Source organism: Podarcis erhardii (assembly GCF_964252035.2).
Source record: "Podarcis erhardii genome assembly, chromosome: 17".
Taxonomy (NCBI): Eukaryota; Metazoa; Chordata; class Lepidosauria; order Squamata; family Lacertidae; genus Podarcis; species Podarcis erhardii.
The window spans coordinates 8711645-8832597 of NC_138515.1; the positions used below are offsets into that span (position 1 = coordinate 8711645).

At 46.2% G+C, this 120953-nt stretch overlaps 3 protein-coding genes and 1 pseudogene across 7 annotated transcripts; 1 reads left to right on the forward strand and 3 right to left on the reverse strand.

The window, feature by feature from the left end:
- Positions 1 to 2135: 2135 nt before the first annotated feature.
- Positions 2136 to 2851, reverse strand: LOC309331987 (TATA box-binding protein-like 1 pseudogene; annotated as a pseudogene). Its single transcript has one exon. The product of its transcript is annotated as a TATA box-binding protein-like 1 pseudogene (transcript).
- Positions 2852 to 21037: 18186 nt separating this feature from the next.
- On the reverse strand, positions 21038 to 86092 carry RASAL3 (RAS protein activator like 3). 4 transcript variants are annotated; one of them, XM_081844828.1, is made up of 20 exons: positions 85365 to 86092; positions 85155 to 85271; positions 74026 to 74443; positions 56524 to 56648; positions 54327 to 54408; positions 53129 to 53226; positions 51920 to 52008; positions 51136 to 51241; positions 50474 to 50572; positions 48614 to 49159; positions 47092 to 47236; positions 44889 to 45033; positions 41705 to 41941; positions 40709 to 40910; positions 39649 to 39752; positions 37349 to 37649; positions 30845 to 30967; positions 29685 to 29884; positions 28026 to 28101; positions 21038 to 25200 (listed from the first exon to the last, which is right to left on the reverse strand). In XM_081844828.1, exons 1-20 carry the CDS (start codon positions 85491 to 85493, stop codon positions 25045 to 25047), a joined length of 3498 nt encoding a protein of 1165 aa, XP_081700954.1. In that variant the 5' UTR covers positions 85494 to 86092; the 3' UTR covers positions 21038 to 25044. The 4 variants fall into 4 exon arrangements, with proteins under 4 accessions (XP_081700954.1, XP_081700957.1, XP_081700955.1 ...); XM_081844831.1 differs by lacking the exons at positions 85155 to 85271; positions 85365 to 86092 and adding exons at positions 74825 to 75152; positions 76289 to 76596; XM_081844829.1 differs by lacking the exons at positions 85155 to 85271; positions 85365 to 86092 and adding an exon at positions 78389 to 79190.
- A 7162-nt stretch (positions 86093 to 93254) lies between these two features.
- On the reverse strand, positions 93255 to 104851 carry PGLYRP2 (peptidoglycan recognition protein 2). Its single transcript, XM_081845294.1, has 5 exons — positions 104699 to 104851; positions 100423 to 100532; positions 98633 to 99529; positions 96598 to 96808; positions 93255 to 93774 (listed from the first exon to the last, which is right to left on the reverse strand). The coding sequence occupies exons 2-5, from the start codon at positions 100481 to 100483 to the stop codon at positions 93438 to 93440; spliced, it is 1506 nt and encodes a 501-aa protein (XP_081701420.1). The 5' UTR covers positions 100484 to 100532; positions 104699 to 104851; the 3' UTR covers positions 93255 to 93437.
- Positions 104852 to 113964: 9113 nt separating this feature from the next.
- LOC309332667 (uncharacterized protein) lies at positions 113965 to 119550 on the forward strand. Its single transcript, XM_081845788.1, has 2 exons — positions 113965 to 114110; positions 118453 to 119550. Exon 2 carries the CDS (start codon positions 118641 to 118643, stop codon positions 119484 to 119486), a length of 846 nt encoding a protein of 281 aa, XP_081701914.1. The 5' UTR covers positions 113965 to 114110; positions 118453 to 118640; the 3' UTR covers positions 119487 to 119550.
- Positions 119551 to 120953: the final 1403 nt, after the last annotated feature.

Genomic DNA, 120953 nt, shown 5'->3' on the forward strand with positions numbered 1-120953 from the left:
GGGGAAATCTGGTGACCAAAGGACTTGGCAACGCAATCCAGCACAGACAGGATGCTGAAGTTACTTGTCATGGGGACAAGGCGGAGATGTAAGTGGAGCAGCAAAGCAGGCTGCAGATTCTGAGAGAGCACCACTAAAATCGAGGGGATTGCTGCTTCTTTCTACATAAAGCCTCAGGAATCACAGTGGCATTCCCCCCCCCCCAAGAAGGGCCAAGGCCAGAGGGGAATTATAGCTTGCCTTTGATCACCAGGCTAGCGATCCTTCCGGAGGGACGTACGCAACACCCATCTGAAGGGCCTCGCGATCCCTGACCTGCCACAGCATCACAGAAAGCCTTGGTGAGCTTAATTGTTTATCTGCCCTTGAAACGTTTGCAATGTTTGCAGAGAAAGCGGAGTCCAAGGCCCGGGAATTCAAGGAAAGTGCGTTGAGTGAGATAAGAACTTCTGGACAGATGAAATAATAGCTGGTTGTGGTCAAGAGGAGTCTAACAGCATTGAGAAACCACAGGGATGCCCTCCATGCCTTAAACATTTTGGTCTTTTCAGCTGTTTTGGAGGAGGTTATCACTGATTATTTTTCAGCATTACAAACTCTGGCCTGTCAATTTCATTGTGAGATTGTGTGTGGGGTTTTGAAAATCCCCCTGTGATCGGGTGTCTTCTCAATTATATAGCATCTGCAATTCCTTGGGTGAAATTCACGCAGGGCCAGTTCACTCTTGAGGCAAAGTAAGGCAGCTCACCTCAGGAGACAGGATCACACCGCCTCCGAGGAATGAATTGTTGCAGCAACGGCTACAGTGCAATTCTTGGAAGCCGGATATGCCCCTCAGCAGCACACCGGTTCCTTGGCAAGTAGGAGGTAATGCTGGCCTCCTCCCACTCTTTTTTTTTTTTATACACAGCCCAACAGGACAATGACAATAATCCACCAACAGCATACAAATCAATATGGCTAACCTGATCCAAAACACCCACCCACCTCACTCACACACGAAAACAAAGATCACCACAGCCAATCACAAACAAACAATCACATCCTAGGCCAACCCCAACCTCTCTCACCACCAAAGGAACACAAGTGAACAACACAAGCACGCTGACACCAAACTACATACATTAAGCATAATAGAAACACCGCTACCTGACCCTACCCCCATCCATCTCCCCTCCTTTCCCCCCTTTTTTTCTTTTTTTTTTCTCCCCCTAATGCCTCAACAAATGAAATGGATTTGTAAAAATGTTACATGGGGGGAAAAAATACGAGGCATTACACTTGCACTGTAAAACAAGAAAACCCTTAATAAAATATTTTTAAAAAGTTTTACAGACTTTTATGTGTGCACGTTTTATCAGATGAAAAAGGGTAATGTCTACAGCTTCTTTGGTGCCCAATATTCAGTGTACAAAAATGTAAAGAATATTCACAAATAAAAACACAAGCTCAACCTATAGAAGTGTTTTCAGATTTAGTGCATAGCATGACAAATCTGCTTATGTACACACAGAAATTACTGCAGAAATAAATAGAATGTCTTGTGTTGTTGTTGTTTTTTGGTCATTTAGCTGTGTCCGACTCTTCGTGACCCCATGGACCAGAGCACGCCAGGCACTCCTGTCTTCCACAGTTTGGTCAAACTCATGATGGTAGCTTCGAGAACACTGTCCTACCATCTCGTCCTCTGTCGTCCCCTTCTCCTTGTGCCCTCCATCTTTCCCAACATCAGGGTTTTTTCCAGGGAGTCTTCTCATCTCATGAGGTGGCCAAAGTCTTGGAGCCTCAGCTTCAGGATCTGTCCTTCCAGTGAGCACTCAGGGCTGTTTCCTTAAGAATGGAGAGGTCTGACCTTCTTGCAGTCCATGGGACTCTCAAGAGTCTCCTCCAGCACCATAATTCAAAATGTAAAAGAGACAAGACAAGAATGCCTTGTAAAAAAAAATAAAAAAATCGTATCTTGTAAACGTTTGTTTTTACAATATAACACTGTTCCAAATAAAATCCAAAGGGGACTGGAGATTATCACCGTGGCCAAGAGTTTGCACCCCCTCAGCTCTGTTGGTCCAGTTGTCCTTTTCTTCCCCACCTTCTTCTTCTTCTTCTTCTTCTTTTTTTTGCTATTAGTCCAGTCTTATAAAAGGTGCTTGGTTAGGTTGCCTAATCGTGAAGTGGCAACTTATAAAATTTCTTTCCTGCTTTCAAACACAAATGGATAAATTTGTTCCACTGCAGTGGCAACAGCCTTTACGTTTGGCCCTGTAACTGTGATACTTCCTGTTGAAAAAAAACTGTAAAGAGGCTCTGAGAGATTTTAGCATGGGGTCTGTTGCTTTTTGTGATTTCCGGCAATCTGATTTCAAAGGGCATATTGCATACTGCTAAAACATTGACAACTTTAAAATCTCTAAAAATCACCTGGAAACCTGGTTTCTGCAGACTACAAGCTAATCGTCTGGCACCAAATTTAGCTTCTTCTTCACTTTAGCTCCTGTGCAAATTACTTTTCCTGAGGACCAAACTGTTGCTGTAATCCTTGGTTTCCGAAGCTTCATTAATACTTTCCCAACACCACGCTTGTATATTACATTTGCTCCCTCTAACGCAATCTTTCAATGACATCTTGTTTGGAAGACTCTGACTACGTTTGTGATTAAAATGTCCAAGGCAACATCACTCTCCGCATCCATTGGGGTGACTCAGATTAAAACCTCAAGATTCTAGCACGATACCATGAAGATTACATCTGAAATCCTATATGTTCCCGTGCAGCCCAGTTGTTGCGCAACTCGTCACCATTGCCGTTTCAACACGCCGCCGCCGCCTCCTTCTCTAGCTCACCTCCTCCTACTCTTGTTCCCAATGTAGGTACAGTGGTACCTCGGGTTACATACGCTTCAGGTTACCGACTCCGCTAACCCAGAAATAGTACCTCGGGTTAAGAACTTGGCTTCAGGATGAGAACAGAAATTGTGCGGCCACAGCGCGGCGGCAGCAGGAGGCCCCATTAGCTAAAGTGGTGCCTCAGGTTAAGAACAGTTTCAGGTTAAGAATGGGCCTCCAGAAAGAATTAAATTCTTAGCCTGAGGTACCACTGTATTCACTCCCCCTTTCTACCTTGGCACGACGGTCAGGCATCATTTCGAGGTTGACCTCAGGTGCCACAGTGAGTTTTGTCAATGGAAGCTCTGCTCAAGGATTTCTGCTTATGCAACGGGGCTTTCCTCCACTCTCTTCCCCACTCCACCTCACCCCACCTCCTGAAGTTGGCTCTTGTGGGGTGCAGAGGATTGTTCCATACGGCAAGCCAAAATGCTTGCGCCCGCAGAATGACAGAGTAACATTGAGTTCCTTCCATATTAACGCCAGGTTTATTTCCATTGAATGCATTGTTTAAATGGAACAGTCTGCTTTTAGCCACCAGATTACATTCTGGATATTTTTATTTGTCCTTTCAAAATGACTGCAGAGGTAGGAGATGGAGAAATCGCAGCTTCTCCTGTGTGACCTTTTCATTTGCTTGCCTCCCCAATCTGCTCCGTGGTGTGTGGGCTTTGTATTTTGTTTTTGTTTTTTTGGGGTTTTTTGCTGTTTGTTCTTTGTTATTTTTATTAAAGATTTTCTTGGTTTACAAAGGTATGTGCAATCTCTCCCCCCCCCCCGTAACATTTTTTACAGATCAGTTTCATTTGTTGAGACATTAGGAAGGAAAGGGGGAAAGGGGGGGTGGGGGTGGAAATATTTCTATTTTACTTAATATATGTGGGGTTTTGTGTCAGCTTCACTTGTGCAGGTTCTCTGCTATTCACTTGTGTTCCTTTGTTGGTGAGGGAGGTTGGGGTTGGCCTAGGGTGTGTGGTTGTTTGTTTGCGATTGGCTGTGGTGGTCTTTGTTTTCATGTGTGAGTGGGGTGGGTGGGTGTTTTGGATCAGGTTAGCCATATTGATTTGTATGCTTGTGGTGGATTTTTGTCATTGTCTTGTTGGGCTGTGCATGTGATAAAAGGGAGCCATACCAGGGTGAAGGCATCGTCTTCTATTTGTCCCCGTGTCAGTTTCAGTTTATTGGTTAATTTTTCTAGTAAGGCTGTTTCCCATACTATTTGGTACCATTGGTCCATGCTTACTCCTGACAGGTCTCTCCAGTGTCTGGTTATGATGCTTCTGGCTGCTGAAAGTAGGTGGGTTATGAGTTCTTTGTGGTGTAAATGGGCATTGCTGCCTTGGAAGAGTAGTAGAAGGAAGGACCGGCAGAGAGAGAATGGGCTGGAGAAAGAGAAACCATCCCTTCCTGCTTTAATAGTCAAGTGAAAGGGGCAGAGATAATCTCTAGGCTGAAATCTGACACCCACAACCCTGCCTATGCATTAACTTTGCATGAGAATGGGGAAAGAGGCATCTAACAAACCTTGTCTTTGAAGGTCCTGCGGAAGGGCTTCCCAAGGCACTATGGGGCTTCCCCACCTCTTCCCCTCATGTACCACGCCTGCCACTGGCCCTGGAGAGGTCAGGAGGAGCCCCAGAACAGAGCGCAGGGTGAGGGAAGGGGAGGACCTTTTGTCTACCAAGCTGATGTGCTTGCGCCAGCATAGCGTGACATCAAATTCCATGTTTACTTTTTCCAAAGTGGTGCATGCTATTAAAAATGAAAAGTGCCCATGGTCTAGCAATTTCCCATGCTGGAATATGTCACATGTAGAGCTGTACTAGGGCAGTAGAGGCATTAAAAAAGCAAGGTTCAAGGCAGAACCAAAAAAAAAAAACAACAACAAAAAACCAGAGCCCTTTCTGTTGGGGATAATTCAGACGGAAATTCCCAGGTGTCAAAAAAGGTCATTTATGTATGCCGCTACTGCAGCCCGTGTTTTGTTAGCCCCAAAATGGAAAATGAGCGAGGTCCCAACTATAGAAGAATGGCAACTTAAGCTGACAGAATATGCGCAGCTTGTAGAATTAACATATAGAATAAGAGAACAAGAAGAACATACGTTTAAAGAAGATTGGAAGATGTTTATTGAATATATGGGGGGGGGAGTGTGTATGCCTGGAAACGTTGGCAGCATTGAGATCAATTCAACAGTGTAAATAAGTTTCAATGGATGCAATAATGGAATATTGAATGGTTTAGTTTTGGTAAAATATGCAGAGATTTATGATATGCAGAATGAACCATGGAAAGAGAAGAAGGGGGTCATTGATATTTTAAGGATGTAAAAATGAGTATTTTAAATGGTAAAACAGAAAATTAAATAAAAATTCTATAGGAAGGAAAAGAAAAGAAAAGAAAGGTCCAAGACAGAACTATGGCTGGGACAAAACCTCACACGGGGACGGAATGAAATGCACTGCCCAGGGAAAAGGAACTGGGTTAATTTTGTGACCAAAATAGCAAGAGGGCATAGACCTGCTAGGTTCACAGAGCTGGAGTCTCTTGCACCTTTAAGAGTTGCATAGAAGGGATAATCCTGCCAGGTGCTGCTTTCTCTATAATTGCAATAATAGGATGGGAGAGCCAACTGTCCGTTGCAGGAGTGCAGCTGTCCACCTCTGAGCGTTAGCTCTTCTTTTTAATGGCATTCTCTTCCTTTTGACCTTGGGCCAAACTGAATAGGCAGGGCAATACATGAAATACATGCTTGCCCCATTCATATAGAATGTGGCGGCAGGGAGCTAATCTTTACATCAACAGAACATGCGGAGGAGGAGAACAGAGCTATTCCATAGCTGTGCTCCGTAGCTTCAAAATAGGTTTTACAGCTCAACTGGACAACATGACAGCCGTTTAAGTAATCACCCTCATTGCATCAGTATTTGCTCAACATGGCATGCCTGCCGTAGTACAATCAGATAATACACATCGGTTTGATGGCTGCAAGTTCCAAGGATTTGCAGAGCTAGATGGCTCTATCCACAAAACATCCAGACCAAGGGATCTACAAAATCCAATGAACTTGTTGAGAATGGCCTAGCGAAGAGATTCCTAAAGAAAGTTATGAACTCATATGCTGATCCTTATTTGGCATGTCTTACAGAACTAGTCTCACACAGTATGGCCTCTTCCCAAGAAAACTACAGTACTGCTCAATAGAAAATTCATCACAAGAGCTGGAGTCTCTTGCACCTGTAAGAGTTGCAAAGAAGGCAAAATCCTGCCAGGTGCTGCTTTTGCTATAATTGCAACATTGTTTTCATCCGCCTGTTCTGCAGTTGAGGACTGCAGAACAGTCCTCAACTGGACTGGATTGGATCATTCTTTGTCTAGCTCCTTCCCTTTGATCTTAACGCCTTGGGTGACCCTGCTAGGAGTAAGAGATTCCTGACAGCTTGCAGTGATTCTTCAACATCAACTTCGTTGGACTGGTTATGTTGTGCAGATGCCTGATTATCATCTTCCAAAGTAACTATTCTATTCCAAACTTAACAATGGAAAGTGTAATGATGGTAGTTTTGTTGCCTATGGACCTGGCACTGCACAGCACCAATGACGGAGGTGTGTAATCCCTGTTTGCCCTACTCTCGTCCCTTGGGATGGGGCGTAGATTGGAAGGGGTTTGAGCATCACTGCATCTCAAAACCCTTCGCCGATAGTGATATCTAGCCCCGCCGCCATTCCTCCCTAGCCCTTCAATAGTGGGAATCCCAGACCCCATATTAGCCTCTCCAATAGAGGGGTAACATCCCTCATTAACAAGTCATCCCTGGGCCAGGACTCCTGGGCCAAAATGGTTTGGGGAAGAGGTGAAGGTTTGATAGGGTAAGTATCCCTAGAAGATAAAACCCAACCAACCACACCCCAAGCGGGGAGGGTGGTCCCACGGTGTTTCGTTAACTGTCAATCCCCCTCTCCCTCCTGGATTGATTGGAGGACTGTTGGTTCTGTCTGCGGCTGTGGGAGTATTAATGAGGCATGTACTATAAAATTAACTGATTAATTGCAGGAATACCATCATGCCAATTTCAGAGACAGGAGCAATTTCTGAGTAATCGTAGGATTTCAGATGTGCCCTGACACATGTCATTGTAAAAGGAGAGTGAAATTGGCATGTATTTGCATTCCACACAACTAGTTTAGCCTCTCCTAAGCTAATCTTCTCTTGGTGTTTCAGCCCAAGTCAGCACAGCCAATGGTGTGATGGAAGTTCAGAGCATCTTGAGGGCACCAGGTTGGGGAAGAGTGCACAATCCTCTCCTCATCCAGCAGGTATGTTGTTCTTGGCAGGGAGATGATTTGATAGAGAAAGTTTCACCTGCTACGTTTTCACTTTCATGTTGCTCTTAATGGCAAAGGCGCAAGAGTGGTGAAATAACATTTAAATCCTGGCAACCACACTGAGCTAATCACATTAGGCAATGCTCCTCAGCAGCGAGCCAAATATTAATTTCTCCAGGTGAAGTTAGGAGTCCTTCTTATGCTGCAGCAAAAACCTGCTATTGCTACTGCTTGATGAGATTAAACTGCTGCTTCAAATTATTGGGTTGGGTCTAGGTCATCATACTCAGAAGCTGACCCAACTGAAATCTAACTGACTTTATTTACTCAAATCTAATGCTCACTGTTTTTGGCCAAATAACATTGCGAAAATTAAGGTGCACATTAGATTTGATGGCACATTTGCATTCACCAGCAAATAATTTTTTTGGGTTTCAAGGTTCTGAAAATTCAGGTGCGCATTAGATTCAGTGGTGCATTAGACTTGGTTAGTTAATTGATTCCTGTTCAATACTCTGGTTTCTCTTCAGATTCACCTTTTCCTCAATTCCCATTTGGTACAATGCAGTGGAAAATTAAAATGAGCCTTTTGGTGTACAGCAACGGCTCCCTTTTCAAGAGAGTGCAGGTGTTTGCTGGGTTGTGATGTAGTTATAAGTGAGTGTCTGTGTTTCTTGTTGACACCCCCGATGTGGGGAAATAGAGTTGCGTGAAGTCCTTGAAGCAAGATTTAGGTCGCTATTTAGGAGGCTGAAAGCCAGAAATGTCCAAGGTAGCTTTTTTCTGAAATGCTGCCAGTCCCACAGCTGAGCAGGGTCAATATGTGGACGAGGTTAGCTGCTTGGGAACATTTTGAGACAAACCGGGCATGTACAGAAGGATGGACCTAAACTGCTGCCACTTAAGTTAAAAAAAGATGGCAGAGCAGCTTTTAAACCGATTGTGGCTGGCTGGCTGGGGGAGCCAATGGGAGGTGAGGGGCAAGTAAAATGTAGCTTTTGCCCCGAAAAATATTTTTGAACACCTGCAAATCTTGGGTTTCCCCCATCATGCCAGGTGATACTTCCTACTTGCAGGTGGAACAGGTGGTGCTTTTCTGGCTCTGCAAAGATCTGCACATCTTTTGAGTTTGCGATTATTCTGTATGTATAGCTGCTGCTGCAAGCCATTCTAGGTGTTGCTGCCAAGCTTGCTTTTGCACCAGGGGAACGTTGCAGAGCTCGGCCGGTGTCTGGGGGATTAGTATTCCACCACCGGCATCGAATCTATTTGTTTCCCGCCCGGGTCATTTGTCTGAGGAGAAAGAGATCTTCCTTCTAAAGGCCATTCTCAACCTGCCCTCTGTTTGCGTTTAGAGTTCAGCTTGTGTTTACCAACACAAAACCAAACATATGCCTGCCTTGGTTTGAGGACACGGTTTTATGGTTCCAGGATTCTGCTGCTACAAAGACTCCTGGAGCAGCTGCAACCCAGGGGCTTGTTCACATTCCCCAAATGCCAGAGGAACCCTCCCCACCTCTCGGCATCATCTCCCCTGGGGTACACAAGGATGTCTGTCTGGCTCATTTCAATGCCATTAAAAAGGAGATAAAATGCCCTGTTCCCCAATCGTTGCCACGTTCCTCAGGACTCTCTCTCTCTCTCTCTCTCTCTCTCTCTCTCTCTCTCTGTGTGTGTGTGTGTGTGTGTGTGTGTGTTACTTTTTAAAGTGACTTTTTCTGTGAGGGTGAATTGAAGGAAAGGAGTCAGGGGACTACAGTGGTACCTCAGGTTAAGAACTTAATTCGTTCTTGAGGTCCGTTCTTAACCTGAAACTGTTCTTAACCTGAGGTACCACTTTAGCTAATGGGGCCTCCCACTGCCGTTGCGCCGCCACCGTGTGATTTCTGTTCTTATCCTGAAGCAAAGTTCTTAACCCGAGGTACTATTTCTGGGTTAGCAGAGTCTGTAACCTGAAGCGTCTGTAACCCGAGTTACCACTGTAGTGGGTATTTTGGGATGAGGAAGATTCCTCCATTGCTAAGAGGATATTCCTCCCCCTGTCCCACAACCACACACACATACACAAAAGGTCTGATGTTACCGCAGGACACTTTTGGGCACTACCAGGAAGCTTCTCCACTGCTGACCTGATGTTTGCCCCGGACTCCTCATACCAAGCAGCTAGGTCTGGATGGTCATTTTAATTTTGCACAATGCTTCCAACATACGGTTGCTCAAGGTATCGTGGGGTGTGGCACTCATCTCATTTTCAGGCCGAGGGAGGAGGCGTTTGTCCGCAGACAGCTTTCCAGGTCATGCGGCCAGCAGGACTAAAATGCTTCTGGTGCAACAGGACACCGTGACAGAAACCAGAGTGTACAGAAAGATGGAGTGGACTTGTTCTCCATTGCTGCAGAGAGTGGGTCTTGGGCCAGAGGGCTGGAATTGTCAGGAGGCAGAATCTGGCCAAACATTATGAGAAACTGCCCAACCACAAGAGTCTTCTGACAGTAAAGGTAAAGGACCCCTGGATGGTTAAGTCCACTCAAAGGTGACTATGGCGAGGTATCATCTCGCTTTCAGGCCAAGAGAGCCAGCTTTTGTCCACAGACAGCTTTCTGGGTCATGTGGTCAGCAGGACTAAAGTACTTCCAGCACAGAAATGCCATTTACCTTCCCGCCGCAGCAGTACTTATTTATCTACTTGCACTGGTGTGCTTTTGAACTGCTAGAATGGCAGGAGCTGGGACAGAGCAATGGGAGATCACCTCATTGTGGGGATTTGAACCGCCGACCTTCCGATTGGCAAGCCCAAGAGGCTCAGTGGTTTGGACCACAGCGACACCTGCGTCCCACCTTCTGACAGTAGAGTGGACAGGCTCTCCTTCCCTAGAGGTATTCTAGCAGAAGCTAGATGGCCGTCTGTCAGGGATGCCTTCATTGCATCCTAGCTGGCAGAGAGTTGGACTTGTTGGTCTCCAAAGTCCGTTCCAAATCTAGGGCAGTAATGGGTAGGGTTGGGGAATGGCAGGGATTGAGGGGGAAACCTGCAAAGACCTCACAGGGCAAGCCGACAGAATGACTCAGTGGGTGGGACAGGGCCAGTGATGAGGCCCTAAGCTACTGAAGGTAATGAGCCCTTTAAATGTCCAGCTGTCCTTTGTCAACAACAAATTGTTGCTGCTTTTTGTGTTGAATATATGCTATATGGTAATTTATGGACCTAATTGGTATCTAAAACCATTTGCACATGTTGCACATGAAAGCCAGTGTGGTGTAGTGGTTAAGAGCAGTGGACTCGTTATCTGGTGAACTGGGTTTGCTTCCCTGCTCCTCCACATGGAGCTGCTGGGTGACCTTGGGCTGGTCACACATCTCCGAAGTCTCTCAGCCTCACTCACCTCACAGGGTGTTTGCTGTGGGGGAGGAAGGGAAAGGAGATTGTTAGCTGCTTTGAAACTCCTTAAGGGGAATGAAAAGCGAGGTATCAAGTCCAAACTACTACTACTACTATTACTACTACTCTTCTTCTTCTTCTTCTTCTTCTTCTTCTTCTTCTTCTTCTTCTTCTTCTTCTTCTTCTTCTTCTTCTTCCCATGCAACCAGTCCACGCAGAATGTAGGCACTCTGTATATAGAAATGAGCAAACCAGTGATATTTTAGGGAGTAGGCTAGCAGGCGGGGCCCATGACTTCCATCATAGGAGCCTACACAACACACAACACTGTTGCTGTATGTAGGTTTTATTTGATTTTTATCTTATATTTTGGAAATGTACATCCAGGTTTCTTCCCTTTAAATTTTTTTGGCCCCCCCCAAGAGAGTGGAGCCCTAAGCTATAGCTTGTTTAGCTTATAGCCTAAGTCAATTCGGCACAGGGGTGGGACTCAGCTTAGGGAAGCCCTGAGCAGCTGCTTCCGCTTGCAAAGCTACTCCCCGCACAGCCCCAAAATTGACTCTGAAAAAAATATGGAATATGCAGAAATGGCGAAACTTACTGGAAGAATAAGAAATCAAGATAACATTTTTTTTAAAAAATAAAAGAATAGAAACAATTTTTTGAATATTTACAGATAAATCATTAACAGATAAAAATACTGGCAGGTTTACTGTAATGACCTGCAGTTACATAAGAGTATATATATTTAAAGAAGATGAATAAAGGAGCAAATTAAGTTAATCTGGATATGCAGAAGATATTAAAAACAACTTTAAGGAACCGCAGAAAGAGGGGGAAGGAAGTCAAGTTTTGAAATGTCAAAATGATTGCAAAATTAGTGAAATGTATAAAATTAGTGAAATGTACAAACTTGAAAAGTATAAATAAATAAATGAAGAAAGAAAATTGGCCCGGGGGAGGGGGTAGGTGGGTCAAGACATCTCTAGAGAAGTATGCTACTTGGCAAGCCAAAATGTTTGCCTCCTTACAGCAGCTAGGATTTTGTTAGCCCAGAAATTGGCAAATGAGTGAATAAGGAGGACTGGCAATTAAAAATGACAGAATATGCAGAGTAAGCAGGTCTAAGAAGTGAAATAAGAGAACAGGAAGATCAAGTATATAAAGAGGAATGGAAAAATATTTTTGTGGAGTATCTGGAAAACAACTGTAAGCACGTGAAAACGTTTGTAGGGTCAAGGTAAATTCAACAGTTATAACACATAACAAAGGAATCATAAAGGAATGAGGGAGTTAGATGGATAGCCAAGAATATGTGGGATAGGTGGGAAAATTAAAGGAACCAGGGAAGGGGAAGAAGGGAAGTAGTAAATGACTGGTTTATTTTAAAGAAAGATGTGAATGGGGACAGGTTTATTTTAATGTGAATGTGACCAAACTGCGGGAGGCAGTGGAAGACAGGAGTGCCTGGCATGCTCTGGTCCATGGGGTCACGAAGAGTCGGACACGACTAAACGACTAAACAACAACAACGTTGAAAAATATAAAGTGGTTTTTTTAAAAGTTTGCCCTGGTGGGACGATTGCCTTAGCACGACATTGAACTCCTCCCATAATATTACAGGAAGGAAGTCTAAAGATGTAGCAATGGGGCAGGGTTGTTGATGTTTTTTGAAGGCATAAATAAGACATACTGTTTGCCTCCACGCTGAGGGCCACAATCTCTCCTCCTCCCTCTCTCACTGCAGAAAGATGTATTTCATTCTAGCATTTCAACACAGCACCCTCATGTGGGACGTTACTCTATGTGCAGCTATGCACAACTGCCGGGAACGCGGCACCCAGCCCACATCTCAAGAATCTCTGGCTTCCCCGGAAAGGCCCTCCTACATGCTGCTGATTCGCAATGACGCGCAACAGACCACTTTGCAACTCCTCCCCTCGCTGCCGTGGGTTGGCTGCAAGACTGCATGGAGTGGGGTAGAGATATGCAGAGAATGTGCGGAATCCCCAAGCCCAAAACAGCTGCAGAGGGCAGCCTTCTCCTCAGATCCTGGGCTGGGCTTCCTGCCTCTGAAGCAGCTTTCCAGACTACAGCCCTCCTAGGTCACCCATGGGCGGAAGAGCTGGTTGGTTGGAGTGGCAGAAACCGAGAGTGTTTGCATGCAATGTTTGCAGGAGCTTTGCTAGGCAGCAGATGAGCCCTTAAGCCGCTCCTTTTGTGCTTCAGTTATTTTCAATTTGCCTCTCCCTCCCGCTAGAATTTGTACTATGCGCTGGGGTCCTTCAGCCATTCTGGACGTCTGTTTAGGTCACGATGAAGCAGGTTCTTGCCTAGGAAAGCTCAGCCGGTGTGGGAGGTTGTCATTTTTCAAGGCACATACAGAGCGGCTGCCTCGGGCGGCAGAAGCACTAGAGGCAGCACCCCACCTGCCCTGCAGATTCTGCCACTGCCAGGATGCCCCCACTGTCGCCACATTTTGAGGAGAGGGCGCAGTGTTGCTGATATTTCCCCCCGGGTGGAAAAGACAAATAGCGAGGCCTTGTGGAACACCTCTTTCATGCCATGTTTTGGGAGAAGAGCGTGTTCAAGGGGTGGCACATTCTTGCCTCGCCTCAGGTGGCTAAATGGGCTGCCCCTGGGTGAATCTTTGGCATGATTCACATGCTCACCCATCTGGAAACCCTATGTGTCTAGTGGAGCATGGCTTGCACATGTATTCGTCTATTTGCTGTGGAACTGACAGAGTGAGCACTACACAGGGCCATCTTAAGCATATCCGGCACCATGGTGCAAAGATCCCTCTGGCACCCCACCCCCTGTTTCCCAGAGTTGTCAACCTTTTCCCAAGCCTCTGCAGGAATCGGCCTCCTACCATGGGGGCTTGGGAAGGAAGCTGCACGTCTGCCAGCCATATAGTTGGTGGGACGCGGCTTCCATCCTATGCCTCTGCGGGGATCGCTCTCCTCCCGAGGAGACTTGCGAGGCAAGCTGCACGCCCACCAGCCATATGGTTGACAGGGCGCAGCTGGCGGGCATGCGGGAGGGAAAGGGGAGGCCGCTGGCAAAGCCGTGCAGCTCCCCCACTTGCTGAGGTGCCCCGAGAGGCTGGCGCCCTGGCGCAACGCGCCAGTAAGCCCAATGGGAAAGACGGCTTTGGCACTACATGCATTATGTTCAGCTCCCGTAATCATTGAGGTTTTTTCCCTTTAGGCCAAAGGATCATAAGGATCCGATTTCTGTGGGTCATGCAGGCACTTTGCATCCCTCATGATTTCATACACATACACACCCATGTTGTCAAAAACGCACCATCACCCATGGGATTTGGAGATACATGAGTCCTTTGTCTTAAAGCAGTGTGATATCCCTATGGACTGAAAGTAACTGCCACAGTTATATGGTGTGAGAGGTAAATTAAGTTTACTCCTTTCAATTTATTTATTTTTAAAGACATCTCAGATGCTGCCTTATGTGTGAATGGCCTACAAAAATTCAAATGCAACACGCTGGCTAATAACTGTTAGTGAATATATAATCGGTTATGATGTCATTCAAAATATCCGGGATAGTTCAACTGTTTTGGAATAATTATCAATGAAATATTCATACTAGTGGGGATCATGCTAGTGGATCCCCACTAATATGAATATTTAATTGATAATTCTTTGCTGATGAAGATTTTATTCCGAAACAGTTGAACTTTTCCGGATATACTGTGGTTTTGAGACTTTTGTGAGATGTCTTCCTTTGAGAGACGGCTTGGCATTCCTCGCCATTCATTGATTTGTTTGATTCTTTGTTTGACTCTGATACATATCACAACTTGTAGTTACTTGTATATTTTGTGAGATGTGTTGTATGATATATACATCATTTTGAAGTGGCTTATTCGTATATTTTGAATGACATAATAACCAATTCACTAACAGTTATTAGCCAGCGTGTTGTGTTTGCATTTTTGTAGATTGTTACATTTTGCAACACAGGGGTTTGTGTTTGTTCAGATTATGTGTGAATGGTGCATAAATAACATCTACTCATAGTAGCCGCCCCATTATATCTCATTTGGCTTTAAACCAGAATGGTTTGGAGTCTTGGGGCCAATAGGCCATCCTGCACTCACCCTAGAAATACTATTTTGTCCACAACTCTCTGTACCCTGAAATGTCAAAACCTTCATCAGCTAGCCCTGGGGGTATCAAATAAAGCATTGGGGGGCAGGGGAAGCTTTGGTGGGGAGAGACCCCAGCAGACACCCAGCAAAAACAAACAGACCCAATTCCCCAAGCCTTGTTGGACCTTAGAGGTATTGGGGCAGAGGGGCCCACTTATAGATGGCAGCATGACCCATATACACACCCGTCTTCTCAGGGGCCATGACATCCAGTGCTGTTTATTTCTGATTTGGTGCCCGCCTGCTTGCTTTCTGCTCATACAAGGTGTGGCAGTTGTCACTTGCAATGAGGCATCTCTGACTCTCAGATGAGACTGAGGAAATAATTTGCCTCCATTTTTTGTGCCCAGGCCCCCAGAGTGGGGTCTTCTCTAGCTTCACATTTCCATGATGATTATGGGGGTTCTGACAGCTGTTACCTCAAGGCTCACCAGCAGAAGAGTTCCACACAGACTTTTGATTTACACAGAACTCATCTGTCCGGTGAAGGTTTCTGTGTGCCTTAAGAGGCAGCCCCTTCTAATGGAATCTGCGCCCACTTGGAAGACAAAACTTCACAGGTCTTGAACCTTTTCTTCCCTGGGACGGACATTATCTGAGGCAAAGAAGCCATGTCAAGAAGACCTGGCAGCATTGGCACATCTGAATTACTCATAGGTACCAAGCCTTAAATTCTTGGACAGGTTTGTCAACAAACCTGAGAAGTGGGGAAAGGATGACTTCATCCTGTTTCATGTTGTGGGGAAAAGACTCCTGAGAACCAGAGCCTGCAAGAGCAAATCTGGGAGTGGCAGGTAGGAACATTTCCTATTCTGGTGCTTCTTCCTGGCAAACCAGAGACCAGCAGTGGGAATGCAACAGGCATGGGGACCAAATGGAGACCTCTGGGCCTCTCTGTCCTGCCCATGGGACAGGCTATGCCACCTCTCTAGACCACAGCGGTGGCTTGCAAGAGGGCAGGGTGGGGTAAGGGGGCAGCAGTGAGGTTGGGCAAGCTCCCAGACGATCCAAGTGTCTCTGTTTTCCAGGGGCAGACCCAGATATACAGAAGCTGTTTTGGTTCTGTTTTGATCCCGGAATGTCCCACTTTTCCTTAGGACGTCCCTGTTTTCCTTGGAGAAATGTTGTGTGTATGGAGTTATGCAACCCCCAAGCCAAGGAGATAAGTAGTTTTTCAACCTTTAGAAGACATCTGAAGGCAGCCCTGTATAGGGAAGGTGTTTTTTAAAAAAACATTTAATGTTTGATTATTATTTATATGTCAGAAGACACCCAGAGTGACTGGGGCAACCCAGTCAGATGGGCAGGGTATAACTAATAAATTATTATTATTATTAGTAGTAGTAGTAGTAGTAGTAGTAGTAGTATGGAATAGGATGGAGAAATGTTGGAGGGTACGAGTTCCCCTGACCTTGCTGCTGCAACCTTGTCCCTACCCATCTGATGAACACTGCAGTAGCACTATTGAGAGGAAACTGCTGCCTCTTTCCCCTGCAATCGACACAAGATAATATCCCCAAGACAACTATCTGTAAACAAACAATAGACATCCATGCAAATGGCAAAAGTAGTTTCTCTCCCAAATAGATTTTATCTTAAACAATAGCAAACGCAGTAAATAAAGAGTTCACTTGTAATATAATACAGTGGGACCTCAGTTTACATATGCTTCAGGTTACAGACTCCACTAACTCAGAAATAGTACCTCAGGTTAAGAACTTTGCTTCAGGATGAGAACAGAAATCGTGCCCCCGCGGCGCAGCAGCAGCAGGAGGCCCCATTAGCTAAAGTGGTGCTTCAGGTTAAGAACAGTTTCAGGTTAAGAACGGACCTCCAGAACTAATTAAGTACTTAACCCGAGGTACCACTGTAACTGGTTTGGTGCTCAATTTCCTCTCTTTCCAAAATGGATTTTATCTTGAACAATTGCAGACACAGTAATAAAGAGTCCACTTGTGATATAAAAAAGGTAAAGGTAAAGGACCCCTGGACAGTCAAAGGCGACTATGGGGTGTGGCACTCATCTTGTTTTCAGGCCAAAGGAGCTGGCATTTGTCCACAGACAGTTTTCCGGGTCATGTGGCCAGCATGACTAAACTGCTTCTGGTGCAACGGGACACCGTGACAGAAGCCAGAGCGCACAAACATGCTGTTTACCATCTTGTCACAGCGGTACTTATTTATCTACTTGCGTTGGTATGCTTTCGAACTGCTAGGTTGGCAGGAACTAGGACAGAGCAACAGGAGCTCACCCCTTCATGGGGATTCAAACCACCAACTTTCTGATTGGCAAGCCCAAGAGGCTCAGTGGTTTAGACCACAGTGCCACCCACAGCCCTACTTGTGATATACCAGTGGTTAAGTGCTCGGGTGTCAGTCCGGTAATCCGACATTTTGTCACTAAGGAGCTTAGTCATCAAGCTTTATAGTAAATAATGTGCAAGAGAAGACAGTATGTAAACAACTTAAAGCAGGAGCATATCTGTCCCCATCTGCATGTTTCCATCAGGAGGAGCATAGAAAGAGGACAATGTCCCTTAGTTTGTTAAACCTCCTTCCCCTTGTAGCAGGAGACCCCCCCTTCATTACAATGTAATGCACAAGCACCACACACACATACACACGCACACACACACCTACACCTCCCACCTCCCCGAGCCTGGAGATGTCCCTTCTAGTGGGGCACCCCCTAAAAAGCCTTCCGTAAATAAGGCTGAAGCCCCCCGAGGCAGCACCCACATGGCTGTCGGGACCTGCGTTCGACCGAGCGACTCCTCCGACGTGATTAACGACCTGAGCCTTTGATAAGGCTCCAAGCACATTCCCATTAGAGTTTCAAAGCAGCAGAAGTGACGAGATTTATGAGCTACATGCTAAGAGTTTTATTACTAAGCTACGCAGACAGAAAATAAATACATCCTCTCTCTGTGAAAGCAGAGAGCAACTGCAAAAACAAAGGAACAGGAAACAGTAACATCACATCCGTCTTCCGTGAGACTTCCAACAGTCTGGAATGTCTCTGGAATGTAAAACAGAGTCCTGTGACTCCAAGCAGCTGCACAGTGATAAGAACAGAAACTAACATCCTCCCCCTTTCTGTGAACACCACTGGGCAGGGTGTTAGTACAATCTCAGTACAAACCCAGTTTCTGTACATAGGTACAGTGTTGATCCTTCAGAACAACCTTGGGCAATAAATCAGCAGGAATTTCATTACCCGGCATGTAGGACACTGTTATTAGTCCTTTCTGAACACATTCCCTAGCATGTTGCAGCTTCAATTGCAAGTGCTTCATGCTTTGCTGACTTCCACTGCAGGTGGAGAAGCATTGGTGCCAATTTCCGGCTAGAGATCTCGCCGAGATCTCATGGAGAGTGAGAGATCTTGTGAGGCTTCAGCAAGGTTTCGTGAGAGCTCGCCCTAAGTTAGCAGAGGGGGCAGCGGCGGGTGGCAGTGCCAGCCGAGGTGAATGGTGGGGTGGCAGAGATGGGGTGATCAGTGCTGCAGAGAGGGGTGGAACTTTCCATTTTGCCTCAAGCGGTGAAACAGCATGTCCTAACCAGGAAGATTGTCTGTGAGTTGATGAATGTGGGGAGGTGGGAAAAGATTCCCACCCTATAGATAGACAATTTGCATTCTTAAGGAACCACACTATTTGCTATATGGTTGTGTATACTTACTGCCACTCCAGAGCTGTTCTTCCGAGAAATTTATCTCAGTCTCTTTCTGCAACTACTGTGGGAATTCCAGGGGTTTTCAGTTTCAGCCTTGGTCAGGTCAGATATGAAGAAGAAGAAGAAGAAGAAGAAGAAGAAGAAGAAGAAGAAGAAGAAGAAGAAGAAGAAGAATAGTAGTAGTAGTAGTAGTAGTAGTTTGGACTTGATACCTCGCCTTTCATTCCCCTTCAGGAGTCTCAAAGCAGCTAACAATCTCCTTTTCCTTCCTCCCCCACAGCAAACACCCTGTGAGGTGAGTGAGGCCGAGAGACTTCAGAGAAGTGTGACCAGCCCAAGGTCACCCAGCAGCTGCATGTGGAGGAGCGGGAAATCAAACCCAGTTCACCAGATTACAAGTCCACTGCTCTTAACCACTACACCACACTGGCTTTCATGTGCAACATGTGCAAATGGTTTTAGATACCAATTAGGTCCATAAATTACCATATAGGATATATTCAACACAAAAAGCAGCAACAATTTGCTGTTGACAAAGGACAAAGGGGTTTTCAGTTTCAGCCTTGGTCAGGTCAGATATGAAGAAGAAGAAGAAGAAGAAGAAGAAGAAGAAGAAGAAGAAGAAGAGGAAGAAGAAGAAGAAGAAGAAGAAGAAGAAGAAGAAGACGACGACGACGATGACCAGTGGGGCCTACTTCCTTTTCCCACACTCAGTGTGGTGTTTTTTTTCTGAGAGTACTCACGGGTACGCAGTACAGGACAGTTTCTTTCTTTAAAAAAGAAATCAAAAGTGTGGCACTTACTCTAGCAACTTCAAAGTGAGTACTGGCACCTTCTTTCTAGAAGAAAAACACAGCCCACACTTGTTTAAACCAAGCAAATAAAATTCCATAAATGTGCCTCAAAGACATCCAGTAGGATTTGTTTGTTTAATTTATTGCAATTGTATCCCACCTTTTCCTCCCAGGGGTTCTAGGTGGTCTCATGTCCCCCCCACTCATTTAACCCCGACAACAACCCTGTAAGGTAGGTTGGGCTGAAAGACAGGTGCTGGTCTAAGATCACCTAGGGAGGGTCATGGTCCAGGACGGATTTGAACTTGGTCTCTCCCAGATCCTAGCACGACACTCTTCACCACGACTCCACAGTGGCACTCGAAGCACTGAGCATGCTTTTCTGTCAGAGCCCTGGTGGTGAGCATGGTGCGTCTCCGGGTCAGGGGCAGCAAGCCGGTTTGCCCCAACCACAACATTGCGTCAGTACTTTCCTTCTCTTTAAGAGAAACCACCAAACATTCATGTGTACTGGAGAAAATAAAAAGACATACTGCCTTTGTCTGGGATATGACGCAAGTTTAGTCCTCTCTCTCCCTCTTTCTTTCTTTCTTTCTTTCTTTTCACATTTATACGTTTCACTAGTTTTATACATTTCACCAATTTTAGTTTTTTCACATTTATACGTTTCACTAGTTTTATACCTTTCACCAATTTTACATTCATTTTGACATTTCAAAACTTCTTCTGCGGTTCCTTAAATTTATTTTTGACACCTTCTGCATATCCAAATTAACTTAATTTGCTCCTTTATTCACCTTCTTTAAATATATACTCTTATGAAACTGCAGGTTGCTACAATAATCCTGCCAATGTTTTTATCTGTTTATGATTTTTCTGTAAATAGTCAATAAACCATTTCCATTCTTTTATTTTTTTTAAAAAATGCTATCTTGATTTCTTATTCTTCCTTAAGCTTTGCCATTTCTGCATATTCCATAAGTTTCTGTATCCATTCTTCCTTTGCTGGGACTTCTGCTTCTTTCCAAAGTTTAGTCCTTTCTCAGCAGACTGCAGATCATTCACACCCTCCCAGGTTTTGTTTTTTTGTCACATCAGCAGAGTGTGACAAAACCTTGGGAACTGGCATTTTGATGTCATGACTTCAGAGGCACATTTAGGGCAACGCGACCGCACTGGGCACCAAGCCTAGTGGGCAGTGCAGGGCGTCAGATCTATGATGTAGTGAAATGAGCAGAACAGAAGGTGGGGGGTGCCAAATTTTGGCTTCGCACAGGGCGCCGCTGAAATTTGAAATACCGAAGTCCACCTCTGGTGACTCCGACCTTGAACAGAGCTTCTGCAGTGAAACCTCTCTTTTTCCCTTTTTCCTTTTCTGAAGGAAGAAGAAAAGAGAAGCAAAACACTCACAGGTATGGAGGTTCCACTACTGCCTCTTCCTAGAGGCGAGTTTTTGACACGTGTGATGGCATGTTCAGTAGGTGAGCCCAATGGCACAGCAGTGTGTGTGTGTAGAGGGGCTGTTGCCGTGGGTGCAAAATTAGAGAGGAGCCCCACAAAATTTCAAAAGAAAAACGATCCAGTTTGAGGGGTTACAGGCGGTGTAAAAAATCGGTGAAATAAATAATAATAAAATTAACGCTTGGCGCTGTTCCATCCCCAGCTTCCCTCTCCCTGCCGGGAAAACCCTTTCTCACCCCCATCACCATCCAGACTTGACAGGAACCACCGGTTAGGGGGCACAATATTTGCCTTGCCCTGGAGGTGAAAGTTGCAGGCGTCCCTTTTCTTTGAACAAGTATGTCAAAAGGAAAACTTTTATTTTTGGAAACAAGGCACCTCCTAGTGTCCAGAAGTGCTTTTTGCAACATATAGTTTTGGCTGCTTGGCTTTGGACGCTTGACTGGCTTAAGATGCAGCTAGGTTGTTTCTTCCCCACCTCCTTTGCTCAGCTTAAAGCTGGATTTCTGGAAAATGCATCAGCATTCAGCGTCTCCTAAGAAAACCCTGAATAGATATAGGACTGATACGGATTGCAACTAACATTGTTGTGTGTAAACCATTTCCCAAACCAGTGATGGGACTTCACTGGATGTAAACTGCCCTAGAGACACGGATTTTATCCCTACGGATGTTTTTGGAGGAAAAGCAGATTTTGGTGGCACAAAATGACCCCCCCCCCAAACAGTACGTTTACTTTTTCAGTTTTCACTGAGTTTTTGAGCTCTAGTTTCCCCTTCTGCTCCTGTTTCATCGCCATCACCCCCTTCCCACTGCCCTGGATCTCTTTTTCCCCAGGTGATCCCAGCCAAGCAGGGATTATATGTAGGGAAGGTGGTGATATCATGGCACTATGTAGCCAATCCGATTTGGCTATGTGACAAGGCAGTTGAAAGCAAATGAAACCAATCTTTCGCTTTGCTCTAAAATGATGTGGGGCCTCAGCTGATGCCAACTCCTGGAAAATCCTTGGAAGGTTTCTCCAGCCCTGTTGCAAGAGCTCATCCCTACTTCCATTTGCCCCACAATTTCTTAGGCACAGGAAACCTTCCCCAGGAAAACCCGCCGTTTGCTGCTAAAGCAGAACAAATCTCAATCTCTGGGGAAACCCAACGTACGTTTGTACTGATTCAACAGCAAAGAGTGGGTTTTCCCAGGGAAAGTGGAATGACAAAAGCAAAACTGCTCAGACCTGTGCCTGGAAATCAAGGGACATATGTTTTCAGTATGTCAGAGACCAGGCTGAGGAGTACGGCTCTGATGAGGAATGGTGGGAGCCTCCCCCTCCCCCTGACCAGGATCCTGAAGCTGCCCAGGAGCAGTGGAGCAGTATAGATCTGGAACAGTGGTTTGCAGAGGGGCATAGTTCTGAAGGCAAAAGTTGGGAAGAACTGGGGGGGGGGGGTGAACAGCAAGGTGAAGAAGAACTGGAAGAGAGAGAGCTAACAGACTCTCTCTCTCGCTGGAAAGTGTCCAGCCTATCAGTCCAAGGTCACACAGAGCAGATAAGGTGGCTACATAAAAAGCACAGTGGTTGTGAGATCAGGTTTCAAGGCACAGAAGTGACTAGCGGGGAAGTGGGTGGAAACCTTAACTGGGAGCACCTTTGTTCCGAGAATGGATGCTTTGTTCTTTTGCTGTGATCATTAAAAACTCTTTAAATGGTGAGAGACTCTTTTTGCTTTGTTCTGTTTATCTACGGCCAAGGGGGGGTGTAGGAAGCCGAGTCCCCAAAGCCTCACACGGTACAGCAACAAAATTCCACGTTCCCACAGGCCCTCCAGGAATGGTTCTGAGTTGATGGGAGTTCCCAGTGCTTGAGCTCAGGACCTTGTCTCTTGAAATTGAGCCGGTGCATCAGCATCATTGTTTTCATGGCAGGCTGAAAAGACGTTTGGTCCCAAGCACACCAGCACAAATGCTCTCACCAGGCACAAGACCCACTCAGAGTCGTACAACAACCTGGCTGCCACATCAAATGTGGACTCTGATGTTTTTGAACTCCATCTGAAAAGAACCACCAAAATGGGAAAGGACTCCAAGAAAGTAAGATTCCAGTTGATCCGGGCCAATGTCCAGGACTCAGGCCAGCACTGTGCATCCCAGAGGCCCTTGAAGCATCTGCAAAGCTTGGCTGAAGAATGAACAAAATTCAGTCAATTTATGCAGATTCCCCAAGGCCAGTTGGAGATTCAGTGCATTGACGGGTTAATGTGAACAACACCCCCTCCCAAGAAAATCCAGCTCTTTATGCCTATAAAGAAATAATTTAAGACCTTCTGATGGAAAGGGGGCAGGAGTCCTGATGGCCCTCCGCACACAGTTTATCCATTTGTACCCCACATCCCCGCCCCACAGCCTTGTACATGCCGAAAAACTGCAAGCTCTTAACATATATATCTCAAAACCGACAAACCAGAATTATATTTGCATGGTAAAAGAAAAGTTGAGGCATTGCATAGCTCAATGGCAGACACTGGATTATACAGGCATGCCGAAACAAGCCTGGCAGAAAGACACAAACTATTGATTCTCAGCTTCAAATTGAACAAGGTGTCATCAGATCCCTGCATTTGAACCTGGATCTCTACTGATCGTGCAGGAAAAGGGGGAGGCAGAGGAGGGTCCGAGTCAAATAGCAAAGGAGATGCAGGGGTGAAAGGTATGGAGCCGCTCTCTGTTCATGGCTCACTTCTCTCACCAGTCTTTGTCTTCCAGGAGAATGAGCCTGCCCCCTGGCCAGATTCTGACACTGGAAGTGAGCCTGGCTAAGAGAAAACAATGCAGGGAGGCAAGTGGTGTGCTCAGAGAGGTGCAGTTTCTTCCCCCTTCACTCTTTTACGCTGTGTCCACACTAGGGCATTCATGTGTACATTGGGCTGCTGTTTCTGTGTGTACAATTGTGTATCTTTGTCCTCACACAAGTGCTTTCACTTTTATGCCTTTATTGCTTGATGGGCTATACAGTGGACCCTCGAGTTACATGACCTTTGGGTAATGTAACTTTCGGGTTGCGAACGCGGCAAACCCAGAAGTGTATTCTTTTGTCGCGTGTGAATGCGCAGAAGCGCTCTATTATGCCATGCAGAAGCAGTGCCTCTACTTGCGGATTTTCGGGGTACGTACGGACCCCTGGAACGAATTACATTTGTATCCAAATGATCCACTGTATTCGCAAGAAGAAGAAGGTGGTTTGCAATTTGTAGGGTTGCCATATTTCAAAAAGTGAAAATCCGGACACAAAAGTTTGGCCAAGACCTTTTTAAAGCAATTTACACCCGGACATTATACTGCTTCTAACTGCAGTATTCCGGCTATGTCTGGGAAATTCCAGACGTATGGCAACCCTAGCAATTTGGGATCATCCACATTTTCCTGGCCACTTTCCCTCAGAGAAAACCGGGGCGGTTAAGCGCTCAGTTGGAACAAACGGTAATCGGGTTTTTACAAACGGGGCAAGTGGAAAACCTCTCGGACCCGTGCTTTCTAGACATGGGAGAAGTGAAGCGTGAACAAGCCCACATCCTTTCTATATAGCTGGGGGAAATCCAGATTTAAAAACCCACATCTCTGCTATAGTGATATGAAAATAAGGTAAAGGTAAAGGGACCCCTGACCATTAGGTCCAGTCATGGCTGACTCTGAGGTTGCGGCGCTCATCTCGCTTTATTGGCCAAGGGAGCCGGCGTACAGCTTCCAGGTCTTGTGGCCAGCATGACTAAGCCGCTTCTGGCAAACCAGAGCAGCGCACGGAAACGCTGTTTACCTTCCTGCTGGAGCGGTACCTATTTATCTACTTGCACTGGTGTGCTTTCGAACTGCTAGGTTGACAGGAGCAGGGACCGAGCAATGGGAGCTCACCCCGTTGCGGGGATTCGAACCGCCGACCTTCTGATCGGCAAGTTCTAGGCTCTGTGGTTTAACCCACAGCACCACCCGCGTCCCTTGTGATATGAAAATACTGGGGGGCAAATCGGATGGGAGGAGAAATGGTTCATCTCAGAAGAGAAGGGAAAGCAGCCGTTGCGGATGAAAGCTGCAGCCAGAAAGCAGAGCCAGGGCTTGTGGAATGGATGCCATCTCAGGCGGGGATGAAAGGGTGGCGATGGCTGCGTAGCGTTGGAAACTAAGCCGAGAGGAAGGCACAGGAGGTTGTAGCAAAGCTCCCTGTGGGCTCCAGCTGAAGGATCCACCAGAGTGATGTGTAGGAAGGTCCACTTTGGAGAGACTTCCAGGGCTGTCCTGGGAGAGGAGAGTTTCCACTACGGAGATGCGCCAGCTTTGCATTTTCGGACGCGAAGGGAAGCGGGCTAGGTCTCGTCCCCATTCTCAGCCCTGTCCACCCACACTGGCCCCGAGGTGGGCTTCTGCTGTGCATTGGACGGTTTCCCAGCATATCCCAGCATCTGGCCAACAGCACGGAGGAGCTGGTCGTGGTCCCTCTCCATCCCAGACAGGCGGCGCTCCTGCAAAGGGGACATTGGAGAAACAGTTGGCTTGTGTATCTTTCTCGCCCTGATCTGGCCACAGTGATCCATGCAACGGTCACCTCCAGGCTTGATTACTGAAACTCGCTCTACGCAGAGCTGCCCTTGAAGCTGACCCAGAAACTCCAGCGGGTGCAGAATGCCCCAGCGAGGCTCCTTACGGGGTCCTTGCCGTGGGATCACATTCATCCCGTGCTTTACCAGCTGCACTGGCTCCCGGTGGAGTGCATGGTCAGGCTTAAGGTGCTGGTTTTGACCTTTAAAGCCCTATGTGGCCTAGGACTCACATACCTACGGGACCGCCTCTCTTGGTATGCCCTGCAGAGGACCTTAAGGTCCACAAATAACAACACTTTGGAGGTCCCGAGCCGCAAGGAGGTTAGACTGGTCTCAACTAGGACCAGGGCCTTTTCAGTACTGGCCCCGACATGGTGGAACGCTCTGTCACAAGAGATTAGGGCCCTGCAGGACTTGATATCTTTCCGCAGGGCTTTAAAGATAGAGCTGTTCCACCTGGCCTTTGGTTTGGACTCAGTCTGACTCTTATGTTTCCCTCCCCCTTATGATTTTGATCTATGGGCTACTGTTAAAATGAGGCTGCATTTTAAATTATCTTTTAACCTGTATTTTAAATTGGTTTATATATTTATTTAATTGTAATTTTACTAGTGTTAGCTGCCCTGAGCCTGGCTCTGGCCCGGGAGGGCAAGGTATAAATAAAAATTTATTATTATTTATTATTATTAAACCCCAGCACCTCTCACTGTACAAATCAAGCAGTGGGCAAGCGGGGGCCACCGAACCCCCCAGTGAATCAATTGTCTAACTTCAGCATATCTATGTGCAGTAAAACAATCAGGTGGGCGTTTTGCAGCTGGTCCAGCGACTCACACCTTACTGCAATGAAATGGGCCTGTGTGCTGAAATATATCTTCTAAATGAGATACGGATGCTTTACTCTTTCTGAGCCATTAAAAAATAATAATTAAAGATTTCTTAGTTTACAAAAATACATGCACTGTCTCTTTTCTCAAGTTGTGTTTTCTACAGATCAGTTTCATTTGTTGTGAGACATTAGTGTTGCATACAGTGTTAGGTTAGGAAGAAAAGAGGGGGGAATGGTGAGTGGGTTGGGTTGGGGTGGCAATGCTTGTCTTCTTCTGTGGGGTTTTGTGTCAGCGTCACTTGTGTGGGTTCTCTTACTATTCGTTTGTTGTACAGTGGTGCCCCGCAAGACGAATGCCTCGCAAGATGGAAAACTCGCTAGACGAAAGAGTTTTCCATTTTGGAGGTGCTTCGCAAAACGAATTTCCTATGGGCTTGCTTCGCAAGACGAAAATGTCTTGTGAGTTCCTGCGGTTCCCCCCCTTCCCCCCCTTTTTCTAAGCCGCTAAGCCGCTTATCCGCTAAGCCGATAAGCCGCTAAAAGCCGCTAAACCGCTAAAAGCGCTAATCCGCTAAGCCGTCAATGGGCTTGCTTCGCAAGACGAAAAAACCGCTAGACGAAGAGAATCGCGGAACGGATTCTTTTCGTCTTGCGAGGCACCACTGTATTTCCTTGGTGGTGAGAGAGGTTGGGTGTAGCCTAGAGTGTGGTTGGTTGTCTTTGGTTGGCTGTAGTGAGACTTGTTTTTGTGTGAGAGTGGGGTGTGTGTGTGCGGGTGTGTTTGGATCAGGTTAGCCAGATTGATTCATATGCTGTCGACAGATTCTTGTTATTGTCTTGCTGGGCTGTGTATGGAATAAAGGGGAACCCTACCGGGGTAAAGGCATCTTCTATTTGTCCCCGTTTCAGTTTCAGTAAATTTGATAAATGCAATTGTAAATTTTTTTATACTCTGAAGCATTTCTTCATTTTTTGGATTTTTTTACCAATTCTTTTTCTTTTATTTGTTTATTTATTTCCCTTATTTTTCTTAATTCTCCCCATTTGCTGTATTCTGTAGCCTCTCATAAACGCTTTACTCACATCCCAAATTATTTTCCTATCTGTATCTTGGTTCTCATTTAATTCAAAGAATTCTTTCAAGATTTCTTTCACTTTACTTACTCTTTGTTCATGTAGATTGCTACAGGATTGTGATCTGATATCGATCTAGTTAATTTTTCCGCTTTATTGAGATTCAACATCAATTTTTTAGATACCCAAATTGCATCAATTCGTCCACCTGATATATGTGCTTCAGAGTAATGTGTTATTATTCCGCCTGGCCTTTGGCTTGGAACCAATTTGATTCCCTCCCTCTCTTTCTTTTTTCCTTTCCTTCTCCTCTTGCAATGAGGCTACATTTTAATATTTTAATGTTTCAGTATTTTAATTTTGTTTTTAAGTTGTAATCATTCAACTTGTTTTTATTATTGCTTGTAAGCCGCTCTGAGCCCGGCCTTGGCTGGGGAGGGTGGGGTATAAATTATTATTATTATTATTATTATTATTATTATTATTATTATTATTATATCCTTTACCCTGGGGTTTTTTGTTCTCCAAGCATCGTAAAGATTTAAATTTTCAATTAAATCAAAAAAGGAGAGTGGGAGTTTACCTGAATTGGATATTTTGGTTAGTTTTTCTAATAAGGCTGTTTTCCCACACTATTTGATACCATTGGTACATGTCTGGCTAAGATGTTTCTGGCTGCTGAGAGAAGGTGGGTTATGAGCTCTTTATGATGTGAGTGGGCATTATTATCTTGGAAGATGTTTAGTTCCTGAGCCTTTGTTGAGCAATTCCCCTGAGTGGCTCCCCATTTTCTCCTGCCCCTACCCCTTGACCACCAGGTTAAATAGCTACAGAGAGCCCTTACCAGATTCTTGGTCTTCTCCTCACTAGCTCGAAGCTTCTCATGATCCTTCTTCCAGCTGGTCTCTACACTAGTCACCCTGCAACAGAAGAGGATCCAGTATAATCTAGCGAACTCAAGCTGCAAGACCTGGTTTCAACCTCCTCAGTCCTTACCATAGGTACGCTGGCTGCCTTTGGACAAGTCACTGTCTCTCAGCCCAAGGCCTCACAAGGCTTACAAAGGACATAAGAAAGAGATGCAAAACTCTTCTCACACTAAGATACACTAAACCACTGGGGAACATTTTTTACTCCACTTCCTCATCGGACTTGGAACTTCAAAGAACCTTATAAGGAGCTGCTAAATTGAAGATTTCCGCCACCTCTTCATTCTGGCAGGGGGTTCTAATGCAAAACCCATTCTTTAAACCTTGTTCAAAAGCAGATGAAAAATTCTTCATTTTAGCAGTGGATCTGATGTGGTTTGCATGGAATCCTGCCGACCTGAGCAGGATTTAACTCATCAGCTGACCTTCTTTCAACCAAGTCACTTGGCACAAGTGGTTTGTGTCCTAGCAACTACCTACTGGACTCCCAAGATTCAGGGCAGCTGCCCTTGGTCAGCTTGGTTCTGGCTCCAGAAAACATCCTCTTCGTCTTGCTTCCTAGCAGGGGACATGGGCCAGGACAGTGCCTCATGAAGTAGGACATTAATAAAAGGTAAAGGGACCCCTGACCATTAGGTCCAGTCGTGACCGACTCTGGGGTTGCAGCACTCATCTGGCTTTACTGGCTGAGGGAGCCAGCGTACAGCTTCTGGGTCATGTGGCCAGCATGGCTAAGCCGCTTCTGGTGAACCGGAACAGTGCACGGAAACACCATTTACCTTCCCACCAGAGTGGTACCTATTTATCTACTTGCACTTTGATGTGCTTTCGAACTGCTAGGTTGGCAGGAGCAGGGACCGAGCAACGGGAGCTCACCCCGTCACAGGGATTCGAACTACCAACCTTCAGATCGGCAAGTCCTAGGCTCTGTGGTTTAGACCACAGCACCACCTGCGTCCCTTAGGACATTAATAGACAGGACAATAAACTGTTTTTATATGCAACAGCAGCAGCAAGAGTATTGTTGGCACAGAAATGGAAACCAAGAAGAACTACCGACCAAAGAAGAATGGCAGACAAAATTAATGGACTATGCAGAATTGGATAGGATGACAGGAAGGATTTGAAACCTGCAGGACAGAGATTCTCAGATGACTGGAGTAAATATATGAATTATTTGAAAAGTAATTGTAATCGACAGATTAAGCTAGTAGGATTGCAAGAAGTTTTGTAAGGAGGACTATGCGAAATATTGCAGAGAAAACTATGATAAGAATTATTAGTGAAGGAGCATTAAATGTAATACTGAAAATAATGAAATGCAGATTAAGTGATAAAGACTGGAAAATCTTCAGATGCAGTTGATGGAAGTCCAAAACATTGTATAAGATAAGAAAGCATGTTATGTGATTTTTGGAAATTATTTGTAAAAATCAATAAAAATGTTTTTTAAAAAGATAGTGCCTCGTGACTAGGCACTCAAATCAGGGACAGACTGAAAAGCTTCCAGGAGCCAAGGCACCAGAGCTAAGGTGACCATGCAGGTCTTTAGAGGATCTTGTGGGATCCCTCACCTGGTGCTTAGCTGCACAAGGCAGCTCTCGGTCTCCTCCAGCCTCTTGCAGAGAGCCTCTTCCCGCTCCTGGAACTTGGTCTGCTCCTCTAGCAGCATTTGGTTCTGGGTCGTCAGTCTTTCCAGCTGCTCTTCGAAGAGTTGTTGTTTCTCCCTCGCTGTGGTCAGCTCCATCTGTAGCTCTTCCATCTGCTTCCCATACTGTGGGGGTGAACAAGGCTAGTAGTTAGAGCAGCCAGGGGCTTGAAGCAGTGAAACCTCTCTCTCCCGGGTGGCCTTGCACAGGGTCAATGGGGCAGAAGCAAGGTCATAGCCGTGGCAAGGGGCCCAGAGGCAGGAATCCCGCCGCTAAAGCATCGGGCTTATTCACACCTAACTTTTGCCCCACTCTTTCCAGGCAGAGGTCTGCACTTAAAAGCTCTGTGTCCTAGCATGGTGTTTTTGTTTTGTTTTCTGCCCAGAGTTTTGCCTGTGAAAACCTACCCTTTAGCACTCAATCGTAGCAAAAGTCAATGTGGATTTTCTGCAGATGGCTGTTTGCTCCGATTGAGCTTTAAAGAGTGGGTTTTCATGGAGAAAGCTCTAGGGCAAAAAAACACGGACCGTGCTTGGAAAGAGCTGGGGAAAGGTAAGTGTGGATAAGCCCTGAGAGATCCGTTCTGGGTTCAAATCCTGCCTGGGCCATCAGCCTGTTAGGAGGCATTCCCAGTCCTCCACCATCACCTCTTATAGCCTAGGAATGACATTAACAGGCCTGCTTCCTAAGTCTAAGCATTACAGAAGCATCCGAAGGTCCTGAATCTTCCCACTATCCCATTCTCTTCCTCAAGTCTGCAAAATGATGGGATGCCAAGCATGAAACAGGATTATAGTGGAGGGGGACTCTACCTTAAGTAGCTGTGTACTGGAACAAAAGACTGCCTCCAGGTGACATAATTCATACCTTTCTAGACATGGCAGGGCACCAGTCTATAGGGTGGAAGCCCCCTCTAAACTACCCAAACATCATTGCCCAGAACAACATTTTTTTGAGAAATCACAACTAACTCAAGTCAATAGTGGACTGCCGTTCTGGTCCCAGAATGCAAAGTGCTACTAGCGCGTACACTCAGGAGTTGGGGTGTCTGGGTTTGATATTCCGAGTGGAAGTGATTCTCCCACCTGTTCCAGGGGCTGCATGGCATAGAGGCTGCTTTGCTGGGCAGCTGCTTCTTCAGAGTGCCTCAGCCAAGGCACAGTGGGCTTCCGGGGCAGTGATGCAGATGGGTGGAGCTTCGGATACCCCTAGAACACAATCAACATTATTATTACTATGCAATAATTTTTATTAAATTTTCTGTTTTACAGTTTCAAATAAACATTTTACAAACTTTAAGATACCCAGTGACTTCCCTTCTTCTCTTTCTGTGGTTCATTTTACCTGCATATTTTACTAGGTAAAGGACCCCTGGGTGGTTAGTGTGGGAATGTTCTGGGGTGCAGGAGAGGATATATTGACTAATTATATCCTTATCCAACTTGTACTAACAAGTTCCCAAAATATCAGCAGAGTTTATAGACATTCCCCTTTAAGTTCGCAACGGTAACGCTTGCACAGGTTCGCTAGAACCTCTATAATAATTACTCTGGTAATTTCCCCTTTGTTCCCTCTTAAAATACAAGACACGACACAGTCTTTATAAAAGTATAAAAGAGTTTACTCACGTTCTGTTCACAATATGATCCCAGAAGGTAGGCAGGCTTAAAAAGGTTACATGCACTTAGAATCTATCTTGTAGCAAGATAGTACTGTCCTCTCTTGGATGGGAGCCAAGAGGGCATGTTGCTCCTTCAGAAGATGAAGATGGCAGAGAGGCAAGAGGCAAGAGGCAAGAGAGGCTGCCTGCCCTGTGCTTTTATCATTACCTGCACAGGTGAGGCCACACCCACCTCTGGTCACATGCGGAGGAAGTCCGTCCCCAGGAAGTTTACCTGCTTGCTGGACAGACATCCCTCCCCATGTTCTAACATGTACACTCTAGGAATGTTGTCATTGACTGCTCCTGTGTTTACATCCCACATACCCCTTCTCAGGCAATACAACATACACAAAACATAAACAACTTTATTCAACCACCCAGAGTCCCAGCTTGACACGTAGATTCTGGAAACTCTCTCTTGGTAGGGGTTTCGTCAGGATGTCAGCAGTCATCTCTTGGGTGCTGCAGTAGGATAGTTCCACAAGTCCATCCTGGATCATCTGGCGTATGTAGTGGTATTTAACCCCAATGTGTTTTGTTCTGGCCAGGAACTTCTCACTCTGCGTCAGCTTCAGGCAACTTTGATTGTCCTCTAGCAAGCTGACAGGCCCTTTTCTCACCAACCCAAAGTCCTTTATGAGTTGATCAAGCCAGGCGATCTCTCTGCAGGCTTCTGTTGCTGCAACGTATTCTGATTCTGTGGAAGATAATGCTACACAGCTCTGTTTATAACTGCCCCATGAAACAGGTCCATCACCAAACATGAAAACATGACCACTTGTTGATTTATAATCAGCATTATCCCCAGCCCAATCCGCATCAGTATACCCAACCAACTTAGGGTCTCTGACGGCTGGTAACCTTAATTTACAATTCATGGTACCCTTCAAATATCGCACCACCCTCTTTACACCTGCCCAATCATGCTCAGTGGGAGAATTCACTTTTCTGCTAAGAATCCCCACAGCATTTGCTAAGTCAGGTCTACATGTGGTAACTAAATACAAAAGTTTACCAATCGCCGACCTGTAGTCATTGTTGTCTGGCAACTGCTTCGAATCCTGCTGATTCTTCAGGAAGTCAGTAGCCATCGGTGTAGCAACTGGATGTGCGTCTTGCATCTGCATGTGCTCAATTAGCTCGTGGATCTTCTGTCTTTGGCTGAGAAGAAATGAGCCGTCCTCTTCTCTTTCCACCTGGATCCCGAGGTAGTACTGGACATCTCCTAGCTCCTTGACCTCCACCTCTTTGCTAAGGTGTTTTACTATCTGTGTATAGTCTTTCTCACTTGCTGTGGCAATAATCAGGTCATCAACAAAAGCTAAGATATATGAGAATTGTCCATTATTTGACTTACTGTACAAGCACTTGTCAGCGTCGCCTTGCTTGTACCCAAGTTGCGTCAGCATTTTATGCAACTTCTGGTTCCAGGCTCTAGCAGCCTGTTTAAGTCCATAAAGTCCTTTCTGCAGTTTGCACACTAAATGTGCCTCATGTGGTTTCACAAAACCTTTGGGCTGTTTCATATAGATTTCTTCAGAAATCTGCCCGTGTAGAAAAGCGGTAGCAATGTCTATGTGTTTCACTCTCATTTTCTTGGAGGCTGCAATGCTCAAAAGCATTCTTACGCTGCTGTACCTCACGGTTGGTGCAAAAACTTCATCATAGTCTTCACCAAAACACTGTGAAAATCCCTGTGCTACAAGTCTAGCTTTGTAGCGCTGCACTTCTCCTTCTGACCCCTTCTTAACCTTGAAAACCCATTTACTGCCAATGGCCTTCTTACCGGGAGGCAGCTCAGTGAGTGTCCAGGTCTTGTTCTGATGCAGTGCATCCATCTCCTCCTGCGCGGCCTTCCTCCAGAGACTGGCTTCTGCAGCTGGCATCTCCTGTATCTCTTCCCAAGTGGAAGGTTCTTGTGGAAACGCCAACCCTGCAAAGTAGGACAACCGTAATGGTGGGACACCTTTGTTGGTTCTGGACGAGCGCCTGACCTCTGGTTCTGCGACCGCATCAGCTTCCTCATCCTCCTCCAACGCAGGCATGTCCCCATCTGAGTCCTCATCTTCGTCTCTGGTGCCGCCAGGGTTCTGGTCCTCTGTGTCGCCTGTAGGGGGTGCTGTAACACTCGAAGGCAGATTAGTACTTTGTGGGGTCTCAAAAGGGAAATATACAAATTCTTGAGTCCTTTCTGACTCATCGGAAGAATCCACAACAGTGTTCTTAGTGTCTACTTTTCCATATTCATCAAAATAAACCGCATGGTATGCATTTGTCTTACCAGTTTGTAAGTCCATAATTCTATATCCTTTGCCTCCAGAGGCGTATCCCACCAGGATACCTGCTTTTGCCCTGGAGTCAAGCTTGTGTCTGTGTTCCTTGGGCACGTGGAAGTAACACGGACTTCCAAACACACGTATGTGCGACAGATTGGGAGCTTTCCCATGCCAAAGTTCAAATGGTGTGCGCTCTGCACCTTTAGTTGGCAGTCTATTCTGCAAATAGACCGATGTGTACACTCCTTCGGCCCACAGCTTCTGTGGCAAACATGCATCCTTTAGCATGCACCTTGTCATGTCCATAATGGACCTAAACTTTCTCTCAGCTATGGCATTCTGCTGTGGTGTGTAAGGAATTGTGGTTACATGTGCAATTCCTTCCTTGGCCAGGAGAGCCTGCATTTCATTTGAGCAGTACTCACCTCCATTGTCGCTCATTAGCACAGCTGGAGCTCTCTGGAATTTGTTCTTGACCATGGCAATGTATTCCTGGAGCTTGTCCACTGTCTCACTCTTCTCTTTGAGGAAATATACAACACAAAATCTTGAAAAGTCATCCAGAAATATTAAAATATATCTATTCTTTCCCAGTGAGGGAACACTCATGGGTCCACATATGTCAGTGTGCACTATGTCAAGCACTTTGTTGCTTCTTTGTTCTGCACAACGTGGAAATGAAGGTTTTACAGCCTTCTCAGTAATACAGCTTATGCACTTTGCTGGAGCTTTGTTGCTCTGCTTTACCTGCAAACCTCTTACAAGATCTCTTTTCTGTAGATCCAGGATGACGTTGGTGTCTCTATGTCCAAGCCTTCTGTGCCATAGGTCCAGATCTGCTTCATCCTTCTGGCTGGAATGTGCCACTTTTGCAGACTGATTCTCTGAAAAATCAAGCTCATATACACCATTGATTAGCTCTGCTTGAGCAAACACTTTGCCATTTCTAGTCACTTTACATTCTCCATTTCCAAATGTGATCTGGAAACCTTTCTTGTCCAGTGTGGACACGCTGATTAAATTGCAGCTCAGCTCTGGTACATACAAAACTCTAGAGATTGTGTTCTCAATGCATTCATTGTTTATATTGCATTTCAGACTCATGGAACCTGCACCTTTTGCTTTAACAATGTTCCCATCTGCAATTTCAATTTCAGATCCTTCTTCATCATTTATCTCATTAAAATAGTCCTTTTTATATGAAAAATGTGAGCTGGCACCTGAATCTAAAATCCATTTATTACGTTTATTCTCACGATTCTGGACAGTTAAATTCCTTTCTTGCAGTAGCCATGTGCATTCACATTTCCCCTTCTTTTCTCCTTTTGGCTGAAAGGGGTGGGGTTTCTTGGCTTTAGGAGCCCTGCAATTCTTTGCAATGTGTCCTTCTTTGTTACAATTGAAACAAATCACTTTCTTAGGCATCTCTTTGGACTTTGTAAATTGCCTAGATGCATAACTACTGTCTTTGCTTCTAGCATTTCTCACTGGAGATTCAGCTCTATCTCTGCATTCTTCTTTTAAATAACCAATCAAGTCTTTAAAAGTCAGACCTTGTCTATGATCCATCAAACTTACAAATGCGCTAAAGCGTGGTCCAAGTGATGATAACAAAAATGCTATCTTTGTATCTTCATCAAAAGCTTTGGGAGTCAAATCAATTCTCTGAATAATCTCAGTGAACTTGTTGATGTGCTCTGTGAATTCCTCTTTTGAATTCATCCTCACTCTGGTTAATTTACACACCAAGTTTCTGAAGCAGTTTATGCTAGATTCTCCATACACGCGCTCAATATCTCTTAAGATCTGAGATGCATCATCTGTACTATTTATTAATGATAGCTGCTCATCACGAAGTCCACTCAAAATTATGTGTCTAGCTTCGCTGTTCATGCGTTTCCAAGCACTTATCTTGGCTAAAGCTTCCTCAGACGATCCCGTAGGTTGAGGGTTTAAAGCTTCCAAAATGTGCTTATAATCTAAACATGCTATCAAGCGCTGCTTCCAGTGTATGAAATTGTGTTCATTCAGCACAGGCATTCCTAGCTTTGCATCACTATCAAAAGCTGCTCTAGCCATCTTAAAATCCAAAAATTTGAAAATTCTTCAAAATTTCAAAATTTCTCAAAATTTTAAAATCAAAATCTCAAAAATCTCAAAATTCAAAACAAATCTTCACTGCCTTGGGTCACTGTGAACTCTGAGGGAAGGGGGGGGGGTGCTTAATCCCCACTGCACAATGGAACAAAGGACCATGTGCTTACCAGGAAGTTAACTCAGAAAAATACTACTCAACTCAAAATCACAATCCAACGCAATCCTTCAAAGATACGCAGAAATATGCAATACTGGGGCCAATAACCCTTTGTGGGAATGTTCTGGGGTGCAGGAGAGGATATATTGACTAATTATATCCTTATCCAACTTGTACTAACAAGTTCCCAAAATATCAGCAGAGTTTATAGACATTCCCCTTTAAGTTCGCAACGGTAACGCTTGCACAGGTTCGCTAGAACCTCTATAATAATTACTCTGGTAATTTCCCCTTTGTTCCCTCTTAAAATACAAGACACGACACAGTCTTTATAAAAGTATAAAAGAGTTTACTCACGTTCTGTTCACAATATGATCCCAGAAGGTAGGCAGGCTTAAAAAGGTTACATGCACTTAGAATCTATCTTGTAGCAAGATAGTACTGTCCTCTCTTGGATGGGAGCCAAGAGGGCATGTTGCTCCTTCAGAAGATGAAGATGGCAGAGAGGCAAGAGGCAAGAGGCAAGAGAGGCTGCCTGCCCTGTGCTTTTATCATTACCTGCACAGGTGAGGCCACACCCACCTCTGGTCACATGCGGAGGAAGTCCGTCCCCAGGAAGTTTACCTGCTTGCTGGACAGACATCCCTCCCCATGTTCTAACATGTACACTCTAGGAATGTTGTCATTGACTGCTCCTGTGTTTACATCCCACAGTTAGGTCCAGTCGAAGGTGACTATGGGGTTATGGGGCTCATCTTGCTTCAGACCGAGGGAGCCGGCGTTTGTCCACAGACAGCTTTCCGGGTCATGGGGCCAGCATGACTAAGTGGCTACTGGCACAACAGAACACCGGGACGGAAACCAGAGCCCACGAAAACACCGTTTACCTTCCCACTGCAGCGGTACCTATTTATCTACTTGCACTGGTGTGCTTTTGAACTGCTAGGTTGGCAGGAGCTGGGACAGAGCAACGGGAGCTGACCCCGTCATGAGGATTTGAACTATTGCAGTGGGATTCCTGGGTAAACAAATTAGGAAAGTGACATGGAAGACAAGGGTGCTGTCCTATGTCAAGAAGAAAGGTCACCCCTGATCACCCAGACCCTATTCACTCTCCAAAAAATGACCCCTTTAAAGATGACATCCATCTATCATGGATGCTTTAGCTGAGATTCCTGCATTGCAGGGGGTTGGACTAGATGACCCTGGGGTCCCATCCGACTCTAAGATCCTATGATTCTATGACGGTGGATAACCCCCATGATGGTGCCTATTCTGCACTCCCTGTGGGTCTTACAGATTCCGGTTCTTTACGCCTTTCCAGGGAACTTGTGTTGAGCTGCAGGCAGTTGGGGGCCACCAGTAGTCAGGAGGGCCAGTCTAGAGCCCCAATTACCTGGGATGCTTTGCTGCTGCCATGCGGGTAGGAGGTGCAAAGTCGAGGGCTGCTCTCCCTGCTCTCGGCCACGTGCTCGGTGCTCCTCTGCTTCTGGAGACGTCGAGCTGCCTTGTTCTGAGTCGGGACGCTCTGGGTGCGCTGCACTTTGGTCCTGGTTCTGACTGGGTGCAAAGGGGCCAGCGGCTCTTCCTTTCCTCGGCCTTTCTGAATGCTGGTCATGGACTGGCTCTTGATCAGAGGACTGTGCTTGCCCAGTTCCCGTGGGGGCACAAAACCCGGCTTCTGGTTTTCCGCCTGTCTGGAACACAAGAAGAGAAGAAGAGTTTGGATTAGATATCCCGCTTTATCACTACCCAAAGGAGTCTCAAAGCGGCTAACAATCTCCTTTTCCCTTCCTCCCCCACAACAAACACTCTGTGAGGTGAGTGAGGCTGAGAGACTTCAGAGAAGTGTGACTAGCCCAAGGTCACCCAGCAGCTGCATGTGGAGGAGCGGAGACGCGAACCCGGTTCACCAGATTATGAGTCCACCGCTATTAAACACTACACCACACTGGCTGGAAGGGTGGGAGTGCAGCGTGACTATAATGCAACAGGCAGCACTTGAACCTGTCAAACCCAGAGAGAGAGAGAGAGAGAGAGAGAGAGAGAGAGAGAGATATGACCCCTGGCTGTTAATTCTTTACTGAACATGTGGTCTAAACCACTGAGCCTCTTGGGCTTGCTGATCGGAAAGTTGGTGGTTCGAATCCCCGCGATGGAGTGAGCTCCCCAGCTCCTGCCAACCTAGCAGTTTGAAAGCACACCAGTGCAAGTAGTTAAATAGGTACTGATGTGGTGGGAAGGTAAACGGCGTTTCCGTGCGCTCTGGCTTCTGTCATGGTTTCCCGTTGTGCCAGAAGCGGTTTAGTCCTGCTGGCCACATGACCCGGAAAGCTGTCTGTGGACAAAGACTGGCTCCCTCGGCCTGAAAGCGAGATGAGCGCCGCAACCCCATAGTCGCCTTTGACTGGACCTAACCATCCAGGGGTTCTTTACCTTTTACCTTTTTTTTTTTTTTTACTGTTTGTGAGTAGAGCTGAGGGGCACATAGCAGGGATGGTCTTATTTCATGTAAAAATAGCAAAGCTGAAATATATGCATTTTTTAAAAATGGCATAAAGGACTCACGTTTCTTTGATTTTAATCTGATATTTGAACATGCAAAACATGGAGTATCATTTCAGGCAAGGAGGTACATGGGTGCCAGGAATTGGGGCTGAGGTAAACAAGGGCCTGTGGGGCCTTCTGAAAATTCCAGGAAATCACCTAGTCTCTATCCAAGATGTAGGACCATAATAATAATTATTTATTATTTATACCCGACCCATCTGCCTGGGTTTTCCCAGCCACTCTGGGCAGCTCCCAACAGAATTTTCAAAACACGATAAAACCTCAAACATTAAAAACTTCCCTAAACAGGGCTGCCTTCAGATGTCTTCTAAAAGTCATATAGTTATTTATTTCCTTCCTTCCAGTAGCACCTTAAAGACCAACTAAGTTAGTTCTTGGTATGAGCTTTCGTGTGCATGCACACTTCTTCAGATACCGGGAGGGCATTCCACAGGGCGGGTGCCACTACTGAGAAGGCCCTTTTCCTGGTTCCCTGTAATCTCACTTTTCACAGTGAGGGAACTGACCATCATCCTATCAAACCCTCAACACCCAAACCGCAAAGAAAGCAACTCCATGGCAGGACACAAGCCAATCCCATCTGGGGGAAATGCCTTTCCAGCACCAAATGAATTTGATTCCCTCCCCCTCTTTCTTTTTTCCTTTCTCCTTCTGTGTTGGAACTCCGATTTGGGGGCTTCCCTGGTTTTTTCTGGCCCATGTAGGACCAGTCTGGATAGTTAGCCTTGGTGAAGACTTGACGTTTTTATCCCCCAAAAAGTTTTTGATTGAGTTTCCACTGAAATGAGGCTGCATTTTAATGTTTTAATGTTGTATTTTAATCTTGTTTTTTAAGCTGTATTTCAATCAATTGTTTTTATATTTGGTGTTAGCCAACCCTGAGCCCAGTCTTGGCTGGGGAGGGCGGGGTATAAATAAAATGTATTATTAATATTGTTGTTGTTGTTGTTGTTGTTATTAAATGTAGTGGCCATTTCAACCCCGAGCATGATCAAGATCTATGTCCTGGATTTCCCTGAAAGCTGGTTTTCTTCTTGAGCCTCAAGAGCCAGCAACCATCGCTGCGATATCAGTATATCCCTCCCTGCCAGCCACCCCAAGAGCCAGAAGTGAGTCGTTTGTTACCTGTCCTCTGCACTGGGCCCAAGTCGAATGATGACAGGAACTGGTGTCCCCTCTTGTATAGCACGGAGGATTGTGGGCAGAGGCTCCAGTCTGTCTTTTGTCCGCTTATATGCAACAGAGCAAAAAGTACAGGTAAGAAGAACGCAGTCAGAGGGCTTGCAAAAATGAGAAACCACTGCTACTGGCGTGGCACGACTGACCGAAGGATTTGCTCTCCCTCTGACAAAGGGGAGCAGAGGATCACATTCACACCTGGATTAGACCCTACAAGTCACATTTATGCATTTGTTAAAATATACAAACACACTTTATTTTAATGGTATCTCCTGCTTTGGGTGAACCTCCCTCCACCCACCTAACCCTTCCAATCCTGCCTGAATGAGCAAATATATCTGAAGAATAAATGGTGAATTTCAAAATTCAGAAACAAATCCACCTTCACACATCCCATCACAAAAACTGCTCCCTGTCTTGTGTCTCCCTGTGTCCCCAAATCAATTCCTTTTCTTGACTGCAATGCCACCGAGTTCCTCTCTTCCAGATTTAACACTTAATTTGTGAATGGGTCACTGAGATATTGCAAACAGATAGCTGGCTAGCAGGGATTTGTGGTTATTATTTATCGGATTTTTCACAGAAAAGGAAATTTTTGGATTAGACGGTGAGAAAATGTGGGCTGACCTTTTGGTGCCAAGAATGTCATGGAGTTACTGCAAAAAATAAAAAAGCTTCCATACACCAGGAGCACCCATCCTATAATAAACACCCGCCTGTAAGCAGCCCATAGCAATATTAGCCAAACTGATGGCACCTTTATGTAAAATAGCTGGTATAAGCCACCAATGAGCTGCAGGAGGGAGGGGGATACACAGCGGGACTGAGGAACATGGATGACGGGCGTTGACAGATGCAAAGTCCCTGATGGATTGGCTTCTGCTCCAATTGTTGGCTCCTCCTAGGCCCCGCTACCCATGAGCAAGCCCAGTCAATGCATCTTGCCGCCAGGGGGCAGGCCAAGCCCATCCAAGTGGAGGTGCCACACAAGACAGGCAGCTGGTACCTCTTCCAGGGTAGAAAAGATGTTGCAGAGCAGGGAATGCAGGATGGACAATTCCAGGGCCAGGTCAATGGAGTCGTCATAAGCAGGCAAGTGGATGGCACTGCCAGGGCTGGAGACGCTGCAGAGGAATGACTTCATGGTGCCCCAGTTGCGCTCCAGAAACTCATTCATGAAGCTCATGTATGCCTCCTTTTCTCCAAACCTGCAGAAAATGGAATAATAATAATAATAATAATAATAATAATTTATACCCCACCCATCTGGCTGGGTTTCCCCAGCCATTCTGGGCGGCTTCCAACCGAATATAAAAAACAATACAGCATCAGACATTAAAAACTTCCCTAAACAGGGCCGCCTTCAGTTGTCTTTTAAAAGTAAAATAGTTGTTTATTGCCTTGACATCTGCTGGGAGGGCGTTTGTAGTGGAAACGCAGAAGACAATTGTATTTCAAGGAGTTAACCCTGCCCAAACAAGACATGAGTACAGTGGTGCCTCGCAAGACGAAATTAATCCGTTCCGCGAGTCTCTTTGTCTTGCGGTTTTTTCGTCTTGCGAAGCACAGCTATTAGCGGCTTAGCGGATTAGCGCTATTAGCGGTTTAGCGGCTTAGAAAAAGGGGGGGGGAGGGAAAAAACTCGCAAGAACTCACAAGACTTGCGAAGCAAGCCCATAGGGAAATTCGTCTTGCGAAGCACCTCAAAAGATGGAAAACTCTTTCGTCTAGCGAGTTTTTTGTCTTGCGAGGCATTCGTCTTGCGGGGCACCACTGTACACTGTAATATTTCTGAATAATTAATTTCTTATTATATCGAACAATTAAACAATCTACTTGTTTGTGCTCATTTCAGATTGCTTTTAAAAACTGCCGACCAAATCTGGTTCACCAGATTACGAGTCTACCGCTCTTAACCGCTACACCACACTGGCTCCAAGCCATTCTCAAGCCTCATACTGAATCACCCTTCCTGGACACAGCCGGAGACACAGTTACCTACGTGGTAAAGTTTGCCAGGTTCTGGATAACCTTAGCCGCCAGAGTCAGGGTGCGGGAGGTGGTGTCATCCGGGTACTCTTGAGTGAGGCCAAAGAGGCTGGGCGACATGATGGCCGGGCAGAGGAAGCGCAAGAACAAGGAGGCAGAGATGAGGCGCTGCCCGATGCTCGCTTTGCCCCTCAGCTGGCATGCCTCCTGCCAGGCAGTGAAGACCTCACTGAGCTCAGCTGGGAAGGAGCTGCAGAGAGAAAAGAAGGAGTTGGCGGGCTGTGAGAAGGCCTGAGGGCAGACATTTTGTGATGAAGGGGCCGCACAGAACACCTGGATAGGATAGGGAATCGCTACAGAACAAGCCAAAACCGTCTAAGACATCTGAAACTATGATATTCATAAAATAATACCCCGTTTCATAAAATTATCAGTTTCTGCTTGACAGCGATGCCAGCGTTTTTTGCACACAATGCCAAAGTCAGGCATTTTTGCTGCTTATTGGACAATGCAGTATGATACTGCTCCGTCGTTTTTTCCTCATACTTTACAGCCGCTTAAAGTGGAAGTTGGACATTTGGTGAAAGATCCAGGAATATCCCTCAGCTGAAACTCCCCGCTCTCCCCACAATGGCTGCAGTTCTAGTGGAGTGACACAGAGCTGAGTTGGACAGAAGCACATCCTGAAGGTGAACAATAACAGACCCAAGGAAGGTCTCTTGACTAGTTCACATTGTTACCTGAGCCAAAGTAATGATTTGCCAATGGCTGGCTCAGTGACTGGCCTCAGAAACTCTGAGGAATCCTCCTGTCAATCTGCTTATTCTGCAATCATCCTGATTCGCTTACACAGCAGTTAGATTATGGGCCTCTCCAGACATCCTTGTTTCTGGGCATTCATTAAAATGTCAGGGCAGTTACAGTATATGCAATCCCACTTCCAATGCTGTTTGTGCCCACAGAGGTTTCAGGACAGATGTACTGCTTCAGTCCCAAGCAGTGAATGACCTATAGCTTCTTGTTGAAATCCCACAAATGTTCTGGCGATTCTTGTCGTCCCACTTTTCCTGTGTTATATAGTGCAAGAGAGCCCACCTAGACATGCATAATGTGGAAACATTGGGGAGGAATTAGAGAACTAATAAATTTATTTATTATAAATATAAATTTATTTATTATAAATATATCACTGACGATGACATATTGCAGGATACACCTGCCTCGAGAGGCCCACAGTCCATACTTGATTGAGTGTTTCTTCTGATTTGCTTATAGGGTGCTTACAGTATATGACAATGAGCATTCATCCTGATTTCCTTGCAGTCTTCCTGTTAATCTTCTTTAAATATAATTTTTCTTAAATTTTCTGTTTTACCATTTCAAATACTCATTTTACATCCTTAAGATCTCAATGACTTCCCTTCTTCTCTTTCCACATTTCATTTTACATATCTTAATTCCCTGCAAATTTTGCAAAAACTATACCAATCAGTTTTCCATTATTGCATCCATCGGAACTTATTGACACTGTTGAATTTATCTTAATGCTGCCAGCGTTTTCAGCTGTACACAATTATTTCCCATATATTCACTAAATGTTTTCCAGTCTTCTTTAAATGTATGTTCTTCTTGTTCTCTTATTCTATGTGTTAAGTCTGCAAGTTGTGCATATTCTGTCAGCTTAAGTTGCCACTCTTCTTTGGTTGGGACCTGGCTCGTTTTCCATTTTTGGGCTAACAAAACATGGGCCACAGCTGTTGCATACGTAAAAATCTTCCTGTTAATCTTCGTCCCACACTTCTCAGGGCATTTCTATGTCACTTTCCTAACTGCAAAAAGGCTACAGGTTTGTTTGGGGGTTTTTTAATGGATTTGTTGCCCAGGGGTAATGGAGCATGCCACTTCAATTGCACTAACCTAAATAGTGCAATCCACTCTGCTAGAAATCCTTTCTCTTGTCCTCAGATATGAGAGTTGCTTGTCTTATCCAGCATAGGATCAAAGGCACTCTTTTCATTATGACTAAGGTCGCTTCCAAGCAGCCTGTTTAATGAGCATTCAGCCCAATTTGTTTACAGAGATTAGACAACCTTGGCTATCTAATGAGCAATCATCTTGATAAGACAAATCTGCATCAAGCAGCTGCCATTTCACTCTTTCCTTATCGCAAAAAATAAAATAAAAAATCCAATCTTTGGGGGAAGTGGGTTTGTTTCACAAGAGCTCCAAATCAGCATGAACTGTGCAGCCTGAACTTCCTGGGACTTGACTGAATCCCACCCCGAAACAGTGACACTCTGGTAGCGCTTGCTGAGCCCCGACATCTCGGGGAGCCCCTCCTCAAACTGAATGCCCTGCCTGTGGAATGTGAAACACAAGAGCAGTCAAGTACAACATTCCTAGAGTGAACATATTTACACTTGGGGAGGAATGTTTGTCCAGCCAGCAGGTAAACTTCCTGTTTCCTTCTGGGCTGGGACGGACTTCCTCTGCATGTGACTAGAGGTGGGCGTGGCCTCACCTGTGCAGGTAACAAAAGCATAGGACTGGCCGCCATCTCTCCATCTCTATGACTACTTTCGTCAAAGAAGCAACATCTGCTTAGCCAAAGATGCTCTCTTGTTCTCAAGCCAAGAGAAGACAAAGGGACTGTCTCCTTATGAGATAGTTTCCAGGTGTATGTTGCTTTTCTAAGCTAAGTCTGCCTTCTGGGATCCAATTGTGAACAGAATGTGAGTGAGTAAACTCTTTCTATACTTTTATAGAAGACTGTGGCATGTCTTATCTTTTATGCGGCAATAAGGGGGGGGGGGAATACCAGAACAGTTATTATAGAGGCTTTAGCGAGCCTGAGCAAACGCATCCGCTGTGAGTTTAAAAAGGGGAAAGTTACTCTGCTAAATTGTGAACTTGTTTACACAAGTTGGAAAGGTTATAATCAAACAATATATCCTCTCCTGCATCCCTGAACATTCCCACACTGCTGTTTCCCATTCATTTGGGCCAGAGTGCTGCCTGGCTGAGGGGGCCGTAAGAGGGATCCCGGACTGCAACTTTCTGGCTCGATACTCTGTGAATGAGAGGCATAGTGGCGGGGACAGAAAACCACAAATGGTGCCCCCGGCTTCACTTCTGCAGGCCCAGTGGGGAGAGCGTCCGCCCCCCTCCACCCGCCAATGACCCACTCAAGCACTCACTGGCTAGAAACAGCAATCCTCCGGAAGATCTCTTCACAGATGTGCTGCAGGTTGCTGCGGTTGTCAGCCAGGTCACACGGCGCACATTTGCTGGGATCCACTTCACAGCTGTCCTCTAAAGTGTATGGCTGGGCAACTATATCACCTGCAACACAGCCTCATGCTTTAATTTCAGCCAGGCTACAGTGTTGGCTAGAGTTACAACAGGGATACCTTGGACTACAACATGACCCACAATGAAGACCAGACTCAGGGCCGGATTGAGGTTTGATGAGGCCCTAAGCTACTGAAGGTAAAGGTAAAGGTAAAGGGACCCCTGACCATTAGGTCCAGTCACGGACGACTCTGGGGTTGCGGTGCTCATCTCGCTTTATTGGCCGAGGGAGCTGGCGTACAGCTTCCGGGTCATGTGGCCAGCATGACTAAGCCACTTCTGGCGAACCAGAGCAGCGCACGGAAACACCGTTTACCTTCCCGCCAGAGCGGTACCTATTTATCTACTTGCACTTTGACGTGCTTTCGAACTGCTAGGTTGGTGTAATGGGGCCCTTTATATGTCCAGCTGTCCTTTGTCAACAACAAATTACCTCTGTTTTTTTGTGTTGAACATTTGCTATATGATAATTTATAGACCTAATCGGTATCTAAAGCCATTTGTACATGTTGCCATGCAGAATGTAGGCACCCTATATATAGAAATGAGCGAACCAGTGGTATTTTAGGGAGCAGGCTAGCAGGCGGGGCCCATGACTTACATCATAGGAGCCTACACAACACAAAACACTGTTGCTATATGTAGGTTTTGTTTTATTTGTTTTTTATCTTGTATTTTGGAATGACCGCTCCCCGCCTAAAACGGGGGGCGCCCTTTGCGTGGACACGTGCAGCCCCTAGATCTGGAGCGGCTCCAACAGCATAGGCTTGGCTTTGCCTTCCCTCAGGTGGGATACCTGGAGGTCTCCGCCTACCTCAGTCAGTTGTCCAATCCCACCTGGGGGGAGGCGTTGCCAAGGAGACCACGCCAGGTAGGGGAGGGATTATCTGCCCACACAATAGAGGGAGGATCTTACCTGGGAATCCTCACTTGGCTCCAGAGCTTCTCCCACCCTACCCACCCTCAGTTAATGTCTTATTTTGCAGGTTAACTTTTCTTCACAGGTTTTGCAGGTTTTTGCAGTATTTTGGAAAAGTACATCCAGTTTTTTCCTTTAATTTTTTTGCCCCCCCCCCCAAGAGAGTGGGACCCTAAGCTATAGCTTGTTTAGCTTACACGTAAATCTGGCACTGACCAGACTACTTGAGCATTCCCAGCTAATACTGCCATGAAGGGTCGTTTTGCATAGACCTGAGGTCAAAATGACTTCTTCTTATTTCAATTTTATATACCACCCTTTATCAAAAGATCTCAAGGCGGTGCATGACATTAGAAACACTTTACAAAACATCAATAATAACTTAGTAAAGAAAGCATACTGACCAACAGCCTACTAAAAAAATAATCATCATAATAACTATCCTCTCGCCCACACTTTTACAGGCCATAGAGAGTTGCAAGCTGTACTTTTTGCATTCCGTTGCCACTTCTTTTCTTTTTTAAAATTTATTTATTTGGTTTTTCAAATTAACATTTTACGCTCACATATCCAACATACATCATAAAATCAAGATTTCAAAGACTCTCCTGGACTTCCCTCCTCCCCTTTGTGGGTCCTATTGTTAGTCATTTCCTCCTGCATTTTTTATAATAATTCAAATCTTTTACATCTCCATTATATCCAAAATTCACCATTAAACTACGTGTTATTCCAAGCCTACTAACAATTTTAACTGTTTACAATTACTTTGAATTATAAATTATAAATTTTCCCCATTCCTTATTAAAATTCTGGTTTTCCTGATTTCTGATTCTTCCAGTCATTTTTGCCATTTCTGCATAATCCATCAACCTAATCTGCCAGTTTAAGTTTAACCAGAGAAGAATGACATTCTGTACCAATCCTGCAACTGAGGATAGCACTCATGCAGATGTTGAAGTGGGTTCTAGCTCACAAAATAAAATATGTTAAGTCTTTAAGGGAGCGCAATACTCTTTGTTGCTAGAGGCCCAAACTCTGGAGTTTCCTCTGGCAGCAATCAAGCAGGGAAACCTAACTAGCTCCTTCAGAAAATGCTGCACGCCCCTATCCGCCGGTTGCCAACTTACTCAGTGTGGACAGCAGGTAAGGGCCTCCCACCAGCTTCATGTATTCATCGATGGCTTTGGTGGCAAGGGTATTTTCACGGAAAATCAGTGCTTCGCGCTCATCGAAACGGTCCAGCTCTGACACACCCAAGTCAATGAGAAAGTCCTGCAACACAAGACAGGAAGGGTTAGTTGAACAAACCTCAGAGATCTCCCATACCAACTGACTCACCCTGGAATCCTGATTCTGAACCAGGCTCCCAACCTAGTGATATCCAGGGCCCTGTGTCCATGCTGCAGCTCTGGGAAAGCGCAAAGCAGTCCAGGGTTATTCTTGCAGCAAACTTGGCTTCCGAGAGCCACTTTAGTAACCCTGCAATACTAGAAAACCCTAGAAGGGCAGCAGGCTGTAAGGCTAGAACCAGCGGAACACAATGACAGGTGAGGGGAATCAGCTTTGAACTGGCTGTGCGGCTGTTGTATCCAAGGCCTTCTCATCTTCTACGTTGTGGGCCAGCCCCAAGACATTTTGGCACCTGAGGCAGATCCCAAAATGGCGTCCCACTCCGTGCCAGGGAAGAAGGGGTGGGTGAAGATCTACAGCAGGAACATCAGAGCTTTTTTCCCCAGCTGGAACTCACTGGAACGCAATTCCAGAACCTCTCAGGTGGACGCCATTGCCATTCTAAGAGAACGAGGGAGGTGTTCATGGTGAGTTCCGGCACCTCTAGTGCTGAAGGTGGTCGTGGGGATAAGTCAGCCTCAATAGTTCCATTGGTTAGAGCATGGTGCTGATAATGCCAAGGGTGATGTTTGGGTCTAGGCAGTGGAGGAGGAATAGTGGAGACCACCTCCCCATCCTGACCCTCCCAGGGAGGAGGAAGAGGAAGGCAATTTAGATTTACAACAGTGGTCTGCGGGAGGTCACAGCTCAGAGGCAGATGAGGGGGAAAGTTGGGAAATAATGAGAAGGAGGAGGCAGAATTGGAGCAACAGCTGGCTGACACATTGTCATTAGAAAGCATTCCAGACCCTCCATCTCCCAGAACACAGCGAGCCTTAAAAGTAGGAGAGCAAAGAGCTCTAAGACAAAGGGCACGTAGCAGCACCCGTAGAGGAGATGATGAGAATGTGGGAGAGACGGGGGGTGGAGATTCACTCGGGACAATGCCACTATCCAAGAGGCTAGGCTCTATAGCCTCTCTCTGTAAAGACTGAAATAAAAAAGGACAGTAAGAAACTTTTCCTCGTCTTTATACTTTCCTGGGCAGCCAGCCAGGAGCCGCTGACAGCATCCTGATAGGTGCAGGTTCAATCCCCGTACGGAACAGCTGCATATTCCTCCATTGCAGGAGGTTGCACTGAATGATCTTCAGGGTCCCTTCCAGATGGAGAATAATAGGATCATAGAGCTGGAAGGAACCCTGAGGATCATCTAGTCCTAGGTATCTGCTGGCCCTGTGGATCCTGCCACCCAAGGCGGTCGCCTTGCCTAGCCTCATGGGTGGGCCGACCCTGTCTACCTTTGCAAACAAAGAGATACCTTGGCTTTCCCTGTGCTTTGCAGGACACGAACCAGCACCCCTGTCAGCTCCTCCTTGTCCCGGGCGTTAAGGCTGTGCTCCAGTCCGGCACACAGCTCCCGATAGTGGAAGGTGAGATACTCAGCAAACTCTTTGTATTGCACGATGGGCAGCACTCGGATGTTGCAGTAGCGTCCACGTAGCCGTAGGGCGGGTGTGTTGGGCCTGTCTCTGCCCAAGGGGTACCACCTTTCCAAGGGCTGGCGGACTGCAGCCAGTTCCTTCAGGGGAACGGCCATGCTGGCAACCGGGCTGCCCTTTGCCCGCTGCTGCCCGTCCTCCTCCTGCACCAGGCAGACCTGCAGCTCCACTGCTGGCGGAAGAGTCTTCAGGTCAAAGTGCTCCCCCCAGAAGATGGTTCCAGCGGGGCTGGCTGCCTTGGTTGTGGTGCGAGCGTAGAGGACCCCATCCAGTCGCACCTCGCCGAGGTAGCGCTTCCTGGGAACAAGGTCGCGGGCTTCGTACACCCAGAGGCTCAGCATGCGTTCGATCCGCTCGCAGTTGTCCTGGGGAAACGAGCCAGCGGTTTGGTTAAGAAACACCGAGACAGGGAGCAAGGCAAGCAGATGCAGCCAGAAATCCGTCACTCGAGAGGCAGACTGAACGCAGGATGAAGGGAAAGCAAGAGGCAAGTGGGATGAGGTTGAAGGCGGAAGGTGGGTCAAGGTGGAATAATGGAATTGTAGACTTGGAAGGGACCCCGAGGGTCATCTAGTTCAACAATGGAGGCAGAATATATGTTTCATTCTCAAAGTTAAATTTAATTTGCTTGATTTTGTTATTGGGGGTTGGGAGGAAGGAACCTGAATTTGCATCCAATGAAAAAAATGCCTTGTGCAATGACTTTGAATGCACTTGTCCACTGTGGATTTTAACTATGTGCTATGCAATGTATATAGCTCAGAGATGAACCCGCATTGATAAATGAACTAAAAGAGTGATGACTTAATTCATCTTTTTAATAAAAAAAGCTGGGGGGGGGGGTGGACAAAAAACAATGGTGGCAGAATCCAGCAGAGACAAGGCCAAAAGACGGGAGGAATTCAGGGCCTGTGTTTGCTTCTAAGTACAGCAGTGCTAACTCTTCTATGAGACCATGGAATGGTCAGGTCACAACTTCTGCCCCAGAGGAGAGGTGTGGACAAGTGCAGAGAACAGGACAGATGTCAGGGGCTGGACTGAGGAGGAATGGTGGGGACCACCCCCCTTTCTTCTGAACCTTCCTGAGAACAGGAGGACAGTATAGATTTAGATCAGCGGTTTGCAGAAGGGCATAGTTCAGAGGCTGCAGAGGGGAGAAGCTGGGAAATATTGGAAGAGGAACAGCAGGAAGAAGAAGCACTAGTGAGGATACAGCTGACAGAGTCCAGTGTCCTTGGAGAGCATTCCTGACCCGCTGCCCCCCGCCCCCCGCGGACCAGATGGGCATTGAGGGTATTAGAACAGAGAGCTCAGAGGCAGAAAGCTCAGATGCAGGACTGACATAGATTAGGGGAGACGAAGGAGGGGTGGGACTTTACTTAGAGGAATGCCATTTCTAGAGAGAGACTGCATTCCTTTGTCTCTCGCTGTGATTATTGAATAAACTAATTGGTACTCTTCTTTTTTATCTGCTTCTTTGCTGCCACCATGGGAGGGATCTGATTTCCCGAAGCCTGACAATAGAGGACAGGGATTTATACAGGGAATAAGGGTAGGAGAAGACAAGAGGGAAGGGTGGGTGAGTGGGCAAATACACCATAGGGCAAGTGGGAAAACCGGTTACAAAGGCATCATGCGCACCTTGCAAGCAACACAAAGTACAGAAGATGCTTCTTTACCATACTGGGCTGGACAAGCCGGCGCAAGTCATCCATCCAGCGGGTCCTCTCGGCAGCAGAGCCACAGCTGAAGCAGCGGCGCCCTGCAGTGCTTAGCACCTGAGAAGAGGAAGGGAGGGTTGTGCTTAAGAGCACGCCCTGGGTTTGTCCCATGGGCAACCAAACCCTGGGGGACTTGGGAGTGACAAGGAACAGGCATGGTTTAATCCAAGCCAGGCATCAGCACTGCGTCCCAGTGCCAATGCTAGGGCCTCGCTGTAAGCTTTTAAAAAAGTGCTTGCATTGCTATCTCCTGCTAAGAATGGCCAGCCTCTGGCTTTGCCCTACTCCTTCCCCAAAATATGCTCCTCTGCTTCATCTACAGGTCCAGTCCCAACAAAGGAGCTTCTTGCAGCCCCTCATGTAGCCACGACAGCTTTATAGATAGAACAACACAGCAGATGATGGAGCTTCAGCCTGAAGGCAGATTTGTCGAGGTTGGGAAGCCGAGTTCTCCACGTCTTGGACCAGCTGGAGGAGACAGAGTCCTCGAGTGCGTACAGAAGGCATTTCTTTCATTGCTGGGTCAAGCTCCCACCCACTCAAGGCCTGGCCCTGAACGTCTCCCTTCATAACTGGAGAAATGCAGCTTCTCAGGTCAAGGGATGACAATAGGCTCATACCTCAAAGCAGTACCGCTCTCCCAGAAGGCTGTTGTGAAGTGGGCGGATCAAGGCATCCTTTTCGTTGCCCAAGTCCATGAGAACAGCTGGGCCAGGAAGGGCCTCCCTGGAGGAAGTGACAAGAGGGGCCAGGACAGAAGCAGACAGTGTGGATGGATGGACAACCCTGAACATCTGACCACCATCACCAACAGAAGCATTATTATCCCTTCCTTGCATATTTTATTAAGACTTTTATTTCTGCTCAGATTATACTAACTTTGCAGCATCTGGCAGAAAAAGTTATTAGAGGCTTGTCGCTCCCTTAACATCTTGCTTTGTCTTCTTTCCTGCCATTTTCCTAGCAGAACCAACCTGGAACTGGAGGAGGCGTTGGAAGATGAGCAAGACCCTATCACGGGGCAGAGCACATACAGGGTTCAAGGGGAGTCACCCCTTCCTAGGATCACAACCCAGGAAAGAGGCTGTGTGGGCCCCCAGCCAAACAGAGCAGTTGTGAAGCAATATGGTACCCACAACAAAGTAAACAGAGCATCCTTTCAGGCATGGTGAGCTTGACAAAATTTCCATAGCATCCTAACCCCTCTGAAAAAGACACGGTGCCAGCATTTAATGCAGCCAATCCAAGTTATTAGACAAATCCCCTGATCTAATCTTGGTCTCGTTCTAGATCTCAGGAAATATAAACACAGGCAGAAAGAAATGGGGCCCATTGCATCCATAAAGAGGCATAAAAGACAGAAAACAATGGACTCTTCTGTTCCAAACTGGCTTCAGGGCCTACCTGTTACCATTAGCAACAAGTCCAGTAGAGGAGTCAGTCTTGGCCTGGAGCCGTCCTTTCCGGTCCTTGATGCGTTTCCATAGCAACCCCTAGAGATGGTGTGAGATGTAATAAAATCAATCAATAAATGAAGAAACGAAGGAATTCTGAGGACAGAAGAGAGTTTATCTGTGTGACTTGCCCCATGACAGGAGCATGTAACTTGGTTTGGTCTAGATGCGACTGGCCTGCAATGTCCGCTACTCCCAACTATCGGCCATGGAGGTTGGGGCTGACAAGAGTTGGAGCCCAACAACATCTGGATGAACACAGGTCTCATCTGACAAGCGCCCCAGCTCAGATAATGGTAGTACCTTATGCCAAACCAGACCATCATGAGCCCACTCAGCCCAGTGCTGTTTTGAAATAGTTCTTCATAAACCAGAGATTTAGGGAGACGGGTGGCTCTGTGAGTTAAGCCACAGAGTCTAGGACTTGCCGATCAGAAGGTCGGTGGTTCGAATCCCAGCGACGGGGTGAGCTCCCATTGCTCAGTCCCTGCTCCTGCCAACCTAGCAGTTCGAAAGCACCTCAAAGTGCAAGTAGATAAATAGGTACTGCTCTGGGAGGAAGGTAAACGGTGTTTCCGTGTGCTGCTCTGGTTCGCCAGAAGCGGCTTAGTCATGCTGGCCACATGACCCGGAAGCTGTACGCTGGCTCCCTCGGCCAATGAGATGAGCACCTCAACCCGAGTCGGTCACAACTGGACCTAATGGTCAGGTCCCTTTACCTTTACCTTTAAACCAGAGATTTACAGAAGATTGGAACTATTTGAAGAGCAACTGTAATCAACAAATTACGCTAGTAGGACTACAAGAAGTTTTGTAAGGAGGAATGTATGAAATATTGCAAAGAAGAGAAAGAAGAGAGACATTAGTTATGATATTTAAATGTAATAGTGAAATAAGAAATGTAAATTAAGTGAAAAAGATTGGAAGATATTCAGATGTGATTGATGGAAGTAAAAAAAAATTGTATAAGATATAAAAGTATGTTTAATAATTGTTGAAAATGATATGCTAAAAAAACTAATAATATATAAATGAAATAGCTCTTCGTCGTCTCCCTTGAGGAGTCATGCCTCCCTCCTAAGGCCCCATCTGTCCTCTCCTCCCAGTAAGCACCAGTCTGGGCTCCTTGAACCTGCAATATACTGAACATCTTCTGTACCTTCACATTGCTGAGCTGCGAGCTGGAGGAAGTCTCTTGGCAGGGTCTTTTTTCGGGAGTCTGTGAGTCTAAGAAGCTTCTTCCCTCGATGAGCATTTCTGTCGGGAGCAAAATGGACCAAGCAAAGTGGACTGGTTGGCTGTCATGTTGGCCAGAAGAGGCAGTTCCAGGAAGATGGGAGCAAGCGGTACCCAGTACCCAGCACCCAGCTCACCATTCGCTGCTCCCTCTGTATCTTGGACTGAGGCTCTTTGCCAGCCCAATTCTGACCCACCCAATGCACTTTGGCACCGGAGGCGGATCCCAAAATGGTGTCCCCCCTCCCCACCAGGGGACCAGGGGTGAGGGAAGATCTATATAAGGAATACGAGGGGAATAAAGATTGACATCAGGACCGGCTGCTCCCGTGGACCTGCCTCACCTTGCCTCATGGGTGAGGTGGGCCTGCGAAATGAATGGTCACATACCAAATACCGTATTTTTCGCTCTATAGGACGCACTTTTTCCCTTCCAAAAATGAAGGGGAAATGTGTGAGCTTCCTATGGAGCACATGCAGGCTCCTTGGCTTGAGCGATAGCAATGCGAAGCCTCCAAAGCACAGGGGGAGAGCTCCCCCTGCGCTCCAGAGGCTTCGTGTTGCTTTTGCTGAAGCCGCCTGAAGCCCCCGGAGCGCAGGGAACTCCTGCTGCGCTCCGGGGGCTTCAGGCAGCTTCAGCGAAAGCAACGCGAAGCCTTCGGGGCGCTGAGCAGAGAGGGGGAGAATTATTTTTTTCCTGTTCTCCCCCTCCTATGGTCTGGTGCGTCCTACGGTCTGGTGCGTCCTATAGAGCGAAAAATACGGTACTTTCTACACTGGAGCTCTCAAGGGAACGTTTGACACATGATACAATGGCTCTCCTGATCTTGTGCCAGGGGAAATTGTTCAGGCTCCACCACCTCTGTTACCTCATTTAAAGGATCTCACTGGCCCAATTTATGGAGCAGGTTGGTGGCTACTGAAGACTAGCTTCCCAGTGGTTGGTAGGGCTCTGACTCCGTGGCTCACATGATTTGGGTTGTTGTGCTTTGATGTCAAAAATACAAACACCCTGGGCATGATCTCGGAGGCTGGCAAGGACTGGATCCTTCCAACGCCCTGCTCTCCTTTTCAACAGACTCTCTCTCTCTCTGTGCATATGGCAGTCTCTCAGTACTCACCATTGTCCCTCTGGGTACCTGGCGGGTATAGTAAACTTGACTCTGAAGCAGAACTGGCTCGTTTCCCATTCTGGAGCAGACCCTAAAATGGCAAACCAAACACCACGGACAAAATAGATGATGGTGATAATGATTTCCCTCTTCCCCATTCTTCTACACTACAGCAGGTGAAGACTTTCTTCTTCCAACAAAAAGAACTAAATGTTTTTTAAGGAAAGGGCTGGTGCTCTGATGCTTTTATTTGAATGATCTGTATGTTTTAACAGAAAAAAAAGTTTGATTGTTTTAAATGATTGCTTCCCCCCACCCTCAACCTTTTAAGCTGGTTTGTATTTTAGCTGTAAGCCTCCTTGAGTCTCTTTCAGAGAAAAAGATGGGGCTCGGGACCACAACTGATGTATGGAAGTGAGAGCTGGACCATAAAGAAAGCTGATCATCGAAGAATTGATGCTTTTGAATTATGGGGCTGGAGGAGACTCTTGAGAGTTCCATGGACTGCAAAAAGATCAAACCTATCCATTCTGAAGGAAATCAGCCCTGAGTGCTCACTGGAAGGACAGATCCTGAAGCTGAGGCTCCAGTACTTTGGCCACCTCATGAGAAGAGAAGACTCCCTGGAAAAGACCCTGATGTTGGGAAAGATGGAGGGCACAAGGAGAAGGGGATGACGGAGGACGTGATGGTTGGACAGTGTTCTCGAAGCTACCAGCATGAGTTTGACCAAACTGAGGGAGGCAGTGGAAGACAGGAGTGCCTGGCATGTTCTGGTCCATGGGGTCACAAAAAGTCAGACACGACTAAACAACAACAACAAAATCTTTTTAAAGGCATGCCTATGCTTATGCAGCAGAACCAACAGATAGTTTTGAGTGATAATATTATATGTTTTATTTTAATTATCTCATATTTATCCCCATTTGATAACTTTTTTACAGCGGGGGTGGAGATGTAATGGGAAGTTGAGGGACTTGGACAGTTCCTTGGGGTCACGAAGAGTTGGACACGACTAAACGACTAAACAACAACAAGGACCACAAGACCTCAAGGACTGCCTCTCCCCATAGAAACCACCCCAGACTCTGTATTCAACCACTGAAGCCCTTCTTTGTGTGCCTACTCCACAAGAGGTCCAGAGGGTGGCAACGCAGAACAGGCCTTTTCCACAATGGCCCCCCATTTGTGGGATACTCTCCCCAGGGAGCTTCGTCTGGTGCCTTCATTATATATTTTTAGTGTTTGAGGGAGGGGTGTATGTGTTCTTGTTCTTGTTTTAACTATTTATTTGTGCTTTCCCCTTGTATTTTTATCTTGTGAGCCGCCCTGAGATCTTTTGATGAAGGGCAGTATATAAATAATATGATGAAATATAATAATAGATAAATAAATAAACAAACAAACGAGGCAACTTCCCTCGTGGTCCAAAGCAGTGTGTTAAGAAGAAGGCTTTTTAGCCAGTGTAGAAAATTTCTCAACTCCAGGAAAGCAGAAAGGAAAATGGGCCCATGATGATTTCTCTCATGGGATCCTGTAGAACAAGCTTAACATAGAGTTCCCATTTCTGCTCTGCTTCCCGGGCGCTGACATCCTAGCTTTTACTCTTCCACCCCCAGAGTGAGTGCTGCATTGGGGCTGGATAGAAGGCCCATTTTCCTTTCTACTTTCCTGGAGTTGAGAGACCTGTATCTGTGACCCATGGAGGACCATTACTCTATGAATTCTTACTGGCAGTGTAGAAAATTTGGCAGGAACCTTTAGGTACAGTGGTACCTCGGGTTACATACGCTTCAGGTTACAGATGCTTCAGGTTACAGACTCTGCTAACCCAGATTTAGTACCTCAGGTTAAGAACTTTGCTTCAGGATGAGAACAGAAATCGTGTTCCGGCGGCATGGCAGCAGCAGGAGGCCCCATTAGCTAAAGTGGTGCTTCAGGTTAAGAACAGTTTCAGGTTAAGAACGGACCTCCGGAACGAATTAAGTACTTAACCCGAGGTTCCACTGTACTGATGCCATCCATAACCAGCAAAGTTGGACTCAGGTCTCTGAGCAGCGGTGGCTTCAGTCAACACTTGGCCAGCAGTTCACGGCCTGAGAAGCATACACTTCCTTGACATGCGACCATGTGCTGGGTGTGCTCAGACAGACACATACACCCTCCTTCTCCCTCTTACAGTTTTGAATGTCAGAGATGGCCCCACCTCCTCATCTCTGCCCAAGACCATTAGCTGTCGATCCACCAGCGACACACTGGCCACATTCCAGATGGTTGCATCTGTTGGCACAGCCGAAGTCAGTTGGGTCAACTGGACAGTAGAAGCATCACCTGCAAGAAGAAGAACAAGGAGGCATTTGGGTTTACCCGGGCTCATACTTGCTAATGAAGACGTAAGAGCAAAATATACAGTGGTGCCCCGCAAGACGAACGCCTCGCATGACGGAAAACCCGCTAGACGAAAGGGTTTTCCGTTTTGGAGGCGCTTCGCAAAACGAATTTCCCTATGGGCTTGCTTCGCAAGACAAAATGTCTTGCGAGTTCCTGCGAGTTTCCCCCCCTTTCCCCCCTTTTCCTAAGCCGCTAAGCCACTTATCAGCTGATCCGCTAAAAACCGCTAAACCGCTAATAGTGCTAATCCGCTAAGCGGTCAATGGGCTTGCTTCGCAAGACGAAAAAACCGCTATACGAAGAGCCTCACGGAACGGATTAATTTCATCTTGCGAGGCACCACTGTATTTTCCTCCCAACTAAGTAACTACCATCAACGTGTCTTTCCATTATATGCTATGCCCTTGTGACTTGTAACTTTTAACTTATGCCAATAAAGGCTAGTTACAACAGTAAAATCATACAAAGTCATCCAAATACATTGATAATCCAAACACATACAATATATAAAAGACTAGATAACCACCATTGAATAAATCAGGCAACTTTAGATTTAGCATATATATAACTGTGTACAGCTGAAAATGCTGGCAGCATTAAGATAAATTCAACAGTGTAAATATGTTTTGATGGATGCAATAATGACATACTGAATGGTATAGTTTCTGTGGAATATGCAGGGATTTATGATATGTAAAATGAACCATGGAAAGCAAAGAAGGGAAGTCACTGATATCTTAAGGATGTAATTATGAGTACTTTAAATTGTAAAAAAGAAAATTTAATTATATATAGGGGGGCATTTTATATGCATTCTAACATACAATATGCATTTATGAACAGTGTTTGTTTTTGTTTAGGCCAGAGAAGTGTATCTTAAGATTCAGAGATGTGTGAAAACTGAAGGATAACTGATGTTCTGCCATGGGCTCAGAGCCCAGCAGTGAACAGCTGGACAAAGGCTCAAAAGTCCTCAGTTCACCCCTAGACCTTTGTTGGAGCACACTTGGAGCTCTCCTTAGTGCTGCAATGCCTGGCCTGCTTTGCTGCCTTGCTCTGTGAGTTCCTCTAGGGCAGCAGTCAGCAACCTTTTTCAGCCATGGGCCAGTCCACCATCCCTCAGACCATGTGGTGGGCCGGGCCGGACTATATTTTTTGGGGGAGGGGGAATGAACGAATTCCTATGCCCCACCAATAACCCAGAGATGCATTTTAAATAAAAGCACACATTCGTACCTACCTCTCCTGGTATGTCCCATAGAGGACCTTACGCTCTTCAAATAAAAACATCTTGGAGATCCCGGGCCACAGGGAGGTTAGGCTGGCCTCAACCAGAGCCAGGGCTTTTTCAACCGTGGCCCCGATCTGGTGGAACGCTCTGTCACAGGAGACTAGGCCCTGCGGGACTTGACATCTTTCCGCAGGGCCTGCAAGACAGAGCTGTTCCACCAGGCCTTTGGCCAAGGCACAGTCTGACCCCCTCCCTCTGTAATCCTCATAGCACTCCAGCCCAAGGGTTGCCATTAATTTGATTTTGAATTGATTTTAGAAGGAACTGATTTTAGAAAGTATTTCAATTAATTGATTGTGATTTTATGTAAACTGTGTTATTTTTTACTGCTGTTAGCCTCTCTGAGCCCAGCTTCAGCTGGGAAGGGCGGGATATAATTTTTTAAAAAATTATTATTATTATTATTATTATTATTATTATTATTATTATTATTCTACTCATGTAAAAACACACTGATTCCTGGACCGTCCGCAGGCCGGATTGAGAAGGCGATTGGGCCGCATCCAGCCCCTGGGCCTTAGGTTGCCTACCCCTGCTCTAGGGAACCGAGGCAGGACATCAGATCTGCATATTAATCCAGGAATTGCAAATCACCCACTTAATGGGATCCCTTAAAAACACAGACCAAACAAAATCTATTTGGAAGCTGAGTTCAACCATTATGACCAGGGTCACCTCGTTAGATTTGCCTCGAACAATGGAAAGTAGCACAGCCTGTAACTTGGCTTCACTGTGTCACACACGCGAAAAAATGGCAATCCAGTGATACTTCTGGTTAAGAACTTAATTCGTTCTGGAGGTCCGTTCTTAACCTGAAACTGTTCTTAACCTGAGGTACCACTTTAGCTAATGGGGCCTCCCGCTGCCACCACGCCGCCACCACGCAATTTCTGTTCTCCTCCTGAAGCAAAGTTCTTAACTCGAGGTACTATTTCTGGGTTAGCGGAGTCTGTAACCTGAAGCGTCTGTAACCTGAGGTACCACTGTACTGGTGTTTTGGGGTTGATGGGCACACCATTTAGGGTCTTTTCAAATATTACGCTGCCAGGCTGTGGGCACCGGAAAGTCAAGCATCTCATGCCCTCCCTATGAGTCGCAGCTGTCCTCCTGGTGGCTGAGATTTTTCTATCCCACTCAAGCACAGGGAGAGGTCAGAGGGAAACGAGGGGGTGGCTGCAGGCTCCTCCTGTCCCTGAGGTGGATCCTGCCCGCACTTGTGCGGTTATGTGCAGATAGAGATCGGAAAGCTGGATGGGTTGGCATAATCAGTTGCAGCAGAAAAGCATCGAGCTGCAGTTTCCACTACTTCCAAAAGCTGCATCATTGGGCAGTTAGTTCCTGCAAAACAGCAAAGCTTGTGCCATACCGTTCCACCTTCTTTCTGACATGCCAATCACCACAGGATAATCTTTGAAAGACATTCCCACCCACAAGAGCAGCCCTGCCCAACCCGCCCTCTCCTTTGAGCGGCAGCTAGCAATTATTTGTCAGTTTAACAATCCCAAACAAAATTTGCATAGAGGGCTTGGGTGCAATTAGGAAGGGCGGGGAAAGGAAACCAAAACCCAGTGGAAAGAGACTTGTATACCTAGCTCCACACAAAAATGCAACATAATGTGGATGGTTATAGATAGGTAGCCGTGTTGGTCTGCCATAGTCAAAACAAAATAAAAAAATTCCTTCCAGTAGCACCTTAAAGACCAACTAAGTTAGTTCTAGGTATGAGCTTTCGTGTGCACGCACACTTCTTCAGATACCTGAAGACAAAAGCTCATACCTAGAACTAACTTAGTTGGTCTTTAAGGTGCTACTGGAAGGAATTTTTTTATTTTGTTTTGATAATGTGGATGGGCTGGCTTTGCACAGTCAGTATGCCCTGTTAATAATAATAATAATAATAATAATAATAATAATAATAATAATAATAATTTATTATTTATACCCCGCCCATCTGGCTGGGTTTCCCCAGCCACTCTGGGTGGCTTCCAACAGAACACTAAAATACAATAACCTATTAAACATTAAAAGTTTCCCTAAACAGGGCTGCCTTCAGATGTCTTCTAAAAGTTTGGTAGTTATTTTTCTCTTTGACATTTGGTGGGAGGGTGTTCCACAGGGCGGGTGCCACTACCGAGAAGGCCCTAAGCTTGGTTCCCTGTAACTTGGCTTCTCTCAGTGAGGGAACTGCCAGAAGACCCTCGGCGCTGGACCTCAGCGTCCGGGCAGAACGATGGGGGTGGAGACGCTCCTTCAGGTATACTGGGCCGAGGTCGTTTAGGGCTTTCAAAGTCAGCACCAACACTTTGAATTGTGCTCGGAAACGTACTGGGAGCCAGTGTAGGTCTTTCAAGACCGGTGTTATACGGTCTCGGCGGCTGCTCCCAGTCACTAGTCTAGCTGCCACATTCTAGATTAGTTGTAGTTTCTGGGTCACCTTCAAAGATAGCCCCACATAGTGCGCATTGCAGTAGTCCAAGCGAGAGATAACCAGAGCATGCAGCACTCTGGCGAGACAGTCTGCGGGCAGGGAGGGTCAGGTAGGGTCTCAGCCTGTGTACCAGATGGAGCTGATAAACAGCTGCCCTATGCTTTCACCTGCATTAGGTAATCTGAGATATCAGAATCTGGGCATTTCCTTGTGGCCAGAAGCAACATGGGAACAGGAAGAAAAAGAGTTGGGTGAATGACAGGAGGGATTGCACATAGGAATGTAACAATAAGTCTTCTTGGACTAGTCTCAGAAGACATTCCCAAGGATAAGGTTAGAGTTTTTTTGTATGCTACAGCAGCCACTAGAATACTGGTGGCCAAAAATTGGAAGAGTGAGGAGACTCCTTCAATCTCAGAGTGGCAAATAAATTTTTGCAAATATATTGAACTAGCCAAGATGACAGCATCAATCAGATTGCAATCAAAACAAAAATTAAGAAAGGAATGGAAATGGGTTGAAGAATATATTGTACAAAATCATTCTATTAGAAATCTCTAGACTGAACCCATTAGGTTAAGAAGTTATGTTTTCCTCTTTTCTCTCTTTTTTAAATAGATGAATGACTATCATAATGAATAAAAATGAACACAATGTTATAGGTTTTTATTAAGTAATAAGTTGGATATCACACATGTGGGTGAAGGAAGTCACACGGGTATTTGGGTACAAGGGGAGGTGGTTGCAGGGTTAGATGTGGGGAATTTGCAGAAATAATATATTCATCTTATGTAATAATAATAATAATAATAATAATAATAATAATAATAATAATTTATTATTTGTACCCCGCCCATCTGGCTGGGTTTCCCCAGCCACTCTGGGCGGCTTCCATAAAAACCAGAAATACACTAAAATATCACAGATTAAAAACTTCCCTGAACAGGGCTGCCTTAAGATGTCTTCTGAATGTCAGGTAGTTATTTATCGCTTTGACATCTGATGGGAGGGCGTTCCACAAGGCGGGTGCCACTACCGAGAAGGCCCTCTGCCTGGTTCCCTGTAGCTTTGCTTCTCGTAATGAGGGAACCGCCAGAAGGCCCTCGGCGCTGGACCTCAGCGTCCGGGCAGAACGATGGGGGTGGAGACGCTCCTTCAGGTATACTGGGCCGAGGCCGTTTAGGGCTTTAAAGGTCAACACCAGCACTTTGAATTGTGCTCGGAAACGTACTGGGAGCCAATGTAGGTCTTTCAAGACCGGTGTTATGTGGTCTCGGCGGCTGCCCCCAGTCACCAGTCTAGCTGCCGCATTCTGGATTAGTTGTAGTTTCCGAGTCACCTTCAAAGGTAGCCCCACGTAGAGCGCATTGCAGTAGTCCAAGCGGGAGATAACTAGAGCATGCACCACTCTGGCGAGACAGTCCGCGGGCAGGTAGGGTCTCAGCCTGCGTACCAGGTGGAGTTGGTAGACAGCTGCCCTGGATACAGAATTGACCTGCGCCTCCATGGACAGCTGTGAGTCCAAAATGACTCCCAGGCTGCGCACCTGGTCCTTCAGGGGCACAGTTACCCCATTCAGGACCAGGGAGTCCTCCACACCAGCCCGCCCCCTGTCCCCCAAAAACAGTACTTCTGTCTTGTCAGGATTCAACCTCAATCCATTAGCCGCCATCCATCCTCCAACTGCCTCCAGGCACTCACACAGGACCTTCACCGCCTTCACTGGTTCTGATTTGAAAGAGAGGTAGAGCTGGGTATCATCTGCATATTGATGGACACCCAGTCCAAACCCCCTGATGATCTCTCCCAGCGGCTTCATATAGATGTTAAAAAGCATGGGGGAGAGGACGGAACCCTGAGGCACCCCACAAGTGAGGGCCCAGGGGTCTGAACACTCATCCCCCACCACCACTTTCTGAACACGGCCCAGGAGGAAGGAGCGAAACCACTGTATAACAGTGCCCCCAGCTCCCAGCCCCTCTAGACGGTCCAGAAGGATGTTATGGTCGATTGTATCAAAGGCCGCTGAGAGATCCAGCAGAACTAGGAAACAGCTCTCACCTTTGTCCCTAGCTCGCCGGAGATCATCAACCAGCGCGACCAAGGCAGTTTCAGTCCCATGATGAGGCCTGAATCCCGATTGGAAGGGATCCAAATGGTCCGCATCCTCCAGGCGTGCCTGGAGTTGTTCAGCAACCACGCGCTCAATCACCTTGCCCAAGAATGGAAGATTTGAGACTGGGCGATAGTTGGCCATACTGGCCGGGTCTAAAGATGGTTTTTTAAGAAGTGGTTTGATGACCGCCTCTTTCAGCGGATCTGGGAATGCTCCCTCACAGAGGGAAGCATTCACCACCCCGCAGAGCCCATCGCCCAGCCCTTCCCGGCTTGCTTTTATTAGCCAGGATGGGCAAGGATCCAGGAGACTGGTGGTTGGTTTCACGCGTCCAAGCAGCCTGTCCACATCCTCGGGGGTAATGGATTGAAATCGATTCCATGCAACTTGACCAGACAGAGCTCTAGCACTCTCCCGCCCCAGCCCTGCTCCCACGGTGGTGTCTAGCTCCTTCCGAATATGAGTGATTTTATCTGCAAAAAACTTGGGGTCTTTACAAAGCCCCGGTGGTAAAGGTGGTTCCGTTAAATTACGAACCACCTGAAAAAGTCTCCTGCTACTATTTTCTGCAGATGCAATAGAGGCGGTGAAGAAAGTCTTCTTCGCCGCCGCTATCGCCACTTGGTAGGCTCGACGTTGAGCTCTAACCTGTGTCCGGTCAGATTCGGACACAGATGTACAATGATAAAGGTGTATGGCAATTAACATGTAATGTGAATTAATTGAAAATAATAAAAATTAATTTTAAAAAAAGGAATGTAACAATGAGGCAATGAAAGAGGAATCATGGCTGTGCAAAGGACACGAGTTTTGCCCTCAATTCTTTTTAGGATCTATTTTCTATGGCTTATTGTCAGCTTCCAAAGTGATCTGTGAACTCTAAGAAGGATTAAAAGGAGAATGCTTGAGCACATGCAGTCTTTTCTCTTCAGCAAGGTTGCTGTCACCCACTTAGGATCAGGCTAGGATTTCTGGAACCAAACTGCTTTTGACTTTCTCATAAGAGCCTGCATAAATTAAATCACACCCCAAGAGACCAAAACTATTCGCTGTACATTAAACCTGGGGCTGTCCATTCCGTGCAATAGCAAAAACGTTCTCAGTACATGAAGCAGAATTCTGGGCACGGTTTGCATTCTGCGTTTTCTCTGCACTTGCATGGGATCCTGCTGATGGACCCATAGCACTTGAGAAGCACCATTTCTAGGGCTGAGGAAGTAAATGTGTTTCTCAATTCAGTGCTGATCATCTAGGGTAGATTCCTGCATCTGAAACAGCTGAGCAGATAGCTGCTGAAACCCCGGTGAAAGGAGGAAAAGTAAAATTACATTATATTAAGACAATTTACAGGACAAAAATTTTAAAAGAGGGAAAGGATTTGCTGAAATAGACAATCGACCTAGAATACAAAAAAGGGAGGTGTGAGGAGGTCAAGGAAACAAGCTAATTAAAGAATAGAAAGGAGAACTGATGCTTTTTCTTTTTTCTAATTTTGTTTTTGTTTAATGGGTTTTATTTTTTTGTTCTTTTTCTTTTTTATATTGTGGTGTGTTGCTTGGTTTTTGTTTAACGTGGTATGTTTATTTTTTCTTTTTGTAATTGTTGAAACTTTAATAAATATCATTTTTAAAAAAAAAGATAGCTGCTGAAACCCCACTATTCAGGAAGCATTTTGCCGAATGGAAGAACATTCAGTGGAAGCTGGCAAAGAATCCAAAAGGAAAATCTTCAGAGTAGAAGAGGTTGAAGAAAATGAGCTATGCATAGGCCATTAGACACCTGGGTCTAGATATTTAATGGCCTGCAAAGGAAGAGCAGGAACAGGAGGAGGAAAACGGGTTTTAAACTAAAGGAAACCATGCAGTTTTGAACTTTTCGTTCGGTCTAAAGAACCTCATCAATGGAAGATGCCGTCTCCAAAGTCTGCAGAATCTTCTTTGGTGTGACAGGCCTGTTCTAGCTGAAGAATAAGACAAGGCAAAGGTAAAAAAAGAAGTAAAGGACCCCTGGAAGGTTAAGTCCAGTCAAAGGCGACCTTGGGGTTGCGGTGCTCATCTCGCTTTCAGCCCGAGGGAGCCGGCGTTTGTCCACAGACAGCTTTCTGGGTCATGTGGCCAGCATGACTAAACCGCTTCTGGTGCAACGGAACACTGTGATGGAAACCAAAGTGCATGGAAACACTGTTTACCTTCCCACCGCAGTGGTACCTATTTATCTACTTGCACTTGCATGCTTTCGAACTGCTAGGTTGACAGGTGCTAGGTTGACGCGGGTGGCACTGTGGTCTAAACCACTGAGCCTCTTGGGCTTGTCGAACGGAAGGTCGGCAGTTCGAATCCCTGCGACGGAGTGAGCTCCCATTGCTCTGTCCCAGGTCCTGCCAACCTAGCAGTTCAGAAGCATACGAGTGCAACCAGATATTAGAAAATAAATTTAAGGAACCACAGAAAGAGGGGGAAGGAAGTCAAACTTTGAAATGTTAAATTGATTGTAAAACTAATGAAATGTGTAAACTTGAAAAGTATAAATAAAAACTTTTTAAAAAAAAAATCTGGGAAAATCTGGACATATGGCAACCCATGTAGCTCAAAAACGTCAACAGAGTGTCGCTGCCTGTTCCTTCCCCTCATCACCAGCAGCTCCCCAAGGCGCTCCTCACCAGGAAAAATATGCTCAGGTAGAAGGAGGTACTGGTCCCTCCCATCTCCACACAATCCCTGCCACAGTCAAGCATTCTTTAAATGCATCAGCAGCAGGAAATAAGCTAGGGAGATAGCTGGACCGTTGGATGACAAGGGAGGCAAAGGCAGGAGAAGGAGTTTTCAGAGAAGCTGTGTTAATTCTGTCTTCACAGCAGAAGATACAGGGCAGATCCCTCAAGCTGAAACAACACACACACACACACACACACACACACACACACACACACACACTACAGTGGTACCTCGGTTTAAGAACAGTCTGGTTTAAGAACGATTTGATTTACAAACTCCACAAAACCGGAAATAGTGTCTTGGTTTGAGAACTTTACCTCAGTCTAATAACGGAATCTGAACGGTGGAAGGGCACCGGCGGCAGGAGGCCTCATTAGGGAAAGCACACCTCAGTTTAAGAACAGTTTTGGTTTAAAACGGACTTCCAGAACGAATTAAGTTTGTAAACCGAGGTACTATTGTATTAATTTTTCTGTTTTACAATTTAAAGTACTCATTTTTACATCCTTAATATATCAATGACTTCCCTCCTTTTCTTTTCATGGTTCATTTTAGCAGCGCAACAGGAAACACAGGGGAACTCAAAACGGAGCACATTCGGCTTCTGAAAAGAAGTTCAAAAACTGGAACACCTACTTCCGGGTTTGCAGCAATCGGGTTCCAAGTTGTTCGTGAACTAAGCTGTTCGAAAACCAAGGTACCACTGTACATTAAACTGATGTGTGGATGCATCGTAGGTCTTCCTGTTCATAGCAGAAGTCAGAGCACTAACTGGCTAGCTCTTGAGATGTTACAACTTCACTTCCTTCCTCTCTCTCTCACCACCCGTCACATACCTCTTGGAATTTTTATTTTTATTTTTAAGAGGTTTATGATGACTTAACTTAAAAAAAAAAGATGGAGCCCAACACTACCATGCTACTGTATCTCCTCTTTTTAAAACACACACACACACACACATAGAGAAAACTGGCTGGGTTGTTTAAAATAATGTTTGAGGTATTGACGGTCAAAAAATTAAATATGGAGGGAAGGTGGGCCACATATGAAGAGATTTGGATGGAAACTGTGATGGGATAATGAGCTGCTTGTGCGTAAAAGCTTGATCCCTCTGGGGTTTGGCTGGTCATCCAAACCGATGCACTAACGGAGCCCCCAAAGCATGACTCCGTCAGTCGCTGGTAGAATCTGACAGTGGGCGTCTACGGAATTTACGCCAACATAAAAGCTGTTTGACGGACATGCGCCTTCGTGACTCTCTGTGTGACAGTTTCCGGCGAAGGGTGGGAGTTCCCAACGGGGGTCCCGTTACCTCTCCACTACTCTCACTGGAAGCATCCCAGAGCCTCCCCTCCGCTGTGACTCCTGCACTCCCCCTGCTGGTTCCCTCTTCTGCTGCGGATTCTCTCCTATTCTCCTGGAGCCTGTCTACCACCTGTCTCTCCGATGGCAGTTCCCTGACAGAAACCAAGCAAGGGTTAAAACTTAAACCATATTGTCAGGGGTTCAGGGAGAGAGACGCAGATGAGGGAGGAGACAGAGAGTGAGGGGGAAGGATTCCAGAGTGACGAGGAAGAGGATGACAATGACCCAAGATTGTCCATGAGTCCGTCCAGTGAATCGGAGGACTCCCAAAAGGGAGCCCCTCTGGTCAAGCCAAGGGGAGCTAGAGGGGGAAGCAGTCAGGAGCAGGGAAACGAAGGGGGAACCCCCAGTGGGAGTTGGAGAGCGAGACCGGCTGCTCCGCTGGAACGGAGTGAGGGGGGAGGAGTGACCAGTGTGTCAGAAGGAGCAGAACAGGAAGCAGAGAGGGGAAGGAGATCAGGGCAAAACGTCCTGCCGGAAGGGGAGGAAAGTAGTATCGAGGGCAGTGTAACTGTCGAAGGGAAGGTCAGGAGCAACGTACGCGCGCCAAGTTCAAAATGGGAGGCACGCGGAAATGAAGAGAGTCCTGGGGAGGAGCCTGGTCCCAAAGCCCGAAGGAGGGGGGAGGAGGCGGCAGAGGATTCAGCCTCTGGGGAGTCCCGAAGGGAGAGAACACAGGGGGGCAGAAAGACCCTGCGGAAAAGGAAAGAGAGAAAGAGGTGGACCAGTACAAGCCTCTTAAACTGGTGTAGAGGCGGTACTGACTCAGAGGGGACTTCAGCGGTCTAAGCGTAACAGACGTAGAGTCACGGAGCTCGGATGTAAAGCTAATAATGTTCTTCAATAAAAGCTTTTGTACATAAGCTGGAGTGGACTTTGGTCTCTTGTGAGCTGGGACCACGGGTGACTCTGACACATATGATCAAACTGAAGGTTTATTTACAGGGTGGTTGCAATATCATCAAGTTAGTGACATATTTAATGTTGATAAGAGGAAGGTTGGTTTTAAAAACAAAAAAATCAAGATTTCAAATCGATCTGTTGGAAAGCAGAAGTAAACTTTTATCTAAGATGTACAATTTGTTGTTAGAATGGTTTACCAAAGATGAGGAAGTGAAAGAAGTGATGATAAAATGGGCACTAGACTTTGGGCACAACATTGAGTTTGATTCATGGATAAAATTGTGGAATGAAAATTTGAAATTTACAGCATGTATGGGATTAAAAGAAAATGTAATGAAGATGATGTATAGGTGGTATTTGACACCAGTAAATTTAGATAGAATGTATAGAATGAGAGATAAAACATGCTGGAAATGTAAAGAATCAGACGGTGACTTTTATCACATGTGGTGGACTCGTGACAGAGTAAAAATATTTTGGGAACTGATCTATAATGAATTTTAAAAGATGTTTAGATATACCTTCCCCAAAAAACCAGAAGCATTTTTGCTAGGTTTGATGGGAGAGGAAATTGCGAAGATAGACCAAAGACTATTTATGGATGCCACAGTTGCAGCGAGAACTTTAATGACCCAAAAGTGGAAGTTACAAGAGGTACCTACCATTGCAGTGGCAGGCGAAGATGATGAACTTTGCAGAACTCGCCAGCAGTGGCGGAGCGTGGGGGGTGCAGGGGGGGCCGGCCGCACCGGGCGCAACATCTGGGGGTTAGGGTTAGGGGGCGCAAATCCACGGGTTAGGGGGCGCAAATCCACGGGTTAGGGGGTGCAAATTACTTGCCTTGCCCTGGGTGCTGACAACCCACACTACGCCACTGCTCGCCAGACTGACTTGCAGGATTCGAGACCAGGACAATCAGAAATTCCAAAGGGACTGGAGTAAATTTATTGCATATTTGAATAATACCATAATTGCAAAAATCTGAAGACACGAGCAGGATTGAAATAAATCCTACAATGTGGACAATAGGTTAACGATTTAAACTGTGTGATTGGATCTGAAAGTGGAAAACCTACTGAAGGGAAGGAGGGAAGTCGTATGCTGAGCAGAGCAGAAAGTCTTTGTGTTTGGTATTGTAATGTCGAAAATACTGTTTAAGGAGGAAAATAATAAATATATATTTTTTTAAAAAATGTTTGTTAAAAAAACAACTGTCAGGGCTGCCTCTAGGTCCCAGCTCACAGAGAACCAACGCCAGGCTGATATTATGTACAAAAGTCTTTATTGAAGTATAGTTTCCATTTTAAAGCCAGAGCGTGCAACCCTACGTCTAGACTCTAGATCAGCGAAGTCCTATCTGAATCACTTCCCCTTCCGCACCAGTTTAAGATCCTAGCCCTGCTCCACCTTCTGCGCTGCTCTCTCCTCCTCTGGGTCCTCCTGCCCTCTGGGGCATTGCCCTTCCTGGACTCTTCCGACGCTGAGTCGCTTAGCTCCTCCCCTTGCCTCCGGCGTGCTTTAGGACCCGGTTCCCAATCCTCACTCTCTGCTGTCCCGCGCTCCTGTACATTTGAACTTGCTTCTCGCGCCAACCCAGTGACCTTTCCCCTAACCGTTACACTGCTTCTATCACTGCTTCCCTCTTCCGTGACACTGGCCGGATCTGACCTCCCCTCCGTTGTACGACTCTCCAAGGAAGGCGTGGTCAGCTCTGCCTCGTCTTCTCTCCCTGGTGAGGGAAGTACTGGTCCCGATGCCTGGGACCCTTCCCCCCACTCTGCTCTGGTGGGGAAGCTGGTCCTGATCTCCAACTACTACTCTGGGAGTCCCTGCTCCCCCCTTGCTCCTGGGGCTTTCCCCTTGGGACCCCCCTACCCCTGGCCACTGGCGCTCCCTTCTGTGAATCTTCCGATTCGCTGGAGAGGCTTATGGAATCCCTCGGACCACTGTCTCCTCCTACACTGCCCTCTGATTCCTCACCCTCGCTCTCCATCTCCCATCTTCCCTGTGCCTCTGCTCCTGAGCCCCTGACAACAACACAGAGAAGCTTTTCTTTTGGGAATTATACAGCCAGAACTACCTTAACTGTATAGAAACTTATCCATGTATGTGACCACAGCAGCAAGAATGTTACTCGCCCCAAAATGGAAAGAAGCAGAAGTCCCAGCAAAGGAAGAATGGATACAAAAACTTATGGAATATGTTGTGTATTGAGTCAAAGGATTTTATATCTGTATTATTATTGTCTGTATTTGCATTAGGGTAAAGTAACTGCCTTTTGGTTCCAGAGGGTACAGCTACTATTGGTTCATTTAAGCTGCTGTATTTGGATCCTCTGTCTTATTGGTTGCCTCCAAAAGGCAGGACTGTGATTGCCTGATATTGTTCCCTCCAAAATGTATCCTTTCTAGGTAGTTCCCTGTCCCTATAAATGTAGCTCTCCCCTCCTCAAGTTTCAGTCTTGTTGCGTTAATAAAGAAGTGTTACTAGAGAACTGTCTCCAGCATATTATGTCAAGAGAGCTGAAATCACAAACCCCACGTCACAACAACTGGCGACGAAGGTGGGATCCGGAATGCTGAGGAGCGATTAAATGCAGCCCTGCCTCAGAGTCCGGATTGTAGCTAAGAACAAGACTCACTGGCCAGCTGAGAAGACGACCCTGCCCACAGGACAATGGAGAATCCAAGGGTATTGGAGCCCTTCCAGCCATCAGAGCCCCACACGTGGGAAGACTACGTTGAACGCTTCGAGTTCTTCACAGTGGCTCAAGGGATCACCGATGCCAGCAAAAGAAGGGCCACATTCCTGAGCTACTGTGGGCCTGAGACCTTCAAGCTGGCCAAGGCATTGCTTGCCCCAGCGAAGCTAAGTGAGACATCTCTCAAAGATATTCTTGCCTGCCTAACAAGCCATTTAGTGCCTACTGAGACCAAGATGGCCCGGCGGATGGAGTTTCATAAGAGGCAGCAGCGTGCTGGGGAGTCTGTATCTGCATTTCTAGCTGAACTGCGGAAGCTCGCTCAGTACTGCAACTTCCAAGATCTGGAAGAGACTCTCCTGGATCGGTTTGTCGGTGGTCTGAGCAGCAAGAAAGCCAGAAGACGCATCGTGGCTAAAGAAGAGGTTACCCTTGCTTCAGCCTTGAAGGAGGCCACCGCCACGGAGAATTATGAAAGAGAGGAGCTTGATGCCAGTCGCAGAGCCCCTAAGCCACAGATAGAAGTTGCGCATGCCATGGACGAGCTAGAGGCTACTCCGAGCCAGAGCCCAGTTCGTGGGGTCGAGTCAGTGCGTCAGGCCTGCACAGTGCACAAAGATCACCGAGGCAGGTGCCCTGGTTGTGGCGGAAACCATGAGCGGAAGAGTTGTCGTTTCCGGGATGCTATGTGCCGGACGTGCGGAAAGACTAGAGAACTGTCTCCAGCATATTATGTCAAGAGAGCTGAAATCACAAACCCCACGTCACAACAGAATATGCAGAAATGGCAAAACTTACCAGAAAACTAAGAAATCGAGGATAACAAACTTTTTAATAAAAGAATAGAAATGGTTTATTGAATATTTACAAATTGTAAACAGATAAGAACATTGGCAGGATTATTGTAATAACCTGCAGTTTTATAAGAGTACACATTTAAAGAAGATGAATAAATGAGAAAATTACGTTAAATTGAAGAAGAAGAAGAAGAGGAGGAGGAGTTTGGACTTGATATCCTGCCTTTCACTCCCCTTAAGGAATCTCAAAGCGGCTAACAATCTCCTTTTCCCTTCCTACCCCACAACAAACACTCTGTGAGGTGAGAGAGGCTGAGAGACTTCAGAGATGTGTGACCAGCCCAAGGTCACCCAGCAGCTGCATGTGGAGGAGCGGAGACGCGAACCCAGTTCCCCAGATTACGAGTCTACCGCTCTTAACCACTACACCAAGCTGGCTCTCTGAACATGCAGAAGATATTAAAAATAAATTTAAGGAACCGCAGAAAGAGGGGGAAGGAAGTCAAGTTTTGAAATGTTAAAATGATTGGAAAATTAGTGAAATGTATAAACCTGAAAAGCATAAATAAAACTTTTTAAAAGGAAAGAAAACTGGCTGCGCTTTCCTCCCCATTGCAGGAGTTCACACAAAAGCACGCCACCAAATAAATAGTTTCTTTGCTTTTAAAACAAACAAACAAACAAACTTAAATAATAAAATATAAACTGGAACAAAAGGCAGAGTGGTAGCACCGGCAGCAAAGGGAGAGGATGTGTCACTCATTATAAATGATATAAAATACGCCACACACAGCTGTTTTGCAATCACATTCCACAAAAGCGCGGCTTTGAGGTAAGGAGTGTGGGCCGTGCACAACAAACAAGTGCAGATTTATGGAGAAGAACGCCAACTCATGTAGGAAAGGCCTTTCACCAAAGTGAAGGAAGTAGCTGCTACGGCCATCATTTCAACACCAGCAGAACGAAAAAGCTTGCATGTTTCAATGCAGACTTTTTTTAATGGTGCAGTCAAGTAAACCAAACTAAGGCATGAAACAGACACCTAAGGAAGACCTAAGCTCACCCAAACCATATTATTAGCAGTTGGCAGAAGCAACGGAGGAGGAGAGGGCAGGGAGTGTCAAGGGATTTTCCTTTGCAGGTCGAGAGTTGGAATCAAATCAAAGAACACATTCAGATGTGCTCAGACGACTTTAGGCATCAAGAGCCTCACTGACTTCAGAATGGTGTCAATAGGACGGAAGTGGTTGGCAGTCAATCGTTTCAGCTTAACTGGGTCAGCAATAGATCTATTTTGCATCGTCTTTAGTTCAGCCAGCATTCCTCCCTTCTGCCCCACAGGGAAGAAAATCCCACTCAATTTTGCACCTAAACTGAAATGTGGTATAGGGGTAAATTGAAGAAGACTAGGAACTTTGCACTTTCCTAAACTTTTAATTATCTCCCCAGCCAATCACCAAACCAGTTCTTTTCTTCTTCTTTTTTTCACGGCAGCCTGATGAAAGACAGACAGCTTCTTACTTATTGCACAATAGTTTCTAAACTGTGGTTTAAAACCAACCATTATTCTTCCCAGAATTTGGCAAGAAGAGAAATTCCTGGAGAGGTGAAGAGGCTCACCCTTTGAGAAACAGAGGAAGACACTGGCAGCCCAGACATAGTATCACATCATTTATTTTCCTTGACAGATTAATCCAGAATATCGACTTCACTTTGGTTCTTTTTGCGTTCTAATACCGATCAGAACAGTTATGGGGTTGTGTCAGCTTGGCTAAAACAACCCAAATTCTGTGCATGAATAAAATACGGACATTAAGAGCATTTATTTTGCTCTTTATAGGGACGTGGGTGGCGCTGTGGTCTAAACCACTGAGCTTCTTGGGCTTGCTGATTGGAAGGTCAGCAGTTTGAATCCCCATGATGGGATGAGCTCCCATTGCTCTGTCCCAGCTCCTGCTAACCTAGCAGTTTGAAAGCATGCCAGTGCAAGTAGATAAATAGGTACCACCCCTCTCTTCTGGGAAATGATTTATAAATGAACTGGGGAAAAATGTTTAAAATAACTATTGTTTAAAAAACCAGAGGCTTTCTTATTAGGTATAATAGGAGAAGAATAACCGAAGGATAAGAAAGTACTGTTTATATATGCGGTGACAGCAGCAAGAATGTTATCTGCCCAGGGATGGAAAGAAGAAAGAACCGCATTGAAAGAAGAATGGATAATGAGGATGATGGACTATGCCAAAATGGCAAGGCTGACTGGGAAGATCAGGCACCAAGAGGATAATAAATTCAACAAAGAATGGCATAACTTTATACAATATATTAAAGAACACTGTAAACATTTAAAAATGTTAGCAGGATTGATTTAGCACTTATAATTTAAAACAACAAAGGATAAAGTTGAAGTGTAATAGTTTAGATAAATTGAATTAGATGCAGTAAAAAAGGAAGATAAATTATGGAAGCCAAGGGAGGGGTGGGGGAAGTCTGGGGGTTCAGGGAACCCCATATATGTACTGATATGGATTATGGGTGTGTGTGTGTATGTAAAAATGTTTTTTGAAACTTTGAAAGAAAAAAAAAAGGATAAATAGGTACCGCTGCGGTGGAAAGGTAAATGGCGTTTCCGTGCGTCCAGGGGTCCTTTACTTTTATTTTTTACTTTTTTATTTTGCATATAGTCTACTATGGTGGGTGCAAGGCAAATAGTCATGCAGAGCACTGAAGCATCAATTCCTCGTGGCTCCTTGCATTGTCACCTGGGATTTCACCAATCGCTGCCTTCATGCTTTCAAAATATATCTCAGTCGTAAGCGATAGAACCCTAGACAGGATGTGGAAGGTGTTTTTGAGCAATGTCAGGCCTTGAACCAGCTTTATGCAGCTACCTACTTCCCCCAGCCTGTCCTGCACGTATGGGCTGCTCTCTTCTAGTTCAAAACAACACAGAAACCCAGCAAGGTCCATCACAAAACTGCCCTTGGGGAGAGCTGTCTTACCTTTGCTCGCTTCCTTAGTCTCCCTTTCTGATCGGAGGGTCCCCTCCTGGTTCCTTCGGTGGGACACAGAGCGCAAGTACTTCCTTAAACTCATCTTACTGCTTCTCTCCTGGGCCTTGGGCACTTTGGCTGGAGTGGAGAAAGCCCTCTGGAAGACGGATCTCTTAGCAGCAGCTCTGCTGTCTTGGGGGGCCGCCGATGCTTGTGGATGTTCATGGCTAGATTCAGAAAGCTCGGTCTCTGGCTGGCTTTGTACTCGCCTCCATTTCTGTAACTTGTCCCTGCGGCTGCTGCCGCCCCATGTCGCATGGTTCAACTCCTGTTCCTTCTCCCCATTCTGTAGAACTGTCTGCCACCTGTAGGACCTCAACAAGGACGGCGTATCTGTTCCGGACCTGTGTTTCTGGGGAGCCTCCATCTGAAAAGCAAAAGCGTAAATGCAGAAGGTTCCAGAAAAGCATCAAAAACAAAAGACCCTTGTATTCCATGCAAGGTTTCGGGATATCACAGTCAAGCTAAAAGTGAGCCCAAATTTCCCACCTTCTGGTTCTTACTGAATGGCCTAATACTCTTCCTGTCTTGGCAGTTTGACCAAAGCCACATGGTTCCCTCTCCTGAGCAGCAAGGAAACACAAGCAATACCTGCCTTCTCAGCATACTATCAAGCGTCCCTTATTTGGCGGAACAGTCCCTTATCCCAGCACCATGTCCCACTGCTGTCCCTTATTGATGAGGCTTCATTTGGCTGCTGGCTGGGCTTTCTGCCTTTGGCTTGGAGGGGCTCAGAAGTTGAACATACCTGTGCCTGGAAAATCCCTTATTTTGGCTGCTGATCCCTTATTTTTGAGGCTGCTGGTCCCTTATTTTCAAATCTGTAAGTTGACAGCTATGCTTCTCAGGGCAATTGAAAGATGCACTTTTCTCCTCCTGAAACCCAGAAGGTAGTCTTTCCCCACCAAGGAACAGTCCTTTTTAGTGGCAGGTGGATGTTGTAGCAGGGTTACCGCAGTCAAATTCCATCCCTGTCCATTCGTGGAGTGCAACTGAGAGGTTTCTGGTCCTGAGAGATGCTGCCCTGAACTGGCTGTGTTTCAGTCACAGACATGTTTCTAGCAAGGCTCCTGCGCCTTTAACAACAGGAACAGAAAATAAGATGGCAAGCCCAACTGCACCCCACACTGTCATTCTCATACCCAGACACTTCCTGTGATGAAAGAGATTGCACCGCGCAGAGTTGCTAATTGTAACTTGCAAGCTAAGCTCCTTGAGGCTTGCAGAACCTGGGAGCGGACAGTGGAGTATCAACAGAAGCCCATCTGCCTTGTCTGAAACCGTCGAGAGAAGGTTCGCCGTGCTTTGCCAAACCTCGCAGACTGTGGCCCAGCTCCAAAGAGCGATGGGTGGGGCACTGTGGGGCTTGCCTCTTGAGCAACCGGCTCTGCCCTGACCCACAGAACCTGTCCTACCACATCCCTTGTGCACTGGGAAGCCATCCTGCCCAACTCCTTGCATGGTGCCAGCCTTGGAGCAGGGATTGCTCTGAGCTGGGATTGCTGTGCATCCCATAGAGAGGACCAACCTTTCATTTCCTACCCTCCTCCCTGCTGTGGGCACTGCTTTGTTCTAGGCAGCTAGCTCCACAGCCCCGGTTTAATACTGCAGAGGTGTCCAGAGGGTGAGAATATGGGACCCACAGGAACTGGGGCAGCAGGTTCGTCTGGCACAAGTTCATCAAAAAACCACCGAAGGGAAATCCTGGCTGAGTAACACCTGCAGAGCAAAATCTTTTAGGGCATATTTGTGCAGGATTTCGTTCAGTCTCAGTTGTGCTTTCCTGGGCTCTTTGGATATACTTTTTGTTGTGCATCAGTATTTCTTTGTGCTCCTGATGGTATCAGGGCAGTTGTACACAATCCCCTTTTCAATACTGTTTCCACCTGCAAAGGTTTCGGGGGGAACATACTGCTTCCTTTGCAATCAGTGCATGCCCCATAGCTTCCTGCTGAAATTTAATCATTAGTTATACAAGCTTTTGCACCACAAATGTTCTGGTTTTTTGCCCTGCCTTTGTTGCATTTTAAAAAAATGTTTTATTTTCATATGTATCTGCCCAATCAACGGCAAGATCTGCTGCAACAAAGGGGTGCAGAGTACATCTCCCTGTCCCAATTCTGTTGCTTCTCTTCCTCGCCCCTCATTCTGCAACCCCCACTCAATAACCAGTTCCCCTTCCACCACAGCACAGAGCCATCTGCCCAGTTACCTTGGCTTCCTGCTGAGCTTCTCACCCCATCCTGCCTTCACCACTTCACTGTCTGGCTGATTTCCTCCCCTCCTCATCCTGTGCTCTGCAAGTCCCCATGTGATCTGCATCAAAGATAACAATCTCACCTCCTTCTGCCTGAGCAGCACCAAGGCTGCCTCTTACAGTGTGGGTGGCTGAAGCCATTCTCTGTCTGTCTAGCTCAGAAGGTGCACATTTGCAAAATGGGCTGCTTGGACCAGGCTCAGCCAAAGCTCTCTCCCGGTCGATCCATTCTGCCACCAGAGAGCAGGTTATACACATTTCACATCTGCATTTCTTCCTATAAGGAGCCACATGGCAACCCAGTTCAGAGCGGGCAACTTGCTGAAGGGGGCCAAGCCTTGATGTTGTTATTATTATTACTATTATTTATTAAATTCATATCCGTCCTTCATCCAAGGACCCCAGGATCGCTCTTCTCCAGACTTGTGTGTGACGAGCACACATTGAGTGGAATTTAACACCATGCTACAGTGATCATTCTTTGAGCCAGTTGCCAAACCATCTCTCCCTTCCTTATGCTATTTTGGGGGTTCTTCAGATCCTGCAGAGCTGATGTGGGAGAGGAGGGGAGAAAAGCCCTTATTGGACTAGTGGGACCTGTTGTACTGGCTATTCAGTTGAATCAAACTCATTCAGTTTTGCATCTTGCTTGTGCATCAAAGGGCTTGCCCATCCTTCTGCTTGTCTTGGGCCTAGAAAGCCCAGGTCTCGGCAATTTTCCACTTCTTTCCAAGGGAAAACCAGCTCTTTAGTGATAGGTCAGAACAAATGGCAATCTGGGGAAAACCTGAATTGCTGTTTGCTCCGATTGAGCGCTAAAGAGCAGTTTTCCTTGGAGAAAAGCAACAGGACAGGGGGGAGTGTGGATGAGCCCCCAGTGAACCAATCAGATGCTGCAAGTCCATTTTGCAGCAGTGCCAGCAAAAGTTTCCTAGGACAAATGATGCCTGCCTCCAGCATAACAGCGCAAAGAGGATTCTTAGACAATTGAACAGGTAAGACCCTGGAGCAAGGGCCAAATTAAATGCGACAGCAGGAGTTGTGATTGGATCTTCTTTGTTTTCAAAGATCAAAGTGAAGGAGCCCAAATTAGATCAGGGTCATGACACATGGGGATGTGAGCTAAATCCTCTCACCTTGTGCCATTGACCCATTCTACGTGTGTCTTTTATTTATTCGAAAAGTTTATGTGTTTTGGTGTGACCTATGGTTGACTGACTGATATTTATAAGCGACCTTTTGTCAATAATTTCCAATTGGTTCATAAACATTAAAAACAAGTTCAATAATGATAAACAATATAAACAAAACATACAGCAGATCAAAGCACAATTAGCAATGAGAGATGTCAAAATATTCATGATTTCTGAAATAATTTTATAAGGTCTAGGTGAAAAGAAAATTTTTTTTGCCTAACACCTAAATGAAAGCAAAGTTCAGAGCAGATGTTCATAGGCTGCAGCAAACTTCTTGGAACTGTGAAAGCTCTGGCATCACAGCTTTCATCAAGTGCAGAAGAGAATATGGGTGGACGATGGGACAACCAGCCTCATATAACCACCATGCTTAATTCATGTATGAAGGGGTTAAAACCGTAGAGTAAGCTCTGTCCTGTCCTGCCAGGCTTAGCTGGGTCACTTCCCCCTACCTAATGTTGTATTCAGTCAACATGAGAAGCTCATTGTGTAAAGAGGTTTGAGTTGGTTGCTTGCAGCTCAGACCACATGGCTCTCACAAGCCTCTCTTGAGTTCCTATACCAATAATTCAGGAACTTTCACCACTCTGCAACTAAGCCGGCTTAAATTTTTAACATAATTATTTATAGATTTCATTTATATACATTTCAATAGTTTAACAATAGTTCTAACATTTCACACCTCCCTTCCTCCTCTTTCTGTGGTTCCTTGCATTTATTTTATCATTTTCTGCATATTCTAAATTAACCTAACTTATTCTCCTTTTATACTTAGCCAGGTTTTATTGCCTGTGAACTTTCTGAAGCACATGAATCTGAGCTTTAGAGAGTTTATAATCAAGCAAAAATTTTAACTTACCAAACTTGTGGTCTTTTTCCTATGCCGGAAGAAGAGGGAATCTCTGGAACTCACTTTGAAGGGCATATTTTAAAGGTCTAACAGTCTATATTTCCACTGTTTGCTGCATATTTTGTGACTTTAAATCTCCACTGGTGTTTCTCCCACCAAAGAGTACTTGCCCCAGACTTGGATCTTGGCACCCAGGAATTCTCTGTTTATATCTATTTTTCCCTTGCACCAGTATGGACAACACCGGCGTCTCCGATTGGTGAGCAGTATGAAGCCTCTGGATTTGCCAAGTCTGGCTTCGACGCGAGGATCCTGGCCTTCCAGCTGCTCAGACAACACAACAGCAGCACCCGGCCTTCAGGCTTCCTCCTCATCCTTTCCCACACTCTCCAGGCCTAAACCTGAGTACTGCAGGACCAGCCCTACCACAATGGCACACGCCTAAGTTACACCCCGTTTGGATTACTGCAACATGCCTTTGAAAAGTGCTCGGAAACTTTAACCGGCTCAAAGAGCTGCAGCCAGATTGCTGCCTGGCGATGGTTATAGGAAGCAGACAACTCCCTTGTTGCAAGAGCTCCATCGGCTACCGGTCTGTGTCCAGGCACAATTCAAAGTGCCGGTTATGACCTATGAAGCCCTGCGTGGCTTAGGTCCTACCTCTCTGAAATACCATACTCCCGCATGTGAACCTGCCCTGGTTCTGAGATTCTGAGAAAGGGTCTTCTTGGTGCCTGCTCCCAGGCAACTTTGGAACTCCCTCCCTGTTTTGACTGTTTCTCTCCTTGTTGTCCCTCTGCCGACAAGGACTCTTGGGAACAGACTGCTTTTAATGAAAGGCCTGGTTTTACTGTTATTATTTGTATGGTTTTAATAGATTTTTTTTTAATATAGATAAATTCTGTCAAAGCTTAATTTTAAGAAAACAATTGCTTATTTCCTATGTTTTTAGCTCTTATTTTTATCTGTCAGCTGCCTTGAGTCCCTGCAAATATGCAATAATAAATATGCAATAAATAATAATAATAATAATAATAACAATCCACAGTGAACTGTAACCAAAGTTTATTCTTGGCTAACCACTCATGGTTTGTTTGGGGAAAACAAACCTTAAGTCCAAGTTTAGACATAACACCAAGCCAAACCATGGTTTACCTTCCCGCAGCACAGCAGTAGGGGAGGAGCCAAGCACTTTCACCCCCTAAACCACAGTTTAAAACATAGGTGAACTAACGTGACTGTTGCAATCCACATGGAAATAACATAGTGCCCTGAAAATCTGTCCCAAGTTAACACTCAAAACCAGCGGTGGAAAAACAGGAAAACAAACTCAGAGATGTGTTAAGAGAGGCATTCAAATAAGTAAAACTGAGGACCCAAGTAAGAAGGGAAGGGAAGTCAAGTATAAAAGGAATACGAATGAATCAATTTTTATTTTTGTTTTATTATTATTTATAAATACATGTTTCACCATAGGAGAACTGAGATGTTATGATGTGATTCTATGAATGTAACTTAAAAGAAACCAATGATTTGCCCAAAAAGAAGAAGAAAGAAAAATGAGTGAAATGTATAAAACTACTGAAATGTATAAACTTGAAAAGTGTAAATAAAATTTGAAAAAAAAAAAGAATTACGTCTCTCAAAGCCTGGCGCTCAAGCCTGCCTGAAAACCACATCCTCTGGTCTGGAAACATTCTTTCTAATACAAAGGCATGGGTGGCAATCCCCACAACTCTTTGGGAAGGCAAAAGCCCTCTGCAGATGTTCAGATGCACGCTGCTACTGAACAGACCACCTGCAGTAGGTCGGAGGAGCCCTCGTCCAGATTAAGCCCTGCCAAGCTGCAAGTGATGGAGAGTGCTACATCAGATAGGATACCTGACCTGTTTCTCAGAGGCCACTGACAGCAGCTAGAAAGAGCAGGTCTGTCAGTTTTCACCACAGCCATCAAATGCAGACAGCAGACTCATAATCGTACTGCCCCCCCCCCCCCCCGCCCCCATGCAGCGCAACCAGACTTACATTTGAGGACAAAGGCCTGTAATTGGAAGCAGACTTAACTCAGCGCTTCAAGCTGTTTTCCACACCAGACTGATATGAAAAGGTGTTCAATTCAGAATCAAAAAATATGTGTAGAGTCCTCTTCCCCCAACACACACACAACTGAATGCACTGCATGATTTACCTAAATTGTTGTGGTTTCTCAAAATAGCTGCGCTACTGTTTCCTCTGACAGCACTGTGGCGCTGACATAAAAGTAAAAGCTCATTATTTTCAGTGTGGATCCCAGGGCAAAGCTTCAGTCACTCCTTTTTCGCCCTTCAGCAGCAGCGCTGAGGGCCGGGCTGGCTGCAGAAAGTTCTAGACCAGCATTTCCTTTCGCCTGTATACTTGGCCCGGAAAATGTGCCGAGTGTGGATTGCAGCAGCTCGGCTGCTCACCAAAACACTGTCACCACCGTGTTATGCTGAAGAAATGCACTGGCTGCCAGTCAACTACCAAGCTAAGTTCAAGGTGTGAAAAGATATGTGCAGCTTGGGATCAGGATACCTGAAAAAACATCTCACCCCTTACATATTCAACTGATCTCTGCAGGCCTCTATCATCCCATCAGGAGGTTCAGTTCCATATACTATCATACCCTCCAAGTGTCACGATTTTCCAGGAGAGTCCTGGGATTATGAAAGCCATCCCGGCTTCTGACCTGGCCCCAGAATGTCCCGATTTTCCCTGCCATTGCCATCGCGCTCGGGGAAGAGGATGAGCCTGCGGTTGTCTCCACAGTGGCTGCAGTTGCAAAGAACTCCCTGTTGCCAACCTCCTCCCTTGGGCAACTCATAGCGGCTGCCTAAAAGTGGGTGAGGAGGAGGGGAGGCTGCCCCTGGAGAGGCCCGGGCCTCCGATTCCAAAGGGGGCCTCCGTCAGCATATATTCCCTATGCATTTTTAAAAAGCACTATTGTACAGTCATACCTTGGGTTGAATGTGCTTCGGGATGAGCGCGTTCGAGTTGCGCTCAGCAGCAACCCAGAAGTATCATAGAATCATAGAATCATAGAGTTGGAAGAGACCACAAGGGCCATTGAGTCCAACCCCCTGCCAAGCAGGAAACACCATCAGAGCACTCCTGACATATGGTTGTCAAGCCTCTGCTTAAAGACCTCCAAAGAAGGAGACTCCACCACGGAGCATGTTATTTCTGGGTTTCACTGCTTGCGCAGACACTCAAAATGACGTCACATGGATGCGCAGAAGTGCCAAAACGTGACCCGCACACACACAAACACGCAGACACGGGTTACGTTTGCTTCCAGATGCGAACGGGGCTCCGGAATAGATCCCGTTCGCATCTAGAGGTACCACTGTATATCTATATTTTCCATTTTGTCTTTATATGCAGATACGGTTCAAGCCTTGAAATAAAATTATTTGTCAGCATAACTTTCACAAAAATTATTTATATACTTACTTATTTATAAGACTTCAGTTATCCCCAGGGTAAAAAGGGGGGGGGCACATTATCTTCCTGGCCCAGGCCTCTGCCTGGCTCTGCAAGGCCCTGCAAGCCCCGTGTGATGCACTAACTTGATGGCACTAATCCACTAGCTGAAGGGGAAACCATGTGTGAAAACAGAACTTTCAGAATCAATCTATAGAGCAGGTCTTTTCTCACTTACTTTGCTTGCTAAGGCACAAACCCCTTCCTATATGCTACAGTGACCATATGGAAATCAAAAGTTTTTTAAGCTAGTCCCGCTGATCTCTCTTCTCACCCCTCGCACCCTGTCTTTTCAGGAGGCGGGGGGCATGGCAGGATTGGAGCAGTTGGGAACAGACTCTACTTTAAAAAGATTCTGTTTAAGGAGATAGCATCTTCAATTTATAGAGTGCTAATAGCCCCTGAATATGGCAATTTTGTAAGTGCAAGAATGTCCTGGGCAATGGACCTAGAAATTCACATAAAGGTAAAGGGACCCCTGACCATTAGGTCCAGTTGTGACAGACTCTGGGGTTGCAGAGCTCATCTCGCTTTATTGGCCGAGGGAGCCAGTGTACAGCTTCCAGGTCATGTGGCCAGCATGACTAAGCAGCTTCTGGCGAACCAAAGCAGTGCACGGAAAGGCCGTTTACCTTCCCGCCAGAGTGGTACCTATTTATCTACTTGCACTCTGACGTGCTTTTGAACTGCTAGGTTGGCAGGAGCAGGGACCAAGCAACGGGAGCTACCCCATCGCGGGGATTCGAACCGCCGACCTTCTGATCAGCAAGTCCTAGGCTCTGTTGTTTAACCCACAGTGCCACCCGTGTCCCTTAGAAATTCACATACCTAATGAAAAATAGCCTGCCTTGTAGTCTGACACTGAAATCAGTTTCTGTCATAATCTGGGAGTCTTCATTAAAGTTATTGTATAGGTGGCATTATGTACCAATAAGGCTATCCCGGATAGCTAAAGAAATTAGCCCCAATTGTTGGAGGAAATGTGCTGTTAAAGGTACTTATATTCATATGTGGTGGCACCTCAATAACATTAAAACTTTCTGGAGCAATGTATTTTTAAAAAATTAACTTGGTATGTAACATGATGGTTAAATTGTCTCCTGCACTGGTGCTGCTAGGAATTAAGACTCTTGATCACTCAAGGTTAGCCAAATAATGAGCTTCTAACATTTCTGTTAACACCTGCATGGATGCAGATTACCCAGATCCTGGAAGAAAGGGGAGGATCTGAACACTGAACCTTGGTATGCTAGAGTGTAGTCAGTAGTACTGGCTGAGAAACTGACTTGTTAGGTCTGAGCAACTAGAGGCAAACACAATAAATTTTCATGTTATGATACCTGGCAAATGTTTATTAAGTATATGAATTGTTTAGATCAGTGTCTCTCAACCTTGGGCCTCCAGCTGTTTTTGGACTACAATTCCCTTCATCCCTAGTTAGTAGGCCAAGTGGTCAGGGATGATGAAGGCCCAAGGTTGAGAAACAATGGTTGATCACAGAAGGAAACCACTGAATGAGACCTTTTTGAATAATTCAATGAAACTTTATTCCAGTGATACAAGTCTGTACAAATACCAGGACAAGTTTTAGTTGTTTGTTGTTGGACAATTGGGTTTTTTATTGTTGTTTTGGAAAATAAATGAAAATATTAATAAAAGAAAAAAAATGCTAATATGTTTTAAAGAAACAGATACTCTGGGAGTGTAGAGATGCTCTCGTCTCTTAGGGGGGCTGCTCCCTTCTTATGTGGTGGCTGTTGTCTGCTTCTCTTGGTGGAGGACTGTGGTGGGAGCTTCAAAATCTTCCCAAACTCAGGCTGGAGGCATCTTGTCAAGCTTCACCCACAGCTGGACAGCAAGCAGTTGAATAGCAAGAAACATCCATGACTGAAAAAGCAGGGAAGTGGAGGATTAATGTGCCACAGCCACATACAGAATAGTCTGGCTCCAAATCTGATCCATTTGTGGCTTAAGCCCCTGCCTCCTTTCAGAAGGGCTGGACGCCACCAACTTATATACCTGGGGTGTCACTTCTGAAGTGCTGACGAAGTGGTAGAACACTTGTGGATCTGAAGAGAGACAAGACGGAGGAAGAGTCTACCCACCAGGACTGGCCTGTGCAGTTTCCCACCTTTGAATGAGGAAACGTGGTTTTATGGTCTCCCTTTTTATCACTGGCCTCTTGCCATGCTGCTTGTAGGCCCTTTTGAGAACAGGCTGCCACTCTATCAGGGTTCCTTGGGCATGATCCAGTTGCTGCAGGGCTCATCTGCTGCTGTCCTCCAATTGTACAACCTGAGCGAGGCCTATGAGCTGGGGAGAGGGACCCACGACGAGGCGATGGCCTGCACAACAGTCTGGAGGGTCTCCAGTTGAGCAAGAGAAGCAGCCTTATTTGGGATCTTTAGAAACTCTCCAAGGTTGGCGAAGGACAGTTGGGATGTGCAGGAACCGCAGGTGAGAGGCCTCCATCATAAGCAGCTGTGCACAAAGAAGGCAGAAAGGGGAGGAACATCAGATAGACGCCAAATCCCACCAGAGTTCGGAAACAACACAGCTAAAGTAGGTTTTGTTTTTAAAGAAGAGTTGGGTTCTGCCTTTCAAGGAGAGATGGACTGGGAGCAATGCCCAAAGAGTCACCCTTGGTGGGGCCTTAAGGAGCTGCTTTGTCCAGTAAGATCATTGGTCTACCTCCACGCTGACTGGAAGGTGGCACTCCAGGGCCTCAGGCAGGAGTCTTTCCTTCCCAGTCCTATGTGCATGGGGGCGGGGTGCCAAACTGGGTCTTTGACCTGGGGAAAATAAAGCCTAGTTTCTCCCCTGCCTAAATACAATATAAGATTCTAGTCCTCACAGTCCCAAAGGGCTGATTTAAATGAGAACACAGGATGCTGTCTTCTACTGACTCAAACCACATTAGCACATCTAGCTCCCTATGGTTTACACTGACTGGCAGAAGCAGCTCACTAGGGGGCCTTCCCAGCGCTGCCTGGAAATGCCATCAGGGATTTTTCATGCAAAAAGACAGGCTCCACTACTGAGCAATGGCCCTTTGCCAGCCAGGACAGCATTTTACTGATGGGGGGGGGGGCAGGGAGGTGGTAATTCTCCTGCCATTTGGATGGAGACAAACCAAAAAAACTCAGAAAAATAACTGGAACACTCCCTGGGAACATGGAATTTATGAAGGTCAAAAAACCAAGGAGCATCTTTAAAAACTGCCCATGGGAGAACAAGGCTTCATAATGTCTCCCCTCTTCCCCGCTTACCTTACCTTCTGTGGCAGCAGAGGAGGCAGAAGTCCATTCTCCGGGCTTTCAACTGAGCCAAAGGTAGTTGTCCGAAGTAGAGAGATGTTTCCGATGCCAACTGATCCAAAAAAGACAGTTCTCTAAAGCAGGAAGGCATCTCTGGTGTCAACTGATCTGAAGGAGACAGTTGAATGAGCTTTTAACTGATCTCAGGATCCTTTCAAACAACTCACCTGGCTTCCTGGGAAACAAAACATTCCACAGCCCATTGTGAAGTCAGATCTTGGCCAAGACCTCACCCAATGGACTGTGGGCTCCCTCTCTCTCCCTCTCAGGCCCATATCAACACTTGGTATCTTCATCCAGCTTCCAAGCACCTGCTCTGCCCCTTGATTTACCCCTCACCAGGAGGGCCAGGGCAGCTGAATCTGGGCTTCCCTTACAGTTTTGCACCCCCAGCCTTGCATCGCTGTGGGAATCAAAGGGAATAAAGTGGGCCCTGACTGTGATCCGGTTTCTACCACCTCATGAAAACTCACCTCCCTGCCCAAAGTGTTGGCTGGCCAGCTGTTCCACCTTTAGTCATTGTGTATTATCTGTTCCAGTGGTTTGAAAGTTCTTGCCTTTTCATTTTAGGGTGTGGGCTACACCTTCTCTTTCCACCTGGCTAACTCACCACCTCTAGGCAGCTTCCAAAAAACACATTTGTACTCTCAGGGGGTCTTCCGTGGTGCTTTATTTTTACTTGAACACCCCACCTTTCCTCCAAGGAACTCGAGGTGGTATACATGATGTGCTTTCCCTGTCCAAATTATCCTCGCAATAACCCTCTGAGGTAAGCTAGGCTGCCTCCAATACTGGAAGGAGTATGAGGCTATGGTGGCTTCGAATGATGCCCCCGATACCCTGGGTTGGGGGCTGGGGAATGAGAGCTGGAGGGTGGGGGGTTCACCCTGAGGGAGCCCCAACCCCATTATTCAAAAATGGTATCCTAGACCTTTGGCAGATACGGCCAAATTTTTACAATATGAAAGTATGACAAGCAGAAACAGAAGTTACCCCAGGCCCAGATAAACTACAACACAAACTTATTATGCTTAATTCCCCTTGAAAAGGAGATGTTGTCCCTCATTTATAACAAATATTAAACTGAAATTTTTTAAAAAAGAAATGAATCTGGAAAAAGTGATCTATAACCAAAAAAAAAAAAGGATAAAAGCATAAGAGGAACTTAAGATTCTCAATCTCCCTGACAAGACGCAGAACTCTTTCTTTCACAGACAAATTATCCTCTGTTACCAAGATAGAAGAGGCTTCACGGTTGTATAGTTGAACTAGCACGATCACCATATGTTTTTAGGCACCAGGTGAAAAGGGATCTTCTATAACCAGGCCTTTGGCCTTTTAACTCTCTCTGCCCCCCGCCTGCCCCACAACATACACACACACAGTGAGAGAGATTCGGAGCAGAAGACATTGCCTCTCTCCCTCTTTCTTGCAGTGCTCTGCCTGCATTTCCAAGAAAAGGGCTGAAGGAAGAGGTGCCATGTTTGTGGGTCCACCAGCAGGCACCAAGAACAGGAGGAAGTTTTATAAAAGGGGTTTTATTTTCTCAAGTGAGGCTCACATGGTGCCTTCATTATACACCTTTAGGTGCCAAGCAAATGAGAGTAAGCTCTCCAGATGCAGGTAAGGGCCTCCTCCTCCTTGCAGATTGTGTCCACCAGCCACACATTTTGAGGCGATTTTGGCACTTCTCAGTCGGAAAGCCTTTCTTACCTATGTGTCAAGTCACCACAATTTTTTAAACAGACAATGGTGACAGCTGGTTACTTCTCTTTGCACACAGTGACACAATTTTTCATTCTGAGTGCAGAACTGATCCCAGGGTCCTCTCTCCTAAAAAGGTCCTTTGATCCACTTTCCACACTAGACAGTGAGTGGCTAGTTCTGGCCATTCATAATCAGGGTCAGGACAAACTCCTGACTAGTTACCCAATGTTATGATGATAAATCACCTTGTTTTATGTGTCCAAACCCTCCAGATGTTGCTGCTAGATTCCAACTGCCCTCCTTCCCCTACTCTATGACATCTGACATCCCGGATCTGCTGTCTAGGGCTGATAGTGTGGGAAGTTTTACTTTAGCAGAGTTAAACAATCCTCTTTATAAGTTTATGCAGCCACCAGCTTGTTGCTGAGTCGTCTGAGTTCTACTAGTAAAGATGCCTTCCTGGTTAAAAATCCCTTTGAATACATCTTAAAGAATATACACACGAATCTGATTCATGTTAATATAAAACTATTTTACTCTTAGATTCATTCAGGTTTACAGAACTGCACCTGAAGGCAGGCTTAGGTTACATAACAAGCACATAAACTATACCAGAGGGAAGCTGGTCCTGAGGTGACTGCAACTGAGCAGTTATTTTTCAAAACTACCAGCAACCGACAAACTGGTTGTCACAGCAACCGGTTAGAACATGGAGGCCGTTAGTCCTCTGTCAGAATGTTGTACTTGACTGCACCTTTACACCCCCCAGATAGGAGTTGGGGGTTGAGAAACTAATTCAAGATGCTGGAAATGCGCCCAAGGGAGGGAATACTTAAGGGTGCGGGTGTGAGCCCTGCGAGGTGGGGTATGTATTTTAGGGCTGAGTGAGCTCCTAGAAATTCCTAGTTGTGGGTGGAGAAACTGGGGCAGGGGAGCATTTTACTGATTTTTTTGGGGGGGGGGAGGAGGCAATTCTCCTGCCATTTGAATGGAGACAAATGGGGGGGGGGGAATCAGAAAATTAACCAGAACACTCCATGGGACCATGGGATTTATGAAGGTCAAATAACCAAGGAGCATCTTTAAAAATTGCCCATGGGGTAGGGGGAGAAGAACAAGGCTTCAGAATTTCTCCCCTCTTACCTTACCTTCTGTGGCAGCAGGGGAGGCAGGAGACCATTCTCTGGGCTTTCAGCTGAGCCAAAGATAGTTGTCCAAAGTAGACAGATGTTTCCAACGTCAACTGATCCAAAAAAGACAGTTCTCTGAAGCAGACAGACATCTGCAGTGTCAGCTGATGTGAAGAAGACAGTTGAATGAGCTTTTAACTGATCTCAGGATCCTTTCAAACAACTCACCTGGTTTCCTGGCAAGCAAAACATTCTGCAGCCCATTGTGAAGTCAGATCTTGGCCAAGACCTCGCCCAATGGACTGGGGGCTCCCTCTCTCTCTCTCCATCTCAGTCCCATGTCAACACTTGGTATCCTCATCCAACTTCCAAGCACCTGCCCTGCCCTTAATTTACCCCTCACCAGGAGGGCTAGGACAGCTGGATCTGGGCTTTCCTGACAGTTTCCTACCCCCAGCCTTGCATCGCTGTGGGAATCAAAGGGAATAAAATGGGCCCTGACTGTGATCCAGTTTCCAACACCTCATAAAAACTCACCTCCCTGCCCAAGGTGTTGGCTGGCCAGCTGTTCCTCCTTTAGTCATTGTGTATTATGAGTTCCAGTGGTTTGAAAGTTCTTGCTTTTTCATTTTAGGGTGTGGGCTACACCTTCTCTCTCCACCTGGCTAACTCACCACCTCTAGGCAGCTTCCAAAAAAGACATTTGTACTCTCAGGAGGTCTTCCTTGGTGCCTTATTTTCACTTGAAAACCCCACCTTTCCTCCAAGGAACTCTAGGTGGTATACATGGTGTGCTTTCCCTGTCCAAATTATCCTCGTAATAACCCTCTGAGGTAAGCTAGGCTGCCTCCAATACTGGAAGGAGTATGAGGCTATAGTGGCTTTGAAGGATGCCCCCCACACCCTGGGTTGGGGCCTGGGGAATGAGAGCTGGGGGGTTCACCCTGAGAGAGCCCCAGCCCCATTATTAAAATGGCATCCCAGAACTTTAAATGTGTAGCACAGATACGGCCTAATAATAATAATAATTTATTTATACCTTGCCCATCTGGCTGGGTTTTCTCAGTCACTCTTGGCAGCTCCCAACAGAATATTAAAAAAATATTAAAAACATGATAAAACATCAAACATTAAAGACTTCCCTAAACAATACAAAAGTAAGACAAGCAGAAACAGAAGTTACCTCAGACCCAGATAAACTACAACACAAACAAACTTATGATGCTGAATCCCCCTTGAGAAGGAAATATAGCCCCTTATTTAACTAATATTAAACTGAAACGTTAAAAAAAGAATCTGAAAAAAGTGACCTAAAACAAAAAAAGGATAAAAGCATAAAAGGAACTTAAGATTCTCAATTTCTCTAGCAAGATGCAGAACTCTTTCTTTCACAGACAAATTTACCACAGATAGAAAAGGCTTCACATCTGTACCAGTTGCACTGGGACTACCATCATATGTGATACAGGGAAGCCATACCGGGGTGAAGGCCTCCTCTTTCAAGGTGTGCCTACTTCTGAAAACTACTGATCTCTGCCAACAAACTACACTACACATTTGAAGGTGCCTCAGTCGTTCCAGAAGTTTCGTCATTCTGACAGAACACTTTTAACTTTTGCCCACCATAGGGGATGTCATGGTCCCTGATGCCCAAGGCCAGATTGTCCTCGACAGACGGGTTTCCCGGTGGGTTGGCTGCAGCTGGGCTCAGGACTGCCTGGGAAACATCCTGGCGAGGACCATACATCATGGCCACTGGGGCGCATGGAGTTTCTGCAGGATGCAAGACTGTAGCTGCTCTGCAACTGTGCACACCTGCAAACAGTCCTGTCCCTGGCCATGCTCCGTCTTTCAGGCCTCCGAGTTCCCCTCATGAAATGGGCTTATAATTGGGGATGGCAGCAAAGGGGATGGGGCTGCTGGCCTTCAGGGTTGGCCAGATTTCTGCTTTCCCCACCTGCCCACTCCCTGTTTTTTGCAGGTATCTCTCATGTCTTCCCAGCTGTGAGTCCGTCTCCCCCAAGGTCCAATTTGCTCTCTTTGTCCAGCTTTGGGGAGGTGGTCTCCATCATCCGCACCACATCCAGCATCTCCCTTCTCACTTCTTCCCTTTTATTTGATTTGTAAGATTTCTTACCTGCCCTTCACAAGAAGGTCCCAGGGTGGGTGACAGCTATATAGCATACCATTATAAAAATAGATTAAAGAAGCCCAGAGTTAGAAAGGGAACCCAGGGATCATCTAGTCCAACCCTCTGTGGGAATAATAATAATAATAATAATAATAATAATAATAATAATAATAATAATATTTATACCCTGGCCATCTGGCTGGACTTCTCTAGCCATTCTGGGCAGCTTCCCCAGTAAAACTGTTCCAGATGGAGAACAGTTTCCAGATGGAGAACAGTTTCCAGATGGAGAACAGTTGTTGAATTTCAACAAAAGGAGATGAGTGTGACAGAAATGTCAGGGTTAAAAAAAAGATGAAATCTTCAGCAGGGAGGGAAATCTCCATGGAGAGGGAGCTCCGCTATGTAGGGGCTGCCATGCAGAAAGCCCTGTCTCCCCCACCTCCTGCCCTCCATCCCCCCCCCTCCCCATGTCTGATGGTGGGTGGAACTAACACAAGAACCTGCCGCCATGCAGATATTAACTCCTGAAAAGAGTGATAGGAATGGAGGCAGCCTTTCGTATCATTGGCAGCATCCTGGGCAAGTTATTTCACTGGACTAGTGGCCCATTTTTCTAAATATCCTTTCATTCTCCACACCCCAGGCTCTGAGCAGCCCAGGTGTTTCAGGACATACCTTCCATCTGGCTTCCTTGAATTGAAGGTTTCCTGGAGACTGGTGTCTTTTTCTATGGTCCAAGGCTTGTTTTACATGTATATTCAGGCTGAACAGAAGATGGAGGGGTTGCCAACATTACACTCCAGCAGAGACCCCATTAGGGTTCTAGGGGCATCACCCAAACTGACAGAGGGCAAGTTAGGCCTCTGTGTCTTTTCCAGCACCAGTCCCAGAGCTGCCTGGTTTTCTCCCTCAAGGACACCGACACTTTGATGGCATCATCTCCAGGCAGGGTCAAGGGAGGAAGTTGTGCCTTTTTCTGCTCCCTTTCCTGAAGCATCCTTAGTGAATTAGTTTCCATAGCAACATTTTGGCCCAAGCTTACATCACAAAGCAGATACTTCCCTGGCAACTGTTGGCACAGAGATTATTAACCTAACTGGGCTGACTGATTTCATCAGCAGTTTGCAAATATGACAGCCCTTGCAATATGACAGCATTTTCAGCCGCCCTAAGAAGACAGCTTTTCATTTGGTATCTTTGCCCACCTTGTCCATCAGAAAGCTGATGTTTTCCCAAGAAGTAGAACCCATTTCACTCAAAGCTTAGACAACTGAACTATTTAGACAATTCAATCATATTTTACAAAAGTGGTATGCTGTTTATTTTAAAAACACAGCTGCTAAACACACGGCCTCAATAATGGTGAAAAGGTTGGCATTTTTCTGCAGAACTCTGTATTGTTGTTGGGTATTTTCTTCTGTGGGGTGACAATGCCTTTTCTGTGGTCTACTGTGGGAGAATATGCATGCTTATCACATAGAATGAGGATGTCTTACTTTGTTTTGGACATGAAAGCAGTTGCAGTGTTGATTTTCGTAACCTAGACAGAGCCACACAGAGACCCTGACCACATTATAGATTTAACTACACAGAGTGGCTTAGCAGTCAATCACTCTTCCCAGGGAACTCTGGGAACTGTAACTCTGTGAGGGGAAAAGGGGTCCCCTAACAGCTCTCAGCTTCCTTAACAAGCTATAGTTCCCAGAATTTTTTTCTTTTTGAGGGGGGAGCCATGACTGCTTCATGTGATATGATACTGATTTAAATGTCCAGTGCAGATGGGCCAGAGAAACTAATATGAGAACAATTATTACAGCTGCTGTTGCTAACTTGGTAGCTATGAAGAAACCACGTAGACACAGTGTTATAAGAATTCAAAGGTCTCAAATATAGAATAAATGTTCACAAATGTACAAGGCAAACACATACATAAGTATATGAACCACGTGTCTGAAATAGTACAGGAGAGCACTCCTGAAGCCATTTTGGCTCTCCCAAATTGAGCTCAAATATTTCTCTGCAAGGAGGAAGGCAATAGGAAAAGCTTTCCAGTTGTCTTTGGACTGTAGGGGCTTATACCTCTCTTTTCAAATAGTCAGGCAAGTACCGTATCTGTTAAGCTGAGCCTACTATCAATATGTGTAAGAGATTCAGAAACTAAAGTATCTACCATCTCAAAGGAATGGGCAGGCTACCCAGAAAAGGTAATCAGATAAGGCATTACCAGGTATCCTGGCAGACGGGAGAGAAGCAACACTCTCAAATTTCTGCCGGAGACCGCCTCCTTCTGTGATGTATGTATGATGTTTTGGGGGGTGGTCTTGGGCTACAGGGTGGGCAATTTCAAAAGTCTTTATAGGCTCTTGTTTGGGGTTCTCCCTCCTGCGTGTGGTGAGTGGGGACCCTGTTGCAACGGTTTATTTCCTTTAATAAAGTTCAGGCTTACTAGCTGCTTTGCTTTCAATTAACAGTTGGCCTCTGTTATTTTCTCCAACCAATAGAAATCTCCTGAGGGACTCTATATGAGCTCTAGATAACCCATAAGGGAATTAGACGTATTATTCTTATAACAACGGTCATCTATCATATAGCTAGATGTGAAATGGTGCAATCTCCCCCTATGGCTTTCAGGTCCGGGGCTGATGATATAGCTGTGGCAGAGCTCAAATTTCAGTGGCACCCCGGGCGATGCCAAAATCTGGCATCCTCTCCCACCTCTTCCCTTTCATTGGATGTCATAGTTGCAGGGTCTCACCCCCCCCCAAAAAAAAATCTGCCTTGGATATAGCATGGTATTGCCCTGCTCTGATTTGGGACGGCATGTTGTTATCATTAGGGAAAACACAAAATTTGCACATGAAAGTGCCTTTTTTCAGTGGCTCTGTATCTCTATTCTGTATCTTTGCCCTTGCGGAGAGGAGCAGAGGCACACAGTGGGCTGGCTGTGTAATTCTTGGACAGATTTCTCTAGTTCACCTCCAGCTGCATTCCTTCATTATTTTCAGTCCCTTTCTTCCACACCACTGCCCCCCACCATAGTCCCATGGATCTTATATTTGCATTCCCCAATTTTTCAAATCAAAGTATTGTATGACTGTCATCATTTATTTTGCTTAAGGATTTTGAATTCAGCCCTGGCTTCCTTGCAGGTGTTGAACAGCCGCCCCCTGGTGTTGGACTTGGGCATTGAGGGCACTCTTCCCCCAGTCTGTGGGATGATGGGTTCTTGAAGACTCTCACATCAGGAAACAACATCAGGAAGCTCTATGTCAGATGCAGCGACGAATACCCTTGTCTATAAAGCACCTCACTGCGAAACCTTTCCAGGTTTGAATCTCTTTGAAGAGTCTGTCTCCCGGGCATAGGGTGTTCCCCATCTGGCGGTGCCCATGGATGGTGTAGTTGGCTTGCAGCTTGGCGCCCCTCACAGCACACTTTATGAAATTGTTCTTCACCAGTTCCATGCTGTGGGCGTCTGGCAGCGCCTCCATGTAGTCCCCGATGAAGCTGATGCCGTAGCCTTTGGTGTTGTAGCTCCGTGTGTGCGCTCCTACCCAGTGCCAGCCTCTCCCCTGGTAGATGTAGCCATCACCTCCGGCAACATAGCTGTGCAAGGATAGAAGATAAGTGTTGTATTACCAAGGAGCTCAGCCTTGCTGTCATTCTCTCTCTCTCTCTATACAGTGGTACCTCTGGATGCGAACGGGATCTGTTCCGGAGCCCCGTTCGCATCCTTAATAGAACGTAAAACGTGACTGTGCGTCTGCGCATGCACGGGTCGCGTTTTGCCGCTTCCACGCATGCGGGTGATGTCATTTTGAGCATCTGCACATGCGCAAGCGGCGAAACCCGGAAGTAACGGGTAACACGCTCCGTTACTTCCGGGTTGCTGCGGAGCGTAACTTGAAAATGCTCAAACTGAAGCACATTTAACCCGAGGTATGACTGTATATATTTATACTGTGGTACCTTGGTTCTCTAACGCCAAAACCCCGGAAGTAAGTGTTCCGGTTTTCGAACATTTTTCATAAGCCGAATGGCCGGTGCGGCTGTCAGCTATTGTTTCCGGGGCACCTGCACCAATCAGAAGCTGCGCCTTGTTTTTTGAACATCTCAGAAGCTAAACAGACTTCCGGAACGGATTAAGTTTGGCGCTTTGTTTTTGCTATTTATTTTGCGTTTTTGCTTTTGAGGCTTTTTCGGTTCATTTGTTTTTGTGACTGTGTGGAACCCAGTTCAGCTACTGATGGATTGATTGTGTGACTGCGGAAATGGATAAAAGCCCCCCATCCAAACAATGACTATCATCATGTTTTACTGTGCTTGATGTGTTTAATTTGTTAGAAGCCACCCAGAGTGGCTGGGGCAACCAAGTCAGATGGATGGCATATAAAAAATTATCATTATCATTACCGGTTCAAGGATTTCCACTTGCACAATGGAACAGTCACCCCCTGTCCTACCCCTGGATGTCCCCTAAATATGATTCTGGGGCTTTCACAATGCTCTGGATAAGATTTGGGGAGGGTGTGGGGCACATGCAAGGGACAGGATGTGCTACTTGAATGCTGCCCACAGCTTTGCATAAGGTAAAGGTAAAGGGACCCCTGACCATTAGGTCCAGTCGTGACCGACTCTGGGGTTGCAGCGCTCATCTCACTTTATTGGCCGAGGTCATGTGGCCAGCATGACTAAGCCACTTCTGGCTAACCAGAGCAGCATACGGAAACACCGTTTACCTTCCCGCCGGAGTGGTACCTATTTATCTACTTGCACTTTGACATGCTTCCGAACTGCTAGGTTGGCAGGAGCTGGGACCGAGCAACGGGAGCTCACCCCGTCGCGGGGATTCGAACCGCTGACCTTCTGATCGGCAAGTCCTAGGCTCTGTGGTTGAGAGCAAAAACCAGTCTGCAATCTCGTTTTCCAGTTGAAAGGTAGGCTATTCATCCGGTTCCACAGTGCTATTTTTTCTAGAAAAAGAGGTGCAGGAACTCATCCTGAATACCTCCCTCATTCTCTTATAATGACAATGTCTCCCACCTGAGAAGTGCTGGAACTGAGTTCCGGTGAGTTCCAGATGAAAAAAAGCCCACGTGTTCCATGAACTCTAGTGTTATACTCCAGTGTCAAAAGGAGTGAAATTAAGCTTTTGAGATCAGAAGCTGGACTAAATTATGATCCTTTCCTTGATCTAGGAATTTCATAGTTCTTGGTGTGGTAATAAACTTTTTTTTTGAAGGTATAGCTTCAGGCCATAGGTGAGAAGGCACCTGGCATGATGGAATGCTCAACAACCATGCAAAAATACCCCCAAACTGGAAGTCTGGAAATAGGTTCTAGACTGACTTTCCCATATGCAGGGTTTTTAGTTATTTAATTAAATAAGCCACCACCAGCAGTATGAAGTCAAGTCTGAAACACAGAGAATTAGGCCTCATTTGTTTATTTTTAGCCAAGAATGGCATGGGTTGGGATGGGAACGACATCTAACTGCAACTTCACCCCAACTTGCAGAACTCAATTCACCTTTCGCAGGATTCTGCACTGGGAAATCTTCTCTGAGCCTACGGTGCATAGGGATGCTTGAAGAATTTGATATTCATTGATACTTATTAGTTAAGTGGCCTTGATATGCCCTGGGTGGAATAAGGACTCAGCTACATTAGCAAAGAAACATACAACACCAGATGGTGCCAGAGAGGAAGAAATTTTAAAACGCTATTTTCCATAGAGATTTTTTCTTTTGTTAAAACAATGTAATTTCTGGCTTATTTATAGCATTGCTTTCCTGTGTTTAAAGGTAAAGGCACCCCTGACTATTAGATCCAGTCGTGGACGACTCTGGGGTTGCGCACTCATTTCACTCTATAGGCCAAGGGAGCCGGTGTTTGTCTGCAGACAGCTTCCGGGTCATGTAGCCAGCATGACTAAGCTGCTTCTGGCGAATCAGAACAGTGCACGGAAACGCCATTTACCTTCCCGCTGGAGCGGTACCTATTTATCTGCTTGCACTTTGACGTGCTTTCATACTGCTAAGTGGGCAGGAGCAGGGACCGAGCAACAGGAGCTCACCCCGTTGCAGGGATTTGAACCGCCGACCTTCTGACCGGCAAGCCCTACGCTCTGTGGTTTAGATCTGTGTTTAGATCCACCCTAACAGACAAATGAGAACTAAGTTATCCACCAGATTCTGCACTTCTTCAAAGGTTGCAAGACAGTTATTTTGCAGCTTAAGTTGATTGGAATCTGCCTTTAGATATGCATGGTGAGAGAAAATACACATTTAGATAGGGTTTAGAAAGCATTGCTTTGAATTTTTTAATGCACATTAATGCAGAAATGGAATGAAAAACCTATGAAAACAACTCTTAACAGGTGACAGATCTGTCCATTCCCAGTTGTGTATTGCAATAGGACTGTGCTTACCTGTAGCCAATGTCATCCCAGCCACGGAAATCCTGGTGGAATCTCTGCATCGAGCGCATGTCCGCTGCACACGATGGGAAGCTTCGGCATGGCTTTGCAGGGGTGCTAGTGTGGTGGATGTATACGAAGCCCAGGGGCAACTGAAGCTGCGAGGGTATTCCTCTGTAGGGTCGGGCACCCCACATGCACCGTGGGATGATTGCAGGACACTCTGTGAGGGGAGAAGAACACGGCTGGTAAAGTAGGTCATTCATTTAAAAAGCAGGTCAGCCAGCATGTCTGCTTGGTGGAGGGGCAAATTATAGGACAAAGGTGTTATCTGAGGCACAGCTCCTTGGTAAGGGTAGATAAAGGACTCCTGGACAGATCCATCCAGTCAAAGGCGACTATGGGGTTGCAGCGCTCATCTCGCTTTCAGGCCGAGGGAGCCGGCGTTTGTCCAAAGACAGCTTGTCAGGTCATGTGGCCAGCATGACTAAACCGCTTCTGGCACAACAGGGCACCGTGACAGAAACCAGAGCGCACGGAAATGCCGTTTACCTTCCCGCCACAGCAGTACCTATTTATCTACTTGCACTGGCGTGCTTTCGAATGGCTAGGTTGGCAGGAGCTGGGACAGAGCAACAGGAGCTCACCCTGTCACAGGGATTTGAACCACCAACCTTCTGATCAGCAAGCCCAAGAGGCTCAGTGGTTTAGACCACAGTGCCACCTGCATCCTAGGGCCAGATCACAGACAACCAGCTCTCCATGTGCTTAGAGCTACTATGTGATTCCACCCTCAGCTATCCTTGTGCATCAGGACAAACCAGGCTCATATGGTCCCCCCTACCCGGTTACATTTTGCGATCACATACCCTCCAACATCCTAGTGATCAGAATTGGTCCCAAGCTCTTACGGGAGACAGCTGACTCGTGCTAGAGCAATGGACCCCAAATGGGGACACCCCAGGATCCAGCCAGAAGCAAGGATGGTTTCCATAATTCCAGGAGTTCCCACTCAAATCGGGATACTTGAAAGGTATGTGTTCATGTACAGTTTACATCAGGGGTAGGCAACCTAAGGTCCATGGGCCACAAGCGGCCCACAAGGGTCGTTTAACTGGCCCATGAGCCACCCCCGAATCAAGCTGCCTGCTCGGTGAGTCCCTGCGTGCTGCACTAAACCGACACAGAGTGGCGCAGGGACTCACTTCCACGGTGCCGGAAATCATGTCTGCATATGCGCAGACGTTGGAAATCGCGGGCACAACTGCAATCCGGCCCATGGAGGGATCTCTGCTGGAGTGAACCGGCCCAGGTGAGGTAAACCTTGTTGACCCCTGGTCTACATTGCTAATGTCATAGGCACCAACTCTATGGGGCCCTGGCCCCTTTGCCCCTCCAATAAAATATTTAGGGGGACACACACACAATATTTTGTGCAAGTTGGTGCCTTCCTCCTTTTTGGCACCATTTCTGAGCATGTCTGAACAAGGGCAGCTGGCCATTAGGAGAGGCAAGGGGGTGGCGGATGGGGAGGGGTCATGGGAGGCAGGCAAGCAGCCCCAAATGTTTTGCACATGGGTTGGAGTGATGCATGTCCTCTACTCTTCCCCTTTCCCTCCACAAAATGAGAGTCTGTGTAATTTGCTCCAAAGGTCTTAGCAGAAAAGTGGGATATGATTATGTTAAATAAATGAACCACGTGAACAAAGGGCTTTGAAAAGAAGTACATGTGGGCAGCATCCCATCTATGTAGTAAGAGGATCTCTTGTTTAGGATGGAATAGGGTAGGAGACAAACAGAGAACTAGTAGGGAGAAGTATCTTTACATTTAAGGACCTCTAACAAGGGATGTGGGAAGGGATTTGATTTAGTGTGCATTTACAGCAGAATGTATTGCCCTTTTCGAAACAATCTGAGAACTAAAGTGCACCCATCCTTCAAAATGTGCCCTTCTTTTAATTTTGCCAATGTATTTCTCCAGCCTAAGTACACAGGAGACAGGAATAAATCCGTTCTGGAGATATGGTTTCCCACATGTGATCCATACCTACATACAAAGCCGTGAATTCTTCTACAGCCTGGTTTGCGATGGATCTCAGTTCTTCATTTGTGAGGCCATCAAACAAGGGGTTGCTTTCATTCAGCCTCCGGAGCAGGAGGAGAGAATCCTCTACTTGCATCCTCAGCTTTTCCTCGCTCACCAGAGCTGCAAAGTTCTTTCGTCGGAAGTTGCTCTGCATCGGACTTTCGCCTCCCAGGCCCTCTCCACCATAATAGTCCTTCAGCAGGACACTGATGTTGGATGGCGGATCTGCTTTCTCTGCCAAGTAAGTACCTAGAATGAGGCCATCCATTGCACCATTGATAAAAGCGTCTGGAAGAGTCGAGGGAGCCCCCATCAAGGTGAATTTTTGAGGTGCAGAGATGCTGTCCCAGCAGCCGTCTGGTCCCAGGGCCACCTGGCTTTGGTTGGTGTGAAAGAGGAGAAAGGCTTTGCCGAGGTCCATGGCAATCGTTGTGGCAAAGAGGGGCTCCAGAGTAAGGGGTAGCTCTACCACAGAACTATTGGTGGAGTTGGCTATCAAAGGTGTGGCACGCAGAGTCTCCTTATGGCTCCTCTGGAGCCCGGCAGCTATCCCAGCAAGAAGAGGACTCAGCGAAACTGTAGTCCCATCAGGAGTCAAGACCACCCCATGTTCTACCAAGGAGGCGTCAACCTCGTGGTTCACCAGGTTTTTGAGGAAAATGCTCTGCTGCTCACTCAAATAAGACACGTCTGAGGGCGCCGACGTCACGGGGCCGAGGAGAAGCTGGCAGAGCTCACCCTCGCAACACTCCAGCTCCCGGAAAAGCTCTGTCAGAGTCTGGTCCGGGGTCCCTCTCAGCTGGGATTCAAAGTCTTCCAAAACTCCAGTCACAGAGTCCATGTGCAATGTCAAATAATCTGGAAAGGGCAGGATTGAAATATCACAATTGGAGCGAGCAAGCAGACAGTAGGACAGGAGAAAGAAGATTTTAAAGAGCAGGTTTCTGTGGGGAAAGTGGCATTGGCAGAAGTGCTCAGACACGGACCAAAAAAGCGCAGACCCAGGGGCATAGCATGGGGTCGGGGGGGCATAGCCCCGGGCACATGGTTTTCAGGGTGTGCAAACCAGGTGCCCCCAGGCAAGGGGTTCTCTCACTGAATGGCTGCTCAGCCAGCACTGGGGGTATTCACTTGTCAAGGGCTGTGTTGATGGCTGGTCTCCTCCCTCCACAGGCAGGCAGATGGCACAGTGCAGCCCAGCTTGGCTCTGGTGGCAAGGCATGGGCTGGTGCATAGGCTCTGTGCCCACCCGCCTGGAGGTGTTGGTGGCAAGGGCTGGGCTGGCACAGAGGAAAATCAGGCAACCACCAAGTAAGTAGGTACAGGATTGTAGCCTACACCTGAATGAACTGGGCTGCCCTTTGGCAACCGATGCCAGGACTGTAAAATTAACACACTGCTCAGCTAATGCAAGTCAGCTGTTGGTACCCATATCGGCTGACTCATATTAGGTCTATCAGAACATGCCCTTTGTGAAGAGAGAGAGTTAAAACAGAAATGAATAGTGCTCACAAGGCTTTCTGGTTATTCATCCGGCAAAAGCATGCAGGAATAGTGGAAGTTTTGAGGCAGGGCTAGAAGCAAATTCCCTGGCCGAGACTTTAAGACCTGGACACCTGTGATTTCAAACAGAATTCAGGCCATTCAAACCCATTCCCTTCTGTCCTTCTCAAACTCATTTGTTTGTCACCCCAGAGGCTTTGTGAGAACAGAGCTAGCACAGCTCTGGGTGCATATTGGTCGAGTCTTACCTGTACTGTCCGCGGAGACACAGAAAAGCACAGGTACGAGGCTCAGCCATGGTAGCAACATCTCGTCTGCTGGGTGAAGTGCAGCCTTTGATTGTGGAGCCAGCTGGCACCTGAAGCAATGAGGTGTGGAGGGGAGAAACAAATAAATGTCAAGGGGCTGGACTGCTGAATGTGAGCTGGAGGCCAATGAGGAAAGGCAGTGCTTCACAACATCCCCAGCTCATACTCCCCCCCCCCATCCTGAATGGCAAAGCCTGTCTTCAGAACATGCAAATTTCACCTCTTCACTTGAGAAGCTCTGTAGAAAGTGGCTTTTTAAGGACCCTTGAATGGTTTTGCAAAGCAAATGCTGATGTTCCACAAGTTCTAATATTTTTTTGTACCCTGTTCTGCTGCAATTGATCTGGAAATACCTAGAAAGCTGTCCAGAGATACACATGTGTGCAGAATGTTCTTGGAACTGTTTAAAAAACTTCCCATTGTATTTTATTAGTGAAAGAACGGTCAAGTGCATAGCTTATTTTTGAACCTGGCTTTTGTTCAGGGTATTCAGGAGGCAGCTGTGACAGACAGCGTTCTTTCCTGGATATGAAAGATCCTGCTATGAGGTCACACATAACCTTGGTGACTTCTGGATTAGATTAGTGCAATGCACTGCATGTCTGACTTCTCCTTGAAAAGTGCCTTGCAACAACAGCTGTCCATGAATGCAGCTGACCAACACATATTTTTTTCTCTTATTCCTCCTCAGTGACATACACAGCCAAAGTTTCTCTAGATGTAACACTGCGTTTCAGTTACCAACACAATCATATACATGTCTGCCCAGAAAGAATCCCCTTGAGTTAAATAGGCCTCACTCCCAGATAAGTGCATACAGGACTAGGGACTAGCCCCACTTACCCAGGAGTAAGCCCTATCGTCCCTCAGGGGGACTTACTTCCAAGTAGATGTGGTTAGGATTGTGGTGTAAGTATTACATCAGCTTGGCTTGCTCAGAACATGCAATGGAGCATATTTTTGTCAGGGGAACTGTCAGTTTGGACCTTGCTAGGCTTGCTGAACAGCAGCAAACAGGCACCAGTAAAAGGTAAAGGTAAAGGACCCCTGGACGGTTAAGTCCAGTCAAAGGTGACTATGGGGTTACGGTGCTCATCTCCCTTTCAGGCCGAGGGAGCCAGTGTTTGTCCACAGACAGCTTTCCGGATCATGTGGCCAGCATGACTAAACTGCTTCTGGCACAACAGAACACTATGGCGGAAACCAGAAAACGCCGTTTACCTTCCTGCTGCAGTGGTACCTATTTATCTACTCACGCTGGCATGTTTTCAAACTGCTAGGTTGGCAGGAACTGGGACAGAGCAACAGGAGCTCACCCAGTCAAGGGGATTCGAACCACCGACCTGATTGGCAAGCCCAAGAGTCTCAGTGGTTTAGACCACAGCGTCACCTGTGTCCCTGAGGCACCCAGTATTGCAGCTATGACGGATTGCCTATAGTCTGAAGATGCAGGAAATGTGCAGATCAACCCTGAAACAAACTTGACGGAAACACATGGAAGAAGGAGCCCTTGTACCAGACCCTTACTGATCCCAGAAGTGTCATTTTTTGCACTTCTCTAGCTTCTAAAAATAAAAGCCAGACTGGGAGTGGGGACATTACCTGGCAGAAGCAGGTATCTGGAAGGACACTTAGTACAGTGGTACCTTGGGTACTCAATTCGTTCTGGAGGTCTGTTCTTAACCTGAAACTGTTCTTAACCTGAGGTACCACTTTAATGATTTAGCAGCAAGTCTGAACACACACACACACACACACACACACACACACACACACACACTGCCCACTTCCCTTGGTGAGGAAACAGCTGGTCTCCTACCCCGTCCAGTCCTATCTAAATCATTCAATTTCACCAGATACGGTACATGCCTTTCCAAGAATAAACAAAGTTCTCTGTTATCTATCTGAGGGGTAATTTTGTAACTCTGTGAACTTTCCTCCCTCATAACCCGAGTGGGTATGCTTGTTTGCCTCCCTGAATGTGCAGAAGGCAGCATGACTCATGCCAAGGGCTGAGTCTAACAGTTGCTGGGCATGCAGCAACTACTTCGCTCCTGCACAAACCAGCTCCTTTTCTGCAGGCTGCTGGTTTCGAGTAACAGAATTACGGTAGGTACCTGTTTTTTAAGTCGTTTGCGGTGGTGTCATCAAAAACTCTTAATTCAAAGCCACTGGTGGCACCTGCAAGAAACTAGCTGGTTGTACGCAGAGTTGACACATCCCCATGCACAATTTTCATTCAGTTTTCTAGTGGCGATGATTGCGCCCAGTTGGCCTCAATTCATAAAAAAAGTCACTGTGTCTTTCTCCTCCAAAGAGAGAAAGAATTTAGGCTGGACTGCCTATCCAGCTGCTTCTTCTTCTATTAATTAATTAATTAATTGATTAAATTTATATTCTGTCCTTCATCCTACACATCTTAATCTGGACCTAGGCATCACAACCCACTATTAATTAATTATTAATTCCCTACCCACCTGACTGGGTTTTCCCAGCCACTCTAGGCCTCTCCCAGCAGAATATAAACAATTATTAACAACTTGCTCACTGCACAACAACTTCATTTTCCTCCTCTCTTTGCAAGAGGGGCTTGGTCGTTATTCCCCCTACCTGCCCACCTCAAAATTCAACAAGGATACTGTGGTTAGATCAAAGCTTAGAACATCACCAAAATAAGTGTGCCCCTTCTGATGAAAGCCATGGCACGGGCAAGGTTGTATATCTCAGAATCTGCAGCAAATGGCCTCTGATGCAGAATCCAGTTGTTATTTCAGGATTCTAGTCCTCATGTTGATAGAACATAGGTGACAAACGCCTTCTTTCTTCTGTAAGTTTGGAAACCAGAATTCCATTTTCCTCGCTTCTTTAGTAAAACCTGTCTTGCTATCCAGATTACTCGTATATTCTTGATCCCTCCCTGTTCTTGTCAGTTGAATCCAGAAATAACATTCCTTTGGGCAAGTAACTGCAGCATTTCTGTGCTTATTACAGCACCCAGCAGACTTCTATAGCAGTGGAATCACTCATGTCTTTGTAGGGTTTCTGGAGGTGAGGAAGCCGCATTTCAGCATAGCTTCCTTTCCACCACAGTAGCCCCTATGGGTTTTCTATTTGTAAACAGAAGAATTTTGTAATTCTACATTTCAGCTTACTAAACGCAACAGAGAAAAGCTATTCAGTGCTGCCCTGGAAAAGTCCTCCTACAGGGATTCTCCACTCCACAGCCATTTCACTCAAGGGCATAAAATCCCTGGAATTTATGGGATCACAACAGTTTTGGCACAGCTAAGGTGAGATGCAGCAATGACAAACCTAGACAGCATCTTAAAAAGCAGAGACATTACCTTGCCGACAAAGGTCCATATAGTTAAAACTATTGTTTTCCCAATAGTGATGTATGGAAGTGAGAGCTGGACCATAAAGAAGGCTGATCGCCGAAGAATTGATGCTTTTGAATTCTGGTGCTGGAGGAGACTCTTGAGAGTCCCATGAACTGCAAGAAGATCAAACGCATCCATTCTGAAGGAAATCAGCCCTGAGTGCTCCCTGGAGGGGCAGATCCTGAAGCTAAGGCTCCAATACTTTGGCCACCTCATGAGAAGAGAAGACTCCCTGGAAAAGACCCTGATGTTGGGAAAGATTGAGGGCACAAGGAGAAGGGGACGACAGAGGACGAGATGGTTGGGCAGTGTTCTTGAAGCTACCAGCATAAGTTTGACCAAACTGCGGGAGGCAGTGGAAGACAGGAGTGCCTGGCGTGCTCTGGTCCATGGGGTCACGAAAGGTCGGACACGACTAAACGACTAAACAACAACAAGGGTGAGATGCAGAGGAGACCTAGAACCAGAAAATAGGGAGTTTGCAAAATCATTTAGGACTGAACTCCTGGTGAGTGCAGTAGCCGTGGGGAGAATAGCCTGTCCTCTTTTAGGGGAGGAGAAAATGAAGAGGGCACCTCTATGCACAGTGCTCTCTGTGCAATCCCATCACCAAAGCCTGCAAGAGCCATTCCCCTATGCTATCTAACTGGACAACAACAACAACAACAATCTTTATTATGGTCCAGAGACCCAACAAATTGTTACAAAGCAATACACAATTCATACAGCCTACCTCCAGGTTAAACAAGCATTTTGTTCAGAATATAGGGATCATTGGTTCTTGCCAATAAAAACTTTGCCACTGCTAATGTTCTAATTGGAAAATGGATGCTTACCTTCCTCATGCAGGGAACCAGTGTGGTAATGCTGCCAGCTACCTGGGCTCAGGGATCTTAAATCATTCCCGACAGCTGGCCAGCCTTACCCAAACGATTTCCCCACGTTCGTGACAGATGCGACAGGCTGCCGTTTCTGCACCGCTAGCAAAGCTGCTCTGTCAACGTGGGTGAGCTACCCAACCCCTCTGCTTGGAGGAATTCCCAGTGCTCTGACCTTGTTGACCTGCTGAGGGAGATCCCCTAAGTGCTCCAAGCAGGGATTTGGCAGTGTTCTGCTGGGAGGCACATTATTGACACAAGGAACCTAAACAAAGTAGGGCAACACATGAAGGCACGCAATCCTTTGGTATCTGGGGGTGGGGAAACCGAGGCAGCAGGGTAAGGGTTTCATTTCCTCGGCATCTCCAAAGTGGCAGAAATTATTCCTGGTGGATTCAGTCAGTGGAGAAGAAGATGATGTTCTGTGTTTGCTGATGAAAGTGTCCACCATGTGCAGAGGATGGGGAGAAAACACATTACAGTCATACCTTGGAAGCTGAATGGAATCTGTTCCAGAAGTCCGTTTGACTTCCAAAACATTCGGAAACCAAAGCGCGGCTTCTGATTGGCTGCAGGAAGCTCCTGCAGCCTATCAGAAGCTGCGGAAGCCCCATTAGACGTTCAGCTTCCAAAAATAGTTTGCAAACCGGAACAGTCACTTCCAGGTTTGCAGCATAAGGGAATCAAAATGTTCGAGAACTAAGCTGTTTGAAAACCAATGTACGATTGTAGAGCTGACTCTTCCCCGTTGTTTATTATTTATGGAGCGAACTGAATAACGCAGAGGACTTTGAATTTAATTTAATTGGAAATATAATTGCTCATATATCTTCAGTTGGAAGGCAGGATGAAAGGAGTCTGTGAACTTGCCAAGGAACTGATAAGGTTCTTTAATGAGTCATCTGCAGTTTGAAAGACCACTCTGCTTCCCAGGCCGAGAAGAAAAATGGTGACAACAGATTATTTCTTGGGACAGAGTAACTTTTGCAGCTGTTGTTAAAGTTGCAAAACAATGAAGCAAGGGATGGAGCGATGCAGAATTTTCTGGAACAATGGGATATCAGTTCTGCCCAAGGCACAGAAGTTATTAATATTGCAGTTGTTGTATAAGGGATTATTATTATGACTGGAATGTAATGGAAATGAATAAGATTTTGGAACGCAGAAGTGAAGCAAATAATCAAGCCACCAATTCTAGCACGCGGGGGCCCACTTTATCCAAATTATCTAAATCTGTATTTGAACGATTGGTAATAATAATTGTATACAGTGGTACCTTGTTTTGAGTCCGGGATCCGTTTTAGAGCCCCGGACGCCCGACGAACGTGATGCTCAACAAAGCACCATTCTGTGTGCACACACGGAGCAGTTTTGCGCTTGTGCACATGCGTGAAGCGTATTTTAGTGCTTCTGTGCATGTGCAAGCAGCAAACCCAGAAGTAACCCGTTCACCACAATGGACAGAAGACAGGGTGGACGTAAATGGTGGTACCACTGTAATAAATTAGTATTGATATGATGAGGCTATTATTGGATTGTAATTGAAAACTAACAAAAATATTATTAAAAAAAGAGAAAGAAAACACATTTGCTCACTCAATTACCTGCTCTATTCATTAGCATAGAAACATCTCTGTATTGACTCCTAACCCAACAAACCCACAGCAGCTAAGAGGCCTAACTTTCTTTCTAGCTTACAGATATTTTACTTCTAGATTAGGGAGAGAATGTTTACCCTCAGCAACACAGCCCCATGATTGTTAATGGAGGCCAACGTTTCTGTGTGCCATAGAGTCTCTTCTTGGACAACCATAGGCAACTGGTGCCCCTATGGATCTAGCCCCCAGAATCTCCAGGCTAGCCACTGATCCCCACTCGGCATCTCCAGATCTGTGCAGTTGTGAACCACACCTGGAGTCCTGTGACAGGTTCTGGGCACCTCAGTTTAACAAGGATATCGACAAGCTGGAACATGGGAAGAGGAAGGCAACCAATCAGTTGCCACAAACAGAACTTTAGTCCAATGTTGATTTGCTGGCCAGCATTGACACCAAACATGACATAGCGATAGTGGAGGTCAGGTGCTGCAATTTAGTTAAGATCTGCGGGTAATTACCATGTTGCATCATATTTATTGCCTACATTTATATTTTGCCTTTCCTTCAAGGAGCTCAAGGCCATAAACATAGTTCTCTCCGTTCCATTTTATTCCCACAATCCCCCTGGGGCTGGATGAATGGTTATCTTCCAGTGAGCTTCATGCAACTAAATCCAGATTTGCTTAAGGTGGAGAATCCCTAACAGACCAATGACTTATTGCCGGATGAGATAGATTGTTCCCTGAAAAATTATCATTTTAGCCTTTTATTACTTAATTGCTTCCGGGTGTTATTACAATCGAGCAGTATCTAAAGCTTGCGAAACAAAATAAATAAATGTCAGAGTATTAATTGCAGGTCATGCCTGTTCTGGTCCGTCCAGATCTGAAAGAGTAGCATCATTCCTTTAAGGACTGTTATCATGTTAAGGTGCTCCTGGGTCACTGCAATGACCTAACTAAACTCCACCTACCTGCTTATCTAGGGATGACTGCAAGTCCTCCGAAATGATACCACACGGCTTCTTTTGTTCCGCACAGCAGCTAGCGCCATTTTGACGCCAAATGAAATACTGAATGCCAGTAATAGAAAGGGTAACTGTTGGTTGCATGCACGTAGCACATCGTTTCCCTCCTTTTAGGTGAGATTTCTGGTCTTGTCCAGTTTCCAGGTTTACAGATGTATAAGCCATTCTTTAATGTAGGGTACTATGAGGCAATAAGGCCAGATCAGGCTTTGCGGGTTAAGCTGTGTTGTAAGAATGGAAAAACACTGACTGTACGGGCGGAGGTCAGAAGTCAACAAAGGTAGAGGAATGCTGCCAAAAAGTATTTGTGATTGAATGTATTGCCCTTGGCTGTACTTGACGGATAATTCCAACAGATTCCACACAAAAAGCGCTTATGTTCCTGTGGAGATGGCAGTACCGAATTGGTGGCACTCTTCTGGCTTGCACTCTTTATTAAGACTTTAGGAAAGATATTATCACTCCTCTTTTATTGTCCATTCCGGGTGGCCCAACCACTGCCACAGTGTCCTTTCTCTTGGCAGATCAAGATGAGCAGGTGATAGTAAAGGTTGTAAGGTTTCTAGCTGGGGCAATCAGAATAAGATCCACTATTTGACTATTGATTCAAAACCCTAAAATGTATTTTATGTTACTGACTTTTTATTCCTATTCTTTGTACAGTGGTACCTCGGGTTACATACGCTTCAGGTTACATACGCTTCAGGTTACAGACTCCACTAACCCAGAAATATTACCTTGGGTTAAGAACTTTGCTTCAGGATGAGAACAGAAATCGTGCTCCGGCGGCGCGGCAGCAGCCAGAGGCCCCATTAGCTAAAGTGGTGCTTCAGGTTAAGAACCGTTTCAGATTAAGAACAGACCTCCGGAATGAATTAAGTACTTAACCCGAGGTGCCACTGTATATCATATTGTTGTTTTACTGCTATGGGCATCGGCCATAGCAAATAAAGAGCTGCAAGTGAGGCACTCAAACTATATCCTTGTTCTTCCTCTGTGTGGCAGTTATTCTGTCCGTGGCAAATAAAGATTCATTCATTCAAGAGTATTCGTGAAGCTGAAGGACCGAAATGTTGGGAGGACAGATATGGCATTGCTTTAAACGAATGCTTAAAAACACCCTTGTTAGACCATTGCCAAGGGAGCCAGGGGTGCAGCACAAATAGTAAGTTTCCAAGTGTTGTGCAGGAGGGGTTTGAAAAGCCAAACTTCCCTCATCTATATAGCTGCTACAAGGAGAGAAATCTTACTGTCAAGAGATTGGCCGCAGGCCAAGGTAACTCCAGCAGGCTCCTAGCTATTTGCAAGGGCATTCTGGCAGGATGAGGCCAATAAACATATAATTAGTGGACAGATAAAACAGAAATTGTTCCACTGTATACATTTCAATGTCTCTTTCATCATGAAAGCTGCTTCTTTATTCCTGATCAGCTTCCTATTTTTGTAAACATTTTTTAGTCCCTATGAGGACGGAGCGATGGAGAAATTTCTGGAACAACAAAGGGATATCAACTCCGCCCAAGGCATGGTGGAGAACAGCAACAACCAGGAAAAGATAGACACAACATTTTACAAGGACAGGAAGAAATACCACAGACAGAATAATTGCCACACACAGGAAGAATAAGGATATAGTTTGAGTGCCTCACTTGTAGCTCTATAAATCATTTCATGTGTCAACGCAAATAGAAGTTATTAATACTGCAGCTGTTGTATAAGGGATTATTATTTTGACTGGAATGTAATTGAAATTAATAAGATTTTGGAATACAGAAATAAAGAAAAACATCAAACCATCAAATCTAGCATGCAGGGGGCCACCTAAATTATATAATTTGGTATAATTTGATATTGTTATAATGAGGCTATTATTCAACTGTAATTGTAAATTAATAAAAATTATTATTTCCCCCCCCCCAAAAAAGAGGATACGGCCCCTTGCCCCATGATAGCTAAGTTTTAATAAGAGGGTTTGGTGCCAATTTTCCAAAACCTGGCTGTAAGCCCAGTTGTAAGCTGTCTGATATACCATTCTATTTGCTGATGTCCTCAAAGAATTCTAAGAGTTTGGTGACCGCCAAAGCAATTATTTTCCTCAGCCAAACTCTTCCTTCATACTATTAGAACATCTCAATAACTTTTTCCATCAACTTTAGGACTCGGCTATACAGCTGCAAATAAAACGTTTTAAATGTGTTTTAAGTGCAATATCCATTGTGACACTAGATGGAGATGGTGAGCCTTATGGAAAATTCAATGTATTTTTAAAAACGCTATTTTAAAAATCATTTTCAGAATGGTTTTTTATGTGTGTGTAGATTCCACCTTACTTGGGGGAAAAGGTAAAGGTAAGGGACCCCTGGGTGGTTAGGTCCAGTCAAAGGCGACTATGGGGTGTGGCACTCATCTCGCTTTCAGACCAAGAGAGGCGGCATTTTTCCACAGACAGCTTTTCAGGTCATGTGGCCAGCAGGACTAAGCCGCTTCTGGCACAACGGGACACCATGATGGAAACCAGAGCACACGGAAAATCCATTTACCTTCCTGTCACAGTAAAATTTACCTTTAGTTGGGACAAAATTAGGCTGATATCATACCCTCCAACATTTCTCCAATGAAAGTAGAGGTGCCCTATTCCATGATAATAATAATAATAATTTTATTATTTATACCCCTCCCACCTAACTGGGTTGCCCCAGCCACTCTGAGCAGCTTCTAACATATATAAAAACATAATAAAACATTAAACATTAAAAAACATCCCTATACGGGGCTGCCTTCAGATATCTTCTGAAGGTTGTTGAGTTACTTATATCCTTGGCTTAGCAGGTCGCATAAGCCCATACCCTCCAACATTTCTCCAAGGAAAATAGGGGTGTCCTGAGGAAAAGTGGGACATTCCAGGACCAAATCAGACACAGGAATGGCTTCTGTAAATCTAGGACTGTCCCTGGAAAATAGGGACACTTGGAGAGTCTGTGACAGGTCTGCCGATTGCTGCAGACACAGCACTATAGGAGTGCTCTATAGGAGCAGACAAAAGAATCTTAAGATCAGCAGAGGAAGAAAAGCATAGACAGAAAGGGAGAAAGCTGGAGCTCATCTGCTTTGCATCTCCATGTACAACTGCGAGAGGCTCCTGTCCTGGAGTGCTGCTGCCAGTCTATGCAGATGTTGCAATAATATTATTATTAACCTTCTTCCCAAAGGATTTCATGCAGATATCTCTTCTTGTGAATGCTGGGATCAGACTTTGAGTAGCATATGGTATTCATCCAGTGCAGGGGTCAGCAAACTACGGTCCGGGGGCTGGATGCGGCCCACCAGGCTCGTAAATCCGGCCCGTGGACCCTGCTGCCCATCAGTCAGTCCCTGCGCTGAGCTAAACGAGCGCAGTGCGGCATTTCCCTGAAAAGAAGCCGAAGACGCCTCACCACGCAGGGATTGACTTCTGTGACACTTGCACAGCTTCGGATTGGCTGCAGGAAGCTCCTGCAGCCAATCCGAAGCCTCGTTGCCCGTGCACTGAGGTAAGCCCAGCGCAGCCATAGATGGAGAGGCTGGCGGACAGGCAGCAGGTCTGGACTGCGCCATGGGCATCATGACGGGCGCATCACGGGGCTTCAGTCGGAGCATGGCGTGCCTGCTGGACCCGTGCCTGGCACCCGGCTTGGTGCTGCTGCTGGTGGAGTGCTCGGGAGCCATGCTGAAGCACCTAGAGGGCGAGCTGCACACTGCCTGCCCAGCGCTCTGAGTGCGCGGCCTGCCCGCTGACCCGGCCTCAGACGACGGGTGGCAGTACATGGTGCATGCCGCCTCGGAGCTCCATGGAGGCGGGCCGATGGAGAGGCTGCTGTTCATCAATGCCGGTGAGCAGGCATCGCTGAGACGTGCTCCTGAGCACATGCAGAGTGTGTACCTCCTCCAGGTCCGGAAGCAGCTGCGGGACTGGCTTGCAGGGTACAGTGGTACCTAAGGTTAAGAACTTAATTCGTTCTGAAGGTCAGTTCTTAACCTGAAGCACCACTTTAGCTAATGGGGCCTCCCGCTGCCGCCGCACCGCTGCTGTGCGATTTCTGTTCTTAACCCGAGGTATTATTTCTGGGTTAGCGGAGCCTGTAACTGGAAGCATCTGTAACCTGAAGCATCTGTAACCCGAGGTACCACTTAATTTATATTTTTCAAAATATAGTCTGGCCCACCACAAGGTCTGAGGGAGTGGACCAGCTTCCTGATAAAAATGTTTGCTGAACCCTGATCCAGTGCTAGCATGAAGGAAAACATTAAACAGATATTTGTCTCTTTGGCTGTCCCATAGCAATAATATCAGCTGTTTGGGAGACCTGACATTGAAAGGTCAACATTTCCAGTGTTTGGGGGTCTTTTTGGCAACTAGGTTGCTGATAACTTTACGAGAACACAGGTTTCAAATATCTCACTGTGAGATTAAAGGGAAGATTAAGTAAAAATGGGGATTCCCTTTTGAAATACGTGTGCGAAGAACAAGAACACCAAGAATAAAGAGGAGACGGAGGAATTTATTGCGGCACAATGTTGCTCCACTGAGTGCAATGGGTTTACTCCCATTTCAAGTACAGAACTGTAACTTTAGGCAAATCAGATATGACAGAAGCACAGTTTCAGAACAATGAATCAAAAACATAGAAAATTACAGAAAATAATTCTGATTACTGAAGCCTTAGAAGCCTACATAAGGACAGACATGAACAAATCTCAGTCAATTATATGGCCTTATTTAAATATTCTTTTCTTCTTTTATTTTTTTTTTAGACTGTGTCATAAGTAAAATAAAGTTTAGATGCTGAATGTTAAAGGAACCAATAACTGTTAAACTTTAAAACATAGCTCAATTCTTGGAACAATAAGCTTTTCCCTACAAGAACAAACATTGATAATATATATTTACAGTATTTATCAGGATTAAAGCTTGGACCAATATATGACTCCTGCATTAAGTATCCCATGTGAATTGCAATTTGCTCAAGAAGAGTCAAAAATGACTCAGCTGGGAGATCGGTTTTGGAGTTTATAGTCCCACTAGACTAATGCTGGAGTTGGGTATATGGGCCAGATTGATTTCCTCGTTCCCCATTTTCTTTTCACAAAAACTCTGTGACATAAACATGAGGCTCATCCAGACTTACCTTTGCATTGCATTTCCAGGCACAGATCCAGACTTTCCTGATCCTCCGCCGTGCATTTCCCCATGAAAACCCGCTCTTTCCCAAAGGAAATAGCAGTATTTTAGTTGTCTTGTGAAAAAGTCTATGGAGTCTATAAAGAGTCTGAAGGTAAACAAAGCACCTGGATCGGATGGCCTTCTAACTAAACAGTGTAAGACTCTTATAGGTATTTCGCTTCTTTCTAGGAATTAATCTATTAAATGCATGTCTGCAACAACATCCCAGTTCCAAATACTTGGAATGAAGCAATGATTTAATTACTATATAAGAAAAAGGGAAACCCCACAATGACGAAATCCTCTAGCTGTACAATTGTCAAATCAGGTCAATAAGATCTTTATAATTAGTAAAGTTTACAAAGTAAACAAGCTAATAAGACACTGGGCTGTATTGCAGGCAGATTTCTCCTATAGTAGCCCTATTCATTTGTTACTTGTGTGAAAGAGTCATGTGAGTAGAAAAGACTGTGGGGCTTCTAGATGGCATAAAACATAAGAACCCTGCTGGATCAAGTCAGAGGCCCATCTAGTATTGCATCCTGTTCTCAGAGTGGCCAACCAGGTGCCCCTGGAAAGCAGGACCTGGGTGCAACAGACCTCTCTCCGCTTGTGATTCCCAGCCACTGGTATTCAGAGGTATACTTATGGCCATTGATGCATGGGGAATCCGACACAAGTACAACAGGCTCCCCACTGCAGACCAAACACATGGGAAGCCACAAGAAGCCACATGACCACAGGGTCTACATGGCTAGAGCTAAAGGTGTGCCTCTGCACCCCTTTGTATTTGCATTACCCCTTTGTGAAAGTAACAGATGCAGAAAAAGCCTTTGAGCGTGTCAAGTGGCAACGTTTATTTCAAAATGTTCAGCAGCTTCTCTAATGTAACAGCCACAAACCACATACAGCTTTCAGGGTCATGTGGCCAGCATGACTAAGCTGCTTCTGGCGCAACGGAACACCATGACGGAAACCAGAGCACACAGAAATGCTGTTTACCTTCCCGTCGGAGCCATACCTATTTATCTACTTGCACTGGCCTGCTTTTGAACTGCTAGGTTGGCAGGAGCAGGGACAGAGCAATGGGAGATCACTCCGTCACGGGGATTTGAACCGCCAACCTTCTGATTGGCAAGCCCAAAAGGCTCAGTGGTTTAGGCCACAGCGCCACCCACGTCCCTTCTGAGTAAGTGATGATAACCTGACTCAAGACATCTGGGATCAGAGAGGAGTGTTGCTTTTTCAGCTATTGCGTTTATGTGACCTTTTGACTGAACATAGTAGTGAGCACTCTCATCTTGCTACAGAACAGCCTCTCACATGCTGACACCTGTCCTCCCAGGAGCCATTGTGTACCTCACAGTGAGGGGTGTGGCCTCAGATGGGCTGGTGATTATGCCTTTGACCAATGGTTTCTCACAATTTCCTTTCCCCCACTCCTATTGGCCAGCCTGCCAACCACTCATTTGCCTTGAAATTTAGCCAGGTAGAGCTGGTTATTTCTGGGAGGTCTTGATGGGTGATGGTCATGGCTACCCACAGGTAAGAGAAAATGAGAAGGTCGTTACCTCAGCATATAGATTTAAGAGGAAGGTGTGAGGATGAAGGGCAGAGAGGACAGCTCTGGAAATGGGTGTTGGCCCAAGAATTCGGCAAGACTCTTCTCAAACTTTATGATCTTTCATTGGCCGTTATGTTTTAGTCAAAAACTAGCACTGCCCAGTCCTTCAAGATGATCTGCTTTGGGGGTCTCAGTGGGTCTAGCCAAGCTACATTGCTAGGCTTGCTTGCACAACCAAGATTCAGAGGTGGGCTTATCCCAGATTGAGAGCATACCTTTTGGAGTGTTTGGTATAAACCCGTTTGCTGACAATCTCCAGTTATTTAGAGGTATGTGCCCCCAAAATAACAAGCCTGGTTAAGCAGACATGCACTCCAATCATATTTATATGTGTGGAAGGTAGACCTTGACTGATAGATTTTCATACCCAGCATGTGCTATAATTGGGGTTTATGAAGGACTCTTCCTATACGCAGTGAAACTGGTTTGTGGTTGGGTGTTAGACAACCCGGAACTGAGATCCCTCACCATGGTTTTTGGAACTGTGATCAGATGCCTAGCCTGACATTGTCTGTTTAAGCTGTTCTTTGCTGTTTTCCTTCCTGCTTCTCTGATGTAATAGAATGCAGGAGGATGAGATGAATGGCTTTAAGTGCCTGCAGTGATGTGGAGTGTTATGTCTGGATATCGAAACAATCATTGCACACATGAAGATCGCAGGCGATGGTTGCACCAGCAACTGAGCTTCTCTTATGGCTCAGAACCACCAGCATGGAGCAGATCCCATGGGATCCTGTGGAATGCACAATACACCCTACATAAAAAGCACTGGTGCCATTAAGTTTAGGAATAAGGTCCGGCTGCTATTCAAGGGTGGAGAGGCATGACACTGTTGTGGCATTGAGTATCTTGGGACCATCTTGTTTGAAGGAGGACATTGCAAATGGAACATGGCCACATCTTTCCCCAAAGAAGAGTGTTTGTAACCTTATTGGCTGCAAGTAACATACCTGTTACAACCCTGTCTCCCCAGCTTTACAAAACAGCCCATTCAGACTAATGAAAACAAGAATGGAGTTTTCATCCACACAATAATCGCCACTGCTTAGCAAGGATTACCTGTGAGATTATAGTGAGAATAGTTAAATGATCCTTATTTATAAAAGGATTTCCCATTTTTTTCCTGTTCCCCAGCTCTTAGGGGTTACCATGACAAAACTCTAGCTTTAAGCATCAATTATTGTAAATAAGATGCTTGACCAATCGCGATACAGATGGATATTCAGTTTTGTACATGATTCTATGCCCTCATTTGATATCCTACTTCCTTGTGGATACACAGTCAGATTGGGTTGCAGTGTGATTCATGTTCTCCTCATAGCACAGTGCTTTCTGACAAGTATAATTGAAGGCCAGAACCACCCAAGGAACAAGCATTCTCAGAACATGAATGGTGATATTTCAAGTCAGTGGAAAACCCATTGCCTGGCTTTGCTTCGAAAAGCCAGTGTGTCTAGATTACTGCAACTCCATTTTAAAGCCCGAGTCTTGCTAAGATGCCAGTCCTACACAGTGGCGTAGCGTGGGTTGTCAGCACCCGGGGCAAGGCAAGTAATTTGCGCCCCCTAACCTGTGGATTTGCACCCCCTAACCCTAACCCCCAGATGTTGCGCCCGGTGCAGCCGCCCCCCCCCTGCACCCCCCACCCTACGCCACTGGTCCTACACCATGCAGGATATCCTGTGCTTAATCGGAGAGGTGCTTGGGCAATCTGTTGGGGAGAAGCACTCCGCTCCCTTGAGAGGAACCAGGAGTTCACACCCAGAATTGGAAAATGTTTTGCCCAATGATACAGGTTGCTCAGAGAGAGGATGGCAGGCCTGGATTTGACCTGGAGCTTTAAGCCAAATACTAAGTGTATATTTTTCAATGTCCATGCCAGATGGTTTCTAGCGTCATGCAAGATAACAGTATTCTTTGGCAGTCATCTGTAAACATTGTAACAGTGCACGCTGCCTTGAACTTTCATGCGTAATTGCAAAGATTTACATAATTGTACAATGAAAGAAGAGGATCGTTCTAGTACACAGTGACGTTATTCTAGGTCTTGCCCCTGTGTCAAAACAGCTCTCCTTGTCTCTTCAAGGAATTCCTTGCCCCCACTGAAGAAAATTCCTGAGCTACTTTAAATCACCTAAGTGCTGAAGTCAAGGCTCCTGGAATAGGTAGTGGAAAAAGACAGGCAAACTCACACTGAATTTTGCAAGCTGTGGCTAGCTTCTCTCGCCACAGCTTGCCAAAGTGTCACTGGAAGGGGGTGTGCATTTGAAAGAGAGAAAAGAAACAGAACAATTCAAGCTTAGAGGATCTGTGGCATCAGAAGTGCTGCCACATGAGCATGGGCATAACCTGATTCTCCTGGATCAGGCCAGACCCCATATTTCTCCGTCTTTAATGGTTGAGACGGATAAAGTGTAAGCACCTAAGTGTAAGCACCTAAGAGCCCACTTGGGGGCCAATTCACAACATTTGTGAAATCAACAACAGTTTGTACTGTTGAGCTGCTATTGTGAATATTCCAACTTAGCCTTCAATTCATAATACATCAGGTTTGGGTTTTTTGTTGAGTTTTGTGGTATTTTATATGTACATCTTTTTGTTGTTTTGTTTTTAAACTATGACAGTTCTAATAGCCACCCCTAAGCTTGGTTTCACCACATCCCTTTTTTTTAACAAGAACCAACAAAGCACAATGGGTTAGAGCTGGAAAGAACATCACAAATGACTTGGCCCAGCCAGTGGCGTGGCGTGGGTTGTCAGCACCCGGGGCAAGGCAAGTAATTTGCACCCCCTAACCCATGGATTTGCGCCCCCTACCCCTACCCCTACCCCTAACCCCCAGATGTTGCGCCCGGTGCGGCCGGGCCCCCCTGCATCCCCCACGCTACGCCACTGGGCCCAGCTAGAATTGCTCTGTTATCCTTTATATAACACCAGAAATGTGCCTGTCTCTTGACACATAGTTAAAAAAAAACAAAAGGCAAGCCCCTCGCTCTGAGCACTCACAATCTACAATTTGACAGGAAGGAAGAGAGGAACCAAATAAAACCAGCCAATCAGGTGTTACCTAACAGACTCGTATTGCACTTTGAAGAACCGAATGCTTCCTCGACCTTTGCAGTTTATATTATTGATTCAGGGCAGGTCCACATAAGGGCAGGATCTCAAGTTCAGTTGAGAGGCAAATTCACAGTTTGTCAACTGGAGATGTCTCCAAATAGTGAAGGCAAGGTTTAAGGTGCCTGGCCCAGCCCCACTCCCAGCCTAGCAATATCCTTATGTGGGTCCTCCAGTTCCACAATATCCTTATGTGGGTTCTCCAGTCTTCAAGTAGTGGCTGAAAGCAGGGAAGCAGAAAGAAGGCCTTCCTTTTTCTTCTGCCCTGCCAACTATCAAACCAGTTCCAGATTCTGCCTCCCCCACTTCCCTCAGATTGCATAGATCTTTCTGGTGCCAACTTAGCTGTAAAAAGTAAAGGTAAAAGACCCCTGACAGTTATGTCCAGTCGCGAACGACTCTGGGGTTGTGGCGTTCATCTCACTTTACTGGCTGAGGGAGCGAACGTTCGTCCGCAGACAGTTTTTCCGGGTCATGTGGCCAGCATGACTAAGTCGCTTCTGACAAAACCAGAGCAGCACACAGAAGCGCTGTTTACCTTCCCGCCGGAGCAGTACCTATTTATCTACTTGCACTTTGACATGCTTCCGAACTGCTAGGTTGGCAGGACCAGGGACCAAGCAATGGGAGCTCACCCCATTGCGGGGATTCGAACCACCGACCTTCTGACCGGCAAGCCCTAGGCTCTGTGATTTAACCCACAGTGCCACCTGTGTCCATGGTATATGTATACAGGCTGTATTTGGTATGAAGTTGTAAGTGGGGGAGGGGAAGGGAAGTGGAGGTAGGTTAAATATGCTCTCTGTTCCAGTTTTTGAAAATGCAAATATATATTTTTTTAAAAAAACAACTCTGTGCCAAACTGTTGCAGTTGTTTTGCAGCGTTTTGCAGCAAAAACTGTGCCTTTTGCTGCACCCCACCAACCAAGCAATCACTACGCCAGCCCGAGGTCATAGCTATCACCTTGAAACCCAGCGTTGTCCAATTCATTCCAAGCCAGTGCCAAAGTGCAGCAACAGTTTTGCAGCAAAACCCAGGCAATTGACTGCCATCCCCTCACTGACACCAGATCCTTTTGATCTGCTTCTGATTAGTCTACGCTCGCTTGCAGCTGCAGGATTAACAGAACTGCTCTCATTTCCCAGGGATAGTGGCAGAGGCACACCGAGACTTTGGAGCAGCTGCGTCAACTGCTTGGTGTTGGCATAAAACCCGACCCCCTCTGGGTGTCCTGCCGCTTGGGTTTCCCTGGAAGTGAAGGAAGGTGCCCATCCCAGGGCAGCCTTGGAATGCTGTCCAAACCCAACTTGTGCCACCTCTGTGGAAGCACAAAATGGTTGCTCCGCCACCGGGCCTCTTTTCAACCAGAGCCCCAGCCTCAGGGAAGAAGCAGCAGCACAGGACTCTCCGACCCGAAACTCAGATATTAGACGTCTCCCATGCCACTCCAGTTCTGCCCATGTCCTGCTCCGAGGAGGACCTCTCCTCTTCTTCCTCTCTGGTCTCCAACCCCCGCACAAGTCCTGCTGCCAAGAGCGTGAGTACATTCCCCATGCAGAGTGATTCCTCCAAGTCCAGCTCCCTCAGCGACGATGCCATCAGCTTGAAGACAGCGAGCAGCCTCAAGTCAGGACGCTTAGGCCCAAGCAAGGCCCAGTCGCAGAAGTCTTCTTCTCAGCTCCCTTTGCCTCCGAGCAGGAGTACAGGTTCCTGCATCCTCTCCCGTTTCCCAGAGGATTGCCCTCCTCAGCCCAGAACCCCACTCTGTGCAATGCAAGAGGCCGGCTGCTCCACGCCACCTGGCTCGCTGAAGTCTCCCTCCTCCTTGCTAGCACCCAGACCTCTTTGCCTTGGGGTGGAGGAAAGGCAGCTGAGGGACAAGGAAGAGAACTTTGAGCAGCAGCTGTCCCACATGGAGGCCAGGCTGAAGGCTGTGCAGGAGCAGCAAACGCTGTGGCTGCAGGAGCTGGTGCCGGCTGTGCGGCGCGTTCGCTCGGAGCTTGCCAACATTGGTCAGAGCCTGGACAGGCTAGTGCAAATGTTTGAAGCGCAGGTGCCCGCCTGCCCACACTTCCATGTCACCCAGGAGAAGGGAGCGGCCAAAGCTGAGGGCAGCAGAGCAGGAGGCAAGCACCTGTTCCACCCCACCTTCACCCATCGCCCCTGCCAGGAAATATAAAAGGAACCCCAGCCCTGTATGGACGCAGAGCAGTTCCCATTATATACAGAACAATGGTTTCAAAGTGGTTTTGTGTTGAGTAACACTCTTTCCCAATACAGTGGTACCTCTGGTTGCAAACGGGATCCATTCCAGAGGCCTGTTCGCAACATGAAAAGAATGCAACCCGCAGCGGCACGTCTGCACACGGGTTGCGATTCACCACTTCTGCGCATGCACGTGACGTCATTTTGCGCTTCTGCGCATGCGTGAGCGATAAACCCAGAAGTAACCCTTTCCGGTACTTCTGGGTCGCCACAGGACATAACCTGAAAGAACGTAACATGAAGCAGATGTAACATGAGGTATGACTGTACCCTCATGCTGTGGGCAAGAGGAAAATGAGGAAGGGGGTAGTAAAGGGATAAATGTAAGGTTCTGCACTCAGGTAGGAAGAAGCAGCTGCACCAGTATAATATTGGGGACACCTGGCTTGCCAGTAGTACATGTGAAAAGGATCCAGGGGTCTTAGTAGGCTGCAAGTTTAACATGAGTCAATAGTGTAGTGTAGCAGGAAAAATGCAAATGTTATTCTAGGCTGCATCAACAGATGTATAGTGTCCACATCAAGGGAAGTAATAGTACCACTCGATTCTGACTTGATTAGACAATACCTGGATACCTGGAGTGCTGTGTCCAGTTCTGGGCATCACAATTTAAGAACGATATTAGCAAGCTGAAATGTGTGCAGCGGAGGAGGACCCAGGGGAGAAAGGGTCTAGAAACCAAGCCTTACAAGAAATGGTTGAGGGAGTTGGGTATGATTAGACTAGAAAAGAGGAAACTGAGAGGAGAGCTGATATCCACCTTCAAATATTTAAAGGGCTTTTGCTGCCCAACTCCCCATGGGACTTTGAGTCCCCTCAGTCCATGATCGCTCAGAGGAGGAGGGATGGAGGCAGCATCCAGCAGAAATCAAGGGAGATATTTATTTTTCTGTTGAACAGAGTTGCTTTGACCCTGGACAAAAGTGTGCAGGAACCTTTAAAGACTTTTGGCATTGTGCAACCCCCTTAGTCAAAGACCACCCCAAAACCGTGCTGCCAGAGCACCATTTCTGTTCTCATCTTGAAGCAAAGTTCTTAACCCGAGGTAATATTTCTGGGTTAGTGGAGTCTGTAACCTGAAGCGTCTGTAACCTGAAGCGTATGTAACATGAAGTGTATGTAACCCGAGGTACCATCCTTAAGACAGAATTTGTAAGCAAAAGATGATGGGAAGGATTCTGCAGTGCTGGTTTTGGTTTTTGGTCTGGCTGGCCTATGTGCTCCTAGAAGTGGTAAAGGGTCTTCGATGTTTTCGAAGAAATGGTGCACAAGCAAACCAGCCCTCAGGAAATTGTCTGTATTTGAAAGGGTCTGTTTAGTTGAGAGCCCGTCCTTAAAAGTCACTATAGCCCTATTTTGGGCCGTATATCATGAGGAAGGA

What these genes read in the sequence shown, in the direction of transcription:
- RASAL3 (XM_081844828.1), bottom strand. Translation starts at nt 85,493, where the DNA reads ATGAAGATACCAAGTGTTGATATGGGCCTGAGAGGGAGAGAGAGGGAG. An exon ending in CTCCTCTGCTGCCACAGAAG is followed by an intron (nt 74,444 to 85,154) that starts GTAAGGTAAGCG and finishes TTTGCTTTTCAG; the next exon opens with ATGGAGGCTCCCCAGAAACA. An exon ending in CTTGTTGCTAATGGTAACAG is followed by an intron (nt 51,242 to 51,919) that starts GTAGGCCCTGAA and finishes CACTTCCTCCAG; the next exon opens with GGAGGCCCTTCCTGGCCCAG.
- PGLYRP2 (XM_081845294.1), bottom strand. Translation starts at nt 100,483, where the DNA reads ATGTTGCTACCATGGCTGAGCCTCGTACCTGTGCTTTTCTGTGTCTCC. An exon ending in ATTCACGGCTTTGTATGTAG is followed by an intron (nt 96,809 to 98,632) that starts GTATGGATCACA and finishes CTCCCCTCACAG; the next exon opens with AGTGTCCTGCAATCATCCCA. An exon ending in TGGGATGACATTGGCTACAG is followed by an intron (nt 93,775 to 96,597) that starts GTAAGCACAGTC and finishes ATCCTTGCACAG; the next exon opens with CTATGTTGCCGGAGGTGATG.
- LOC309332667 (XM_081845788.1), top strand. Translation starts at nt 118,641, where the DNA reads ATGGTTGCTCCGCCACCGGGCCTCTTTTCAACCAGAGCCCCAGCCTCA.